The sequence below is a fragment of the Bos indicus genome, chromosome 23 (genome assembly GCF_029378745.1).
Source record: "Bos indicus isolate NIAB-ARS_2022 breed Sahiwal x Tharparkar chromosome 23, NIAB-ARS_B.indTharparkar_mat_pri_1.0, whole genome shotgun sequence".
Classification (NCBI taxonomy): domain Eukaryota; kingdom Metazoa; phylum Chordata; class Mammalia; order Artiodactyla; family Bovidae; genus Bos; species Bos indicus.
The window spans coordinates 10,000,001-10,133,566 of record NC_091782.1 but is presented as its reverse complement, the minus strand read 5'-3'; the positions used below and the strand labels follow the sequence as shown (position 1 = coordinate 10,133,566).

The 133,566-nt window shown below is 52.9% G+C and overlaps 3 protein-coding genes, 1 long non-coding RNA gene and 1 other non-coding gene across 9 annotated transcripts in view; 2 read left to right on the top strand and 3 right to left on the bottom strand.

The window, feature by feature from the left end:
• LOC139178941 (uncharacterized) overlaps positions 1-3,693 on the bottom strand; it is a 5,282-nt gene extending 1,589 nt beyond the window's left edge. Inside the window, exons 1-2 of the long non-coding RNA XR_011563361.1 lie at positions 3,634-3,693; positions 1-112 (exon numbers count right to left, since the gene is read on the bottom strand). The exon at positions 1-112 is cut by the window's left edge and continues 1,589 nt beyond it. This is a non-coding gene — a long non-coding RNA (uncharacterized lncRNA). The remainder of the gene's footprint in view (positions 113-3,633) is intronic.
• Positions 3,694-19,386: 15,693 nt separating this feature from the next.
• On the top strand, positions 19,387-36,758 carry SPDEF (SAM pointed domain containing ETS transcription factor). 3 transcript variants are annotated; one of them, XM_070777854.1, is made up of 7 exons: positions 19,388-19,819; positions 23,058-23,208; positions 29,351-29,809; positions 32,060-32,257; positions 33,922-33,969; positions 34,085-34,231; positions 36,088-36,758. In XM_070777854.1, the coding sequence occupies exons 2-7, from the start codon at positions 23,175-23,177 to the stop codon at positions 36,264-36,266; spliced, it is 1,065 nt and encodes a 354-aa protein (XP_070633955.1). In that variant the 5' UTR covers positions 19,388-19,819; positions 23,058-23,174; the 3' UTR covers positions 36,267-36,758. The 3 variants fall into 3 exon arrangements, with proteins under 3 accessions (XP_070633956.1, XP_070633955.1, XP_019841849.1); XM_070777855.1 differs by lacking the exon at positions 33,922-33,969 and having other exon boundaries at positions 19,387-19,819; XM_019986290.2 differs by lacking the exon at positions 23,058-23,208.
• Positions 36,759-39,652: 2,894 nt separating this feature from the next.
• Positions 39,653-104,714, bottom strand: PACSIN1 (protein kinase C and casein kinase substrate in neurons 1). 3 transcript variants are annotated; one of them, XM_070777852.1, is made up of 10 exons: positions 104,467-104,714; positions 48,134-48,257; positions 47,053-47,209; positions 45,683-45,918; positions 45,130-45,285; positions 44,859-45,034; positions 44,401-44,521; positions 44,170-44,297; positions 42,873-43,060; positions 39,653-42,358 (listed from the first exon to the last, which is right to left on the bottom strand). In XM_070777852.1, the coding sequence occupies exons 2-10, from the start codon at positions 48,239-48,241 to the stop codon at positions 42,249-42,251; spliced, it is 1,380 nt and encodes a 459-aa protein (XP_070633953.1). In that variant the 5' UTR covers positions 48,242-48,257; positions 104,467-104,714; the 3' UTR covers positions 39,653-42,248. The 3 variants fall into 3 exon arrangements, with proteins under 3 accessions (XP_070633953.1, XP_019841859.2, XP_019841860.2); XM_019986300.2 differs by lacking the exon at positions 104,467-104,714 and adding an exon at positions 69,162-69,251; XM_019986301.2 differs by lacking the exon at positions 104,467-104,714 and adding an exon at positions 68,870-69,103.
• Positions 104,715-120,883: 16,169 nt separating this feature from the next.
• On the bottom strand, positions 120,884-120,956 carry TRNAG-UCC (transfer RNA glycine (anticodon UCC)). Its single transcript has one exon. It is a non-coding gene; the product is annotated as a tRNA-Gly (tRNA).
• Positions 120,957-132,807: 11,851 nt separating this feature from the next.
• RPS10 (ribosomal protein S10) overlaps positions 132,808-133,566 on the top strand; it is a 7,080-nt gene continuing 6,321 nt past the window's right edge. The window contains exon 1 of the mRNA XM_019985502.2: positions 132,808-132,912. The gene's annotated coding sequence lies outside the window, so the exon portion shown is untranslated. The remainder of the gene's footprint in view (positions 132,913-133,566) is intronic.

Here is a 133,566-nt window from a genome sequence, read left to right as displayed (position 1 = left end):
TTCCAAAGGCTGTAGACCCTTGAGGGGCAGGGGATGAACACGGCTCCAGATGAAAAGCCCCAGGGCAGGTGTCAGGTGCTGGGACTCTCAGCCCAGGGGGCCTGGCCCAAGCCTGGAGATGAGACCAAGAAATCTCACAGGGGAGTGTGTGTGGAGGGGAGGTGTCCTGCGCAGTACCAGAGCTGTTTAGAAAAGCTAGTGGAGGGCTTCCCTGGTGCTCAGTGATTGAGATTCCTCCTGCCAGTGCAGGGGACGCAGGTTCCATCCCTGGTCTGGGAAGTTTCTGCATGCCTGGGAGCAGCTACTGAATGAAGCCCATGAGCTCTGAGCCTGTGCTCTGCAACAAGAGAGGCCGCCACGATGAGAAGCCCTCGTGCCACAACTAGAGAAAGCCCGTGCTCAGCAACGAAGACCCAGGGCAGCCCCAAAATTAAATAAGTAAAATTAAAAAAAAAAAAGAAACGCTGCTGGGTCCAGACACCTAGTGAATGTCGAAGGCCCAAGGCTGTGGACCCCGTGGGTTCCTCTGAGTGGCCCTCCCTAGCAGACCAGGTCTTAGATGTGTGGCTGAATGGACTCCAGGAGGCCCCAGACCCTCACATACCAGGCAGACCTCCTGGCAGCCCAGCGAGCTTGGATGGAGCCAGCCTACCCCCAAACCAGCCATGTAAGAGAAGTGGCTTTCAGCACTGCAGGCAGAGATGCTGGGCCCTGAGTGCTCTTGTCCCTAGAAAGAGCGACTTCAGGGTGCTGGGGGAGGAAAGAGACCCGGCTGGCTCCCCAAGTCCCTTTCTGAAAACCCTGCTGTCCCCGACCTTGTGTCTCACATTATATCTCTGAGGCCCTTCAGATCAGATCAGATCAGTTGCTCAGTCGTGTCCGACTCTTTGCGACCCCATGAACCGCAGCACGCCAGGCCTCCCTGTCCATCACCAACTCCCGGAGTTCACTCAAACTCATGTCCATCGAGTTAGTGATGCCATCCAACCATCTCATCTTCTGTCATCCCCTTCTCCTCCTGCCCTCAGTCTTTCCCAGCATCAGGGTCTTTTCCAGTGAGTCAGCTCTTCGCATCACTTGACCAGAGTATTGGAGTTTCAGCCTCAGCATCAGTCCTTCCAATGAACACCCACGACTGGTCTCCTTTAGGATGCACTGGTTGGATCTCCTTGCAGTCCAAGGGACTCTCAAGAGTCTTCTCCAACACCACAGTTCAAAAGCATCAGTTCTTTGGCACTCAGCTTTCTTTATAGTCCAACTCTCACATCCATACATGACCACTGGGAAAACCATAGCCTTGACTAGACAGACCTTTGTTGTCAAAGTAATGTCTCTGCTTTTTAATATGCTATCTAGGTTGGTCATAACTTCCCTTCCAAGGAGTAAGCATCTTTTCATTTCATGGCTGCAGTCACCATCTGCAGTGATTTTGGAGCCCCCAAAAATAAAGACACTATGTCTATAATGTCTTTTCTCCCACAGGGGCTCCTTGGAGCCTTCATGGACCCCCTACGAGAACGTTATCTACCCCCTCCAACTCCATCTGATGCAGGAGAAACACTGAGGCTCAGAGAGGAGATGGACTTACCCAGACTCCCCAGAGGGAAAGGGGCAAGGATGGAGGTGGAAAGGCCTGAGCTACATTCTGCTGTCAAGGGTCTTAGATGCCGAGGTAGGGCTTTACCCTGTGGGGTCAGCCACTGGAAACCCATGTTCATCCCGGGGACTGCTGTCCTCACGCACAAATACTGTCACCCGTTTCTCCCATCGATTGGCCCAGAAGGTGTATCGTATCTCCATTTGACGGTACAGGAAAGGGAACGCTGAGGAGGTGGAGATTCTGGCCCAAGGCTTCAGGGCATCTGGGCCACGTCCTCTGGTTCCAGGCCTGCCATTGGTGCCCAGCACTCCTGTGACGGTGCTGAGAGGCGGGTGGATGGGTGAGACGTGGGCTCCGCGTCACTTACACCCAGCCAGGTGTGATTTGGGGCAGTTCACTGATCCGCTGGGCCTCAGTGTCCCCCGCCCGTGAAATGCGGCTAGTTCCTGCTTCACAAGATCTTCTGCAGACAGTGCCCGGCTCATGCCACCTGAGGCCCCCACCCTCCTCGTGGGGCCAGGCAACAGCTGGGGGGCAGCTCCTCAGCGTGCCCTGGTGCCCCCTCCCCGCCCTGGCCCACGGCCAGCGAGGCCCGCCCGAGCCACATCGTCCAGATGGTACCATAAAGCCATCCCGAACCTGGGCTGCCCAGGAACAAACAGCCCTTCCCGGCCCCTCCCAAGAGGCCACACCCCACTGGAGCCTCACCAGGAAGACACCTCGTCCCTGCCTGGGGTGAGGGCAGCCACTCAGGGCCAGCTGCCCGCTGTTTTTTTTTTTTTTTTTTTTTTTTTCCGAGAAAGGGGAGGGAAAGCCAACCTGGAAGGCTGAGGCCAGGGCAGGGAAGTGTAAGGAGGAGGACCCCTGAGCCCGCCCCCTCCCCATCTCCTCCGCACCTTCCTTCCTCCTGTTCTCAGGTCCTTCTCCCCCTTCTCAAGAGAGACCCACTTCCCCTCTGCTGTGTGACCTCGGGCACCTCACTGACACTCTCTGAGCTCTAGTTCCTCCATTGGTGAAGTGGCCCCCTCCCTGGGCGGGTTCTGGAGGCTGAAGCATGCTTCAGGAGGTCTCTAGCGAAGGGCAGCCCTGGCCCCTCGTGTTGCCCATGGCGGTTTGGAGTGGGGGAAGGGTAAGCCTTCCCTGGATCGGCAGAGACTGGAAGCTTGGAGAGCTAAAGGTCCCAGGCCAGGCAAGGAGGGCCCATGTCCCCTCCATCTGGCCCCCCAGGAACTCTTCCCTTCAGCTTGATACCCCCAGAGGGTCCTGCTGGACAGAGCTCAGGCCTCAGTTTTCCCATCTGTGCAATGGGAGGGGCAAGGTTGGTGTGGGAGTAGGGAGGTGGGCTAGGGTGGGGCCCCCGGTGTCTCAAATGGATCAGGCACCTATATGGGAAGACCAGTGTCTCAACCCCGACCCGCCCTTCCCAACCCCTTGGTCCCCAGGACTCAGGCTTTCTTCTCTGAAACCTTGATCACCTCCGTGCTCAGCTTCCCTCGGGCACAGAGAGTTTGTCCTGTACAGTGAAATCCTCAATTACGGGCCGCCTGGCCGCTATTGTTTTCCTGTTTCCTGTGTGCTGGAGGGCTGGAGCACAGTGGCTCTCGGGCCAGGATGCCAGGGTGCAGCCCCCACTCCACACTTGCTGCTCTGTTACCAGGAGGTAGCGTGGCCTCCCCTCTCTCAGTTACCTTATCTGTAGAATGGGCTTGATGGTAGAAGGCCCATTTCATAGGGTCCACGTTCAGCTTGAACATTAAACACATAAACTGCTGGGAACCTACGGGGTCTTGCCTGGTCTCAGGAGTAATATTCCCCTCCACCTGGTTGCAGAGGGCTCACTCTGATGCCTGCCACCAGCCCCTACGTGTGGAAAGGCTGAGCCATGGGAAGTCGGCCCCAGGCGTGCATGGCCAGCATGCAGGTCAGTGAAGGCCTGGTGGTCAGAGGACAAGTCAGTGGTGGACTCTGCCGGGCCAGGTGGCCACCTACTCTGGGAGGCGTGGAGATCAGGGGCCCTCATTCAACCCACTTACCTCCCCTTGGTGGGGCCTTGGCTGCCCCCTTGCCTTCTCTGGGTCTCAGACTCCTCATCTGTAAACAGGAAATAAGAACTTCCTCTCGGGGCGGGGGGAGTGTGTGGAGATGAAACGAGAGGGTGTGCGTGAAGTGCCTGCCGGTCACCGTGAGTGTTGCTCAGGATGCTGACGGGGAGTAAACTCAGGGACGGGGCCCGGGGGTCCCCTCCCACAATACTGGGGGATTGCGGGCAGGTACAAGGAGGACCCCCAGGTGGCTCTGGTGGTAAAGAACCCATCTGCCAAGGCAGGAGATTGTTAGAGACTTGGGTTGGATCCCTGGGTTGGGATCCCCTGGAGGAGGGCATGGCTGCCCACTCCAATATTTTTACCTGGAGAATCCCCACGGACAGAGGAGCCTGGCGGGCTACGGTCCAAGGGGTGCCAAAGAGCCAGACACGACCGAAGCGACTTAGCACAGCACAGCGCTAAGGGCCCACAGGGACCTAGTCAGCTTTCAGAAGACCAGGCTGGGGCCCAGACAGGGAAAGGAACTTGTGGCGGTGGCACAGCAAGTCAGACAGAGGTGGGGCTACAGCCGGATCCCGAGCCCCTGCCCCAGGCCCTTGACCCGCCCACCCTGAGGAGGAGGAAGAGGGCGTCTCCAGCCTCTGCTCCCCTCGGACCCCCATGCTTCCCACCCACTCCTACCTCAAATGCTCTAAGACGCCTGGTTAGGTAAATCCTTGCTCTAAACAGCTCTGCTACTGCCCAGCTATGGGCAGGTCGTCTCTGTTTTTCTCTAAAATGGGGGTAAGACGACGACTGCGCGCAAGATAGTTGTGGGTGCCCATCAGGTGACCACCTACACACACACACACACACACACGCACGCACGCACACACACACACACCCTACACACACACACACGGTACACACACGGCACACACACACCCTACACACACACACGGCACACACGCACAGAGTACACGCGCACGTGCACACGCGTGCACAGTACACACATGGTACACGCACACGCACGCACGCGCGCGCACACACACACACACACACGGTACTCGCCACCCTCCATGCGCCAGCGAGGTGGGCAGACTCGCCGGAGATCACAACGCTCGTCTGCCCTCCCGGGCACTCACGCATCTGCTCATGCAGGAGAGCCGAGCTCAGGGGCCCCTGCGCATCTGCTCATGCAGGAGAGCCGAGCTCAGGGGCCCCTGGGAAAGTTCCGCACCTTCCCCCCTCTCCTCTCCAAGTTCTCGCCTGTCCCCGCGGCCTGAGTCCCAGCCCCGTCCTCCCACCCCGGAATCCTTCCTGTCTGCCCGTCATGGCGGCCAGCCTGGGTTCCCCAAGGCCACGGCGCTCAGCTGGGCACACAGTTAGGGCTGAGTAAGAAGCGGTGAGGGAGCATGGTGGGGGGGCCGGGGGTGCGGGGAGCAAGGGGGGAGCCTGGACTCAGGGTGAAGGTTCCTGTGTGACACCTGAGATGCTGGGCGAGTCCGCTTCCTGCAGCTGCTGCCAATTGCGTCCAAGGCTGGGTGCGGGGATCCTAGCTTCCCCGACGTGACGCAGAAGCAATGTCTGGTGGCCAGACGGGGCAAGGGTCACCGGTTGGGGGTAGGGCGGCTTCTAGGGGCCCCGAAGCTGCCAAGCCCAGCAAAGGCTGCACGTGGCAAGATGCCCACTAAGGTGGAGGGAGGGTCTGGACAGAACGCCCTCCTGGGAACTGACTGACTCTGGGACCCCTTGAATATCCCAGCCCATGTACCGGCCGGATTGGTTGGCTTTGCATGCTGGCTGTTTCTTACTAGATGCGTGTCCCTGAGTTAATTAACCTCTCTGCCTCGGCTTTCTCATCTTCAGATGGAGGTGTCATACCTACCCCATCGGGTGATGATGAAAATTACATGACACTATGCAGAAAGGGCATCGGTTCCCATCGCCTGCACCACCGAAAAGCTTCTGCAAGTGCAAAAAGTCACATTATTTGTTAGTCACAGGAACAGAGACTACAAGAGACTGAACTGAAGCCACACGGCAGGCAGAGCTGAGGAGGGACCAAGACTCCCGCTTGGTAACTTTAGCAAGAGGTGGCAAAGCGCAGGGCTGTGCGCGAGGCCCTGGAGTCAGGCTAATGGCCTGCCACTCACAAGCTCGGTGACCTGAGGCAGCTTCCTAAGCTTCTCTGTGCCTCCTGTTCTCCATCTGTAAAATGAAGATTATAATAGCACACCGGTCCCCGTAGGGTTGCTGGAAGCAGTTAATTTGTGTCAAGTGCTTGGAGGAGTGCCTTCGTGGAGTACCAAGAAAACAGTTCAGATAGTGCTGTGTGACCTTCAGCAAGTCCCTTCCCTCTCTGGGCCTCTGCTTCACCCCTGGAAAACGAATCGTTAGACTAGTTCAGCCAGAGGTTCCCTCCTTCTGGCTTTGACGTCTGTCATTCTGGGGAGTGGAGGCGCGATCCCCACTGTTTCGGTCCTCACACCCCTGAGGGCAGGGTCCCTCTTCAGCCCCTGTCTACCCTTCTCCTCTCCCCTGTTCCAGGAGAGACACAGGCACCAGAGGAGGGGGTGGTGCTGGCGGTGAAGGAGCAGGGAGGCAGCCCAGGCTGGGGCAGTGGGAGGGGATAGACGCCTCCGACCAGCTCTCTTTCCGGTTCCCACTGCTCTCTGTGCCCCGGGGGTGGGCAGGCCCCTGCTCCCCTCTGACCCGGGAGGGTGCCTACCAAGGCAGGGCTGGCTTGCCCCCTCCATCAGGACGGAGGAACCCCCAGGGAAGTCCCCTCCTTGGCTCGGCAGAGTCAGGCAGACTTTGCCCAAGAATGAAGACAGCAGAGACCAGGAACCGAGCCCTGACAGCTGGGGAGCCTCAGGCCGGGGGAACCCCCATTCTCTGAGCCTGTCTTGGGGTCAGCGCAGACTAGGCCATGTCTTGGGCCCTCCTGGACCTGGTGACACAGATGTCACAACCCAGGGAGGTAAGAGCTCAAAGTTCCCGACTGGAAACCCCGGACCAGGAAGCAAATGCTACTCTCCTTCAGCCCTCCCCTGACCCTCCCCGCACCTGCGGCCATTGTTTCCAAGGAAATCAGGCCTCAACCAGGAGGAGGGAGCCTCCCTTCCACCCTCCCCACACCCTCTGCCCTCCCCAGGGACGTTCCCAGGCCTCCCTCAGCCCCACCCCATTTCCTTCCCACTCCCTGGCTGGGGCCCCCAGCTGCCCATCAGTCCATCTTTCCATCCATCCATCCATCCCTTTACTCCACGCATAGCTTTTTGCTAGACACTGCACTCGAGGCCACGGATGCCTATAAAATCTGACAAAGCTTCTGTCTCTATGGACTCCCTGCTCAGGGCAGGAGACGGAGAAGCAGAAAGACTGTTTGATAAGGTGAGATCTGTGTCCAGATCCCAGGGCCCCCGACATTGGCAGGATCGGGGAAGGCTTCTCAGGGGAGCTGATGCCCATGCTGGACTCAGTGATTAAGTATGAGGGCACATGGAGAAGTCTGGAAGCGAGTCTGTCAGTGAGGGCCTGCTGCACTCACTGTTGGTCACCAGTGTCTGGAACAGCGTAACGTGCAACTGGTGCTCAGTGTGTGTGTGTGTGTGTGTGTGCGCGTGCGTGCGCACTTAGTCATGTCCGACTCTGTGCGACCCCATAGACCGCAGCCCACCAGGCCCCTCCGTCCATGGGATTCTCCAGGCAAGAACACTGGAGTGGGTTGCCATTTCCTTCTCCAAAAGGAATTACAGAAAGAAAGAAACTGATGTCACTCAGTCCTGTCCTACTCCTTGCGACCCCATGGACTGTAGCCCACCAGGCCCCTCTGTCCACGGGATTCTCCAGGCAAGAGCACTGGAGTGGGCTGCCACTTCCTGCTCTGGTGCTCAGCAGGTGTTGGAACAAGTCACAGTGTTTGGGGACAACGTCCCACAGCTCTTGGAGCTGAAGCGGCCGCTGTGCCTGTGAGCTGAAGCATCGTGGGTGCTAGTGGATAGGACCACGTGGCGCCTCTGGGGCCCCAGAGACCCCACACACTTGCTCTGAGGGCAGTAGGGGGCCACGGGGGCCATAAGCGGCCCAGGGACACCCGCCTCACCCTCCGTTCCCTTCCCCGATCTAATCTTCTGATCAGCCCTGTAGCAGCTGCCCTTTCTCTCAGCCAAGTCCATATCATCTGGTGGTTTGTGGAAATAAGCACATGTTAAGCACCTACTGCATGCCAGATGTTTTGTTGGGAGATGGAAATGAATTGAACAGTCCTGCCCACACATTACCCACAGTCCAGGACTGAGACTCATTATGAGTATAGTTGATGTACAAGGTTGTGTTCAGATCAGATCAGTCACTCAGTCGTGTCCGACTCTTTGCAACCCCATGAATCGCAGCACGCCGGGCCTCCCTGTCCATCACCAACTCCTGGAGTTCACTCAGACTCACGTCCATCGAGTTAGTGATGCCATCCAGCCATCTCATCCTCTGTCGTCCCCTTCTCCTCTTGCCCCCAATCCATCCCAGCATCAGAGTCTTTTCCAATGAGTCAACTCTTCGCATGAGGTGGCCAAAGTACTGGAGTTTCAGCTTTAGCATCATTCCTTCCAAAGAAATCCCAGGGCTGATCTCCTTCAGAATGGACTGGTGGGATCTCCTTGCAGTCCAAGGGACTCTCAAGAGTCTTCTCCAACACCACAGTTCCAAAGCGTCAATTCTTCGGTGCTCAGCCTTCTTCACAGTCCAACTCTCACATCCATACATGACCACTGGAAAAACCATCATAGCCTTGACTAGACGAACCTTTGTTGGCAAAGTAATGTCTCTGCTTTTGAATATGCTATCTAGGTTGGTCATAACTTTCCTTCCAAGGAGTAAGCATCTTTTAATTTCATGGCTGCAGTCACCATCTGTAGTGATTTTGGAGCCCAGAAAAATAAAGTCTGACACTGTTTCCACTGTTTCCCCATCTATTTCCCATGAAGTGATGGAACCGGATGCCATGATCTTCATTTTCTGAATGTTGAGCTTTAAGCCAACTTTTTCACTCTCCTCTTTCACGCTCATCAAGAGGCTTTTTAGTTCCTCTTCACTTTCTGCCATAAGGGTGGTGTCATCTGCATATCTGAGGTTATTGAGATTTCTCCCGGCAATCTTGATTCCAGCTTGTGCTTCTTCCAGCCCAGCGTTTCTCATGATGTACTCTGCATATAAGTTAAATAAACAGGGTGACAATATACAGCCTTGACGAACTCCTTTTCCTATTTGGAACCAGTCTGTTGTTCCATGTTCAGTTCTAACTGTTGCTTCCTGATCTGCATACAGATTTCTCAAGAGGCAGGTCAGGTGGTCTGGTATTCCCATCTCTTTCAGAATTTTCCACATTTGATTGTGATCCACACAGTCAAAGGCTTTGGCATAGTCAATAAAGCAGAAATAGATGCTTTTCTGGAAGTCTCTTGCTTTTTCCATGATCCAGCGGATGTTGGCAATTTGATCTCTGGTTCCTCTGCCTTTTCTAAAACCAGCTTGAACATCAGGAATTTCACGGTTCACATATTGCTGAAGCCTGGCTTGGAGAATTTTGAGCATGACTTTACTAGCGTGTGAGATGAGTGCCATTGTGCGGTAGTTTGAGCATTCTTTGGCATCGCCTTTCTTTGGGATTGGAATGAAAACTGACCTTTTCCAGTCCTGTGGCCACTGCTGAGTTTTCCAAATGTTGTGTTAGTTTCTGGTATATAGCAGAATGATTCAGTTTTACATATATATATATATATATGTTCTTTGCATATTCTTTTCCATTATGGCTTATTACAGGATCCTGGCTACAGTGCCCTGTGCTATGCCGTCGGGCCTTGCTGTGTGTCTGTTTTATATGTAGTAGTTTAGATCTTCTAATCCAAAACTCCTACTTTGTCCCTCCCATACCCCCTTTCCTCTTTGGTTACTGGAAATTACCATAGAACTCACAGTTCCATGTCTGTGAGGCTGCTTCTGTTCCATAAATAAGGTCATTTGTTACATATTTTAGATTCTACATACAAGTGATATTATATATTTGTCTTTCTCTTTCTGATTTACTTCACTCAGTATGATCATCTCTAGGCCCAGCCATGTTGCTGCAAATGGCATTATTTCATTCTTTCTATGGTGAGTAAATGGGAAAGAAAATGGCAACCCACTCCAGTATTCTTGCCTGGTGGATTCCACAGACAGAGGAGCCTGGCAGGCTCGATGGGTTGCAAAGAGTCAGCCATGACTGAGCTCATAGGACAGGACATGGTGAGTAATATTCCACTGTGTATACACATCTTCTTTATCCATTCATCTGTCAATGCATATTTGGGTTGCTTCCATGTCTTGGCTGCAGGTATCTTTTTGAATGAGAGTTTTCTTGGCATATATACCCAGGAGTGGGATTGTTGGGTCATATGGCAACTCTGTTCCTAGGAGGATGGGGCCTTTTAATCTGGGGTTCATGGAGGGGCTGCAGGGGGTCTGTGAGCCCCTGGAATTGTGTGTGTATTCTCAAATAGATTCTCAAGAGTGACCAGCTTCCCTCACAGGTCAAGACCCATGTGTGTATGGAAGAAGGTTGCTTCCTCAGCATTGCGTCTGGACTCGGCTGAGATAGGTCAGGCCTCAGGACCTTCCAATCGTAACCTGACTCTGACTCTGCCCAGGACCCTAGACCCTCCCAACCCTACGTCAAGGAGCTGGCCATTCCTGGCAGCAGGCAAGGGCTCCGAGCACTTCCTGCCTGGTGGTGCGGCTGCCCGGCAGGGGTGTGCCACCCACAGTCCTGGCCCCTAGAGCGGCTTCAGCTGTATCAGCTTAGGATGGTTCTGGGAACTCTGCAGCTGCCACTGTATCTGGGAAGTCACCATGGGGGAGGGGCAGGACTCAGGGTCAAGGCCTGGGCAGCAGGATCTGAGGATCAGATCCACACTTAGAGGCTCCCTGAGTGCAGCAGCTGGCAAAGGGGCATCTTTCAATGCCAAGTCCTGCCTCAGGCTCCTCCCACCCCTCCCCCTCAGCTCTTAGAAATGCTGTGTTTTTCTCTCCATATCCCTTTCCCCCTTTCAGCATCTTCATTCATTCATTCACTTGTTCATTTCCTTCATTTATTCTTGGGTGCCCAGAAGGAGGATCAGAGAATGCCTGGGGAGCACCAGGCTCTTGTGTCACCAAGCTGGGCTGGAGGGGACTCGTGGGGGGCGGGGGGCGGGGAGAGGAGGCCTGCAGAGAGCATGGGGCTCCCCCAGACGCCAGAGGTGGGGCCCTGCAGGGAGCCGGGGGCTGAGCCCATGGCTGTGACCCCCTGAGCTGAACTACAGAACGTGGCAGGGCCCCGAGCACATCTTGGGGTGTCATGTGGAGACTCCTCATCAGGGACTCTGGAGCCCAGAACAGGAAGTCAACTGGAAAAATGAATCTCTAGCATCAGTGGACAGGATGTACTGAATCTTCAGTTGTGCCTCAATTTCCTCAGCTGTAAAATGGGGACACGTTGGGGTCAAACATCTAGGAGAGGGGCTTCCCTGGTGGTCCAGAGGGTTAAGACCCACCTTCAATGCAGGGGACATGGATTCAGTCCCTGGTCTAGGAAGATCCCACATGACCTGGGGCAACTGAACTGGTGCAGCACAGCTATGGTGCCCACACTCCAGAGCCCACGAGCCACAGACACTGAAGCCCACGTGCCCCAGAGTCCACGCTCCACAAGAGAAGCCACCACAGTGAGAAGCCCGAGCGTCCCAACTGGACAATAGCCCCCGCTCACCACAGCTAGAGAAAGCCTTCACTGCGCAGCAGTGAAGACTCAGAGCAGCCAAAAATAAAATATAAAAATAAATACATAAAATTGAAAAAAAAATCAGTACAGGAGGATTAATGTGAGAAATACGTGAATAATTCAGTAGCATGGCTGGTAAAAACCTTGACCCTGGGTTAACAGTTGGGTCTGTGTGTTCACTACATGATTAATAACGGAGAGGGTCTCTGGTGAGCGTGGGTCATAAACTCAGGATTATGGTCAATCCAATTAACAAGGGTCCTAAAAACAGCCTCTGAAGTGCTTGACACCTACTCAATGCTCCCTAACCCTGGCCACCATCTAGGTGAGAGAGACCGAGGTCCCCACTGGGAGAACCACTGTCGACAGGTCCTGGCTGTGTGCCAGGCACTCGCATGTTCTCTCGCTCGCTCCTTACAACATCCTTTTGAAGAAGAAATTCTTGCTCCCCTTTCAGTAAGAAGAGAAAGCGAGGCTGGGCGGGGAAACTGACCTGCCCAAGGTCACACAGCCAGAAGCAGCAGAGCTGGGACTTAAACTTAGTCTCCAGGCTCTGCTCCTCCCAGATGCTTCTGCAGCTCCATAAAAACAGTGCCCGAGGGTCTCTGGATGCTTCCTCCACCACCCCAGGGCCCTGAGCCCCCTCAGCTCCGTTTTCTCATCTGTTTCCTTAGAGCCTGTCGGGCCTCAGCCAGGCCCCGGGGTCCGCCCCTCCTGGACTCCACAGCCACTGTGCGGGTGGTCTGCGTGCCGCCCCTTCTTCCCTCCAGGCCACTCACCCTTCACTGCAGGAGCGCGAGAGTGTGTCTGGAGGGAGTGCTGAGGCTAGAGGGGCTCCTCCTGGAAGGACTCACCCTCCAGGTTGGGCCATTGTGGACCTGGACATCCAGGGTCAGTGGACAGCAGGGCTGGCGAGGGAGCCAGAGGACCCGGGCACTGGGTCCCCACCACGACGGCATCCACATACACCAGCAATGGGCCGAGCCCTGACCCTCAGCCTCAGACTCCACCGGCGGGCCCCTGGTCTACAAAAGGCAGAGTCAGACGGCGTCGACACTGCACTTCCAGGCTCAGCCCCCCTGTCTGGCAGGGGCCTACTGTCCTGCCCAGGGCCCTGGCACGGCCCCAGGCCGGGGGCCACGGGAATGCGGAGAAAGGTGCTGGCTGGGCTCGAGCTCCGCCTGGCTCTGCTGCCATGGTGCTCTGTGACCTTCGGCATTTCATCGCCCTCTCTGAGCCTCAGTAAAAAGGGATCTCTGAGGACTGGCTGATCTTGCTCCTCCTGGCTCTGCCCTCCTGTGGGATTCTAACCCCAGGGAGAGAGTTGGAAGCCTTCTGGTCTTAACTCAAACATCACCTTCTCAGACTCTCCCCGACCTCTCACCCCCTTCACCACACACTTAAAATTGCCCAACACTCCCCATCCTACACCCTCGCTTCCTTTCTGCCCCACCGCAGGGGTCATCACCTGTGGACACACTCTCTTACCTACTTATTTGTGTTTATTTACTGTCTCCCCAGCTCCAGTGTCAGCTCCGTGGGGGAGAGAGGTTGGTGTGTTCCTTCCGCTAGCAGCAGGTGCTCAGCAAACAAACATTTGCCGAGGGTGTGATGGGGGTCGTCGTGTAACAGGCGCCCCCGGCTGGGGAGGGGGTGAGGGAGTGGGTGCTGCAGGCGTGGGGTGCGGGGTCAGGGCAGGACGGGAGGCGCCGGGGGTCTGAGTCCTTGGTGGGGGGCGGCCCTTCCCAGGGCGTGCCCCCATACCCTCCTCTGGGCAGAGCGAGCCGAGGAAGGAAGGCAGCCTCCCGGTTCCCCTCTCTGCCCCGCTCGGAAAGCGCGGCCCTGATAAGGTGGGTAAATTTCAAAGGGGCTGATAGCAGGCCCGGGGCGCTGCCAGGGCCTCCCCGACTTCCCACCCAGCCCCCAGGACGGCCTGCGAACAAAACAGGTTCGATTGTGCTCTTATCTGGGTTTGCGGTTTGGTCTGCCTGCGGCCCGCACTAATGGGGGAAAGGCAGCGGCTCGAGGGCAAGGGAGTGACGCGGGCCGCCGCCCTCAGCCCCTAAGACGGCGGGCCGGGCCGGGGCTGCCCCTGGCGCCCCCGCGGAGCGGGCCGGGAGGGGCGACCGATGCCCGGAGGTGGAGGCGGGGGTGGCCGCCGTCGCGGGGCCGGGCCTGGCTTGGGCTCCTGGCTCCCGGCCTCCGCGCCCTCCGCCTGCCTCAGTTTCCTCCCTGCGGTTTAACCTGGGCCGAGGAGGGAGACGTGATGCCTCCCAGGGCCGTGGGGACACTGCCGTGAGTTAAGCGCGCAGGGAGCCAGGGTAAGTGCTGGGCAGGAAAGCCTGGGAAGCGAGGAGCCGAGGCTCTCAGGCTGCCGCCTAGTCCCCCTGCGCCCCGGGCCTCATCCCCCTCCTGTCCCTGTCCTCTGCTCCAGCCTCACCAGCCTCCAGCTTTGCCTCCGCCTCGAATACCTCGGGGCTCAGGGCTCACATCTTCACCTCCTTCACGGTTTTGCTCAGATCTCACCTCTCCAAGGAGGCCTGCCCTGACCACCCTGTTTCACGTTGCCCCCTGCGTCCCACCCAGCACCCAGGAGAGCTGTTTTTCATGGCCCTCATCAGCCCCGAGCTGCTATGTAATTCACTCCTTTGTTACTTTTCCTGTTGACCGGCTATCTTTCTCCTCTAGAATGTAAACCAACCAAAGTTGGCTGCTGTATCCCGGGGAGCCCTGCCTGGCCCACAGTAGGCCTGCAGCCCACATGTGTGCAGTGACTAGTTTTGGATGGCCCGGGGCCAGGTTGTATCTTGGGTCGTCACCATGCTCTACCATCGCAGGGGCCTGGTAGGGGAGAAGCGGATATTTCACATGTATATGTGTGTCTGTGTATCCTCTCTGACCCCCAGGGAGGCCTGCAAGTTTCCCCAGGGTTGGAGCCCATCTTTGGCAGGAGCCCTGTGTGACTCGGTTCCCAGAGAAGCTCTTGAGAGCTATGCAGGGTCCTGGGGTGGAGTGAGGCTTCCTCAGCTGCGTCCCAGGTGTGAATCGGCGATGGTGTGGATGGATGAGGCTGTAGACAGGAGTGTGTCGGGGGGTGAGCACCAAAGACCTTAGACACAGGGAAGACTGGTCCATCTGCTCAGCCTCCGTTCGGTGGGGAATGTCTGGGGAGGAGGAGGGATGGCATTGGTGAGGAAAAGCCTTTGGCATCTCCTGTCGGTTTTTCCCAGAGTGGAGAGCGTCACGCATACCGTAGGTGTTCATGAAACCAGTGACCATAGATGGCTAGCCTTGGGAGAGACGCTGGAGGTCACCTGGGCCCTCGGAGGCCACCAGGCCTTGAACTCCTCCAGGACAGACTGTGCCCGGCCACCCTGCCCCTCGCGCACATACAGGGCCTGGCACAGAGTAGGTGCTCAGTGAATGCCTGCTGGCCTGCCCGGAGTACCATGTCACGGCCCGGGGGCCTTGCGTGCTCCAGGCGGTGGGAATCCTTGGATTCATGGGCCTGAGGACACGGCACCCCCGCAGCTGACCCCAGTCTGTCTCTAGTCCCCTGGCCCCCCATCCAGCTGCAGCACATGTCCTGGGAAGAGAATGCCGGCAGACGCGGCCCAAATTCTGCCTCTGCCACTTGCCAGCCTTGACTTTGGAGCTTGTGAGAAGGTCAGAGAAGCCCCCAGGTGCTTCTTGGTGAGATGAAATAGCGCATAAGCACGCTTGGGGTCTGGACTCAGATGCCGTGCTGGTATGTGTCCTTAAACCTGTTCCCTAGCCTCTCTGGTCTCGGGGGCTTCCTCTGGACAGCACAGGCTCCTGGTCTCTGGGTCCCACAAACCAGGCTTCCTGCCCTCACTGAGTGACCCCATCTGGGTGACCAACCCCAGACTCTTCAGCAAGCGAGCCCCTCCCCAAGCCATTTCCCTTCTCATAGCGGGAGCCTGGGTCAGGGCAGGGCCTGGTGTCAGCCAGGGGGGCAGGGCAAGGACCCACTGGCAACACTGTCTTTCTGTGGCTGACACGGGTCCCCGCTTTCTCCTCACTGTCACTCCCAGGCTACAGCTCCTAGGAGAGCGGGACCCAAGGACATGGGAGCAGCGGTCTATTGACCAACAGACCAACAGACAGAGACAGACCAACAGACCAACCGCCCTTTCCAAAGTACGTCCACTTCCTTTGTCAACTTTTCATCACTCGTCACAAGGCCCCGCCAGCAGGATCAGCAGGGCAGGTGTTGTTTCTATCTCACAGGGGAGGTGATGGAGGTCCAGAGGGGGCCAGGCGCTGGCAGCGCCAAGCCAAGCCCTGGCCCTGCCTCCCATCCACGCTTCTGACTCTCTGATGGGCTTGGATGCAGGCAGGAAAGCTCTGAAGCCAGCTGCTCCAGAAATCACGGTCTGTGTTGAGTCTGAGGCTGCTCGAGCTGAGCGAAGTCCCTGCCCTCAAGGAGTTAGAGTCCTGGGAAGGAAAGAAACACTGGAAAACGGAGCACAAAGAATTGGGACATGTGGGGGCTGGAGGGGACATGAGAAAACTCTCTGGAGTAGAGAGCGCTTGAGTTGGGGCTCAAAAGATGAGGGTTCTTTCAATTGAAGTAGAAGAAACTCAACTCCATTTGAACAACAGGAAAAGGACTTTTCCTGGTTCATCCGGGTGTTCAAGGGGTGATGGCTCCACCAGGCACCTTCTCTGGCTGTCAGAGCTCACAGCCCGAGGGGGTGACAGCTCCCAGTGTACACGCTGAAGCCTGAGAAACCCCAGTGGCTGCAGAGAATGTTATCTCAGTAGGTCAGAGAAAAGTTCCAGGATGGAGTGGGTGTGTGTGGACCCCAGGTCGGCAGTGGGTGGACGTGGGAAAGGCTTTGCCCGTAATGGATAAGGTGAGGGGAACAGGAGGGGGCAGATTTCACCCCCTGAGGGGCTTGCCTGAGGGGGACTGAAGGGGAGACCAGCCTTGGGGACCTGTGAGCAGGAGAAGGAAACTAGTAGACCCGGTGAGCTGTGCCAAGGACCTGGGACTTGACCCCAAGGGAATAAGGTGGCTAGTAAGAGGGACTATCAGGCATAAGGTGATCAAGGAAACTTCAGATATGAGCTTATATCTGATTCCCTTCTATGACCGTAGGCAAGGCATTTTAACATCTGGGCCTCAGTTTCTTCACCTGGAAAATGGGCACAGTAAGTTACCTGAAAGGGCTGCTATGGGGAATAAGATGACATGGCTTTATGTTGGCCATCAGCAAGGCCCTGGGACAGGGCGTTGAGGTTTGCAGAGCATTTTCACAACCTTATCTCACCCCTCACCAGAACTCTAGGCTTCCCTGTTGGCTCAGACAGTAAAGAAACCGCCTGCAGTGCAGAAGACCTCGGTTCGATTCCTGCGTTGGGAAGATTCCCTGGAGAAGGAAACTTTTAGCTTCCTTGTCCACTCTGGTTTTCTTGCCTGGAGAATTCCATGGACAAAGGAGCCTGGTGGGCTACAGTGCAAAGGGTTGCAAAGAGTTGGACACGACTGAGTGAGTAACACTAATACCACAGCTCTGAGAATTCCTCAGAGACGGGGAGGGGGAGTTCGGCAGGTTCCAGCCAAAGTTGCAAAGGTGGAAGGTGACAGAACGAGGGTGTGTATTTGGCTCAAACCCTGAGCTGGTGTCAGAACACCGTGCTGGATGGATCAAGGTGCTGGTGGGGTACGTGTTAGCCAGAGCCCCTTATTTGGCCCTCCCTCCCCCCGGAGCCCACAGGCAGGTTTGCCCCAGGTGAGCGCCAAACCTGCCTTGAACCCACCACTGACATCCCCCCAAGCAGCCTCTTAGTACTGCAGTCCATGTAAACCCCAGCTGATGGATGGAGGGCCCTCTCCTTGCTACCTCTTAGGTCTTTCCAGCCTCCAAAGGCAGCTTTGTTTCCTTATTCCAGGCCTGGGTGGGTATAATTTGTCCATTCTCAGCACAGCTTAACCTGGTCCATCCACTCAGGCCCACCATTCCTGGGAACACCTATGAAATGCTCCTTTGGGCCCAAGGCAAAGCTGTATCAGCATTCAAGGAGCAGCCTTCCCAAGGTCAAGGTTTTCTATGATATGACCAGTTCCCTTCTCAATGCCACCCAGCAGTGAAATGCCCTCTCTGGCTGCAAGAGTATTCTGTCTTCCTCTATCTACCCATCTTCTGTTCTGTCTCATATAGAATCAGGCTTGGCTTTGAGTAATAAAGATACCACTTAACAAAAACCAAAAGTCTGCTTCTCTTATAAAAGTCCTGAGGCATGCAATCCAAAGCTAGTATGAAGGTTTTATGCAGTCCTCAAAGACCTAAGCTCCTTCCAGCTCACTGCTCCACCATTTTGTTTTCATGGTCCAAAATGGCAGCCAAGATTCCAGCCATCACAGCTGCATCCCAGGCAGTAACACAGAGGAAGGATAAAGAAGAAGGAGGTAAATCATACATGTTAGTTTACTTTTTTTCTTGATCGTTTACTTTTAAGAAAGAGTCATAGCAGATGACACATGACACTGCTGCTTGGTCACACAGTCACATTTAGCTGCAAGGGAGCCTGAAGTAGTCTTAATTCCAGGTAGCCAAGTTCCCAGGTAAAGTAGGGGGTTGTTTATTGAGGAAAAGAGAATGGACATTGGGGGTAACTATCTATGACACCCCATCCATTCAATGAGCATTTATTGGATGCTCCCTGTACTTACCCATGTTACAGTACTTATAATGTGATCAATACCTTAGCGTCTTGCGAGCAATAAACTGTGCCTGGCACTTAGTAAGTGCTCGGTGGCCATTACTATTAGTGCTGATATAAGTACAAGCTTCTGGAAGAACGGAGAGAAGGTCCCGCCTGGGAATGTTGGAGGTCTTCCTTTTTTTCTTGGTTCTGGAAGGCTGGGATGGTTGACGGTAGTCATCTTAGGAACTCGTGTTACCTCCCCGATTTCCATTCCATCCTACCTGTACCTTCTCAGGGAAATGACTCTTATAATTCCTGCTTACCAAGGCACCTGTGATAGCTAACAGCCAAGCACAGGCTCTCCAGGGTGAAAAGTACAACCATATGGAAGAGAATTTTGGCAACAGTTATGGTGAGGGGGCTAGTTCTGAAGACCTTGGAATCTTCCTGAAGCCCTAGAAAAGTCATACTGTAGATTGTCACACAATTACCTCTGAAATGGGAAAATAACAATATGTACTCTCTAAAATGCCTCCATCTGACAGCATGGGGGTTGCAGATGCCAGGTGCCCTTCCAAGGTGATTCAGAACAAGAGTCCCTGGAGGGCAGGGCAGCCCTCAACCCACCTGGCAGGTTGAGGAAGAAGCTGAGAGCTCGGCTACGTGGCCTTGCTTGGTCTCTCAGAGGTGGAGGAGCCCGGGTGGGTGCTGGGGCTGGAGATTCTGTGCTTCTCCCGACGAGGACTGTGGAGAGCAAGCAGCTGCTGGCTGACCACCACTAAGGGCCTGGGAAAGCGAGCTACCGGTCCTTCCTGAGCACCAGGGTATGACAGGCCTGCGCCAGGCCCTGTGGGGCACACAGAACTTAGGGTGGGTGGGCCTATGAGCCTTGGGTCTCTTTCCCCAAAGCTGTCTCCATTCCTGACCTGGGGAGCCAGACAGCGAGCGCCTCCTCCAGGAAGTCCTTGCTGACTTCCTTTGCCAGATGCCCACCGTCACTGTTCTCCCACGTCCCTCCACTGGGCCTTTTCCAGTGCTGCCTGCTCATCTGTTCCCTGCCCTCAGCTGACCCCTGTACCTTGCACATAAGATGAACTAGGTAACGATATATCAACTATTGAATGAGTGAGTGAGTGAATGCATGAATGAGTGACTGAATGAGTTCCCAGGCTGCCAGGGGGTGGTTCCCCCAGCGAGGAGGGGGAGGCCTGCAAGGGTTAACCAGGAGTCCGTCTGTGGTCTGAGGTAAGCAGGGAGCGTATTTGTTCAGGTAAATACGGAAGGATTACTTATAATGGGAAATCAGGCCCCGGCCAACTCTTCATCTCATGCCGCCTAACTTCCTCCCAGCACATTCCTGCACTCCGCCCGCGTCCACACTGCCCCGCAGACCCGGTCCCCTGAGCCCACTGCAGCCTCTCTTGTAAGCCCCCCGGCTGGGTCTTGCCACAGTGCCAGCAAGTGGCCCTGAGCTGGGGGCAGGGGGGCTCCCTACGGGGTGCGCAGCCCTGAGACCTCAGAGAGCTGCCCGTCGAGGGTGGCCAGGCCCCCGGCGGCCCACCCGAGTGCCACCTTTGCCCTCAGTCCTGCCGGCCCCTGGTACCGCCGGCACCCCAGATGCCTGGCTGAGACCCAGCAGTGGTCCCAGCTGCCTGCGCCTCCCCCTGGCCCCCAAGGTTGGCGCCGCTGCGGACGACACCTTGGGCACCAGGCAGCTAACGGGTAAGTCTGGTGGGGGGCAGTGCCCGGCCATGGGGGCTTTCCCCTGCCAGCTCTGAGGAGGTGGGTGGTGGAGGGAACTTTCAACGCCGGGTTCCCAAGTGTTGATGACCCTGATCTGGGTCCTTTACCCTCAGAAGCCCCGATCCCTGTGCATGCTGCCTGCCTGGTCTGCCCCCAACCCCAGGCTGACCATAGAGCCCGGTTGAGCCCCCCGGCCTGGGGAGGGCGGCCTGTGATGCCCCACCTCTGTGATGACCCCGTCTGGGCTCCACACTGAGCCCACCCTGCGCAGCCTGAGGGGAGGCGGCTTTGCAGGTGCGGAGCCTCGGCCCCGAGACCAGGCTGGTTCTGCTTGGCTAGTGAAACACAAGCAGCCTTTCTGTGGCTGCCAGCACGGCCGCTGTGCCAGGGGCAGGGTCTCTCAGAGCCTGGTCACGAGTGGGCAGGGCCCTGCTGGAACCTGGAGGCTCTGGGTCAGGGCCAGGGTCTGGGGTTGGAGCAGGGGCTACGGTCCCAGAGCCCAGGGGCTTGGAGGGGTGGGGCGGGCGTGGTGAGCACGGGAACCAGGGGATCTGAGTGATCGCCTTGGGTCCCCGGGGAGGCACAGTGCCTCTGGGCACGTGGGGAGAACAGTGCGGGTGAGGGCAGGGGGACCTGGAGGTGCCCCTTTCTAGGACTTGCCAGGTGCCTCCTGTGGGGAGGGAAGGAACTGCGTGGTGGGGTTGACAATGTGGAGGGCTGAAGGGTCTCAGTGGCTGGAACCTCCCCTGGAGCTGGACAAGGTGTGTGTGCACGCGTGCATGCAGGGTGGGGGCAGTGACCTGAGCTAGCCCGGGGCCCCTCTCTTCTGCAGCTGGGCCCACCCAGCAGCCTGCAGCCAGGCCTCAAGCCGGCTATCCCCTGCCTGACAGCCATGGCCTTTCTGCTCCTCTTTAGCCAGGGCTGGGACTTGGCCTCACTTCCTGCCCCTACCTCCCTGATAAACAGCTTCACAGCCACCCCCCAGTAAAGCAACCATCTTCCCAGCTGCTCGGCTGAGTAACAGAGCAAACAGGCGCTGGGGCTGCCCCAGGCCCCAGGTGGCAGGCAGGAGATTACCCATCAGACGGGGTGCCCAGGCCAGGGCTCAGCTCAGCCAGCCAGTCCCTTCACCCCTGATCACTGGGGAGAGGGCCAGAGCCAGGGACTCCCCCCACCCAGCTGCTCAGAGCTCCCCCAAAATTCAGAATTCAGAGTTCCCGGGAGATTGGGGTGTGGAGGAGGTGGTCTCTCATGGGGTCAGGGACCACCTGCCCCTTTGAGAGCCTAATAGGCAGCATGAGGGGCCCAGAGCTGAAAACTCAGCCCCTGCCAGACTCGGTTATTGTGTTACTGATTATAAAACACTTTGGCAGGTGCTGTGTCACTTGGTTGCCATAAGCTTCTGGATTACACAAAACTTCTCTTGTCAACCGAGCCTGAGGAAATAGGGTAGAACTCCGTAGGTGCTCAATCAATGCTCAGAAAGTGTGACCCTGGCAGTGAGTGGAAGAACCAGGAGAGCCCACTTCCTGCTACGGAGGTGGTTGCAGCCATAAAGGGAATAACCCCGGAACAAACCAGAGCACAACTGTGTGCCGACCGACTTGGTGCAGCTTGAATGGAACTGGGCTCAAGGCCCTCTGGCGGAGGGCAAGAAGGGGCCGGTCAGAACCCGCAAGGTGTGACCTCAGGCAAGCCACTCTGACTCCCTGCGCTTGCAGCAGGTTAGATAAGGTGGCCTCCTCTGTGAAAGGAAGCTTCTTGGAAGGAGCAACCTGGAGAGGGGTTTTGAAGGCTGTGTAGGAGTTGGTGGAGGCAGGCTGGCTGGCGGGATTTGCTGCTTTGTGAAGCTTGTGTGCTTTCTCAGTCTGGTCTCCTAGGCTGAGGTCAGGGGAAGTGGGGGCCTCTGGCTTGGGCTCCTCCTAGAGGCCGTGGAGAAGTGAGTGAAGCCAGCAGCTGCCCTGGACCAGGCTAGAGAGCAGGCTGACCTTGGGGCAAGCTCCAGGCCTCTCCCATCACCATTTTCAACTCTCCCCCAGACTCCACCCTTCGGGCCTGCCCCTCCGTCCAGCATCACCACCTGCTTCTTCCTTGGTTCCCCTCACTCTTCACCCTGTTACCTTTCCCTCCCTCTCCTCCAGCCCCATCCCCTCACCTGCCACCTTCCTGAAAGCTCAGCCCATTGTAATTCGCCAGGAATTTCCATCCACCGTCCCCCTCAATCTCCACAACCCCTTTAAGACCTGCTATTAACAGCCCATTCAACAGACATTCAACTGAGTTTCTTGCCCAACTGCTGGAGCTAGGGTTAGGGCTCAAAATAGTGTGGGACCCTCCCCTGCCCCCACCCTGTTCCATGCCCCACCCTGCACCCCCAGCCAAGAGAGTGGCCTGTCAGGTGGAACAACTCTTCCCAAAGCAAACTTTGCACAAGCTGAGTTGCCCTGGGCCCTTCCTGACATTTAATGCCAGGCTCCTTCCCCTGCCTCGTTTGCATGTTCCCAGTACAGGAGATGCCCCCTGCCAGATTCTCCTCTCCCGCTTTTCAGGGCCTCCAGACTCCTCCAGGTCACTCCTCCTAGGCCAGGGCCCGGAGGGGGACTCTGAGGGAGTCACATGGGCCAGAGCCCTTCCTGGGCTGTAGGAAGGGCTGATGAGGTCCTTATGGTCCCGCCAGAATCCAAGGGGCCCTTCCTTTTCGCTCCAGCTCTGGGGTTGAGGAGAGGGTCTGGGGGTGACCGCCTGGGTTAGGGTCCCAGCACCTGGACCTGGTAACAGGGTGGGGCCCAGGTCTCTGCTCTTGCAGCAGCGAGTTGGCCTGAAGGCTGCTGGGACCAGTTCTTCCTGCCTCTGATGTCCAACCCAAGACAGCCTGGCGGGCACGATGGAGGTCATGGGGGTCACAGACTCCAATCAGTGTCTGGACCAGAAGAGCTCTGGGAGCTGACTTACCTCCTGGGAGAACAGAGGAGGAGACTGAGGCCACGGAGACCAGGGGCTGCCCAGGGCCTCAGATATGGTGGAAACAGAGCAGATTATGAATCCCCGTCTCCAGATGCTGGGGCCTCAAGTTCTTTCCAGGCCTCCCACCCCTTTGGAGCAAACTCGAATACAGGGCTGAGCTTGGGGCTGAGGGGGATCCCTGTACCTGCAGGCTTCAGGCATCCATGCCACCCAGACCCCCCCCAATGCAACTTTTGTGGGGCTTGCTCCGCAGGTAGCCTGGGCAAGGCAACAGGGGTGACCCTAGAAGTTGGAAGGTGCCAAGACTTCAGCAGGAAAGAGGGCGGAGCTCAGCCTTGACTCCCAGTCCCTGCCCGGTCACCATGGACACATGCCCCCAGGCACTCACCGCCCCTGCCTGTCAGGTGGGAACAATCCTGGCTGCCCCAGGAGACCGTGGGGGAGCCCAAGCAGTTTATTTATTTGGCCTTCACCTTGTCCCTGGAAGGGCTGGAAGTGGTGTCGGTGAGGCGGGATGGGGGAGGACAGGAAGTGGATGCCTGTGATCCCCCCATGCGGGAACGAATGGGAGGTAGTGCTGGTACATACTCCCGCCTCGGGCTCCTGGCTGCCCACGGGAACGGTGGGCAACACAGAAAGCAAAGTCGCTCTGTGCGACCCCATGGACTGCAACCCACCAGGCTCCTCTCTGTCCACGGGATTCTCCAGGCAAGAACACTGGAGTGGGTGGCCATCTCCTTCTCCAGGGGACCTTCCTGACCCGGGGATTGAACCCAGGTCTCCCTCATTGCAAGCAGACACTTTTACCCTCTGAGCTGACCACAGCTCCTTGATGTCCCTTGACTCTTTTTGTTCCCCGCCCCCATCCTCCTGCTGCTTGGCCCGACCCTGCTCCCAGGCCTCCCTAGGCCTGTGGGCTGGCTCCCCAAGTTAGATCTCCCCAGGTCGACCTTTTGCTCCTGCTGGTTGTTTCCGGCTCATTCCTCTCTTTTATGTTGGCTGCGCTGTGCGGTGTGCGGTATCTTAGTTCCCTGACCAGGGATTGAACCTGTGCCCTCAGCAGTGAAAGCCTGGAACCCTAGCCACTGGATCACCAGAGAAGTCCCTGGATCTAGCTAGTTTGAAGAGCAGTCTTGGAAGGCAGGGGAGCTGCCTTTTCCTGGAAGTGTAGCAGCTGTCCCAGGAGCAGTGAGGGGGGCTGGACGGGGGCAGTGGGCAGGGCGGGAAGGGCCTGTCTAGGGCAGCAGGAAGGCCGAGGCCAGAGGCAGGGAGGCTTCAGACTGCAGCAGGCGGGCCCTGGGCACTGGCCTGGGCAGGCCCGGCTTCTCTCCAAGGTGCTGACCGACTGCCTCGGGTTGAGGGGACAGGCCCACGTGGTCCCTGCCCACTCTGCAGGGCTCCCAGGAGGCGCACTCCTGAAGCCCCCTGATTCAGACCCATTTATGTGGACCCAGAGGCTGGGATGGAGGGAGGGAAGGGCCGATAGTGGGGAAACCAGAGGCGGTCTGCCCCCAGGTGCTGGAGCAAGGAGCCTCTGGGCGGAGTGGCAGGCCTGTCACACCTTGCCCCAGCCCCTCCCCTCTCCTCCCAGGGCCTGCAATCCTGGGCCCTGGGCAGACTAAGGTTGTGTCTCAGGATTGAGGTGAGGGCTCGAGGCATATTTCTGCCCTCCCCCGAACAAGCCCACTGGGTGTAAGATCTGAGCAGGATGAGAGACAGGCTCCACCCTCATGACCTCCCGGGCCTCAGTAAAGACCTCCTGGTGACTCCCCGGGGCTGTCTGAGCATCTTTCTAATGTCCAGGTGGTCCCGAGGGGCAGGAAACAGCTGCTGTAAATCTCTGACTTTGGGTCCCCCTGCCCCCTCTCCCTACTCTGTCTTCCTGGGGGACCACGAGGTGCGGAGAGAAGGGGCCAAGGTGGTAATCCCTCCGGCTGCAGCCACGTGAGTCTGCCCTGTCTCTGGGTCTTGGCCTCTACCAGCTGTTACCAAACTTCTTTGTCTGGAGTCAGAGCCAGTGCCTCTTGGGCAGGAGGGAACCAGGACATGCTGAGCCCTAATCCAGAAAAGATCAGCTCGAGGTTTTGGGAGCTGGAGGCATCGCTCAGGAGACGGGCAGCCCCTTGAGCCTGGGCTGTTGGGAGGGACCAGGACCTGACAGAGCCCGGATTTGTCGCAGGACCCTAGGGCACAGTGATCCAGGCTGTGCTGTGTGACTACAGATACCTCCCGGCCATTCTCCAAGCCTATTTTCCCAGTGTCCCCGTGTGGAGACCATCACCCACGAATGTACTCACGGCTGAACTGCACAGATGGGGAGAACTGAGAAGTCAGAGGAGGGAGTGGCTGGGGAGGACTTTGGGCTGAACTGTGATGAGAAGGAAGGGGCATTGTGGGCAGAGGACCAGCGAAAACAAGAGAAAATAGAGAAGAAAAGCCGAGTCAGGCCCACAGCTCAGGGTCCGAGGGAGAAACACAGTTCCCATCAGAGCCGGGATATGTGCTTTGCTCTGGACCCTGCCCCTAACCAGTGAATAAATCTGTTTCCCGCTCTGGGCTCTGAGCTCCAATGTTCAGAGGTGGGCACCAGCCCCTGGGATCAGGCAGGGCAGGCGGTGGGGAGCCATGGGAGGTTCTAGAGCCCAGGGCTGCCCAATGAAAGGATGTTGGAGGGAAGCAAGCTTGACTGTGCAGTGGAGTGAGCGGATAGGAGGTGCGAATGGACTTTGGAGGACCAAGCTGGCCAATCAGGAGGTGGGTAGGGCCCTGGGGAGATGGGACCAGCCAGAGCAGGAGACTCCGAGGGCACGTGGTACAAGAGCAGAGGCCACCCATGGCCAGCTGGGGCCCTCGGGCAAGCTGCATGGCCTCTCTGAGCTCTACTGTCCACATCCACAAAACAGGGCTCCTGAGTCCCTGTAGGTAGTAAAAGGGTAACATGTACACATGCCCTGGGCATAGGAGGTACTTGACATGCGTTCTCTGCCCTCCCGGGTTCAGCCCTAGAGCCTGGAGAAGATGCAAGAGTTGCAGGCTGGGCACACCAGCTCCCAGCTCGTTGACCAGAAAACCCAGGTCCCCTGGGCTGGGCTCAGCCTTCCATACTGCGTCCCACCTGCAGGCCATGGGCTCTTTCCTCCCGCCACACAGTTAATCATTAACTTCTTTTTCACCAGGGAGGTGTTGGAGCTGGGACCAAGCCTTGGCTGAGAGCAGGTTCCTTGGCATTTAGGGGCAAGGTGACGGGGGGCTGGAATGTGGGGTGTGGAGGAGAAGGCGGGAGGTCTCTGCTGGTGAAGGATCCTCTGGCCAGGAGCCAGAAGACCTGCCTCTGAGTGGTTCAGTTCCCCACCGCAGTGCAGGGATGAGTGCTCAGGCCCTCTCGGGAAGGGGGCGAAGGCGAGGACTTCCGAAGTTGCTTGACCAATGTGTCAGGGATGTGTCGTCATGTCCTCGCCTGGCCAATGCTGCCCCCTGCCCTAGCCATTCATCCTCACTGACCCCTCGCGCCACTGTGCCCCCGTCCTACCTGTGACCGAGGCCAAGCAAACAGGAGGGCCATGAGGGAGGCAATTTCTCCTGCCTGTTGGAAAAGATTCCGTCTCCCTGGCACACGGCCCAAGGTGTTGGCAGGGACTGTCCTAACGTGGCAGGTCAGGGAGTTCTGGGGACGTGGATGGGGCAGGAGGCAGGCAGGGGGGTGATGAGGGAAGGGTGGGGTTGAGGGGGCTCTCCAGGGGTGGGGCTCCCCGGGGGGTAGGGTGTGGGCACAGGCCGGGGTGGGGACTCAGGGCAGAGCGGGCTGTTGGCTCTGCCTGGGTAAATAATATGGGCCCACAGCACACATGTGTGTTTGCACAGAAGGACTTGAAATGATTCCAGGCCTGCCCTCTGTCCCCCGCAATCCTGGCCCCCCCAACCCTGCCCACCCCACCCCACCCCGACCTTTCCTTCCTTGTCACTTAAAGGAACTTGAAAGGGAGACTTGAAATGAAAGGGAACACCTTTCTTTCTTGCTGGCATTCTCTGTGCCACAGGAAGAGCAGAGCTGCCAAGTCAGGTTGGGCAGGTTGGGTACTGCACGAGGGTGAGGGACAAGGGGGAGCTGAGTTCCACTTGGGCTCCACTCGCCAAGCCACACTACCCAGAGAGGAAAGGGCATTATTTTCTGAGTTGCATGCAGAAGCTGCAGCCCTAGGTATAGCAGCCAGAACCTTCCAGACGGGCCTCTTTCTCTACCCCACCTGCACATTGCAGCTGAGCAGGTCTACAGAGCTTCTAGTGAAACCTCCCCTCATCCTGGCCAGGTGCCTTCAAAGCAGCGGTTCTCAAACTTGAACCCCCATCACAATCAAAGGGCCTGTTGAAACACATTGCTGGGAATTCCCTGGCAATCCAGTGATGAGGACTCTCAACTTCCACCGTAGGGAGTACAGGTTCAATCCCTGGTCAAGGAACTGAGTTTCCACAAGTGTAGAGTGTGTGAAAGCCGCTCAGTCGTGTCCGACTCTTTGCAACCCCATACACTATACAGTCCATGGAATTCTCCAGGCCAGAATATTGGGGTGGGTAGCCTTTCCCTTCTCCAGGGGATCTTCCCAACCCAGGGATTGAACCCAGGTCTCCCTCATTGCAGGAGGATTCTTTACCAGCTGAGCCACAAGGGAAGCCCAAGCTCACGCAAGCGTGAGATGTGGCCAGAAAAAAAAAAAAAGAAAAGAAATGCCTTGCTGGGCCTTCCTCCCTACCCCTGAGCTTCTGATTCAGTAGCTCTGCTGTGGGCCTGAAAATTCGAGTTCCTCATAAGCTCCTAGGTGCTGCTGCTGCTGCTGATCCAGGCACATTTTGAGAACACTGTTCAAAGTATAAATACCCCCAAGAAAGGACACATATGAACTTGCCCTTATCAGGTTTATCTGTGTTACGGGGAGCATGTATTTGTTGGTCATTTCCCACATCTGTCCTGATGTATTCTTGACTCTTAAGCCACGGAAGTATCCCAGGGACCCCCAGTTCTTTGATATACGTACACCTTGCAAGTCCCCTGCTTTACCCAAACCTCCAATATGGAGTCCCAGTGCTGTGCTCCAACGTGGGGCTAGAGAAAAGGGTCTGGGTGGAGGGCAGCAGAGCCTGGAGACCGATGGGAGGGAGGCCTCTAGTTCTTCGTGTGGAGGCCAAGCGGTGCCCCCTGGGTGGCCTTGTGGGGCCAGGGGGAGTGGGGGTGACTTGCCGAGGGCCTCGTTTGTCCCCTTGGGCCTCGGCCTTCTCTCCAGCCCCTGTAGCTGTGGGGAAAGTGGGCTGTTGTAAACTTACACGTGGGCACCTCCCAGCTGGGAGCTGCAAGTTCCTCCAAGGTGTGAGGGGAGAGGAGAGGTCCCCGGGGGCTGGGAGAGGCTGTGGCAGCACCCTTCAGGGCAGGACGAGGCGGGGCAGGTGCCGGGAGCCTGGCCCTGAGTGGGGGTGGCGCCGCGCACACACGTACCTGTGTTGCTGGGGGGCTCCCTCAGCAGCGTTGGGCTGGGAGTTTATCCATACTCCCCACGTGACCCTGTGGGGCTCCCCTGGTGGCCCAGTGGTAAAGAGTCCACCTGCAATGCAGGAGACCCGGGATCAATCTCTGGGTCAAGAATACTCCAGTATTCCTGCCTAGGGAATCCCATGGACAGAGGAGCCTGGCGGGATACAGTCCATGGGGTCACAAAGAGTCAGACACGACTGAGCAACAGAGCTCACAAAACCGGCCTGTGGGAGGGGCAGGGGGCCGCCTACCCGATCTGGGGGGGCTTCGCCCTGCCACGCCCTCACTTGCTCCTTGCTGTCTTCACCTGGCCCCCTGGGAGAGTATGGTGACCTTTTCCCTTCCCTACCCTCCTCAAGGGCAGAATAATCGGAAACAAGCTCTGCTCCAGCAGAAAAGATTAGGAATCTGCCTGCAGTGCAGGAGACCTAAGTTCTATCCCTGGGTCAGGAAGATCCCTGGAGAAGGAAATGGCAACCCACTCCAGTATTCTTGCCTGGAGAATCCCATGGACGGAGGAGCCTGGGGGGCTGTAGTCCATGGGGTCACAGGAGGCAGACACGACTTAGCAATCAAACCACCACCAGCACCACAGAAGGAGCTTCCTCGACCGGACAGCAGACTGGGATCTGGGTCGGGGGCCAGCCGCCTTGTCCAGGCCTCAGTTTGCTCATCTGCCAAATGGAACTAATTGTGCCTTCCTTTGTGAGGACCGAATGAGATCAAGCACCTCAGGAGATTGTTTTAAACAGGTTACTTGCGTAAAAATACACTGCTCCCAGCACCCCGGCTTCCCTGGGGAGTGAGGGAGCCGTCTGTTTGCAGCTCTGCACCTCCCCCCGTCTCAGCCACAAGGCCCGTCTGCCCAGCCCCGTCTCAGCTGCCCAGTGACCCGGAAGCCCCGGCTCTCTCCCAGGCCCGGCCGCTGCCCACTGGGCTCCTCATCTCCATAACCAGCTTAGCGGCCCCCACGGGGACAGGGAAGCAACCGGGGCCTGACTCTTTCTCCTCTTCTGTTTCTGTAGACACAGCCGCCAGCCCGAGCAGCATGGGCAGCGCCAGCCCGGGCCTGAGCCCCGGGCCACCCGGCCGCCTCCTACTGCCCCCGGACAGCGCGCTGCGGACAGGCCTGGAGAAGGCGGCTGCGGCGGGGACGGGGCCCGAGCGGCGGGACTGGAGCCCCAGCCCGCCTGCCACCCCTGAGCAGGGCCTGCCCACCTTCTACCTCTCCTACTTTGACATGCTGTATCCCGAGGACAGCAGCTGGGTGGCCAAGGGCCCCGGGGCCAGCACGCGGGTGGAGCCGCCTGACGAGCCCGAGCAGTGCCCGGTCATCGACAGCCAAGCCCCAGGGGGCAGCCTGGACCTGGCCCCGGGCGGGCTGACCCTGGAGGAGCACTCACTGGAGCAGGTGCAGTCCATGGTGGTGGGCGAGGTGCTCAAGGACATCGAGACGGCCTGCAAGCTGCTCAACATCACGGCAGGTGAGCCCCTCTGCCAGCGGAGGCCACTGGGAGGGGCAAGGGTGCCGCCTGGCGCACCATGGTCACCCCCAGAGATGCTGGTGCTTCTCCACGTGCAGCCAGCCCCTAACACAGCAGCGGCAAGCCTGGGAGCCCAGGTTCTCAGCCTCTCTGCGCCCCGGCCACGCCAGCCTGGTGTCCCCACGTGGCAGGCACCTGGTGAATTAATATGAGCTCTGCACCATCTGGCCTACCTCCTCTCACACATCAGTCCACAGTCCCCCGGCCTGTTCTACTTCAGACTCTCCTGCCTCTTTGCCATCCCCACAACGCTCATGCCTCAGGACCTTTGTACTCGCTAGTTCCTCAACCCAGAGTGCTCTTCCCTCAAATATCTACTTGGCTCACCCCTCACCTCCTTCAGGCCTTGATTCAAATGGCATCATCTCGATGAGGCCTTTCCTGACCCTTCTACTGAAACTGCTGCCCAGACCCCCACCTCTCAGTCCTCCAACCTGCTCTATTTCTCTCGAGGTTCCTACCGTCTGATTTGCAGCATGTTTATCTTGTTCCCCGCCTGTCTCCCTCAATGGAATGTACATGCCCCGAGGACAGGGATTTTCACTAACTCCTGCCTCCCCTGTGGCTCAGCTAAAGAATCTGCCTACCAATTCAGGAGATGCCAGTTCAATCCCTGGGTCGGGAAGATCCCCCAGAGGGCAAGGCAACCCACTCCAGTATGCTTGCTTGGAGAATCCCATCAGAGGAGCCTGGGAAGTTACAGTCCATGGGGTTACAAAGAATTGGACACGAGTGAAGCAACTGAGCACGCACACACACCCCCGGTTCCTGGGATGGTACCTTGGACTTGATAGATGCTCAACACACAATCACTTAATATGCCCTTATCCCTTATATGGGGGATTCAGCGTGGACACAGCAGAAAGGCTCCTCTGTTCATGAAGCTGACGTTACAATGACGAAACAGATCATAGATAAATGGATCAATGTGTCTCTGGTCCAGTGGGGGTGCAGGCTTGAGGAGGTGAGGCGTGTGTGTGTGTGTGTGTGTGTGTGTGTGTGTGTGTGTGTGCAGGGTCTGGGAGGGTATGGTTGCAGAGCTGATGCTGCCGGTTGAGGGGCTGCTGGGGCCCCGTCCCGACCCGCTTTGCCTCTCCAGCTTTGGGTGTGTCTGAAGTATCTCCTTGGCCTTCGCGCCCTGGCGTCTGAGCCTCCCACACAGGAAAGGTCCTCAGGCCCGACTCCTCCTCCCCAAAGTCATCTGGGCCCAGCCCCTACCCCACAATAGTCTCAGCAGGGGCCCCCCTTGAGGCAGCCCGTGCTCAGGGCCCCCGCCCCCAGTGGCCCAACGCCGCAGCCAGCCCCCACCTCGGAGGTTTTCCCACGGTGCCTCCACTCCCGCCCAGGGCTGGGGAGGGCCCTGCCCTGTGAACAATAGGGACAGAAACAAATGGCTTTGACCCTGGGGAGGAAAATGGGTTTATTAGGTGGGGGCAGGTCGGTCTGCAGGTCACCCGCTTAGAGCGTGGCGTTCACTTGGAGGCCCTATTGTGTCTGAGCCGCAGCTGGGTCCCCGCCCGAGCGCCCTGCTGGGTTCACCCCAGGGCGGCTCCCCAGGGAGACGACTGGAGCTCAGCCAGGGACGCCCCTCTAGGCCTCGGTCCCACGAGCACCCTGCGTCCTGCCCTTCGCCCACTCGGTGCACGTGGGCTGAGCAGCGCCCTGACAGCCAGCCCTTTGTTAGGTGCTGGACGAGGGGAGGGAGCCCCTCAGTGTCTTGGCTTCCTCCTCGTTGGAACACGGTGTGAGGCGGCGGTGGGGCCCATCCCTGGGTGGGTTTTTCTCTGGTCCTTTGAGGGTTTCGGGAGGGCAAGAGGAATCTGGGAAAGAAGCTGGGGTGTCTCTGGTATAGTGTCACTGTCCCCTCCAGGGCTGGGGCTCCCCAAAGGGCCCTTTGGAGGGACTGGGGGGGTCTGGAAGGAGCTGAGGTCCAGGTGAGATGGAGGTGCAGAAGCTCCAGCCCCCCCCCCTTGCCCTGAGCCATGTTTGCTTTTGGGGCCCTGGATCCTTCCCCTTATCCCCTCTCTTCTTGGGTACCCCCCTCCACAGAACCCCTCAAGCCTCTGTCTGGCCTGGAGGCCATTCCAGGAGAGCATAGGTTCCCACGGGGGGCTCCATCAGGGCAGAGGGGGCCCCCGGGGGCAGAGCCTTCAAGCAGACTCCGGGGCTGAAAGAGTGTCTCTTGCTCAGACCCTGTGGACTGGAGCCCTGGCAACGTGCAGAAGTGGCTGCTGTGGACGGAGCACCAGTACCGGCTGCCCCCCGTGGGCAAGGCCTTCCAAGAGCTGGGGGGCAAGGAGCTGTGTGCCATGTCCGAGGAGCAGTTCCGCCAGCGCTCGCCCCTGGGCGGGGACGTGCTGCACGCCCATCTGGACATCTGGAAATCAGGTGGGTGGACCACCCCCCACCCCACCCCCAGGCTCCAAGCCGGGGACATCAGGGGAGAAGTTAGGCCAGGATGCCTGCCTGTGGGTTACGGGGGAAGCAGCCCCTTGTGCCAACCTGGGTTCCGTTCTGAATCCTGGCCCCAGTGACCGCTGCCTCCCTGGACCCTGGGTGAGCCCTCCAACCCCAACCCTCTGCCTACCCTGATCAAGGCCACAGAACCCAGGACAGAACACGCAGCAAGTTAAAAGTATAACTTAGACCGTGAGGACGCAGGACATTGGATACTCCGAAGTCCTCCTTCCCTGTCCTTGTAAAAATGTCGTGTTTGTGTTGTAGTTCATTAAAGCAGAAATAAGGCAATAAATGTACAGAATTTTTTTAAAAACAGACTGTTGTGAACCACAGTATACCTTGGGGGTACCCCTCGCTCGTCCCTCCCCTGGCCCCCCCAGTCCCCCTCACTGTGGCCCGTTTCTCGGATGCCTTGCTAAGGGAAGTCTATGCGTATACAAGCAAGAGTAAGCGTGACTTCCACCCTTTCCTAACACAAATAGTGTGAGTATCACGCTGCTCTGTACTGGACAGTGTATCTTGGACCTTGTTCCCCTTCATTGTTTGTACAGCAGACCTATTTTTAATTTGTGTGTGTGTGTGTGTGTGTGTGTGTGACTACATGGCTTTTGGGATCTCAGTTCCCCAACCAGGGATTGAACCCAGGCCCTTGGCAGCAAAAGCACAGAGCTCTAACCGCTGGACTGCCAGAGAATTCCCTTTTTTTTTGATTTATTTGTTTTTATTAATTGTTGTTGTTGTTGCCCTGGGTTGTCATTGCTGCCAGTGGGCTTTCTCTAGTCGTGGCGAGTGGGGCTACTCTTCGTTGCAGGGCACGGACTTCTCACTGCTGCAGCTTTTCTTGTTGCAGAGCACGAGCTCGAAGGCACACAGGCTTAGCAGCTGTGATACATGAGCTTAGTTGCCCTGTGGCAAGTGGGAGCTTCCCAAACCAGGGATTAAACCTGTGTCCCCTGCTCCCTGAGTCACGGCCCTGCCCCTTGGGGCCCAGGATGAATGAAGGGACAGGTCCCACTCTCATGGCCCGATCAGAGACCAGTGTCCAGCCCCCAGCCCAGGCCACCTGCCAGGGGCTGGCAAGAACAGTGTGCAGTGCCAGGCTGAGAGCCAGGTGGTAGTGTGGGCAGAAGGCGGCTGCCTCCGCCTCCCACTGCCTTTTCTAGGGAGGGAGGCAGGTAGGAAGCCGGAGAGGTGGAAGGGTACAGGGAGCTGGCAGCTGGAGGGCAGGGAGTATTTTTGTTATGCTGGGTTCTGAGTGGGACACCGTGCAGACCTCATCACCACGCATCCGTGCAAGACCTGTGAGGGGGTGTCCCAGGCCCGTTTCACAGTTGACCAGCAGGGCTCAACATGCGCTCTCCTCTCTGAACCAGGGGCCGCACGCAGAAGGCCCCTCTCAGCTGCCAAATCCTAAACTTTCTTCCAGGAAGCAGCTCTGTAAGCAGCTTGTCTCTCAGATTGGCAGGAGGGAGAGAGCCACCGGGCGGGGGTGGGGTGGGGCTTCTATAACCCCACAGTTCCACCCAAACGCCCTCCTCCTCCCTTGGGGGGGCGTCTCTCTGGGGTCCCAACTTCCCCTCCTTGCCCCGCAGCTGCCTGGATGAAAGAGAGGACGTCCCCGGGGGCAATTCACTTCTGCGGTGAGTTGGGCAGGGCAAGGAGGCAGGAGGCCAGAGCTCCGGGTCTGGGGGGCGACGGGGTGGCGGCCACTGAGGACTGGGGCTCCCCTCTCACCACCACCCCCTGACCGCCCAGCCTCGACCAGCGAGGAGAGCTGGACGGACAGCGAGGTGGACTCGTCCTGCTCCGGGCAGCCCATCCACCTCTGGCAGTTTCTCAAGGAGCTGCTGCTGAAGCCGCACAGCTACGGCCGCTTCATCCGGTGGCTCAACAAGGAGAAGGGTGAGTGGTGTTGGGGGCAGGACAGGGAGGCTGTGAGATTGCGGGGAGCTGTGGTCCTGCCAGGCGCTGGGCAGGGGGCTGCAGCCGCCCCCACCTTTGCCTTGAATATCACACACGCACTCTCACTGGACCCTGAACCAGCCCAGGGTCTGTGCAATCTGTGTCCACACCTGTCCCCTGCCAGGCTCTGCCTGCTGAGGGTCCCCAGCGGCCGCATGCCCAGGACACAGCAGGGCCGTACAACTCTGCTGAGCATGGGACACAGTCTCCACCCTCAAAACCTCAGAGCTGCACTGAGGAAGCTGGTGGTGTCCCGTGAGAAATACAGAGCAAACCATACAGGCAGTGTTAGATTTTCAAGTAGCCACAGTTTAAAATGCTTAAAAACAGGTACAGTTAATTTTAATAATACGTCTATCTAATCCAATATTATACATTCTTCTAATCTCAACATATAGTTGCTATAAAATTATTAATGAGATGTTTTATTAAGTCTTTCAAATCTGGTGTGTATTTCATGCTTACACTGCATCTCAATTCAGACTGGCTACTTTTCAAGGACTCACAGCCACATGTGGCTAGTGGTGACTGCTCTGGACAGCACAGGGCTGGATGGTGTGCGGGTGTGTGTTTTGGAAAAGGCCCAGAGCCGAGAAACCTGGGTTCTAGTTCCCATTCTGCCGTTAGTAGCTATGAGTACCCGGACTCCAATCTTCGTATTTGTGAAACAGATTAGATTCAGTCATCCAACAAGCCTTCATTGAGCACTTCCTCCGGTTCCACACTTGCTCAGCCAACATTTATGGAGGATTATAGGGTCCTGGAGCTGTGGGGAGGATTCAGTGACACCCCATCCTCTAGGGACCTACAGTCTTATAGGAAAACCAGCAGTGAAATGAGCTGGTGTGCAGAACGCATCTGGCTGTGATGGGACCAGCTGTACCTGGGTTGAGGAGGACCTCAGAGAGGAGCGACCCTGGGACTGAGTGCAGAGCTCGGGAAGGGAAAGGGCTTAGGAGGGCTGGGGAAGTTCCTACACGAGGTGTGGTGATCCCGTGTGTGTATTTGAGACAGAGTGAGCCGGTCCCCCAGGGAGACCATCCCACGATAGAAGACAGGGAGATCAGGGAACGGAGGGGTGATCTGGGAAGCCTGCCTGGAGAGGGTGTGCTTACCTGGGTTTTGCCAGGTGCTTTAGATGGAGAACTGGGGATATTAGTAATAGCCCCTTCCTCCTGGCTCTGCTCCAAGGACTTTCTATAACCACTCACCAAGACGGTGGTCACCACAAACCCCTCTAACTGACTGGAAAAAGGGGGTCTCAGCTTCTAAAGCTGGAAAACGGCTGAGCCAGGATTCCAACCCAGGTGGTCTTGGTTCCCAATCCACTCTTTCAACCGTCTCTTACCAATTCATCCTGCCAGAAACAGCTGTGTGGGCCGAAGCGGCTGAGAATCCCACAGAGGTCTTGCAGGCTGGGAAACTGCACAGGTGACCTTGTGAAATGAGCCGTGTCCACAGCCTGGAGCCCCACAGGGCTTCAGTGTTGGGTGTTTAGGAGCCGGCGCTGGCAAGGGCCAGGCCTTCAAGGCCCTGAGTCACCCACTGCAGGCTCACCCTGAACCCAGGAGGTCTGTGAGTCCACAGTAGGATCCCCCACTTCCAGGGCCCTGTGCTACACCTCCCCACACGTTGATTTAACCCTCAGCACACCCAGGGGAGACAGTCTGTGGCCCCACAGCCTGGCCCGGCCCCGGGGCGACCCCGGCTTCCCTGACTCTGCGAGGCTGATCTGCTGGTCTTGGTCTCTCTCCCTCCTGCTCTGCTGGCTCTCCCTGGGCCCCCCGCTACCCCAGGCATCTTCAAAATCGAGGACTCCGCGCAGGTGGCCCGGCTGTGGGGCATCCGGAAGAACCGCCCCGCCATGAACTACGACAAGCTGAGCCGCTCCATCCGCCAGTATTACAAGAAGGGCATCATCCGCAAGCCCGACATCTCCCAGCGCCTGGTCTACCAGTTCGTGCACCCCATCTGAGTGCCGGGTCCCAGGCCTGAAACATGCCCTTGCCAGACCTCCCTCCTGCCTGCCCTGCTTCGGCCAGACCCAGAGCTGGGAAAGAGGGCAGTCTGTGGCATCCAGAGTTCAAGGTCAGGGAGGGGATGCCCCACTGCTCCCAGAGATGTCAGTGAGCTCTCTGGGAAGACAGCCCCAGGGTCGGAGGGTGCTTCCCCCTTGGGCCTGACTGCTCCACGGCCAGTCCACTGGAGGATGGAGGGAGGTAGGGCTGTCCTCGGTGTTCATGGCTCCCCAGGGAAGGGCCCCACACTCCGTTGCAGCCTCTGACCCCAGATGTTCCGGAGCAGAGCCGACAGAATGGCAGTGACTTGGCCAAGGCCACTTGCCCTCCAGTGCCCTCTGTTGCCCGTCCGGCACTGCGCCTGGCATGGTGCCAGGAGACATCTGGACCCCCGAGTTGGGAAGCCAGGGGTGCCCTGGGGACGGATAATAAAGAACCTAGGGAACTGATGTGGTCCCAGTGTCTGCAGTGAGTGTGAAGCACAGCCCGGAGGCCATCCATACTCAAGTTGTTGTGGTCACAGGGACCTGGGGTGGTCAAGGGAGGCTTCCTGGAGGAGACGGCATTGAGCTGAGCCTAACAGGAAAGGGACAGCTGATGGGTAGAAGCAGTGGGAGAAAGGCAGTGAGTCCTCAAGGCCCACGAGGGGCTGGAGGGGCCCTCGTCTCCCCTGGCCTGGTGTGGGCTGGAAGGGGGTGCTGGAAAGGGGAGCTGGAAGCGGGGTGGGCTGGAGCTGAGGAGGGTCTCCCACAGGACTGGAGAGGTGGTGGCATCCTTCTGTCCTCATGCTCTGTCGGGAGTCAGGACTTCCCCCCGGAGGGGCTGAGGGCTGCCCTTCCTGCGAGGGGACCCACAGCCTGGCCGCTGCTGGGCCAACCCGGGGGCTCTGGGATGGGCAGCCGTGCTGTGGGAGAGCGGGGCCTTCAGCCCTCCTCTTGGGACGCCGGCCCTGCAGTGAACAGGGGAAGAGAGACTGGCTTGTGGGCAGTTCCTCTCTCGAGGCCTCAGTGGTACTGAAGCTGTGAGCCCTGTGAGTGGGGTGTCAGAGGCCAGAGCCCATGATGGGAGGGGGCGGGTCTGAGTGTTTGTGAGCTGGGGGGGAGATGGGACCCTTTCTCCTGGGCAAAGGCACTCAGCTTCCTCACACCCCGCCTCACGTTTATTCATCCAGCTCAGGTGTCCTGAGGGCTGACCAGGTGCTTCGACGGCTTTTTTGCCATTTGTTGTCGTTCAGCCGCTCAGTTGTGTCTGACTCTTTGCCACCCCATGGAATGCAGCACGCCAGGCTTCTCTCACCTCCACCATCTCCCAGAATTGGTTCAAACTCATGTCCATTGAGTTGGTGATGCCATCCAGCCATCTCATCCTCTGTCATCCCCTTCTCCTCCTGCCTTCAATCTTTCCCAGCATCAGGGTCTTTTCCAATGAGTCAGCTTTTCACATCAAGTGGCCAAAGTACTGGAGCTTCGACTTCAGCATCAGTCCTTTCAGTGAATGTTCAGGGCTGATTTCCTTTAGGATGGACTGGTTGGATCTCCTTGCAATCCAAGGGACGCTCAACAGAAACTGTGAGGTTACCCCCACCCGCAACTTTGCAGCTGAGGAACTGAGGCTCAGAGCAGTTAAGCGCTCGCTCCCAGTCACACGGCTGATCAGCGGCAGAACCCGGACCGAGCCCACAAGGACAGGGCTCTCTCCACCCCTCCTTGCCTCCCGCTCCTGCCCTCGCCTCTGTAAGGCTCAGCTTCCCGGGAGTTGGGATGGGGAGCCAGCCAGCGGCGCCTCGACCACTGAGGGTTAAACACTGCCTGTGCTGCACCTTGTGCCCTCAGCAATTTTATTGTCTCCAGAAGAACGTTTACTCCTGGCAGTGAGCAAACAGCACCTTGGCATGTCAGCTGGGACTGCACCTGAGGAGGCGGGGGTGGGGGGCCTGCCCCAGGCCGGTGCCTCGCTGGGCCCCTGCTGTCTGCCCACCCCTGGGGAGGGGGCGGGCTGGGACCCCAGCCAGAACCCAGCTCAGCTTTGCTAAACTGGTTTTGTCTCCAGCCTTCCCCCGCCCCCCACCCCCACCGGAGTCCCTCGAGCCACCTGCTCTCAGGTCCCTAGCAGGCACTGGAGCGCCTCCGATCGCAGGCTGGGGCTGGAGGGAAGGGGGGAAGGGGATCAGGGTGAGGAGTGGGGAGCTGGAGCTGCATCAGAATGGCACCCGCGCCGCGGGGGGGCAGGGGGCCACTCCCTGCTGGGTGGATCTGCCACGAGGCACAGAGGCACACAGGTCCCTGGCGGGCACACACCCATCCGGTGACACCCCGTGTGCTGGCAGCAAACTCCAGAAGCCTCTTCCTCCTGCACGCACACTGCCCGTCAGAGCCCCATCTAGCCTAGGACCTCCTCCCTGACCTTCTTCAGGGCAGCCCGCCTCCAGGGCTCTGCACGGAACAGCCTGTCCAAATACTTCGAGGTCAACTCGTGCCTTTATCTGAAGAGTTCTCTGTTCGACTCAGACCAGGGGCGTGTCCCTGGAGGTGGATCTGGGGATGAAGAATATGGGAGAGAAGCAGACAGTGTCCCCAGGTCAAATGAGCATGCCCTGAGGCTGGGGCAAAGCAGTGAGGGTGGGGGGTGACGGGACTCTAGTGTATTTGCCTTGAACGATGGTTTTGTGTTGGGACCCTGCCAGGCTGTCGGGGCCAGAAGGGCCTCAGAGAGACATCTAACCAACGGGGGTAAGGCCCAGGCTGGTGACTGGGACACCGTGAACCGACGGCCGGACTGGGACTAGACCTGGGACTCCTGCCTGCCCCGGAGGGGGTCTGGCTGGAGTGGGGGAGGCTGGAGCAGGAACCGGGCCTGGAGCTGAGGCTGGGATGGAGCCAGGGGCTCAGAGCCCCAGTCTGGCCCCCGGAGGGGTCCCACACAGAAACGCAGTCCGAGGTCAGGCAAAAGTGCAGCGTGACTGATATCACAGCACAGGGAGCCTGGGACTGTGGACAGCCACGAGCCACAGACCTCCGTAGTCACTTTTAGAATTTCGCTTCAAAAATTGAACCTACTTGGGAGTCAAATTCACCCTTGAACCATAAGTTTGGGACCCCAGATGCCCCAGCTCTCCTGGCCAGTGCTCATCACCAGGTGCCCAGGACCCTAAAGGCCACAGTCTTGGCGCCTCAGAGAGCATCTAGGGTGAGCTTCCCTGCATAGACAGGCCCCGGGGCCCCCCACCCTTGGTGCTCCCCCAGGATAGCACCCTGGGGCACCACCTCCCCAACGGACTCCAGCTGTAGAGAACTCACAAGAGCCTGAGACACGCAAGACTCAAAAGGACACATGTCCAGCCAGGTTGACACAGTTCTGGACTTTATCCACAGTTGTACAATCACAACTTATATATATATATATCTGTATTTATACACCTTTAAATTACACAATTGTGTACAAAACAGGTGCGTTGCTGAGACCACAGCACTTCTCGGAGTTTCACAAGTGTTGGACTAACGGAGTCAGGAAGCCTGGGGTGGCGGGCGGCGGGGCAGCCCTGGCTCCTTGCAGAGCCGGACCACAGAAATGGGGCTTCACTGGGGACAGAACACAGTACTCGCCGCTGAGCCCCGAGCCCCGCGGGGCGGTCCACGCAGCATCAAGGGGGTTGGTGGGGGGGGGGGGGGCTACAAGAGGCGGTGGGTGTGGGCGCCCACGCTCGGTGTTGAGTGCCCGATGCCAGCACTGACAGGTGGGGCTCAGGGGGATTTCGGGTGGGAGACCCTCCTTCCCTGGGGTCCTGAGGAGCCTGGGGATGAGAGAAAGGGGTCCCCAGTGGGCCCGTGGAGGTGGTTGCTCAGAAGGAAAGGGGTTTCGAGTCCCCGCCCTGGAGCCGGCAGCTGGAGTGTGGAGGGGGATGGGCCTGGGGTCCAGCCAGGGCCACAGCCCCACCTGGGTGCCCGGAGGCCGCGGGCCAGGATAGGGGAGCCCAGGCCCCAGGGTGCAAACGGGCGGGCCTCCTGCTTTGCGAGGACAGAGGCCCCCTACCCCAATTCCTGCCTGGGGGAGAAGCTGAAGAGGCTTCAACTGGGGAGTTTGGAGGCCTGAGGGCTTCTGAAATCTTGCTTCAGGCTCTCAGGGGCCTGGGTCACAGCTCAGGCTGCAGCAGAGGCGCAGAGAGCAGACAGGGACAAGAACAGGGGTGCTGAAGTGGGGGGGTCCTCACAGCCCCAAAGTCCCCTGGCCCCGAGGGAGGCCTGCCCCAGCGCCTCTGCCAGGGTCCTCTGGGCCCACAGGACTAGGCACAGGGCCTGGAGGCTGGGGTCTGGGACCTCCTGAGTGGGCTCTGGGCAAACGCAGCAGGGAGCAAAAGAAGACCGAGGGTGGCAGAGGGGCCGGGGGTCGTGCTGTCGTTACCTGGAGACCAAGCGCCACCAGGGCAGAGTGCGTGGGGTGTCCGCAGCCCCAAGGCTCGGCGCCCTGAGCAGCGGCCTCCCCTGCTGCTGCAGGAAGTCCCAGGGCCTCAGAGATGCCGCTTCCCGTCCTTCCCCGGCCTGGGGGTCCTGGTCTGCCCGGGCGGCTCCCCACTCTATGGGCCAGGCTGGCTGCGCCCTGGTGCGAACACCTGCTAGGCCGGCACGGCCTCCGTCCACCTGCCTCAGCAGACACTGCTGCTCTCGGGAGGCCCTTGGCCCCCTCCCGCCCACGGGAGTCCTTTCCCTGAGACCCAGGCGTGCAGAGATGGGGGCCACCAGCGGGAGGGGCTGCGAGGGGCCAGGGCTGGAGTTGGCGGGGGTGGGGGACAAGAAGAAAGACCCGGTGACGGTGCTGCTCCGGAGGCCAGGGCACCTGCAGACCCAGGCCCTCCCTGCCGGCCGCAGGCGTTCCCCTGCCTGATCCTCTGCGGAGCCTCCTTGGGCAGACCAGAGCAGGGGCGTGGAGGAGGGAGGAGGGAGGCGAGGCCGGTTTAGCCTGGTGGATCTACAGTTTTCGGTGGACTTGGAGAGATGGGAGAGAGAGAGAGAGGGAGGGAGGGCGGGCAAGATGCCCTCCTCCCCAGGAAACGGGAGGAGGCTGCTACTGTTGCTGGCTTTGCCCTGGGCTTTGGGGCCCCCTCCCTGCTGCCTGAGAGCGGGATGGGGCCTCTGCTAGTGACTGGGAGGCGGTGTCTGGCTCTGGGGAAGAGACTGGGCCCAACCTGCCGACAGCTGGAAAAAAGAGCCCCAGTGGGGTCTTATCCCCTCCCCGACCCCATCCCTGTTCACCCCTCCTCCTACACCAGTGGCACTGTCCGCAACTCCAGCTAACGCCTCTGCTTGTCTTGAGGAGTCTAGGGACCCCAGAAACCTCTGTCGGAGAAGAGGGGGGTGACCGTCCCTCCTCCAGCCCCACCAGTCCTCAGGGACGAGGCTAGGAGAAGGGCACTCCCCCAGGCAGAGTGGAAGACTAAAGGGGTGGCCCCCTTCTCGGGGGTCTTCAGAGGAGGCCTCTAAGAGTAGGTGGTGGGAGGGGAGCAGGGTGGGGCATGAGGCAGAGGGCAAGAAAACCAGGCCTGGAGACTAGGGGCAGGCGCTGGCAGCCGGGGGTGGGGATGAGCGTGGCGGGGAGGAAAGGCTGGGGGCACCGAGGATGGAAGGGTCCAGGAGACACCCCTTCGGGTGCAGGAGACTCTTTGGTGGGATCTGAAGAGCAGATGTGATGATGTCGCTGTCGGGCTAAGTTCTAAACCCTCACCTGCCCTGGGGCCATCACCCCAAGTCCCACCACCCTGGCCTCCAGGCAGCCCTGCAAATGCTCCGTCTCTTTATATTTTTTGTTTTGTTCTGTTTTGACTTTTAAAAAAATAAAAGCTTGATCGGAAAATATGTCTGGAACTCTATGGCAGGGGGTGGGGGGGCGGGAGGCGGCAGGGAGGGGGGCGGCGGGTGAGGAGCTTGGGCTGGGGGGGGGCGGGGCCGCTAGACGACCTCCACGTAGTTGGCGGGGTAGAGTCCCAGCTGCCCGCTGTCCAGCCGCCCGCGGCACCAACCCTGCTCATCCTCCTCGCCCAGCTTGGTGAGCTCGTCTCCTAGGGAGGGAGAGGACACGGAGGAGCTGACTGACCTGAGCCTGAGTGGGACCTCCACCCCAACCTTCCCCGGAAGCCCTCTGATTAGGCTGGGCCCACCCCAACACCCTCCTCCCCGCATTAGTGCCCGCCCCGGGGACCAGCTCCACCCACACCTCGCGACATGCAGGTGCGGCCCAGCCACCAGCTAATCTGGGTCTCAGCTCCACCTGGGAGGCCCAGGCCACACCTCCAGCTTCATTTCCCCGCTCCGATCCCTCCCCCGGCCCCCCTTGCCTTCAGGCTCCCCCACAGTCGGCCTTCCGGCCCTCCCTCACCCTATTCTCAGGTCCAGATCCCACCCCTGGCACCCCGCTGCCATCCTTAGAGTCCGCCCCGGCTCTCCAGCCCAGGTCTTGCCCCTGGGGCACGGGTCACCCCAGGTCTTGCCCTCAGGGCACGGGTCACCCCCAGATCTTGCCCCCCGGGGCACGGGTCACATCCCTGGTCTCGCCCACCGGGCCCGCCCCCTCACCGGCCTTGAAGCTGAGCTCGTCCTGCTCTTGGCCGTCGTAGTCGTAGAGCGCCCGCACGCGCACTCCCTTGGCGTCCTCGTCAAAGGGGTTGGAGCCTCCGTTGGCCTCACTGCCCCCAAACGGGTTCCCGCTCTCATCGTCCGACCACTCGGTGGCGTAAGTCTGGCCCCTGTCGTAGCTGCTAACACTGAGGCGCAGGGACAGGACCTGGCCTGAGCGGCCCCTCACCTGGTCCCTAGGGCTGCCCCCTCCCAACCAGGGTGCTGACCCCAAATCCCACAGAAGCCGGAGCAGGCCTTGTAAGAGGGAGCCCTCACTGACGGCTCTTTAAACACACGGGAAGCAGGACTATTAGCATCACTCAGCCCTGGAGTGAGTGGGTGCTGAAGGAGACCCCAGAGAACATCTGACCCCCCATCTGAGAGGGGCAGTACAACCCAGTGACTAAGAGTGAGCATTCCAGTAGGAGGAGCATCATGTTAATTAATGTGCAACACGATAAATCAACACTGCTGCGTGTTATCTATGAACGTTAAGACAGTAAATCCTGAGCTCTCACCGCCAGGAAAACAACTCTTTCCTAATTCCTTAATAACCTTGAATTTATAGGAGATGATGGATGTTTTACTCAATTTATGGTGATAATCATTCCTGTCTATAAGTCATGATGTCTGTAAGTCACATCATTATTTTGTACACCTTAAACTTAGTGCTGTATGTCAATCATATCGCATTAAAACTGGAAGAAAAAAAAAGAGATGAGCCAAGCTCATTTTTAGTCACTAAGTCATGCCCAGCTCTTTTGTGACACCATGTACTATAGCCCGTCAGCTTCCTCTGTCCAGGGGATTTCCCAGGCAAGAATACTGGACTGGGATCTTCCCAACCCAGAGATTGAACCTGAGGCTCCTGCACTGGCAGGTGGACTCCTCACCATTGAGCCACCAGGGAAGCTATATATATAAGTGAGTGAGGATTCTGGGGCCAGACCTCTTGGACAACATATCTTGGCTCTGAGGCTTACGAAACGAGCTGTGTGACCTTGGGCAAGTCACTTACCCTCTCTGGGTATCGGTTTCTCTATCTGTAAAATGGGAATATTCAACGAGATAATTTACGGAAAACAGCACAGTGCCTCACATCTTGTAGGAGCTCTCACAGACTGGCTACCTCTGTCTCTGAGAGGAGCACAAGGTTGTCCTGATTTAAACCATTTCTTATCTTCTAAGGTAAAACTCAGTGGCCCCAGTGTGGGGGCTCCCCAGGCCCCCAGGAGGCTCCAGAGGAGGCACTTACCTGCCACGGTCCCCAGCCTGAGACGTGGACTCCACCACGCCAGCAGCATTGGTCAGCGCTGCCCCCTCTGCCTTCTTGGGCTGTTTCTCCTTCTTGGCAGCGGTGTGAGGGAGGTCTGGGTTCCACTCCTGGAGGGTACCAGGGGAGGGGAGCAGTCAGGCTGGGGGGCTGCCCCCAGAGGCTCCTTCCAGCAGTTTGGGATCCCTCTACCCCATCCCCACACATCCTCACCTCAAACTGGGGCCAGTTCATGGGCATGCCAGGGCCACTGGTGCTGCGGAACCATCTGAGGTCGTCCTGGGCATCGGCCCCCCGGATGGCCTGCTCCAGCTCCCGGTACACTTGAACGTAGCTGTGCGTGGAGGGGACGGGCGGTTCAGGGCAAGATGCACCCAAGCTTCAGTGAGGGCCCGTCCAGAGGAGCAGGGTGCCGGAAGCCAGGAATCAGGTGGCTTTCTAAGTGCAATCTCTGAGTGGGCAGCTCCAGGCATGTCCTTCTCCATCCCCATTTTAGCCGCTTGCCCATCCATCCAAGCACCTTTCCTGAGGGCCTGGCTTGCCTCAGCGCTCACCCAGGCAACCACCGGCCCCTGCAGCCCTGCCCTCCCTTCCTGCTACTGGAATGAGGGCCCAGGAAACCCTGCTGCCCACCTCCCCCACCCCGCCCCTGCGCCGCCATCCCCAGCTACCTGCTGCTCTCAGCCAGGTTGAGATGACGTTTGATGTCCAGCAGCACCTCCTTGAGGAAGACCAGCCGCTTTTCCTCAAACTGCTGGCACTGCTCAAACACCTGCTCCATGCCCTCCATGTACTGGGGCGTGGTCTTGCCCACGTCGTCCAGCACCTTCTCATACTTCTCCTGCGTCTATGGGCACCAGGGCAAAGGGGAGTAAGACCCAGGCCTGCAGCTCCCAGCTGCCACCCACTCCAAGGGGCCCCAGACCCCAGCCCAGCCGGAACCTTCTGCACGTCCTGCTTGCACTTGTCCACTTTGTCCTGCAGCTTCTTCTGCTGCTCGGGTGTGACCGACTGCTCCGTCTTGCTGTTCATCTCCCGGGTCACGGCCAGCTTCTCCTCTTTGCAAGCCAGATGGTAGGCCTTCTTGGCTGCCTCTAGCTGTGGGGAGGGAGGCGAGGGGGCAGGGCGCCTACTCGTATGTAGGAGCCGAGATCACTGTCCACCCGTCCCTCCTGTCCGTTCCGCTGGGAGCTGCAAGCATACATTCTCAAAAGGAAGAAGCGGTGCAGGCCCCGGCTCCAGACATTCGGGGGCAGTGCCCACCCACCTGAGTACTGCCGGCCCCCACAGACACCCTCCTGTTAGGCCCTGCAGGGCCGGCCCTATCTGCGGATGCTTCCTCCTGGCAGGCAGTGCTGCTCCCTGTGGGCACAATCCCAGGGGGCAGCGCACTGCCTACAGCGTCTGTAGACGCCTTTTCTTGGCTCAGTCTGCCCCCCTGAGCCCTGCCGCCTGGCCTCGCCCCTTCCGTGGCAGCCGCCCGCCCACCAGGCACCTCCTTCATCTTCTTGGCCCAGGGCTTCTGGGCCTTGCGGAAGCCGTCCTCAGCCTCCTTGGTCTCCTTGAAGCCGCCCATGATCTGCTTGTGGTAGGCGTCCTTCTGCCAGTTCTTGACCTTCTCCAGGTCCTCGTTCAGCAGGCTGTTCTTCATCTCCTGGTGCAGCTCGCTCACCTTGTCGGCCTCCGTCATTATGGCGCCCCAGGCCCGCTCCAAGCTGCCATACTGTGGGCCTGAGGAAAAGGCCGGGGGGTCACCAGGTCCTTGTCACCCCCTGCCCAGAGGCCTCCTTCACGCCTCCTTTCTCTGAGGCTTTCCCCATACTTCCCATGGCAGCAGAAACGCCCTCCTCTGCTCTCCCTATAGCTTTATCCATCCTCCAGAACAGCCCAAGAATAGCCACCGCCTCCAGGAAGCCTTCTCTGAACACTCTATCCTCACAGAGCTCTGCCAGCAGCCCTCATAATTCTTCTTATATGTAGCATCTGCCTCTGGGCCTGCTCCCTGTCGCCTCCATTAGCTTGTGAGCCCCATGGGGGACAGCCTGGACCCCATGAGTTCTCACAGGCCAGCTCCTGGTGCTCCAGGAATGTTGATGTAAATGTAAAAGTGAAGAACCAACTGGTGACGTAACAGGAAGCCACTGGAACCAGACAACCCTCAGGATCTGCACCAGGGCAAACAATAGCTTCATAAAATTTGCATATGGGTCACATTAAACGCCCTGAATTTGATAGCTGAACTATGATTACATAAACAAATGTCCTTCTTCTTCAGCGATTACATAAACAAATGTTCTTATTCTTCAGCAATAAGGTGAAGGATTTAGGGTGAAGGGGTGTGTCTCCAACTTAAATGGCTCAGAAAAGACATGCCTATAAATAGAGAGGGCGTGAGAAAACAAACCCGATAAAATATGAGCTGGTGAGTCTGGGTGAAAGGTAGGTAATTCTCTGTACTATTCTAGAAATTTTTCTCTAAGCTTAAATTATTTCAAAATAAAAGGTTTTATAAGTTCCCTGGTGACCTCGTGGTTAGGATTCCAGGCTTTCACTGCCCCCTGGACCTGGGGTTCAATCCCTGATCAAGGAACTGAGATCCTGCAAGCCCCATGGCACAACCAAAAAAAGTCTTTTTTCCCCTCTAAATTCAATCCAAAATTGCAGAAAGCGGAGTTGATCAGCGACAGGGAGGCCTGGGTAGTTTGCGAGGCGAAGAGTGCGTGTGAGGGGCGGGCGCTGGCAAAGGCCCAGTGATGAGAGGTTGCAGGAGCATCCAGGGACGGGGTGCTCCCGGGACTGGGCAGTGGAGGGCCGGTTAGCGCCTGGGTGTGCGCCCGGGCCGGGCACGGAGGGGAGAGGCGGCACCTTTCTCGAGGAGCTGGCGCCAGCGCTTGGCCCAGTCGGTGAGCTGCTGCGCGTAGGCCTTCTCGATCTTGGCGCGCTCCTGCACGCAGCTCATCAGGTCGTTGCACAGCCGGTGCCCGTCATCAATGCGCTTCACCGTCCGCTTGTAGTTCCCCACCTGGTGGCGGAGTAGCGAGCACGACTCCCGCGGGGCCCCCAGCGCCCCCGGCCCGGCCGCCAACCGTGGCGCCGCGTCCTGCGCAGGGGTAGGTGGGGGGCGCCCGCCAGGCCTCCCGGGCCGCCCTGCTCTAACGCCCTGGGGTCCGAGCCCTCACTCCCCACCGTCTGGACTCTCTCCTTCGTCCCGCTTTAAATAGAATTTCCTCGCTGTCACCAAGTGCGGAAGAATATTTATAATTTGGACTTGGACTCAGATGAATTATTCATTCTGTTCTTGCCACGCAAAATCTATTATATTTATATAGAGTCATATAAGCGTTGAGTTGAGCTGCAGCTTCTTGACATAATATTATGTTTTGTAGACATCTCATTAAACACTTATTAATTTAGGTTTGGCAGTTTGTGGCGCTTTGGTTTTGGCAGTTTGTGACGCTTTGGGTTTTGGAAGCCAATGGAAAATGTCTTTCTGGGTCTCAAATACTTTGGGAGGCTCCAGTAATGCTGGCTCGTCTCCCCTCTTGGCTGTGGGGTCCCCAGAGCTCACAACATGTTGGCAGCAGTGCCCTGCCCCCTGCCCACGGCACAGGGGGTGTGCGGGTGGGGGCGGGGGTGCAGCTGTGAAACCCCAGGAAGCTGTAAAGCGCTCAGTTGTCCTTGTGAACTACTAGGAGTCTGATCCAGGGCCCCCAGGGCAGGGTCAGGAGGGCCCTGCTCCACACTGAATTCTACAGGGTCTCTGCAGGGGCAGCGGTGGTCTGTAGGGACCACTTCATGGCAACCACTGTCTGCTGAACATGGAGGGCTCCCGAGGGGCCCCAAGGGCTTGAGGGTCAAGGGCTGAGGTTGTGGGTGGCTGGAAGCCTGGGTCTCCACGCAGCTAGGCTGTCGGGTACCCGGGACCCATGGAGCACCTAAGACTCACCTCCCAGAAGCTGTCGGTGGTCTCCTCCGGAGCTAGCGAGGCCTCGTCGTAAGAGCCAGACATAGTGCGGGGTGGTGCGGTGGACAGGTGGGTGGTGGCGTTCAGCATGCGGGCTGCTCACGCGCTAGGAGGGCAGGAGAGAGTCCCCTGGAGACAAGGGAAGCATCCCAGGTGCCCCACACCGGGCCCAGGGCCCCAGCGGGCTACGGGGACTCCACAGGCATGAACCTTGAGTTGGCTGGGAGCTTCCTGTCTACAGACTGGCTCCTCGTCCCTACGGTAACCCCAATATCCACCAGGTGGCACCCCTCATTCCCACCTCCCAGCTGGTCCCCCACGAGCCCCTCGTGCCATATCCTTCTCCTTCTCCCCTTCCCCCAAGTCCGTCCTCCAGCTCCAGTGTGGGCACCTCCTCTCAGAAGACCACCTCCTCACCAGAACCATGCTGTCCCCAAGGGTTTTGTGCTCCTGGACTCTTACAGATAAAACCTCGGGCCACATAATTGCATATTTGCTTGACATAAATCTGCGGTTTGCTTCATAGACACACACAGCCCCTCAAAGCCAGAAACCACATCTATTTTTGTGCACGTCCTGCACCCCCTCCCCAGGACTGGACACCCTGTTAGGGCCCCCTGGGGCTCAAATGAACCCCAGAAGGCTTCTCAGTCTGTCCCCTTGGCATTGCCCACCTGGCACAGCTGAATCCTTGCACTGGGCTCAACAGACCCACCTCAGCTCCCCCTCCCCGCCCTGCCTCGCCATCCCCAATCAATGCAGAACCCCTGGTCTCAGCTCCTAGAATCTCTCTGAACCCCTACCCAGCACTTGGACCCAAGCCCATCACGAAGCCTGGTAGCAGGCCACCTCCCTCCTTGGGCCCAAGCTCAGCACCTCCTCAGTTCTCTGAGCTGCGGGGCTCTTGGAAATGCCCTTCTGGCTGCCCTGGTGCCCAGTCTCAAAGCCTCCATTAGCCACTTACATGTCTCCTAAGAGTCCTAGACATGTGGCTTTGGGCCCACAGGTCAGGCCACTGCAATCTGTGCAAACACTGGGGTGGCTCTGTGTGCCCTGGATCTGTCGGCAGGCATCACGGCTCTCCAATCTAGGCCGTGTATTGCCCCCGGGCCGGGCCAGGCGCTGCCCTACTCCCACCCCTACCCAGTCCATACTGCTACCTCTAACAAGCATGGCTCAGTAGTCAGGAGACAGGACACAGAGAGCCAGGGGCCTGGTCTTCAAAGGGGCAGTGAGTCCAGGATGGGCCTGACCCTGAAATGGAGCAGGACCCTCTGATCCTTGACCCCCATGTCCCCAGCCTGCCTTCTGTCTATGGAAAAACTTCAGTCAACAAATCAGTTTAATCAGAGAAACGAGAAAATGCAGAAACAAAACTAAAAGTCTACAAGACTAAACAAGTCCAACAAGACTAACTAATAATCATTTAGTCTTTAAGCAAAGTCAAAGTCATATAGCTCCTCCTCAAGGGCTATATATAACACTCTGAGCCATATCCTGTGAGCTGTCTTACAGACACTTACTGTAGCCATGACCTGCTGCTGCTGCTAAGTCGCTTCAATCGTGTCCAACTCTGTATGACTCCATAGACGGCAGCCCACCAAGCTCTTCTGTCCCTGGGATTCTCCAGGCAAGAATACTGGAGTGGGTTGCAATTTCTTTCTCCAATGCATGCATGCATGCTAAATTGCTTCAGTTGCGTCCGACTCTGTGTGACCCTATGGACGGCAGCCCACCAGGCTCCTCTGTCCACGGGATTCTCTAGTCAAGAATACTGGAGTGGGTCGCCATTTCCTTCTCTAAGCCACGACCTAAGCTGCGCAATTCCAAGAGTTGGACTCAAAGAAAAGGGAATAACCTGACCCTGGAACTGAAGATTACTGCTGCTGCTGCTAAGTCGCTTCAGTCGTATCCGACTCTGTGCGACCCCATAGATGGCAGCCCACCAGGGAACTGAAAATTAGCTGTACTTAAAACAATCAAGATGACACTGATCAGACCACCACATGACCAACTTCAAGATGACTGTCAGAGCTGACTGTGTTCTTTCTGCAAGTAGCCCCCTCCTTGCACCTATAAAAGCTCTTCCCCACTGATTGTCGGGGGTGAGGAGTCAGCCTTTGGATAGAAGTCTGCCCTCCCTGCCAGTTTGCCGGCTCAGAAATACAGAAAACTTTCCTTTCCACCAGCCTTGCCTCTTTACTGTCTTTAGAGCAGCAAGCAGCCAGACCCCTACATTTGATAACAGTTTTTGGCCCCCAACGTAGGGCCGCTGCACTCTCACAGTATCTAGCTCCCTGGGGTTCTCCCATGACCACACACTGGGGTGGCTGTGAGGAACCCGCTGCTTGTGGCCAGCTGGCCCCAGAAGGTGCGTCTGGAGGGACATTCCTAGCAGCTGCCGAAACCATGTGTTTCAGGGATCTGCCCTATTTCTCCCCTGCTCAGCGCTGGCTGCCAGTGTATGTTTCTCCTGGGTGGAACGGGCATCTAGACCCACTGACGGGCTCCAAGACTGAGAAGTCCACCAGTGTGCACCCAGGCAAACTTCTCTTTTCAGCTCCAACTGCTATTTGGACATTTTGCCAATTGGTTCTGACATGTGTCTGAGGCTGAGGACAATTTGTGCTGGCAAAGTATTTATTTGGGACTCCATGTCATCCTCTTGGAAGATTTGTGACAGTTCTGTCTTCTGGTGTGTGAGTGCATATTCCATGTGTGTGAACAGAAAAGTTTTAGCAATGAGGTTACTAAAAGAAAAATATAAAGTTTTTTTGTTCATTTTAATTTGTATTTTTAGGAAAAAGATAAATTTTTTGGCCACACCATGGCATATAGGATCCCAGTTCCCCAATGAGGAATCAAACCTGTGCCCCCTGGAGTGGAAGCACCGAGTCTCAACCACTGGACCACCAGTAAAGTCTCAGAATTGTTCAAGAAACAGGAATACCAGACCACCTTACCTGCCTCCTAGGAAACCTGTATGCAGGTCAAGAAGCAATAGTTAGAACCGGACATGGAACAACAGACTGGTTCCGATTTGGAAAAGGAGTATGTCAAGGCTATATATTGTCGCCCTGTTTATTTAATTTATATGCGGAGTACATCATGAGAAGTGCCAGGCTGCATGAAGCACAAGCTGGAATCAAGATTGCCGGGAGAAATATTAATAACCTCAGACACACAGATGACATCACCCTTATGGCAGAAAGTGAAGAACTAAAGAGCCTCTTGATGAAAGTGAAAGAGAATGAAAAAGTTGGCTTAAAACTCAACATTCAGAAAATTTTATGAAGATCATGGCATCTGGTCCCATCACTTCATGGCAAATAGATGGGGAAACAATGGAAACAGTGGCAGACTTTATTTTCTTGGGCTCCAAAATCACTGCAGATGGTGACTGCAGCCATGAAATTAAAAGATGCTTACTCCTTGGAAGGAAAGTTATGACCAACCTAGATAGCATATTGAAAAGCAGAGATATTACCTTGCCAACAAAGGTCCGTCTAGTCAAGGCTATGGTTTTTCCAGTGGTCATGTATGGATGTGAGAGTTGGACTATGAAGAAAGCTGAGTGCCGAAGAATTGATACTTTTGAACTGTGGTGTTGGAGAAGACTCTTGAGAGTCCCTTGGACTGCTACGAGATCAAACCCATCATCCTAAAGGAAATCAGTCCTGAATATTCATTGGAAGGACTGACACTGAAGCTGAAACTCCAATACTTTGGCCACCTGATGCGAAGAACTGACTCCTTGGAAAAGACCCTGATACTGGGAAAGACTGAAGGCTGGAGGAGAAGGGGACGACAGAGGATGAGATGGTTGGATGGCATCATCCACTCAATGGACATGAGTTTGAGCAAACTCTGGGAGTTGGTGATGGACAGGAAAGCCTGGAGTGCTGCAGTCCATGGGGTCGCAAAGAGTGAGACTGAGAGTCAGACAGAGAGACTGAACTGAACTGAGAGTCTCAAAGATAATTTTTTTAAACAACATACGACAATAGTATTCTTTAGCCTCTGGAGAAAATTGGTTGAGATGAAACTCTTTTGAAATTCCAAAAGAATTTTGAAATTATTCTTGTTCTTTTTGCATATGTAGAGTAAGCTAGCTTGATAAAATACTGTTTTCAGAATTCTGACAAAATTCTGAGAGAACAAAAATACTTCTGGGAGAAAACTTGAAGTTAACTCTCATCATGTCCTTGAAATACAAACAAAGCCCACTTTGCCTGAGACTTCAGCCTTGGGTTAATTAGCAGAACTTCAAAAGATGTTGGGTTTATTAAACATGCATCTTGTACCATATTAAAGAGAAATTAGGTTATGAGAAAAATGTAAGTTGTTAGAGGTTATGGAAAATGTTCTTAAGTTTGCCAATCAGTAAATGCTGGTGTAACAGTTCAATTACTTGTTTCTTGGCTTTGTTAAGGTTTTTATAGGTTAAAAACTGAAATATGTAATGAAAGCTACTAAAAATGAAGCATTTCAGTTTGTAAAGCAAGTAGGGTATCTGTTGTCAATGAGAAAAAGCATAAAGAATGCAGATATTTTTGTTAAAGAAAAAATTATAATAGCTTTGTCCTAGAGCTAGTTGTTTCCAGATGGAGGAAAAATAAGGGATGAATCATGGAAACAAAAAGTGATGAAAGATTTGCAGAAAAAAGTGGAGGGGGTACTTGGAGAAAAGACTTTTGTATGCTGTCAGGAGTGATTTAAGATTAGATTGGATTTAAATGAATCTTTGTTATTAATAGTAAGCTACTATAAGACTAGAATTTGGTTTTTGTTCTCCCCAAAATTTTCCTAGAATATCGAGTTCCTTTGAATAACAGACTTCAAGCTTCTTTCTCTAGCTAACTTTGAGTATTCTAAAAGTCTCCTAGACACTCAGAAGAAATAGTGAAGTAACTAGGATTTGTCATGCTTAGTTGCTCAGTCATGTTCAATTCTTTGCAACCCCATAGACTGTAGCCCACTAGGCTCCTCTGTCCATTGGATTTTTCAGACAAGAACCCAAGAATGTCCATGGGTCGCCATTTCCTCTTCCAGGGGATCTTCCTGACCCAGGGATAGAATCCACATCTCCTGCGTCTTTTGCACTGCATGAATATTCTTTACCCGCTGAGCTGTCAGGGAAGCTCTAACTAGGATTATTTGGTTAAGTTAAATAATATGGACAACATTTAATAACTTTCAGATCATATTGCTGAACTAGGTAAGAAATTTAAAGAATTCTAATGGAAAGCTGGGATTCCCGGATGGGTCAGTGGTAAAGAATCTGCCTGCCAGTGCAGGAGACACAGGTTCAATCCCTGGGTCGGGGAGATTCCCTGGAGTAGGAAATGGCAGATCACCCCAGTATTCTTGCTGGTACAGAGACAGAGGAGCCTGGCAGGCTACAGTCTGTGGGGTTGCAGAGAGTCGGACGCTACTGAGCACGCACAATGGAAAGTTACTGTTTTGTTTCAAACCATATTTTTGACCCCAATGTTCAGGATGGAAAAAATTGTCTACTGGAGTTATCATAGAGTACAATTATTTATGATGTGTATCACTGCTGGCTTTAAGTTCAAACTACCACACAATTGCACACATTTCACATGCTAGCAAAGTAATGCTCAAAATCTTTCAAGCTGGACTTCAACAGTATGTGAACCAAGAACTTCCATATGTTCAAGCTAGATTTAGAAAAGGCAGAAGAACCAGAAATCAAATTGCCAACATCCACTGTATAATAGGAAAAGCTAGAGAATTCCATAAAAACATCTACTTCTACTTCACTGACTATGCTAAAGCCTTTGACGGTGTAGAATCGCAACAAACTGTGGAAAATTCTTAGAGATGGGAATACCAGACCACCTTACCTGCTTCCTGTGAAACCTGTATGCAGGTCAAGAAGCAACAGTTAGAAATAGACATGGAACAATGGACTGGTTCAAAATTGGGAAAGGAGTACATCAGAGCTATATATCGTCACCCTGCTTATTTAACTTATATGCAGAGTACATGATGAGAAATGCCAGATTGGATGAAGCACAAGCTGGAATCAAGATTGCTGGGAGAAATATCAATAACCTCAGATATGTGGTTATCTGACATTACCCTTTATGGCAGAAAGTGAAGGAGAACTAAAGAGCCTCTTGACGAAAGTGAAAGAGGAGAGTGAAAAAGTTGACTTAAAATTCAACATTCAAAAAACGAAGATCATGGCTTTTGATCCCATCACTTCATGGCAAACAGATGGGGAAACAATGGAAACAGTGACAGTCTTTATTTTTGGGGGTTTTAAAATCACTGCAGATGGTGACTGCAGCCGTTAAATTAAAAGACACTTGTCCCTTGGAAGAAAAGCCATCACAAACCTAGACAGTGTATTAAAAAGCAGAGATATCACTTTGCCTACGAAGGTCCATCTAATCAAAGCTATGATTTCTTCCAGTAGTCATGTACAGATGTGAGAGTTGGACAATAAAAAAGACTGAGTGCCAAAGAATTGATGCCTTCAAACAGTGGTGCAGAAGACTCTTGAGAGTCCCTTGGACAGCAAGGAGATCAAACCAGTCAATCCTAAAAGATATCAATCCTGAATATCTACTGGAAGGGCTGATATTGAAGCTGAAGCTTTAGTACTTTGGCCACCTGATGTGAAGAGCCGACTCATTGGAAAAGACCCTGATGCTAGGAAAGATTGAAGGCAGGAGAAGGAGATGACAGAGGATGAGATGGTTGGGTGGCATTACCGACTCAATGGACATGAGTTTGAGCAAACTCCAGGAGATGGTGACTGACGGAGGCCTGGCATGTTGCAGTTCATGGGGTTGCAAAGAGTCAGAGATGACTGAGTGACTGAACAACAACAACAAAAAGCCTATGTTCAATGCTTGTGTTACAACTGAGTGTCAGTGCTAAAATGTATAGCCTATCAAATGTTTCCCCGTCAGCATGCCTCTGTTCTTGTTTGGTGGATCTGATTAGTTTTCCCCCATCATGGATAACTAGGCCAACATATAAACAAAAAGTAGGCCTAGCCCCGAGGGACCTGGAAGGACCCAGGGCAGGCAACTGAGCCACGTCTGGCAATGCTGGAAAAATGTATTGATTATCAATGCTTTCTATGGAAAGATTTGTAATTAAAGGGGGAAACATTCACTGTATATCTTGTAAACAAACACTGTATATATGTTTGATATACAAACAAACATTGTATATCTGCTTTAACCATTAAGGGGAGAACAACACATTCAGAGAATAATACAAAGATGCATTTTGATTATCATCCTCATTGTAATACGTCTACTGATTTTCAAACGTTTGTCCAGGTATTATGACAAAATAATCAAAGAGAGAGGTAATGTTTTCACAATACAAACTGTGGATGCTAAGTCTGGAAGTTGAGATTATTTTCAACTTTGTGTCCATTCCCAAAATTATGGAGGATGATGCCCCATTTTGGGCTTCCCTGGTGGCTCAGATGGTAAAGAATCTGCCTGCAATGCAGGAGACCCTGGGTCAAAAGATCGTCTGGAGAAGGAAATGGCTACCCACTCCAGTATTCTTGCCTGGAGAATCCCACAGACGGAGGAGCCTGGTGGCTACAGCCCATGGGATCGCAGAGCCGGACATGATGCAGCGACTAATACTTTCACTTTCACACCCGCCCCACTTCAGTAGAAAGTCTCCATAGCAGTTGTCAGCCCATTCCCTCAAAGCTCTGGGGAAACTGCAACAGAAATGGAGCTAAAACAGACTTCCTCTGCCAGAGCTGTGATTAACCTCTTTGTCCAAAAATTTATTCTCTTCCTTTTTCCGTACCTGTCCCTCCTCAAGACTGAGGAGTATCAAGGAGAAGGGGGTGCTTAAATGGAGCAGAACCCTATGGTCTTTGTCCCCCATGTCCTCAGCCTGCTTTTTGTCTTCGGAAAAACTTTAACCAATGAGTAAATTTAATCAGAGAAATGAGAAAATGCAGAAACAAAGGAAAACAGTCAACAAGTTCAATAAGACTAAATAATAATGGTCAAGTCATTAAACATAGTCAAGGACCATTAGTTCCTCCTCAAGGACTATAGATAATATTCTGAGCCATATCCTGTGAGCTGTCTTATAGACACTTAAAGATAAAGCCCCCACCAGGTGGAAGAAGTTAACTACATGATGACCGACTGTAGCCATGTTATAAGCTGCCAGTTTCAAGAGCTGGCCTCAACGAGAGGGGAGCAAACTGACCCTGAAGCTAAAGATGAACTGTACTTAAAACAATCAAGATGCTCTATGTCAAAAAACAAACAACCCAATTAAAATATGGGCAGAAGATTAAAACAGATATTTCTCCAAAGAAGACATACAGATGGCCAAAAAGAACACAAAAAGATGCTCTACATCACTAATTATCAGAAAAGCAAACCAAAACCACAATAAGGTATCATCTCACACTGGTCAGAATGGACATCATTAAAAAGTACAAACAATAAATGCTGGAGAGGGTGTGGATGGAGACAAGGGAACCCTCCTACACTGCTGGTGGGAATTGGTATAACCACTCTAGAGTATAGTATGGAGGGTCCTTAAAAAAGCTAAAAACAGAACTACCATATGGCCCAGCAATCCCACTCCTGGGCATATATCCAAAGAAGACCGTACTTCAAACACACCATGCACCCCAATGTTCATTGCAGCACTACCCACAATAGTCAGGACATGTGAGCAAACTAAAATGTCCATCAACAGGTGAGCAGATAAAGAAGGTGTGGTATACATATACAACGGAATACTACCCAGCCGTAAAAAGAACGAAATAATGCCATTTGCAGCCACATGGATGGACCCAGAGATTGTCTCGCTCTGTAAGTCAGAGAAAGAAAAATACGTAACTCATATGTGGGACCTAATTTTTAAAAAAATTACACAAATGAACTTATTTATAAAACAAAAGCATACTCACAGAGTTCTAAAATGAACTGAAGGTTACCGAAGGGGAAACATGAGAGGGAAGGATAAATTGGGAGCTTGCGGTTACCATACACACGCTACTATATATAAAATAGATAACCAGGTTCTGGCAGTCCAGTGCTTAAGAGCCCACTTGCCAATGCAGGGGACACGGACTGGAACCCTGGTCCGGGAAGACTCCACACGCCGTGTAGCAACTAAGTCTGTGCGCCATGGCTGTGGAGCCCGTGTGCCCTAGAGCCTGAACGCCGCCGGCAGAACAGTGCCCGCTTGCCACGGCTAGAGAAAAGCCTGCCTGCAGCAATGAAGACCCCGCACAGCCAACAAGTAAAACAGAATCAAATTTTAAAAAATAAAATAAAAATACATAGTTTGTTTTTAAAAAATAACAAGGACCTACCATAGAGCATAGGAAACTATACTCAATATTGTGTAATATGAGTGAAGAATCTGAAAAAGAATAAATATATGTACAACTGGATCACTGTGTTGCACACCTAAAACGCACAGCACAACAGTAAATCAATTGCACTCCAACAGAATATAAAAAAACAAGATGACGCTGATTAGACCACCAGTTTCAGGATGACTGTGAGAGCTGACCCCACTGCTTCTGCATGTAGTCCCTCCCTCCGTCTATAAAAGCTCTTGCCCCCTGATTGTCAGTGGCGGGGAGTTGGCCTATGGACAAGCGTCTGCCCTCCTACCGAGGTTGCCAGCCTCCAAAATAAAGCCAACTTTCCGCCAACCTTGCCTCTTTAGTGGCTTTAGAGTGGCAAGCAGCCGGACCCCCACTTTCAGTAACAACCCTATTAGCAGCTGTGAACCTCGAGCAGGGCACACCTCGGACACTCTGAGCCTTGGCCAGTGAGGACTGCGGGGGCAGGCTAGTCTCTACAGGCTTCAGCGCAGGGTGGCCCTCCCCTTCCGGGGCCTCAGCCTCCCCATATGTCCAGAGCCTGGTGCTCTTTTCCCAGTAACCACCCAGTATTGCCTCCCTACTCTTCACAGGCACTAAATATATCTTGTTCCTTTCACCTTGGCAAAGCCTCAGACACACTTTCCCACACTCATGCACAGCAGCGGTGGGTGGGCGGGAAGGCAGCTGAATTCATCAAGGGACAAAGAAATGAGTCTGAATTTTTTTCTTCTTAATTTGGCACTTTTCACTTAGAAAGCAGTACTCGCTTCATAAAGAACATTTTGAATTTAGGTTTGGAGCAGTAAAGGGCAGGCATGTTTAATGAAAGACCCTCAACCGGGGCAGGTAAATAAGTATCCTGAGGTCAGAGCCCACCTAGAACCCTTGGAGTCACTGAGCTCTGCTCTTTGGGATCCCAGCGCGTACAGCTGTCAGCAGCTGGAGGTGGGGGCAGGGACGGGGTCGGGGGTAGGGACATCCGTCCTAGGAGCGGTTGGACCCACCCCTGGTGGTGGGGAAGGGACTCAATACAACCTTGTTGGAGAGAAATGCACCCTAGGCATCTACTTTCCAGCTAGCTAGGTGAACTGAAGCCGCCCAATTTGTTTACTGCAGCGCTGCTTATAAGAACCGAAGGCTGGAAACAACCCAAATGCCTGGCCACAGGGGACCGGTTAAGTAAATTACAATGCAGGCCTGCGACGGAATGCTCTGGTCTTGAATGGAAAGAACCCTCCAAGCCATGTCACTAAAGCAAAACGAGCCAGGTTTGGCACTGTGTGCCTGGATGCTTCCATTTTTATGGGGGGAAATATAGGAGCAGAGCGTATTTTTGGAAAGCTGAGTAATGGTGGTTGCCTTCGGGGAACTGGGTGGCTGGGGGATGGGAGCAGGCATTTTCACCATGGGTCTTCTTGTGCCTTTTAGGTTTTGCCTTGCATAAACTGCATATTCTTTTTAAAAAGCCTCCAGCCTTGCAAGGGAGGTGCAGACATGGAGAAGAGACTTGTGGACACCGGAGGGGAAGGAGAAGGTAGCATGGAAACATATACACTACAAATGTGAAACAGATAGCCAGTGGGAATGTGCTGTATGACTCAGGGAGCTCTGTGACAACCTAGAGGGGCGGGATGGGGTGGGAGGGAGGTTCAGGAGGAAGGGGACATATATATACACCTATGACTAATTCATGTTGATGTATGGCAGAAACCAACACAATATTGTAAAGCAATTATCCTACAATTAAAAAAAAAAAAGCCTCCAGGATCCAGGTGTTAGAGGAGAGCTGAGTAAGCTGGGAGCCAGGACGATGGTGTCCTTGAAGCGTGGAGGGAGGGGACAGCAGTCAAGACTTGGCAAGTCAGGCTAGGAGGGAACGCATGAGAGCAGAGGCCACTCTCCCCCTGTCCAATCCAGGGCGGGTGGAGCTGGCTGTGGTCCCACCCTGGGTACAGGCAGGGTCTCCTGGCTCCTGGCTGATGTAGAATGTGCAGTGGAAATAGTTCTAGCCTTGGGGTCCCTGCTCTGCCACCAAGTTGCTGTGTGATGCCAGGCAATTCACATGGCCTTGCTGGGCCTTGCTGGCAAATGGGAACGATGCAACCAGACTCAAGGATTAGATGAGACAGAGGAGAGGGTCCAGCCCAGTCTAACCCCGGGGCGGACCCGCAGAGGCGGCCCAGGAGGCCAGGCAGGCAGCATCAGGACAGGGAAGTGGGAGGAGGCGTGGGAGCCCCCAGCACCGCGTGGCCAGACACACCACCCCAACTCACCCCTGCTTCCTCCAAATCGGCCTCACACCCTCACCCAGGGTGCAGGCGGGCGGCCTCACTCTGGCAAACGCCGGGGCCTCCCTGAACGGTGGTCAGGGGCTGCCGCCATGGAGCGCGGCATCTCTCAGGTCAAGAAGCCCTTGTGGCCAGAATCCGCTGCTCCCGGTGGGTGAGCCCCATCCGCGCTCAGGGCTCCTCAGCCCATCATACGGGCACAGCGCCCATCTGACCTTTCTCACTGTGGCTGTAAAGCTGTGAGGCCCAGAAAGCCCTTTATCCCTAATGACAACAGTTGGCATTTGTGGAGCAGACTTGGGGCCAAGGCCTGTTTGCACGTCTGGACGGCTCTAACCCCCACCGCAGTCCTGGAAGGCGGGGGTTGTCGTCACCCCCATGGTGCAGACGAGCGCCCAGGGGCTGAGATCTGACTCCAGGAGCCTGCCAGCTCTCACTACTGACTTGTCACCTCTGTTGCTAGAATGGGAGTGGGGGTCCCTTTTCAGGGTGGGCCCTCTCTGTCTGCAATGCAGGAGACCCAGGTTTGATCCCTGGGTCGAGAAGATCCCCTGGAGAAGGGAATGACAAACCACTCCAGGATTCTTGCCTGGAGAATCCCACGGACAGAGGAACCTGGCAGGCCGTGATCCATGGGGTCACAAAGAGTCGGACGCGACTGAGCGGCGTGTCTAACACCAACACTAACCTCTCTGTGGAGCCAGGGAAGGTGCCAGGCCTTTTCCGCCCACAAGGACGGTGCGGCCCTTGGCACAGGTGCGGCATCAGGCTGAGGGGCTCTGGCCCCAGCTTGACTGCTGACCAGTGAGGTCTCAGCCAGGTTGCGCCACGGGGATCCCAGTTTTCGAACTCATATGATGAGAAAACAATACTTGAGCCTTCAAAGATCAAATGATAAAAGGGCAGTAAGCTTTTTGAAAACCACAGACCCCTGTGAAAATCTGAACTTTCAATGCTGCCCTTGACCTCACCTTTAGAGAGAAAGGAGCCCCAGGGCAAAAGGTGTCCCCCCTCAGGCCCCAAGCCCACCGCTAGCTGCCTTTAAAAGACCTTGAGGGCAGAGGCTGTGGTCATGTTCCCTGAACCCCTGACTTGGAGAAGGGATAGAAGAGTTAGACATGAGCCTCGGGGGTGGAGTGGGGAGGGCAGGCCTGGTGTGGACGGCTCGGTGTGGACTTGAACGGGTTTAGCCACTAATAACCACAGCCCTCGGAGTCATCCAGCTCCGCTTTCTCCTCCCACCCTCTACCCGGCCCAGCAGCAGGTCCTGAGCTTTACTCTCAATCACCCTGGTCCCAGCGCGTCCACCTGCCTACAGTAGCCTCTTCACTGGTCCTCCTGCCTCTGACCCTGCTTGTCTCTCCCCAACCCTGGTCTGTTCCCCAGGCATCAGACAGAAGGAAACTGGTAAAAGCTAAATCTGATTCTTCCAGTGCACTACTCATGTTCCTCCCAGGGCTCCCCATTTCCGCTGAGGAGTCTAGTTCCTTGCCAGGAGGCCCTGCGTGACCTGCTGGCCCTCCCCTCGCCCCTCTGGCCTCACCTCCTACCATTCTTTATCTCCTCCAGCTCTACTGACTTCCTTGCTGTTCTAACCCCAGGGCCTTTGCACCTGCTAGGAACGGTTCCCCACCCCCACCCCCAGATTTCCAGTTCTGCTCGAATGTCCTGACCTCCCCCCATTTCAACTCTAAACTCTTTTTCCACCCCAGCTCTCCTCTTTGTTCCCTTTCCTCCTCACTTTTGCAGTCTGCATAACACTTGTTACCATGCGACAGCCTCTCATCACAGTAGTCATCGTGCTTACTGTCTTCCTCTCCCACTTAGAACATTAACTCTGTAAGCCTAGCGATTTTGTCTGACTCTCTGCTATATTTTATCAACATCCAGGGCAGTGCCTGGCACACAGTAAGTGCACAATACTTATTTACTGAATGAATGAAAAAAATGTCACCCTTTTGCAACATTTGTTCAGTAAATAGCAGAAACACTGAATTCTGTACTCAAGCATCAAACAGTCACCTGCACACAGCCGATGTCCAATAAATGATGAAGACGCAACCAGGAGCCGGCATCCTCCCACAAGAGCGGAGGTCCCAGATCCCTCCCGTCCTCTGTCTCTGGCCCCCTTCCTCTCCTTCTGGTCAACCCTCCGGGTCCAGTTCCACGGTCTCTCCCTCCTTGATTCCCCGTGATGATTCTTCCCTTTGGGTGGTGCCCTCCCTCCTTAGGGGTCCGAAGTACAGTCAGAATAGGTGTCAATATTCTCAGCCGGTCACCCCCCGCTTCACTCTTCCTTCATATCAACCACAACCATTTTTGAGTGCCTACTGTGTGCCAATCTCTTCATACACTCTATTTCTAATCCTCGTAACAACCCATTAAATATATAAATGAATCATAACAACCCCAAAATGTATACAATAGAATATTACTCAGCTATAGAAAAGGATGCATTTGAGTCAGTTCTAATGAGGCAGACGAAACTGGAGCCTATTATACAAAGTGAAGTTAAGTCAGAAAGAGAAACACCAATACAGTATATTAACACACATATATGGAATTTAGAAAGATGGTAACGACGACCCCATATGCAAGACAGCAAGAGAGACACCGTTTTAAAGAACAGACTTTTAGAGGATGTGGGAGAAGGCAAAGGTGGGACGATATGAGAGAACAGCACCGAAACATGTCTATTACCATATGTAAAGCAGATGATCAGTGCAAGTTCCATGCACGAAGCAGGGCACTCAAAGCTGGTGCTCTGGGACAACCCAGAGGGATGGGGTGGAGAGGGAGGCGGGAGGGGGTTCAGGATGGGGAACACCTGTACACCTGTGGCTGATTCATGTCGATGGATGGCAAAACCACCTCAATACTGTAAAGTAATTAGCCTCCAATTAAAATAAATAAATTTTCTTAATTAAAAAAACACATTGAAATAGGTGGTGACTTCTCTGCCTTCTCTGAGACATGGGTAATAATTTTAATACGGGAGTGGGTAGCCTTTCCCTTCTCCAGGGGATCTTCGCCACCCAGGGACAAAACCCAAGTCTCCCACATCGCAGGCGGATTCTTTACCCTCTGAGCCACAGGGAAGCATCTCCCCGGATGCCTTCTCCTCTCCGTCTCACCTCTATGGACTAATAATAATCCACACATGTCCAAGGTCACACAGCAGGGAGAAGGCAGGGTCAGACGCAGGCCCAGGGGTGAGTCCCTCCCCTGCCCCTCCCTGCCCCGGTGCCCGGTCCAGAGTCATTCCACGGGTGTCACCCCAGCACTCCTGGCCTAAGGGACCAGCTCAGCTCAAACCTGAGCGGGGCCCCGCGAAGCCAGAGCTACATGCCCTCACCCAGGGTGGGCCTCAGCTTCCACAAACGTTCCCACAGTTCCCCAACCCTCAGCTCACCCAGACATGGACGAGTTCACTGTGCCTGGCCTGGAGCCACACAAGGACCCTCACCAGGCCCTGCTGGGGCTTCCGAGGCAGCAGGAAGGGTCCAGGTCAGCTGGAACATGCTCCCCTTCCGGCCCTCCCTGTGACACCACCCCCAAGCTGACTCCGGGTTCTGTTCGCACCTTCCCTGCTGCCTGGGGTGCACGCCGTCCTCCTTCCCACAATCGTCTCTCCCCAAAACTGTCCGGCTTGCCTTGAGGCCCACCTCATCCCACACCCTGGTGCGGCTCCTCGGCAATGCCAGCCATCAACCATGCCTCGCTGTCTCAGGAGGCAGCTTGCTCTCCCCCAGGTCAGCACCAAGAGCAGGTTGGTTACAGGCCCTGCCTCGGGGCCGGACAGGGCGAGCGGGTTCAAATCCCAGCTTTGCCACTTTACGGATGGTGTGACTTTGGCAAACGGCTTAAACGCTTTGTGCCTCAGTTTCCTCATCTGCAAAATGGAGGTGATGCTACCCCCAACCCCATGGAGTTGGTGTGAGCTCAGCGTTATTATTACTCTGGGTATTATTACCCATACTTCCCAGAGCGTCAGAGCTTTTAAAACAGGAGGCCGTCTGGGTAATCTCCCTGGTGTTAGTCCCTCAGTCGTGTCTGAGTCTTTGCGACCCCATGGACTGTAGCCTGCCAGGCTCCTCTGTCCGTGGGGATTTTCCAGGCCAGAATACAGGAGTGGGTAGCCTTTCCCTTCTCCAGGGGATCTTCGCCACCCAGGGACAAAACCCAAGTCTCCCACATCGCAGGCGGATTCTTTACCCTCTGAGCCACAGGGAAGCATCTCCCCGGATGCCTTCTCCTCTCCGTCTCACCTCTATGGACTAACATCCCCGTAGACTTCTGCTAGGGACTGAACTGTGTCCGCCTCAAAATTTATACGGTGATGCTCTGTCCCCACGAAGTGACTGCATCTGGAGACAGGCTTTCAGGAGGTGATTCAAGTTAAATGAGTTCACGGGGGTGAGGTCCTAATCCAACAGGATCGGAGTCCAAGCTAAGAGGAGGAAGGGAGGGCCGCGCCCTCTCCCCGGGCTCCAGCAGAGCACGGGGCTGGGTGAGGACACAGCGGGAAGGCCACCATCGACAAGCCTGGAAGACAGGTCTCACCAGGGCCCCGACATCGATATCGGCCTTCCAGCCTCCAGACTGTGAGAAATCGGGGTCTGCTGTTTAAATCACCCAGTCTGTGGTGGTCTGTTACAGCAGCCCAGCTAAGATTGCTTTCCAGGAGACGACTGGGCTTCATCTAGAACCCCAGGTCTCCAGGTGGGGAAGAGAAGGTCCCAGACCTGGCTTTGTCTGGCCTTCTTTTCTTTGGATCTAAAATCCAGACTACCCAACCTCCATCTCCTATGAGGTGGGTGCCCCAGACAGTCCCCAGAGGGCCTGCCTACAGAAACTATAAACCCCAAGGTGGGGAGGCAGGAAAGGGGTGGAAGCAAATGGGGAGACTGAGGAAGGCAGACCCCCGAGAGACATGGAGCTGAAGGAAATGGGTGGGCTCACCCCAGGGGAAGGGTGGAAGGGACCCACCCCAGCTGCCCGTGCCTGGCCTCCCCTCCCTGCCGCTCCTCAGACCCCAGACTTCAGCACCTCACCCTCCCCAGCCTTTCCCCTCTTCCTCCAGCCCCACCAGGCCCCAGGCCCTCCCTTCTGCTCCGAGTGCCCAGCTCCCAGGCCAAGCGGGTGGGGCGACATCTCATTAGGCCTGCCCATCTCTAGGGAGCCTGGAAGCCCATTGTGGGTGCTGCAGGCTCGGCAGGGAAGGAGACCAGGCTTCCCACACAGGGCCTACACTGCAGCGCAGGCAGGAGACCAAGCAGTGGATAAATATCGCTCATCAGATGATTAAGGATAACAACAGTTAAAGAAAAGCAAGTAGGAAAGAGGGAAGTTGGGGCAGCCTCAGGTAACGACCAGCTGACCTGGTAGACACACACCCCGGCTCCCTGCCTTCCTGGGGGCTCGTCTGGGGCGCGTCCTACACTGCTTCTCTGAGGGGCCCGCTGGATGGAGCTGCCGCTGCCCACAGTGGGAACCTGCTTAATCAAGAACGATTCCTGCCTCACCTCCACACACTCAGTGTTTCCAGGGACCACCTCCCAGTGACCCACTATAATCACAGCCCTGACTCAGGTTCCACAGACGAGGTGGGAGCTGGTGGGAAGACAGGGCCCCATCCTCTCTGCTGTGGGTGCCTCTCCTTGACACCACTTTTCCCACGGGCAGACGCTCTGTCCTGACAAGGTGTGTCCTGTCCCAAGCCCTCCGCATCTCCAGCCTGGAGGGGCAGGAACCAGGTCTGCCCCCTCTGGGAGTGATACTCCTGGGGCATGCACCGCAGGTTTTCCCGAAGGCACGGAACTCTGACCAGGAAGGAGGGGCCCTCCACCCTGAGCAGCACCAGGGGTGGAGGGCACACAGCTCGCTCTCTGCCCCTTCCTGGCTGAGGAGAGCTCTCCCGGCCACGGCTGGGCCAGAGAAAGGTAAGAAGCACACTCAGTCCTTGAAGGACATCTTGTCCCACTCGATGCCCTGGGGCAACTGCCCAGTCCCCGGGGGGCGGGGTGGGCAGTGGGCATTGCATCCCTTCCCTTGTGAGGCTGAAACCCACCTCCTCGTTACCCTGCAGAGGCAAGGGGGCCAGCCACTGAACCAAAGACTCATGGCTTTAATTGCAGCCCTGATCCTTTCTGTGCAGCTCTGGTGGCTCAGATGGCAAAGCGTCTGCCTACAATGCGGGAAACCTGGGTTCGAAACCTGGGTCGGGAAGGTTCCCCTGGAGAAGGAAATGGCAACCCACTTCAGTACTATTGCCTGGAAAATCCCATGGACAGAGGAGCCTGGTAGGCTATAGTCCATGGGGTCGCAAAGAATCGGACACGACTGAGCAACTTCACTTACTCACTTCCGTGCTACAGTGTGAGCAAGCTGGAAACCCCTGTGCCTCAAAGAGCTGACACTCTAAAGGGCTGGCAAGACCAGAAACTGGACGAAAAAGTAAATGATCAAGTGTGTTAGAAGGTGACCAAAGCTCTGGGGAAGAACAGGGGACAGGGAGGGATGGTGGGGGCTAAGGAGTGGTTCTGTTTTACACAGGCTGGTCAGAGAAGGCCGTTCTTAGAAGGCGGCATTTGAGCAGAGTCCTGAAGGAGGTAATGGAGGGCGCCACGCAGATATCTGGAGGAAGAGTGTTCAGGCCACGGGAACAGCCGGTGCAAAGGCCCTGGGGCGAAGCACAGCTGCCAGGGTTGAGGAACAAGGGGGCCACGTGGCTGGAGCAGAGCGAGTGAGGGGGAAGGCTGAAGTCAGGGAGGCTGACTGGGAGGTGATGCAGACACGTGGCAGCTTGTAGGTCAGAGGGGGGCCTGTGACTTCCCCCCATCGAGTGAGACAGGAACCACTGCAGGGTGTGAGAAGAGGTGAGGTGTGACCTGACTTGGGTTTCAAAAGATCCCTGGCTGCTGGGGGAGGCGAGGGGGAGCGTGTACTACAGGGGGCACCTGCTGGCAGGCAGCTGCAGCCCCCCACCACCCCAGTGATGGAAGATAGGGACTCAGAGCAAGGCAGTAATGTCGGAAGCTGTCGAGAAGTCCTTGGAATTGGGAGATACTGACTTTGGGGCCAAGAGGATTTGCTGATGGTTTGGATGTGAAAGTGAGGGGTCAAGGTGGTGCTGGGGTTTGGGCCTGAGCGCCTGGCGGGGGCAGGGCGTGCTGCTTCTTGAGATGGGGAGCACAGCGGGAGGACCAATTTAAAGAAGCCTGGAGCTCAGCTTTGGAGCCCTGAGAGCCAAGTGGAGATTCGGCTTCCTCTCCCCAGACCTCCTACACCGGGGGCACGAGGGGAGGGCCAGCCCGGGCCAAACTGTTCCAGTCCCGGGGCCTCTGATGCTCCTGCAGCCACGCTTCAGCTGCTTCCGCTGCAGGGAAGGCTGCAGGGGGGTGGGGCCCGGGGGCCCTGGGCTGTGAGCCCACTAGGTGTGATGGGATGGGGCTTCCATTCCTGTGCGATGACTGCCCCAGAGTCTGGGGGCAACAGTGTAGGAGAGACAGAGCGAGCAAACACAGAGCCCAGGACGCGTGGGACAGAGAAAATGGTGAAGGGGATTGTGGCCTAGAGAAGGCCAAACAGGAGTGGGAGTTCGGGGGAAGGGTCGGCTCTTTCCAACTTCTGCCAAAAGAGTCTGCCCACCAGGCCTCACTGGCTCCTGTCCTGATGGGGATGGGATGGAGGCTGGTCGGAAGGAGAGTGCCAGGGCTCGGAGACAAGGGGGTGCACACGAGTTACTGGGTTGCTGGCTTCTGAGCAAATCTGCACCTCCCCACCCAGTTCCTGCCACCCCCAGGCCCACCCTCTCACCTGGGCCTTTAACTCCAAAGTAGGAGACCTCTGTACCTATATTCAGCAAGTGCAACTGTGGTTTGCAGAAATGAATGAATGGAGCTTCTCAGCACGCTTCCCCTGACCCCATCACCTAGGCCCTGTCCCAGGTCCTCTCACCCCCGAGTGCCCATGGAAGGGGGAGCTCCAGTGCGGTGCCGAGACCCAGCCAAGGAGCCAGCCCAGCTCTCAGGGGCTGCTGGGGACGGAGGGCAGGCGGGAGAACAGGGCAGACCCTTCAGGTCCTAAGCCCCAGGGCAGGCTGGAGGTTGACACGCCACCCCCTGCCCACCTTGGGCTGGGATCTCCCCCCATGCTGGTCGAGGCCCTTCAGCTGTGGCCCAGGGCTCCCCCCCCCCACCCCAAGGCCGGTGCTCTGCGCCCACTGCTCTGCCGCAGGCCCTCCTGCCTGCTCTGTGCCCACAGCCCGGCAGTGCCACCCAGCTCCTCCCCAGGCCCAGCCCCACCCCCTCCCAGGCAGCAGCAGAGGCTCCTCTGCAGTGCCCCAGCTCCCCCAGCAGCGTCTGAGTCCATCCCGGGAGCCACGCTGCAGAGGGACAGAGAGGGGAAGGGAGGGCCTTGGGCACCCCACCCCATCGAGGCCGGCCCCTACCCAGCATGGAGACCCTGGGCCTGCTAATGGGGCAGGTGGGACAGGGCCCTTGGGGAGATCTGGGGGAACTGGGTCTACAGGGAGAGAAAGGAGGGGAAGGGCCTGAGCCTGGGGGAAAAGACAGGTCTCCTCCCTGACCCGGGGTCTAACCCAGGCCCCACGGGGCCAGCAGGGAGGCTGCTGGTGTGGGGGTAGGAGGTGGGCCTGCTGGTTCCCTATGGCCAGGGCCTAGGACTGCCCTGAGCTGGGGTGGGGGACATCCACACCCACACCCCCACCCCGACCTCCAAGCCTCAGCCTGGGAAGCAGCAGCACCACGGGCTCCTGGAAGCTCTGGCGCCCTGGGCCCACTCTGCGAGGGAAGGGGCACTTCTCTGGTAAGGACCTGTGGCAGGACAGAAGCGCAGAGTGGGCAGTAACAGGGACAGTCCTCCTGATGGGGAGGACCCAGCTTCTGCAAAGGGCCTCTGGGGACGCGGGCTGCGCCCCTCCAGGTCCACTGGCCCCAGGGCTTGCCGCCCGGTCCTGCCGGTGGGAAGGCAGGAGCGGACGCCGGCCCCAGTCTCCGGACAGCCTCTTCCGGCTGTCCCCACCGAGATGCCTACCTGGGCCCGTCTGGGCACCAAGCCCGGAGCACGGAGGCGCGCGCGGCCCCCGCTGGGCCAGGCCGGGGCCGGAGGGGCCGGCTGCCCTCCTCCTGCTCCGTGGCGGCGGGCGGGGAGAGGGCCTGACGCCTGGGCCGGGGGCTCTGTCCTCCTGGGTTCCCTCCACCACTCGCTCGCGAACGCGGCGGCTCCAGGGCTGCAGACACCGGCTCCCCGCCACCCGCCGCCTGCCGCCCGCCGCCGCCTCCTCCCCGTCCCTCCTCCCGACCCGCCTCCTTCTCCTGCCGCCCACCTCCGTCTGCTCGTTTCCATGGCAACTGGGCAATGCCGGCTCAGACAGCCTCCCTCCCGCGGACACCAGGGGACGCCCGCCTCCTGCGCTGCGCCCGCACCCCAGGGCGGGCACGCGCATGCTTCATCTTCCCGGGCTCCGGCAGCCACGCCCCGCGCCGGGGCAGGGCGAGGGGACGGGGTCCCCAAGACCCTGCCTCCCAACTTCAAGACTCTGGAAGTTGCGTCCTTTCCACATGCTCCCCTCAGGTCCTGAAAATGCTACCACGTGTCGCTCTGCAGAACATTTCTATTTGCTTAATCATTTATTCTCATTCAATCACTTCTCAATTTCAAACTTTTGAGATTTTTCTGGGTCAGGCCAAGTGTTCTTACATTCCAAGAGATTCCATGCCCATTTTACAGATTGGAAACTGAGGCCCATAGTAGTAAAACCACCCGTCTGGGCATCCAAGGCTCCCAGGCTCCTTACTGGCAGCCAGGCCTTGTGATTCTAATTCTGGCGCTGCTCCCACAGGCCAGCACTGTCCCACATGCCCCACAGCAAACATGTACTGCACATGTATGACCCATCCACACCAATACTTGTCCATGCACATGTGCATGCCAATGACACACTTACATATACAAACACTCATTATGTGTATTTGCACATGTGCATTTCCACACGTCTGTGTACTTACCTATACGTGTACAGATAACACACACACACATATACTGTAACACTACTATCAGTGTACACATATCTTTGACATGTGTACACACATCTACATGAATCCAGAACATACAATGCATAAACTCTTCCCCTACAAAATTGCAGCTGTACACACAAGCCCCCAACGCTGGCCTCATGGGAGGGGATTGGTGACACAAGTGAGTGTCCCAGCCAGGGGACTGAACAACGAGCCCCTTTCTAGGAGAGGATCTGTCTGCTCCTCTGGACACTAATCTGCCTTCGGTCTCTCGGTCTGCTGTGGGGGGCCTGGAGGGGACTGTGGGAGGGTGGGGAGACGGGTCCACCTCCCCAACTCCCTCTCTCTCATTCTGAAAAGTCCTCTGCCTGGTCCAGACTAGATCCCACCTACAGCCCCTCAGCCTAGACAGCTCACAGATTTCCCTCCATCCCCCTAGTTGTTGTCCAGTCCTGGTACCTGGAATCAAGACAGGATTGAACAAAATAGACCCCCTTCCCCCAAAAGAATTCCAGACTTCAAAGAGTCCTGCCACCGACCAGGAGGGATAGGTAACATCCAGTGGGGGCCAGGGGAGGGGGTTTTTAGGTCAAGAAGGGAAAGGGGCCCAGGACACACAGTGTTCCCCATAGGAGCGCTACCCTCAGCCCAGGACAGCCTCAGAAAGACCTCAGGCAGGGTCACTGCAGGCCCCGTGCCCCAGGGCAATACCCAGGGATCCCGCACAGCCCAGAGAGGGCACACACAATCAGAAAGTGTGTGGACCCACCAAAAATTAAGCCAAAAAGTGCCTGTTAATACAGTGACAGCTGCTTCCACAGTTCATCCCATCTAAAACCCTCTCGGTCATAAGTCTGCTGCCAATTAAACCAAGACATGCTATTAATACAGATTGTATGAAGCACCCTAATATCAGTGGTGTCAAAATTGAGGGGGAAATCATCTTGGAACAGATGAAATGGGGCACTTCATTCATTCACCGGATATTGACTAGGCACCCACTATGTGCCTGGGGTTCTACATGCTGGGATGCAGGCCACCAGCAAAACAAAGTCTCTGCCCTCAGGGGTGACGGGCTAGTGGATGTTCTGGACCCTTCTTCTCTTGCAGCATCTCTGTGAGGCTCCAGGACTGAGGAGGAAAGAGGCTCTGAGTGGTTGAGCAATTTGCCCAAGAGGACAAAGGCAGAAAATGCCTGGGCTGGGATTTGAACTCCCTGCCTGCCAGGCGTATCCCTTGGGTTCCATTAGGAAAGCTCTGACTGCGAAACATGGTGACAGCCACCCATTTTCTAAGAGGATGCTTCTCATCCTTAGATCAAGGCAAGACAGGGTCATATGTACTAGAATATGTCAGAGTGGACATGGGTGAGGATCCCCCCAAACAACCTCAGAGGTGACTTCCAGCCTGGCCTCCTTGGGCCAAAAGCCTGATGCTGGGTGTCCCCAGACCTGGAGGTCCTCAATAGTCACTGAGGTCCACATCCAGGCCAAGAGTGTGGGGATGCCTGGTGCCTGAGAGGAGAGGTTCCCAGGAGAGCTAGCGGGCAGGGAGGGATTGAGTTCCCAGGCCCTGTAAGCAGAACCCCCGGCCCGCCTGCCAGCCCCCAGCCTCGGATCATCTTTCTCCTAAACAGCCAGCTTCAACCAGGGATATCAAAGACAGCTGCCCCCCGCCCACCTCCATCAGCCTGATCCAGCCCCATCTGCTGTTGGGAGGGTCCCCAAGAGAGGTTCATGAGGGAAGAAGACAACAAGATTGGACAGACTTAATTTTTGTCAAAGTTGACATTGATAAGAGACCCCCTAAAGCAGCAAATGGAGAAGGTGATGGCACCCCATTCCAGTACTCTTGCCTGGAAAACCCCATGGATGGAGGAGCCTGGTAGGCTGCAGTCCATGCGGTTGCGAAGAATCGGACACGACTGAGCAACTTCACTTTCACTTTTCACTTTCATGCATTGGAGAAGGAAATGGCAACCCACTCCGGTGTTCTCGCCTGGAGAATCCCAGGGGCGGGGGAGCCTGGTGGGCTGCCATCTTTGGGGTCGCACAGAGTCGGACACGACTGAAGCGATTTAGCAGGAGCAGCAGCAGCAAAGCAGCAAAAATACCGGTAACAGGTTACACCTGTCAGCCTGTGCCCTTTGAAACTGCCCCATCTTTATCTCCTACCTTCCTTGTCTCCTTCTTCCCACATGGACCCCCATTCAGGGGAAAATTGTCCTCTGCCAATTTTTTTTGTCTTTTGGTGTTTTTTTGGGGGGGAACCTTAGTTCCCCAACCAGGGTTCGAACCTGAACTCCCTACAGTAGAAGAACGGAGTCTTAACCACTGGACTGCTGGGGAAGTCTCTGTCGGTTCTGTGACAACTTTCCTCGGCATGTTACTTGAGCTAGAAAAACATCAAGGAGTTGTCATCTGCAGCCTCCACTACTGTACTTGTAGGCCCCAGACAGGCCCAGGGACACTCCCTAATCCACACACACACACACCCGTGTACACACACACACACAGACATACACCCTGTGCCAGACCTCCTGGACCTTAATCGTGTTCCAGTCCCACAGGTTGGATCAGTCTACAAATACGGAGAGGGCCTTGCCCAGGCCACAGGGCAGCTGCTCTCGTGGCCCCCAGAGAAGCCAATCCCTTTTGTCACCGTCTCCTTCTCCAACCCGAAAGAGCATCGTGGTCCCCACCCCCCCCAACCCCCATTCCCCGCCCCAGCCCAGCAGTAATCCTCCCTGTTCCCCAGTGCTGCGCAAACACAATCAGGGCTCATTAACTGCTGCTTTGCATCTCATTTGCATAATGCCCTCATGACTGTCAAAGTATCAGAATCCTCCCCTAGCCTCTGCCCCTGACAGGTGGGGCTGGCCAGCAACGGAGAAATAACCTGGACAAGGCTCTGCTGAGGGTTAGTGGAGGGGACCAAACAAGGTGGGGTGGGGATGACCAGAGGCAGAAAATCAACAGGCGCTTCAAGTTTCAGACCCTGAAAGCCCCCAGAGGAGGGGCAGTTGAAACTTACTGAGAGTGTGCTAAGGCCAGGCACCATGCACCGTGCTTTCCACACATCACCACTTGCTTTCCACAATGAACAGATGTGAAAACCAGTTCAGCGCAGTAACGGCCTCACTATTCAAAGCCTGGGTCTCAGACCCCACAGCCTGGGCATCCCCTGGGAGCTGGGAGGACCGCCAGCCTCTCAGGTCCCACCCCAGACCTCCAGATCAGAGTCTACATTGTCACAAGGTCCCAGGAGATTAGAGTCTTGGGGACTTGGCCTGTGAAACAGCCTGAAGATGATGCTGGTGTCAGAACAGAGGCATGTGCCCAAATCCCATGTCAGTGTCTTTAATACGTTTAACAGATGTTTCCTGAGCACCACAGCTCTAGGCAGTGGGACACAGAACCATGAGATGACCCCATGGATGTTTCACGCCAAAGCGGGAGACACACAATAAATACAGTAAAAGTTCAAGTGGCTCTGGGTACCATCAAGAAAAATAATGTGGGTAAAGGAATAGAGGATGAGTGGGGGCCATTTTAGAATCCTTTTTTTTTTTTTAATGCTTGACTTTTAACTTAGTTTTTTAATTTTTTATTTTTTGGCCATGCCATATGGCATATTGGATCTTCGTTCCCTGACCAGGGCTCAAACCCATGCCCCCTGCAGAGGAAGAGTGGCGTCTTAACCACTGGACCACCAGGGAAGTCCCTTGAATCCCTCTTTGAAGAGGTAACATCTGAACAAAGACCTGTATAAAAGGGAAAGGGAGGTATGTGATGATTGGGGGCAGAATGTTTCTGGCAGAGGGAACAGCTCGGGCACATCGCCCTGAAGTGGGAGCGAGCTAGGCACACTGAAGGCACCCAAAACTGAATGGATGGGGACAGGTGGGTGGGTAGGGGTAGGAACAGAGAACAGGCCGGGGCTAGGTCCTGTAGGGCCTTGTGGACCACGGTGAGGACCTGGATTTCATTCTAAGCAAGAAAGGAAGCCACTGGTATTTTTGAGCAAGGGTGGGGAAGAGATCCAGTTAATGTTTTCAGAAGGTCACTGCGGCTTTGACGTGGAAAACCGGCTAGAAGGAGGCAACAGCTGAAATGAAGAGACCAGTTGAGAGGCTTTTGCAATATTTACTCCCAACAGGAATGAGTGTGTGTGGCCACTGAAACCTATGACCAAGAGCACTTGTAGCAGCTTTGCTCATAATAGCTACAAACTGGAAGCAACCCAAATGCATATCCACAGAGGGACTGATCAATAAATCATGGGGTTATTGCATGCAGTTGCGATCACTTGCTTTTTCACTGCTGTCTAGGACTCCGCAGTGCAAATTCTACTGTGTGGTTTGTTTGCACAGCTGAATACTATATAGCAGTGAAAACACCCAGCTACACACAAGTACATGGAAAACATCTCAAGACATCATGGTGAGCAAGAGAAGCCAGACTTAACAGAGCACACTAAACGGACTCTATTTATATGAAGTTCAAGAACAGGCAAATCATAGATTTCTGGTTCCTGGGCAAGATGGAGTAAATGTACTTGTCCCTCCTCCTTCTGCAAAGTCCAGCTAAAAGTCCTGGACATAAACAAATATAAGACTCTAAAAGGGGAGAAAAGAAGACAGGCCGACTAGAGACCTTGGAACCCAAAGAATGACAGGACAGTGAGTTCTCTGGGTTTTCTTTTCAGCCGATATATCACAGGTGTGCGGCTGGAGAAGCCAGCAACCCAGGAAGACCAATGAGTATGGACAATAACAGCCCTAAAAAAAGCCTCCTCTCTTCAGCCAAAGAATTAGGAGAGGTGCAGTTTAGCAAGATAAAAATCTTTAAAACAAGAAATGCTCAACTGTAGCCAAACACCATGGGAGAAAACTGCACCCCAGCCCTACCCACTCCCATGAGCAGGGGTCGAGTGGGGAGCCCTGCCTGGCAGTAACCAGCACCCCAGCCCCTGAGACAGGCTGGGACCCGGGACCCTCTGCTGCAGCGCTGCAATGCTTGCACCTGGACACACCGCTCCTTGAGCGACAAAATACAATGAAACTGTATGGGACTTGGGGCAAATTCTGGACCAAAAGATACAGAGACCAAAAAACCCACCTGTGACTTTTGAAGAGCCTGAAGCAAAAACAGGGCCTTGGGAGCAAAAGCAGTTACTATGCATGCTCCCTGCACACACCACCACCTAAGGGTGGGCAAAACACCTAAGTGACCCCTCTGGCCAGACCCCTGGACACACCCCCACCCTCACCCCATATAAGGGACAAGCTCACCGCCCTCAGGGAGCAAACAAGCAAGGGAATCTGTTGTTTTGTTCTTGCTGCCCCTCTCTGCTGCAGCAGAGGTCCCCATTAAAGCCTGTCTGAATTTCTTGTCTGGCGCTAGTCGATTTCTATTGATTGGGGAAGATCAAGAACCCTGGTCACTAACACCCCACCACGAGGGTGTGAGTTGCCTGGGTTCCACTCGGTGGTTCATTTCCATGTGCCTCAGCTGGGGCTGGAATGTCCAAAGCAGCTTCTTCATTCACAGGACTGAGATGCCCGGGTGGCCGGCAGCTGGCTGAGTACCTGTCTCTGCCCCTCGCCCCCTCCCCTCCCTGCCCTTATCCCCACGTGGTCTCTCCCGCCAAGTACCTGGCCCTACTTATATGGTAGCTCAGGGTTTCAAGAGCATATAGTCCAAACGGACAAGTTCCAACGTGTGCATGTGTCGTGCTCAACTCTTTGTGACCCCGTGGACTGTAGCCCGCCAGGCTCCCCCGTCCATGGAACTTTCCAGGCAAGAATACTGGAGTGAGTTGCTGTTTCCTACTCCAGGGAATATTCCCGACCCAGGGATCGAACCCGAGTCTCTTGTATCTCCTGCACTGGCAGGCAGATTCTTTACCACTGAGCCATCTGGGAAGTCCTCCAAGGTGTGAGCGTTTAGCTCTCAAGCCTCTGCTTCCATCATGCTGGCCAACATCTCACTGGCCAAAGCAAGCCAATGGCCAAGCCCAGAGTCCGTGCAGGGAGGTTGGCGAGGGTTACACCAGGGTGTGAGTAACAAGAGCTGGGGTTTCCATATGGGGGTGGGGAGCTCCAGGGTACCAGGATAGGTCTATGATGGGACCCAAGACTTTGCATTTTTTTTTATAACCTTCTTTCCAGGTAGCTCCCCACTATGATAGACAGCCCAGGGAGCACACCTGGAGCACTGCTCCTAGCCTGTAATGCCTGTTCCATGACACTGTGATCAAAGAGGCTTTTACATCTCCCTAATGTTTGAGCAGCGATCAAAGGGAATGCCAGTCACAGTCGCTGTTCTAGGGGGCGGACAGCCCAGGGCAGACACACACACACAGGAAGGCTGTTCAGGCACTGGCCTCTCCCATCAATCTGAAGCTCCGGCTTTTGGTCCTATCTTGGCCCCATTCCAGCCCAGAGACCTGACCTGGGTCTCCCCTCTCTCCTTCAAAGTGAGAGGGTTGGACTATTCAACCTCTGCACCACTCAGGGACCTTTTACATATTTTTTGACCAAGGAAACCCCCATTTTGAAAGATTTTAATCTATCAAACAGATTGCACATGTTTTTCAATTGGAAAACAAATTTACTTTTTACTCAATTATCAGGTCGAGCTTCTGACCGGCATGGTATAATCAACATTTCCACGCTGAACTGAGAAAATTCTCACCAAAAGCAAAGAGCTCTGAAGTACTGGATGGGCTGGGTTGCCTCAACTGGGAAATGCTCAACAAGGCGACAGGTTTTTGCAACATTCAAAACAACCGAGCCTCAGGAATTCCCTGACAGTTTAGTGGTTAGGACTCCGTGCTTTCACTGGCAAGGGCCCAGGTTCGATCCCAGGTTGAGGGAACTAAGATCCCATAAAACTCACAGCAAGGCCAAAAAACCCCCCAAAATAACCAAGCCTCAGGACTTCCCTTGTGGTCCAGCGGTTAAGTATCTGCCTTCTAATGAAGGGGACGTGGATTCCATCCCTGGTCAGGAAAGTAGGTCCCACGTGCCGCGGGCTAACTAGGCCCACACGTGGCGACTAGAGAAAGCTTGCACGCCACCAAGAAGACCCAGCACAGCCAAGATAATAATAATTTTTTAAAAAAGAAATATGTTTTTAAAAAATAACCAAGCCTCTCTCTGGAACCTGGGGCTGGGGGGCGGAGTGCCAGCTGAGATCGGCTGGACGGGGAGCCCTCTAAGTAAGAACCCATCCAACTCCAAGCAAGCTATGTGGTCAGTACCTCTCGGAGCTGCCACGAGGCAGCACACTGCTGAGCACCATGGGGACAGCTCAGGGCATCTAAGGTAACACAGCGCATGACAGTGGCCACTGGTGCCATTTGACTATTCAAATTTAAGTTAAATAGAATCAAATACATTTGAAAATACTATTCCTAAAACAACAACAACAAAATAATTCCTCCGCTGTACTAGCCACATCTCGTGTGTTCAACAGCTGCATGTGGCTAACAGCTACCGCCTTAGTGTCGAAACTGCTCACTTGCACCACTGCAGAAAATTCAGACAGAGCTAGGAGGTCTGCTTCATGCAAAATGGGGTGTGCCTGGCATCACACACTTGACTGGGGCCCCCCAAAACGAGTTCTCTACACATTACAGTCTAGTTGCTCCCCTGCTCCTATGACACAACGGGGCTGCATTTCTCCAACAGAAAAAAAAAAAAAAAACTGGCTCCAAAGTACTGCAAAAATCACTCAGGGATGCAGCCAACCTTTAAAATCATGTGCTACGTTTAGAGAGAGATGATTAATCTCCTGACAAAACTACATTACTAAGAATATCTGGAGTAAACCACCAAGTATGATCCCTGTCAACATCCCTCCGCCAGGATCCCCCACCTCCCCCCCAAAAAAGGAAGGGAAGGAGGGGCTGGGTGTTTGCTCACCCTGACATATGGAAACCTTTTTGACCCTGCCAGCCCCATACTTGGCATTCTGTAGTGTCTCTCTATTTCTGAAGAACAGGCTTCTCCACCAGGGGGTAGGGTGGGAAAGATGGAGGGGATGTCTGATTCACTGTGAAAGTAATTTCCAGGAGCAGACACTGTTGGTTGTCTAACCAACAGCCATTCCTCTTTGGCTCATGCTGACCAGAATCCTGATTACATAGCAAGTGACTCAGAAGAAATGATGGTCGGCCCAAGCTTGCACACCACCAAGAAGATGAGGGCCCAAGGCGGGGGCCCTCAACCTCGACACTACTGACGTTTGGGGCCATATCGTTCTTTGTTGGGGGGCTGTCCTATACACTGCAGATGCTGGGTAACATCCCTGGCTCTACCCACTAGATATCAGTAGCGTCTACACTCCCCCACCCTCCCCACTCCCCCCACCCTACCCCCAGCCATTATAACAACCAAAAACCTCTGCAGACATTGCTGAATGCCCTGTGGGAAGCAAAATCAACCCAGACTGAGAACCACTGGTCCACGATATACACTCTAAGCCAGTGGTTCTCAGATTGAACATTCATCAGAATCACCTGGAAGACTTGTTAAAACCACATTGCTGGGCCTCACCCCGAAGTTTCTTTCTGATTCAATATGTCCATAGAGGGGCTCAAGAATGTGCCTTTCTATTGAGTGCTCAGGTGAGGCGGATGCTCCTGGTCTAGGGACCCCACTTGAAAAACCACTGGTCTGGGACCTCCCTGGTGGTCCAGTAGTCAAGACTTCGCTTTCTAATGCTGGCAGTGTGGGTTTGATCCCTGGTCAGGGAGCTAAAATCCCACCTGCCTCGTGGCCGAAAAACCAAAACATAAGACAGAAGTAATACTGTAACAGATTGCATAAAGACTTTAAAAATGGTCCACACCAAAAAAAAAAAATCTTTAAAGGAAAAATGACTCCCCACTCCCCGCCTTCCCTCCAGCCCCTGGCAACCACCATTCTACCTTCTATGCTTGTCGGTTTGCCTAGTCTGGGCACCTCATATTAAGTGGAATCTCCAACACTCGTCCGTTCGTGCCTAGTTTCTTTCACTCAGCATGATTTCAGTGTTCGTCCGTGATGCAGCACGTACGAGAATTTCATTCCTTTTGTTTGTCTGTTTGGCTGTGCTGGGTCTTTGTTGAAAGCTCAGACTTCTGTAGTTGCGGAGAGCGGGCACTATCTTCGCAGCAGTGCACGGGCCTCTCCTTGAGGTGGCTCCTCGTTTCGGAGCACAGGCTCGAGGCGCGTGGGCTTCAGTATTTGCAGCACGTGGGCTCAGTAGTTGAGGCACATGGGCTTAGTTGCCCCCCGGCATGTGGAATCTTCCCCGATCAGGGATCAAACGCACGTCCCCTTGCATTGGCAGGCAGATTCTCATCCACTGTACCGCCAAGAAAGCCCTTCACTCCTTTTTAAGGCTGAACACTTTTTTGTCACGTGGATTTACCACACTTTGTCCATTCATCCACCAATGGACACTTGGGTTGTTTTCACCTTTTGGCTATGGTTAATAATGCTGCTATGAACACTGGCATTTCAGTATCTGTTTCAGTCCCTGCTTTCAATTCTTTTGAGTAGAGACCTAGAAGTGGGAATTTTTTTTTTATCATATTCTGTGTTTAATTTTTGATGAACCATCAAATTGTTTTCCACAGCAGCTGTACCATTTTACATTCCCATCAACAATGCAGAAGGGTTCCAATTTCTCCACATCCTCACCAACACTTGTTATTTTCTGCTTTTTTTGATAATGGCCATCCTAATGGGTATGAAGTGGTATCTCATTGTAGTTTTGATTTGCATTTCCCTAATGATTAATTGGGGAATTATTGAACATCTTTTCATGTGCTTATTAGCCATCTGTATATCTCCTTTAGAGAAATGTCTATTCAAGCCCTTTGCTTATTTTTTAAATTGGTTGTTTGGTTCTTTGTTGTTGAGTTGTAGGAGTTCTTCATACGTTCTGAACATTACTCCCTGGTCAGATACATCATTTGCAAATATTTTCTCTCATGCTGTAGACTGTCTTTTCACTCTCTTGATAGAGTTTTAAATTTTGATAAAGTCCAATTTATATATTACCGCCCTGGTAGCTTAGCTGGTAAAGAATCTGCCTGCAACGCAGGAGACCCAGCTTTGATCCCTGGATTGGAAAGAGCCTCTGGAGAAGGAAATGGGAGCCCACTCCAGTATTCTTGCCTGGAGAATCCCATGGACAGTCCATGGGGTTGCAAAGAGTTGGACTGAGCGACTAACACGTTCACTTTTTGTATTTATTTTTTCTTTGGTTGCCTGTGCTTTTGGCATCATATCCAAGCAACCACTGCCAAATCTCATGTCATGAAGACTTCCGCCTACATTTTCTTTGAAGACTTTTATCACTTTAGTTCTTACATTTATGCCTTTGATCCATTTTTGTACATGGTGTAAGGTAAGGGTCCAACTTTATTCTTTTGCACGTGGATGTCCAATTTTCTTACCTAGGACACTTTTAAAACTCAAGTCCAGCCTCACCCTAGACTCTGTGTGGTGGGGCCCAGGCACCAGCAATCCCAAGGTCCTCAGGTGGTGCCCAAGGGCATCCCAGGCTGAGAGCCACTGCCCTGCTGCACTTCTTAGTCCTTCTTAGTCCCGGGTCATCTCGTGTTGGTCTGTCTCCCCACTTTCTAGTACAAGGCTGGGCCTGGTGTGGGAGATCATAGCCTTGGAACTTCTCAGACATATGGGTTCCATGCCCAGGGCTGTGACAGGTACATCTGAGGAGATGAAGCAGAATCAGCCGCAGGCTCAGCCCCAGGAAGCGTGGGTGGCCTCGGGAGAGATTACAGAGTCTGATGGTAACCGCCTGCTGGAGGGTGCGGGACAGGCTGTCCGTGCTACGAAATCAGAGAAGTCTGGCTGCTGCGGGGAGGGCTCCTGGGGATACAGCTGGGTGGGCCAAGGAGGAAAGGGTGTTCGGGGGAGGAAAAGCTTGAGCAGAGGTGCAGAGGTGAGGGCATACGGAGCAGATGGGGGAGCCTCACTGGAGAAGCCTCCCAAGGAGCATAGAAGGAGCAAACTTAGGGGAATTCCCTGGTGGTCCAGTGGTTAGGACTCCACACTTTCATTGCCAAGAGCACAGGTTCAGTCCCTGGTCGGGGAACTAAGAGTCTGCAAGCTACGTGGTGTGGCCCCCAAAATTACAAAAATAACAAAGAAAAATTTAAAAAGGAGTAAGCTTAGCAGCTGGGAAAGATTGAAGGCAGAAGGAGAAGGGGACGACAGAGGATGAGATAGTTTGATGGCATCACCAACTCAATGGACATGAGTTTGAGCAAGCTCCAGGAGTTGGTGATGGCTGGGGAGGCCTAGCGTGCTGCAGTCCATGGGGTCCCTAAGAATTGGACACGCCTGAACTACTGAACAACAACAAATAAAAAAGCTTAGCAGAAGCCAATGGCTATTAAAAACACGTCTGCTTTTCCATTACTTTACTCATCTTATACTGGGTATAAGGGCAGCACCGACCTCACAGGGCAGCTGGGGGGGAAGAAAGGCCCCTGGAACCATACCTGACACAGAAGAAGCACTCAGTTATGTCAGAATCCATTGCCACAACTGTCTTTAATCTCAAAAATAACACTAAGAGACATCTACCATTATCTCCATTTTTTAAAAAAGAGGAAAACTGGGGTCAGAGAGGTGAAGTGAGCAGCCCAATGTCACACAGCAGGAATGAGCCACGATTCAAACTCTATTCTGACTCTAATGCCCATGCACAAATCTTCCATAAACCTGGGGGGCCAAAGGCTAGATTCCTGGGATCCAGATCTAAGAGGGCCTCCCAAGGCCACTGTGCCTGGCCCAACTCCTTTGTTCTGCAGAGAAAGACACCCAGAGAAGCAGGGCTGAGAGCACAAAGCCCCACAGCATGTCAGGGCAGAGGGATCTGGCTGAAGCTTCTAGATAAACCAATGGGCAGAACAGGTCGCTGAGGCCACCAGCAGTCACTGCTCAGCAGGTCAGCGAGTACCGCATGCCCTGTTCCCAGCCAGCTCAGCAGGAGAGCGCTGGGGAGCTGGAGCACCACCCGGGGTGGGGGAGGCTGCCACCTCCTGCCTCTCCCCTTGAGCTGGCAGAGATCACCCGGAGTGGCTCTCAGCCCCCATCCCTCTCAGTGAGGGCCCAGAGCCCAGAAACCCCCTGACAGGCCCCCACTGCAGCCTCGTACCCACCACAGGGAGGAAATGGGGCAATTATAGATGACCTTTGCAGGGAGCAGAGTGTAAACTGGAATCCATTTGCCTGAGCAGTCTTCATCATTACCGCAGCAATTATTCACAACAAGCCATTGTGGCCAAGGCTTCAGTGCAGGTGCTCTGGCCCCTGTCATCCCCCTCCCAGGCTGTCCTTTGCCCCATGGCATAATCTCCTGCATTTGCACAACCTGCTGCCTCTCCACTCGCCAGTTACAACTACAGAGTGGGCGAGCAGTCCATCATCAACCCAGGTTTGGGAAATGTTAGGGGGTACAGTAAAGAATTCCTGAATATTTCCTGTTCATTCCCTCATTGCCAACTTTTCCAATAACTCACAGCTCCTTCCCCACACCCTCCCCCCCCACATCTAAATAACCTCTGGAAGAGTTAAGGGATGAGATGTGAGTCATTCACACTTTAGTATAAATAAGTTTACTCAACCAGCTTTCTGCCTGATGCCTAGCTGAGATCCTGCCCATTTTGGGGTTGGGTGGGAATTAGGAGTGTTGATAGAAGAGGAAAGAGAAGACAGCAGGAAGAGGGAGGGCGAAGAGGTGCTCCTGAGAGAGGTATTAAGAGTAAGGGACTTTGAACTAGCCAATGGCTTGAATGGTATATCTCATAATAAGAACTGGAGAGAGACTTGAACTTGTAGTAACTAACACTCATGCCAGAATCCCGACAGTAATGAACCAATGTTTGCCTGAGCTCCATGGGACACATCAAGTACAGCAGAGAGACCCGCCTATACAGTGCTCAGCTGGATATCGGTCCGAATCCTCACTACTCAAAGCGTGGTCCATGGGCCAGCAGCACTGGCATTAACTGGGAGTTGATGAGAAATGCAGATTTGGGCCCATAAGGCCTCCTAACTCAGAATCTTCAAGCAAGGTCTCCAGAAGACTGCTGAGCCCATCAAGGTTGGAACAGTTAGGCCCAGAGAGTCCCTGGAATACCTGCTTCTAAGAGTACTTTGATGGGCAACAGGCTGGGGGCCGGGGTGCTGAGGTGCTGGTCCTGAGTTGCTTTCTAAAGGAAGGGAGGAGCTACAGGCCAGGGAAACTGAGCAGTAAACTGGGGGCCCTGGACTTGGAATCCACCACTGGACTCATGGTCACTTTGCACTAACTTGCTGCATGACTTTGAACAAGTGACTGGCCTTGATTTCCCCTTCTGTCCTAGGGAGCTGACACGACGTTCTCTTGCTGTCTTTGGGGGCAGCATTGAAACCCAAAGGAGTTTAGATGAGAAGCATTTTGGAAACCGTGAAACACTAGAGAGGGTGCCTCCCTGCAGCTGCTGCCAGCTATCCTCGTGAGATTCATAGAAGGTGGCCTCGTGGACAGCAAAATGAACCCGTTTCCTTCCACAGCCCTTTGGAGCTGGTCTCTCAGGCTGAAAGGAAATGGCTAAATCAAGTCACACGAGGATGTTACTATCTGATGACCTTTTAATGTATCCACCAGGATTTGGTTTTGCCAAAGACCCTTGGAAATGGATATCAGGTACAGTCAAGCAGGGGTGGTCCCAGGGCTCCCCAAATCTCACACCCACCCACATACCATGGAGCAGCAGTTTCCCACCCTGACTGCACAAAAGAATCACTGATGTTTCTGGTAAAGGTATGAATTTATATTACCATAAAATACTTCCATAAAAACAACAGTATGTTCATTTAAAAAAATAAAACAACAACAAAATACTATATACCCAGGCAAGGAACGAGATTTTAAAAATAAAAGTCTGAGAAAGGAAAGAAAAAAAAAAAGAATCACTGATGCCTGGACCACCAGAATGGCTAAAATAAAATGACAGACAATATCAAGTGTTGATGAGGCTGCAGAGCAACCAGAACTCTGGCACACTGCTGGTGGGGCTATAAAACAGTGCAGCCACTTTGGACAACTATTTGGCAATACCTACTAAAGTTCACCAACCCTGCCACTCTCGAGTGGCCACCCGACAGCAAGGAGTGCTCACGGCCACCAAATGGCATGTACGTAAGGGACTTCCCTGGAGGTCCAGTGAGTAAGACTCAGTACTTCCACTGCAAGAGAGGGAGTGCCGGTTCATTAGATCCAAAAAAAATAAAAGGCAGGAGGCATGCACATGAATGCACAAGGCGGTGGGGTTCACACCGGCCCCCACACAACCCAAATGTCCCCCAGCACCTGAGAAGCTAAATAAAGTGTGTGCTGGGCTGTGCGCTACCCGCCCCAGAAGCCCTGCCTCAGGACAAGGTGTGCCCGAGGAATATTTACTGCTGACAAGTCTGAGTCCTTCCCCAAGGACTGTCCTCCACCTCACAGCCCCCTCGCAGGGGAAGCTCACATCCAATCACTGGTTCTTACAGGCCTGGATCCCTGGATTTTTAATGCAGGACAACCCTGACGTGCCATCTCAGCCTTAGCACTCCTCAGGGGATCAAGCGAAGCCAGTGTTAAAAGTGCACTGTCAGGGACTCCCCTGGTGGTCCAGTGGTTAAGATTCCACACTTTCAATGCAGGAGGCACGGGTTCAAACCCTGGTTGGGGGAACTAAGACCCCAAGTGGTGAGACCAAAAAATAAATAAAGGAAAAACCTAGGAGCACTTAAAAAAGAAAAAGTGCACCGTCGATTCAACCCCTCCTTCTCCCTGCCCTGTTCTGCTTCCCTCACCTCATACAAGGAGAACAAGACCCTTAGACCTTCCTGAACAAAAATCACTTCAGAGCCTGTCTCCCCAGGAACCCATCCTGAATCAGCATCAGGAACAGCTCTCAGAAGCAGCCCCTGAACCCGCAGATGGAGCTGGGTTACCCACTGTGGGCCGACAGTGAGGACCACAGCTGGAGCAGCACTGGCCACGGGCTAGCACAGCAGTGAAGCTGCAAACCCTTTTCCATGTTGGACGGGAGGGGAGCACACTGCGGGGTCGGGCAGTCTCTCCAGAGTTTGAGACCGGGGCGGGTGGCTGGTGATTAATGATAAAGCCCATGGAATGGGCTGGCTGTTGCTGGGGCTCTCGTGCACTGGTGAAAGACAATTCTAAAAGGCTGAGAGTGATTAATCACTAATTTAAGGCCAAGTGTGGAAGCCAAGGGCCTCCTTAGCTGCATATAAATCCTCCTCTCCTGCAGCTGGAGGGGAGGGGAAAGCTAAGGAGCAGGCGCGGAGCTTAATTATAAGCAGAGCAGAATGTCAGGGAAGGCGGAAGTCTCAGCCCAGGATGAGTCTTCAGCACCAAGGTCAGGTCCTGCTCTTTCCTGTGTCCAAGGAAGTGTCCCCCTTGGAGTCCAGAATGCGCCCTGCTGGAAGATGACGCAGGGATCCTGCCTTAGAACTAGCTCGTTCCTCGCCTGACCACCAGAGCAATAGCTAAGGTAAGTCACACCTCAGCTGGCTGCCTGAGGGAGCCCAGTGCTGGCAGAACCAGAACACGGTAGATGCCATGGGGGACGAGCGGGGTGGGGGTGGGGGGGGGGGAGGAGGGCCCAGGGGGCGGGGGGTGGGGCTGGGTCAAGGGGGCAGGGCATAGAGTCCGATAAAGGAGAGTTAATTCCACACACACACTGACAAGGACCCCGAAAGATGGTACGAGCATGGTGCTTGGAGAAAGTGGTCACAGGGGACTCCCTGGTGGTCCAGTGGTTAGTGAACCACCACTAAGGACTCGGTGCTTGCACTGCCAAGGGCCCCAGGTTCAATCTCTGGTCAGGGAACTAAGATTCCAGAAGCCCAGAAGCCGCATGGCTCAGCCAAAACAAAGTGGTATCCTGGCACAAGAGGTAGAAATGCCCGGGCTGCAGACAGTGGAAGAGAAGGCAAAAGGCTCAGAGAGGTGAGCACGTCGGGTGAATACGGCGCGTCAGGCTGGAGAACCCACCAGGCGTCCGTCTTCCGCAGGACAGCCTCATGGAATCGTTATCTGCCAAAGCCGTAGGAAAGTGTTGGCCACAAGTTGGCGGGCCGCAGCAGCCTGACAAGCTCAGGGCTGTGTCCTCTGAGGACCTGAGACCAGGAGCCACTGGGACAGAACTGGGCATCCTGACGCAATGATGGTGAGAGTGTCCCCAAGTAAGAGGCCAGGTGACAGCACTGACTGGTCAGAACAAGGTGGGCGGTGTTATCACAGCTCTTGAGCAGGTCAGAGGGCAGCTGGGAGGGCCTGACCCGCAGAGCTTTGCATATGGGAGATGGCTACCAAAACCAGGCATGTCAAGGGGCAGCCAGGACCCGGCCCACTCTCTGTAACCAAAACAAACCAAGGCCTGATGACCCCTGGGCTGCACCCCAATAAAACGTTATGATTTCTTGCCCAGTTTCCAGACTTGAGCAAGGTTTCAGGTCCAGCTGATGGAAGGAGAGGCCAGGTGCCTGGGAGCAAGTGTCCTGCGGCCCAGAACAAGTATATACGGTAATGCTCCCACCAGACCCTCCCCAGAGGGGCTGACACAGCCATTCATCAGGGAAAGGGAACTGGGCAAAGAGAAATCCACAAATACCCAGGCATCTCAAGGACTATGAGACACAGGGGCCCTAACAGTCATCACAGCCCCATTAGAATAGGACCATATGGGAACCACGAGATAAATGGATTCCTGGCCCAGGTCTGGCTCCCAGGGTGTCCCGTGGGTCCACCCCAGGTCCCTCTGTATGACGTGGGGGCAGTCACCGCCCTGTCTGGCTGGTGTGTGCCCTGCAGGTGAAAGGCTGCCCTAGGCAGGGAGGTCAGGGGAGCGGAACGTAGACACATACTGAGATCCAGGCCCTGTGAACACCCAGAGTGTCCTCGGAATCTACCAGACTCCTCTCAAAATCCCAGTCCACCAGGCCCCACCCCCGCCTGCTCCCCATCCCCAGGCTCTGCCTCCCTCCCGCCGGCACCAGCTCCCCAACTGCATCACCCCAACAAACAGTTCTCTCCCTCTCCCACGTGACCCAGTTTTCCCTCCGTATGGGACCTTTCCTATATGGAGAAAGGGCAGTGTTTCTGTCACTAAAAAAAAAGTCCCATGCTGCATGCATGCTGCCCTCAGCTCCTGCCTGCTTGGCTTGCTCCTTGGCTTGTAGAGGACACCCACTCCCTCCTAAAGCCCTCCAATCCGGCTCTGGCCTCTCCTAGTCCCCGCCCTCCTCCTCCCTGTGCTCAGTCGCCACCCCATCGTCAGCCCTGACACACGTGGACCCCCGCTTCTCTAACACTGCACACACACCCCCCCCCCCCACTGCAGTCACTCCTTGGTCTCTCCAACCTCTGTGCCTGCACCCTCAGCCCGGCCTGGGGTCCCTCCTCTTCCCCACCTACGCCCACTCTCGAGGGGTGTTCATCCGGCCTGTGGCTTTAACACCTCACTCCAGTTTCCAGCCCCAGCCCTGCCACTGAATTCCAGCCTGTAAACCCAACCACCTCCTCAATGGCTCCCCCGTTCAGATGTTAAACAGGTAGGCAGACACGTTCCAGCAGAACTCTTGATTGCTCAGCTCTCTTCTCCACCTCAGAAAAGGACACCTCTATTCACCCACATGCTCCAACCAAAGTCCTACTTTCCTCTCCTTCCCTCACCCCCACATCCCACGATTCTCCCCTCACCAGACCCAGAATCCAGCCCCCCTGCCCCCCCTCTGGGGGCAGTGGGTCCACACCACAATCTCTTTCACCTGGAAGATGTGTCGTTTCCTAAAAGGTCTCCCTGCTTCCATCCTTGCCCCTTCAGTTCGTTTGCCTGACAGTCATCGTAAAATATAATTTTGATGTGTCCTCCCCTGCTGAAACCCCCTAGTGACTCACGTTTCACTGAGAACAAGCTGCCCGGGACCTCCAGGCCTACAGCCAACATGGCGGGTCCCACCCTGTCTGTCTTTACCTCCAGCCTCTTCACCCGCCCCTCGCTCCCCTCCTGCCAGTTCGTCCTTGCTGCGACCCTGACACAAATCAGGCCCTTGGCTGCCTCAGGGCCTTTGCATCTGCTGCTGGACAGCTCTTCCCGTGATGTCCACGGGCTTGCTTCCTGCCTTGTTTAGGTCTCAGATCAATGTCCCTGACCCCCGCCTCATCTAAAACAGCCATCACCCCCTGGTCCCTACCCCTGTTCCATTTTTCCATTGTAACACTTATCACTCCCTGATGTTACTTTTTTAAATTAATAGACTATTTTTCGGAGCAGTTTCAGGTTCAGGAAGAACTGAGCAGAAAATAGAATTCCCACACAGCAACCTTCCCCTCTGACACACACACACATATACTCCCCTACCCTCAACATCCCTCATCAGCGTGGTTCCTTTGGTGCAATCAATGAATCAACACTGACACATTATCATCAACCAAAATCCATCATTTACACTAGGGTTCACTCTTGTTGTACAGTCTATGGATTTGGGCAAATGTATAATGGCATGTAACTACCACTTTAATCTCACACAGAAGAGTTTCATTGCCCTAAAAATCCCTGTGCTCTATTTATTCATCCTTCTCTCTCTCCAAACCCCTGGCAACCATGACCTTTTTATTGTCTCTGTAGTTTTGCCTTCTCCAGAATGTCATATAGTTGCAATCACATAAGTAGCCTGTTCAGATTAGCTTCTTTCATTTAGTAATATGTCTTTTAAGGTTCCTCCATGTCTTTCATGGTTTGACAGCTCATTTCTTTTCATCATGGAATAACATTCCATTGTCTGGGTATACCCAGTTGTTTATTCATTCACCTGTTGCAGGTCATCCTGGTTGCTTCTGGGTTTTGGCAATTAAATTCCTTAATGTTCATAATACACAGTAGCAAGCTAAAGGCACGGACGAGTCCCGCAATAAAGAAAACTCTTTCCCTTGGTTGAATTTGCTTTTTTCCAAATTGAGGCTTTCAAACTGTGGTGTTGGAGAAGACTCTTGAGAATCCCTTGGATAGCAAGGAGATCAAACCAGTCAATCCTAAAGGAAATCAATCCTCAATATGCATTGGGAGGACTGATGCTGAAGCTGAAGCTCCAATACTTTGGGCACCTGATGCGAAAAGCTGACTCATTAGAAAAGACCCTGAAGCTGGGAAAGAATGAAGGCAGGAGGAGAAGGAGATGACAGAGGACAAGATGGTTGGATGGCATTATCAACTCAATGGACATGAGTTTGAGCAAACTCCAAGAGATACAGTGTGAAGGACAGAGAAGCCTGGCGTGCTGTCCACGGGGTCCAAAGAGTTGGACACGACTGAGCGACTGAACAACAACAATCATGTGTCCAAGTGCAGCTTCCTGCCTCCTGGAGCTCACCCCAGGAGGACCCCTCTGGGCTAGGGCAGCCAGGAAGGGTTTTCCTTGAAGGAGAGGAACTGAGAGCAACAAAACAGCGGGAGGTACCCAGGTAAAGCGAACAGTGGAGTTTGGGGGCTTGGAGGATGTGGACTGGGCTGGAATGAAGACCCCAAGAGAAGCTGTGGGAACTAAACCGGGGCCCTGACTCTGGTGCTGCACAGCCGCACAGCAGCTGGTGCCCCCTGGCAGGCCGCCTCCCTCCTCTGTGTCTCAGCACCACTGTGAGACGAGGCCCTACTCCCTAGAGCTGCTGAGGCTCTAAGTGGGTCCTTAGGTTGGTTTCTAGAACTCAAACAGCCTAATGCTTCCAACACCCAGACTGAGTCTCTAAAGACCTTTCCCCAGGAAATGGGTCCACAGGGAAAAGCCAACCCCTAGAAATGGGGAAAAAACATTTGCAAATCATCTATATGATGAGGGCCCAGTATCTGAACACATAAAGAACTCTAAAAACTCAACAATAAAAAGACAATTTACCCAATTTTAAAATGGGCAAGGGTATGAAAAGACATTGCTCCAAAGAAGATACAAAAGTCCAATAAGCACAGGAAAAGATGCTCAGTATTATCAGTCATTAGAGAATGTAAATCAGGCCCACACTAAGGTGTTACTTCCCATGCACTAGGGTGGCTATGATTGGAAAAAAAAAAAAAAAAGGACAATAACAAGTGTGGTGAAAATGAAGAGTAACTGACACTTTCATATGTTGCAAGGAGGGAATGTATATGTCTAGAAACAGTCTGGCAATTCCCCAAAAAGTTAAATAGAGAGTTACCATATGATACAACAATTCCATTATAATTATATATCCAAGAAAAATGAAAACATCTCTACATAAACGCTTGTACATAAATGCTCATAGAAGCATTATTCATAATAACCAAACACTGAAAACAACTTAAACATCCATCAATGACTGAATGTATAAACAAAATATGTAATCCACACAATGGAATATTATGCAGTCACAAAAAGGAATAGAGTACTGTTCAGTTCAGTTCAGTCGCTCAGTCGTGTCCAACTCTTTGCAACCCCATGGACTGCAGCACACCAGGCCTCCCTGTCCATCACCAACTCCCGGAGTTTACTCAAACCCATGTCTGTTGAGTTGGTGATGCCATCCAACCATCTCATCCTCTGTCATCCCCTTCTCCCGCCTTCAATCTTTCCCAGCATCAGCATCTTTTCAAATGAGTCAGTTCTTCATATCAGGTGGCCAAATTATTGGAGTTTCAGCTTCAGCATCAGTCCTTCCAATGAATATTCAGAACTGATTTCCTTTAGGATGGACTGCTTGGATCTCCTTGCAGTCCAAGGGACTCTCAAGAGTCTTCTCCAACACCACAGTTCAAAAGCATCAATTCTTCGGCGCTCAGCTTTCTTTATAGTCCAACTCTCACATCCATACATGACTACATATACTGTTACACGCTACATGGAACATGGACGAACCTTATAAACAGTGTGTTAAGTTAAAGGAGCCAGACACAAAAGGTAAAATTCACTTACATGAAATATCCAAAATAGGCAGATTGATAGACACAGAGAACAGATGGGTGGCTGCCAGTAGCTTGAGGAAGCAGGAATTGAGCAGTGACTGCTAATGGGTTTCTTTTCGGAGAGATGAAGATGTTCTGGAGTTAGATGGTGGTGGTGATTGTGATAGTAGTGATTAGAAGCAGCGATTCACAACTTTGTGAATGTGCTAAAACCTGCTGAATTATACATTTTAAGAAGGTGAAAATTATGGTGTATGAATTATATCTCAAATTTGTAAATGTATATGTGTGTATTGGGTTGGCCAAAAAGTTTGTTCAGATTCTTCTGTAAGATGTTATGGAAAAACTTGAATGAGCTTTTTGGCCAACCCAATATAATTGTATGTATATCTCCATGTATAATGTGTTTTCCGGGCCCTCAGAAATGCCATCAGTCACTTCTCCAGATCTCTGAGCCTCTCCCATGCCTCCTTGGACCCCCTGCCTGCCCCACCCACAGGCTGGATTGCTCAGCTGAGCTGGGCAGTGACAGCTGGAGTGCTGTGGTCCACAGGGAGGCCTGTGTGCCCAGCAGCGGCCGGGAGGCAGGAGAGCCCTGAGAGCCGAGGCCATCCCACCTCTGCTGCAAGTTAACGTCAGCTTTCCATCACATTTTTCTCCCCCACCAGATGGTGAGTTTTCTAATTTGATCATTTTGTTTGCCAGACTTCTATAAAGAAATTTTCCTCTTCATCTATTTTGTTATTCTGAAATCTGGCATATGTAGTAGGATAAAGGCTTGATTCCTTCTCTTGATCATTTCTCTAGAGAAATGAGTTGGTGCTGTAGCAACCTCTAAAGGTGACCAATGAGTACTTTTTCTAGTTTTAAAATATTTAAGTATATAAAATAGGTTATACATTTTAACAAGTTAATATAAAACCAACAGTTCAGTTCAGTTGCTCAGTCGTGTCTGACTCTTTGCAACCCCATGGACTGCAGCACGCCAGGCCTCCCTGTCCATGGCTAATCCCCAGAGTTTACTCAAACTCATGTCCATTGAGTCGGTGATGCCATTCAACCATATCATCCTCTGTCGTCCCTTTCTCCTCCTGCCTTCAATCTTTCCCAGCATCAGGGTCTTTTCAAATGAGTCAGTTCTTTGCATCAGGTGGCCAAAGTATTAGAGTTTCAGCTTCAGCGTCAGTCCTTCCAATGAATATTCAGGACCAATTTCCTTTAGGATGGACTGGTTAGATCTCTTGCTGTCCAAGAGTCTTCTCCAACACCACAGTACAAAAGCATCAAATTCTTTGGTGCTCAGCTTTCTTTATGGTCCAACTCTCACATACATACATGACCACTGGAAAAATCATAGCTTTGACTAGACAAGCCTTTGTTAGCAAAGTAATGTCTCTCCTTTTTAATATTCTGTCTACGTTGGTCATAACTGTATAGAAGAAAAGTTATAAAGCCAACAGCCACCATTAATATAAAATCACCACCATCTAGGTCAAAAATAGAGAACTGCCAGGGCTCCAAAAGACCCCCATGGACACTTCCCCACCACAAGCCCTTCTTGTGGGTTTGTGGGAGAGCCTGGAGGGACCAACCATTCTAAATAGCTGGGGTTATTAGCTGCTTTGTTTTGGGTTTGACCACAAAGTATGCATCCAAAACCAAATAGTTCTGTCTCTTCTTGAATTTTAATTAATGGAATGATGTATTATTTTATGCCTGTCTTTTTTGTTTTCAAAATCAACATTTTCTTTTTATCATGCAACTAGATTCTTCTTTGCAGGAGTAGTCCCTTAGTTTTTATCTTTGCACAGTGTTCTGATATGTGAATGTATCGTGATTTACTTATCCAGTTTACTGTTTGCAGACATCAATGTTGTTTTCTTGTGAAAAATGATGCTTGGAACATTCTCATCCATGTCTTTGGATAAATATATGCGTGCGTCCTGCAGGGTGTATCCCCCGGAGCGGAACTGCTGCATTGCCGGGAATGTTCACTAGCATTACTAGATAATTCAGCTCACAAGCAGTGTGTGTAGGAGCCCAGGCTCCCTGTTTTTGCAGACAGTTGGTTATTAGCAGGCTTTTCTGTCGTTCGGAGTTTGTATTTTTTTTTTTAACGTTTTGATCATCATCATGGATTTTTATAAATTTGATGAGTCCCAGTCCTTCAGTCATTCTCAGCGATGCTCAGATTGTCCTCTCTTTGGTCAGTGGGAACCTCCTGAAGTTGACTCTGGCACCATTCATACGGTTTTGGAAGTGTCCTTGCTTCCTGGAATGAAGTTTTACGGCTCCTCAGAGCTGCAATCAGTCATTTCTCCAAAGAGCTAGAGAAGCAGGGGGCAGGCAACTCCGATCTCTGGAGCTGATGCAGGCTGCGGTGCTCACCCCCAGTCTAGAGGGGTCCCTTCCCACTCTTACCCTCCTCGGGTGGAAATGTTATAACTTGAATTCTCCCTGCTAGGCTTATCTTGGCCCTGTGTGGGGAAACGTGAGCGGGGAAGGAAGCCCGCTCTGAGCTGACCCCCACCCCTCACTCTGTCCAGGGGCACCTGAGCCAGCTTTGCAGCTTACTAGGGACAGCTGGTGTGAGGGCAGAGGGGCCCCCAATGCCCAGGCCCAGCTGGGGCTGCCAGAAGGTCCCACCCAGCCAGCTGGGGCCGGTGACAAAAGTGGTGAGAAGGGGTGCGGAGGCAGGGATCCTGGCCCCCGGAGGGTGGGGAGGCCTCCCATCAGAAGCGCCCCACCTGGGGCAGGGCCAAGTGGGGCAGGCGAGACAGCAGCCGGTCACCCAACACCCGGTGAGCAGGCGGCGGCGGCAGCCTGGCGTCCGATGGAGCTGCTGATAGAGGTGACACCAGATATCCTGCTGCGGGCGTGGGGGGAGCAGGGCAGGGGAGGCAGGAGCGGAAAGAGCCATGCTCAGGGGGCGGTTTGCATCCCAGCTCCTGGAAGGACCTGGGCTTGGAGCCTTAGGGCCCTCTGCAGCCTCAGCTTGCCCATCCAAAAATGGGGCACTGGGAAGGTGAAGCGAGTTCATCAACACAACGAGCCTGGCACGGTGCCAGCACATAGTAAGTGCTCAACAAACATCACGTGCTCTCATTACTGAAGTCGGGGCTGCTGAGGGCTCAGCAGGGGTCAGCAGGGTGGGGGATCAGCTAAATGCAGGAGGAGGCACAGAATGAAAACTCCAGGGGCCAAGGACAGGGTGGTTTCATTCACCACTGAATGGTCGGTGCCCTGTTCAATCTGGGCACACAGCGCTCAATATATATTTGTTGAATGAATACGTGAGAGTAAAACAGGGGCCCAGTAGCCACTAAGACACTTTATCAACTAATGAGGGCATCCCAGCAAGAATCCGAAATCGAATCCCAGGTCTACTCCGCTGGCTGTGCAACCCCAGGCAAGTCATCCCCATCCCAACCTCAGCTTCCTTACTTATCAAAACAGCAGTAACGGTAACTAATAAATGCCTTCCTCATCAGCTTATGGCAGGGCTCAAAGCAGAAACTGGATGTGAGGTGAAGGTGGTGCTGTCAGAGCCCTTCATCGACGGGGCACCCACCCCTGAGCCACTGCAGGTGGCTCACAGATGCCCCCTTCTCCAGAGCGTTGTTATTTTTTATTGTAGTTGATTTACAATATTAGTTTCAGGTGTACAGCATAGGGTTTCAGTATTTACACAATTTACACTTCATTAAAAGATACATCCAGATAATGGCTGTAATTCTCTGTGCTGTATAGTATATCCCCGTTGCTTATCTATTTTACACATAGCAATCTTTGTCTCTTAACCCCGTGCCCCTCTCTTGCCCTTCCCCGTCCCACACAAACTCACACACACACATACATTCACACTAGTCTGGTAACCACTAGTTTGTCCTCTACATCTGTGAGTCTGTTTCTCTTTTCCGTACACATTGGTCTGTTCTCCACATATAAGTGATTTTATGCAGTATTTGTCTTTCTGACTTCATTTCACAAACCATAATGTTCTCTAGGTTCATCCATGTGGCTGCCAATGGCAGAATTTCATTCTCTTCTGTGGCTGAGTAATACTCCAGTGTGTCTCTGTGTGTGTGTGTGTTGACACACCACATCTTCCTTAGCCATCTGCTGATGGGCATCTGGGTGGCTTCCATATTTTGGCTATGGTAAGTAATGCTGCTACGAAAACTGGGGTGCATGTGGCTTTTTGAATTGGTGTTTGGACCGCAGCTTTAGGTGGGCAGCCTCAGCTAGGGGTGTCTTGGAGGCCACGCTCTAGTGACCTAGTCCTGAGAAGAGGCTCCAAAGGCCTGGCCCCTTGCCTCAAAGGAAGACAACCCTGCACTTACTGCTCCCACTCCAGGGCTCCCTACGGGACCGGAGCTGGACTCAGCTGAAAGCACCTTTCCCGGCTCCTTCCCGACCCCATCAGACGTCCTGCTCTCTCCCTTCTGTGTGCATGCCTGCAGGAAACCACGGTCCAGGAATCTCCTTCTTGGGTACAGCTTCTGGGGACTCTGACCTAAGACAGGAAGTATTTTATAAAATCTGAAGTGCCCCACACAAGTCCAGGGTTGTTTTGCTTTCCAGAAAATGCTGGAAGGAAATGAGCTGACAGGCAGGGAATCTAAGTGGCAAAGGAAGTCTGCTCCTTGGGCAGAGTCGTGCTGCCCTGCTCTCAGGGAACTCACAGGCAGATAGGGGAGACAGCCCAGAAACAACGAGACTCATACGAGGGATGCCTGAGTGCGATGAAGGAGAACAGAGCAAGGTCGGCGGTGGAGAAGGACAGGGGCTGTCTTAGGTGCTCTGGGAAGGCCTCTCTGAGGAGGTGACATGGGCAGAGATGTGGACCTCTGCAGCCAGGCATAGGGAAGAGCAGAGCAAAGGCCCTGAGGCAGGAGGATATCTGATATGCCCGGGAAATGGCCAGGAGCCCAGCGAAGAGGGGAAGGCATGAGATGAGGCCAGCAGGACCTGACAGCCAAATCACACAGGGCCTTGTAGGCCACTAGAGGACTTTTTACAGGACTTGAGATTTTATTCCAAGTAAGAGGGAGCCATTAAAGTTTTGAGCAGAGGAGGAAGATGATCTCATTTAGGTTTTAAAAGGATCTCTTTGGCTGCTGGGGCAAGGGGGGCACAGGGGGACCAGGGAGAGGCTGCTGCAGTAATCTGGGAGAGCGAGAGCAGCGGTGTAAGTGGTGAGAAGCTGTGGGACTCTGGGGATCTTGACGACAGAGCCTGGTGACTGCACGAGGAGGGCTCAGAAGATGAACTCAACTACCAAGTTACAGAGGGGACTGAGGAAGATGCTAAGCTACACCACAAGGATGCAATCCACAAAACCCACACTGCGGGAAATCCTACAAGACAAACAACCCGGCTTCTCCAACAATCAATTGCCAAGGACAAAGGAAAAGATGGAGGGGGGAAGTATGGATTAAAAGAGACTAAGACTTATCAACCAATCACAATGTGTGTGGACCTTATTTAGATCTTGAGTCAAACTAGATGTGAAAAAAGAAAAAAAAAAAAAAAAAGACATCTGACAACCAGGAATGTGAATGCTGAGTGGACATTTGACGATATAAAGAAAATGATTTCTTCTTAAGTGTGATGATGGTATTATGATTATGTTAGGAGAAATCCTTATCTTTTAGAGACACATCTTGATATATTTGTGATGAAATCATGCCTGGGATTTGCTTTGAATTATTATGGAAGGGAGGGGTACAGAACTGAAACACGAGTTTGGCCGTGAGTTGACAGCATTTGAAGCTGAATGTTAGGGACAATGATGGTTCATTATACTATTCTACTTTTGGAAATGCTTATACTTTTCCATGATAAAAAGTTTAAAAAGAAAAGGAAGGAAAATCAAGTCCAAGGGGAGGCGCTGAACAGCATAAGGCCCGTCCATACGTGTCAGGCCTGAACCTCAGCAGGGGCATCCCAAAGCCCAGCCTTTGCCCCTGCCCCACTTCGGCTGCCTTTCTGCTCTGGAGGTCAGTCAAGGCTGGACCCAGGCAGGTGAGGGATAGAATGTGTGGCCCAGAGAAAGCCCAGGTGGGACAGAGTGGGGCTGGGCCGGCTGGGCCTCTGCCAGACCCTGCAAGGAGCAGGGAGAGCCCTGGGCCACCTGTCCCAGCCAGTCCCGTGAGGCCGATCATCTAACGATCCGGCTCCTGGATCTCCTACCAGCCTCATCTCCTGCTTCTTCCTCTGGGTTCCTGAACTGATTTCCCCTCCTGCCCCTGTGCCCAGCTCTCTGAATCTACCATCCTTCCCTTCCAGGTCTGCTTCTACAGAAGACCATCCACAATCAATCACCCCCAGCCTTTGGGAGCACAACTTCAAAGGACTCTCTTCACTGGGAGGAGGGGTCATCTCCTCTGCATCCAGACTGCATAGGTCTGAATCCTGCCTCTGCCACTCACCTGCGAGTGTGACCTCAGGCAAGTCACTTGACCTCAGTTTCCACATCTGTAAAATGGGATGACCTCATAAGGTTACTGAGAAGACTAAATGAGTTAATAAATGTGGACAAACAGAACAGCGCCTGGTCTATGTCAGAGGCCCTCAGACGCCCTCAGGACCCCTGGCACTGCTCTGCAGGGCCTGCCTCACTTCTCCATGCCCTCCTGACACCACAGTTACTTCCTCTCCCATCCCAGCGTGTTTCTTTTTTAAAAATTTCCGTTTTTTATTTATTTCTGTCACACTGCATAGCATACCAGATCTTAGCTCCCTAACCAGGGATCAAACCTGTGCCCCTGCAATGAGTAGAAGCACATATTCTCAACCACTGGACAACCGGTGAGGTGCCCAGCAGGTTTTGTCCACCCCAGGATTGGGAGGAGGAAGGAGAGGAGAACACAAGCCCATGAGGAGACCGGTTAGAAACCAGTCACACATGAAAGCAACCTAGGTGTCCATTGACAGATGAGCAGGTAAAGAAGTTGTGACACATACATACCATGGAATATTACTCAGCTATAAAAGGAATGCATTTGAGTCAATTCTAATGAGGTGGATGAACCTAGAGCCTATTGCACAGTAAGTCAGAAAGAGAAGAACAAACGTCGTATATTAACACATATAGATGGAATCTAGAAAGATGACACTGAAGAACCTATTTGCAGGGCAGCAAGGGAGGCACAGACAGAGAGAGCAGGCTTGTGAACACAGTGGGGGAGGAGGGGTGGGACGAATGGAGAGAGAAGCGTGGAAACAGGCACATTACCACACGGAAAACAGAGAGCCGCTGAGAATATGCGGCATGACTCAGGGAACCCAAACGGTGCTCTACAACCTAGAGGGGTGGGAAGAGGTGGGCAGTGGAAGGGAGGTTCCAGAGGGAGATGACGTATGTATACCTGTGGCTGACTCGTGTTGATGTATGGCAGAGGCTAACACAATGTTTTAAAGCAATTATCTTTCCATTAAAAATAAATAAATAAAAAGGCAAAACCAGTTACAAATAAAAACTCTTCAAACCCAAAGTAAGCAGCATCTGACTCCAATGGCATCAAGTTCGCATTGGAGGGGAGTGTAATTTAAATGCTCAATTTTTTGAGACTTCTAAGAAAAATCCCAGGTATTATGAAGTGGAGTTTATGTTTTGTAAATTATGTTTTGTAGGAGTAATGACAATTGTGATGTAAACGCAGAGCACAGGGCGCTAAAAAGCAAACATTGCCCTTCCTGCCTGGTACTTGACCTCCCAGTACTCGCCCAAGAGATAAACCATCAGACATGCAGCTCTGGGGACATCGTTATGCAAATAGGCACATAAGATACATATGTATATTTTATTTTGGGCCGAGTTGCATGGCTTTTGGGATCATCTAAAGGAAATGGCAACCCACTCCAGTATTCTTGCCTGGAGAATCCCATGGACAGAGGAAGCTTGCGGGCTGCAGTCCATGGGGTCGCAAGAGTCGGACACGACTGAGTGACTTCGACTTTGCCTTGACTAAAGGTGCCCCCCAGCAGTGGAAGCGCTGAGTCCTAACCACTGGACCATCAGCAAAGTCCCCATACGCATTTTTTGAATGGATCATACTACACATGTTGTTCTACAAAGTCATATGCTTTGACTTGCCAATATACCCTGCCATCTTTCCACCCTACTATTAAGCTCTGCCCACTTCTCTGGTCTTCAGCACCTAAAACAGCGCCTGGCACACAGAAGACATTCAGTCCACATTCACTGACCAAACAACAGAACTAACAGCTACCTAAAATCACAGCCTCTCATCAGGTCCTAATTATGTCACCAGCCCTCCTGATGGACATTTAGCTTTGCCACATGGACCATTCCACCCAGCTCTGCATGCCAAGAGGGCGCCTATAGGAGAAGCCCTGGGGCGTGGAACTGCCCCATTAAAACCTCACCCGTGTATTCTACTGTACAAACAGTTTATTGAATCACAGTATATTTCAACAACAGTTTCTAAAACATAGCAAGCTCTCAGCAAGTACTTGCTATTATTATTTATAAACATACAAATATTTCCGTATTTCCTAGTTTATACCTTCTCTTTCCTATAACTATTTATTTGCATTTCTCTTCTTAATTTTTTTTTAAATTTGCTGCAGTGGGCCTTGGTCATGTCACATGAGATCTCTCATTGTGATGCTCGGACTCTCTCGTGGAACATGGGCTCAGCAGTCACGGCATGCATGCTTAGATGCCCTGCTGCATGTAGGGTCTTAGTTCCCTGACCAGGGACAGAACGCAAGTTCCCTGCACTGCAAGATGGATTCCTCACCACTGGGCCAACAGGAAAGTCTCTCTCTTCTTATTTTAATGTAAAAAATTCTAGAACTATGTGTATTTGAAGGAATAAACGCTGGCTTTCAAAAAAAACTTGCAGCTATTGCCAAAAGAGGTCGAGCCAACCTCAGCTGATGGGAGAGTTCCAGTTTCCCACACCCTCTGCCACCTAAGAGCTTTCTTTTGATGAAGACTTTTATTTCTCAAATGGATTACTCTTCTTTAGTGACTCCACCTTTGATCATCAAACCTCCTGAATAAATAATAGGATGGATCATTTTATTTCTAACAGCACTAGGGAACCAAAATTCATAAATGGACAATTACTTTCTAGACAGCGAACAGAAACACATGCAAAAATTTTTTCAATGGACATCTTAATTTTTTCAAACTGTCAACTTCAAACAAGTGTCCCTCAATACAAAACAAGAGAAAACTAGGAGCGCTAAGCCCCCTCCCCGCCTCTCTCCCCTTCTCTCCCCGACACCTCAGCCCAGTCTAGGGGACCCAGATTTAACAAATGAAAATACAGGACACTAAGTTAAATCTGATGTTCAGATAAACAACATACAAAATTTTTAGTACCAATATGTCCCATGCAATATCTGGGACATACATATACCAAAAAACAAACAAACCAAAGCCTACCAAATGTGTTGTTTCATCTGAAAGTCAGATTTAATTGGGCATCCTAGAGTTTATCTGGCAAGCAGACCACAGCCCCCACCCAGTGTCTAAAGATCAAGTGATTTTTAAATAGGAGCCAAGACCCTCTTTGCCCTCCCAGTCTTTAGTCAACCTACTACCCCAAGCTCGAGGTCTGCACAGGCATCCAGCCCACCCTCACAGAAATGCTCCCCACCCAGAGACGCCCCACCAGCTTCCCTGGGATTAGAGTCTCTGTGCCGCCAGAGCCATCTGGGGCCAGGTTCCTGCTGCTCTTCTCCCTTCAGCCTGTCTCACACCTTCCCATCCATCCTTTCTGTTGGGGGTGCTGGCAGTCCCTTCGGGATGGTGGCTGCTTTGGAGCCACCTGTCCAAGGGCACGTCCTGAGCCATACCCAGCGTCAGAGGGATGCAGAGGTCCTCAGGCCCAGCTACTCCACAGCAACTCTGAAGGGCCCCTCCAGCTCCAGAGCGCCCAAGCTGTGGGGGGCTCTCTGCTGGGCCTGCATCAGAGCTCCACTTTTAAGTCTATTTTTTATTCATTCATTGTGGCTGTGCCACACAGCATGCAGGATCCACCCTAGTTTCTGGACCAGGGATCGAACCTGTGCCCACTTCAGTGGAAGCGGGGAGACCCAACCACTGGACCACCGGAGAGTTCCCAGAGTTCCGCTTCTCTCTCCACTCACTCTCCTTCCTTGCCCTGCAGTCCACAGGCCAGGGATCGTTCCCCTGCCTGCCCCACCAGACCTGTCCCCACCTCCCCTCCCCGGTCCACAGGCCCCTGACCGGAAACCGGCCACTAAGTGTCCACAGTGGGTCGGTCTGCGGCTGGTTAATATTTTTTTTTTATTTGGGCTTTCCAGTACATTCTAGATTTTTCCACACAGGTACATATTACTTAAGTAATACAATAATAAAAATAATATTAAAAGCTTTTTTTTTCTTTAATAAAAATGTAAAACCAACCCAGCAGCCCTCCTCCTCTCTGACCTCCCACCTGCTTTCCCAGGGAGGTCTCCCGCCAAATCAGCGAACTCCCACCCCAAATGCCTCCCCAGTCCTGCCAGACCCACAGGTGGTTTCACTTCTCCACCGAAGGCTTTCTGCCACCAGCTGGTCCTTGCTGGGGGGCTATATGCAAATTCTGGAGGGGTTCTTAGTACTGGTTTGGAGCAGGAGGCTAAGTCCTGAGATTGGAGAGTAAGTGTAAGAGGGGAACCACCATTTGCTAACTCCGTGGGGTCCTCTGCACCAGGCTCTGGGGGCCATGGGAGCAGGACGCAGACGCTGCCTCCGAGGGCTCCACAGCTGGTGGGGCGGGGGCAATGGAAAGCCAGAGAGGATACTGTGTGAGGTGAAGTGGGCCAGGTGTGGGGAGGAGGAATTTGTGGAAGCTTCTGGAAGAAGGAAAAGTCTCAGCAGATCCCTGAGGGTGAGAAGGACTGGGTAGGGAGGCGGGAGGGGGCCCGGTCAGGGGATCAGTCTGTGCACAGGCCTGTAGGTGAGAGGAGGGTGGTTTATTTGAGGAATCGAAAGCAGTTCAGAGCAGCTGGAGGGCAGAGGAGGGAGAGGAAGCCCAGGCCCGGGGAGGGCAGCGGGGCCAAGGGAGGGAGACTGCGCTCTGTCCTCACCTCAAAGAAACAGGGAGGGGAGCCGAGCCGCCGAGGAACGCAGAGCAGGGGAGGGACAGACTCAGGTGAGGGTCCCATAAACGTCTCCGCCTGCCACACAGCAGGAGCTCAAAGAGTTCTCACCCTGAGCCTCTGAAACCATCATAGTCCCACCAGTCAAGCACACACTATCTGCCACGTGGAGTACCTAAAACCTGTGTCTCCATGGAAACGAGTCCCCAGCCCCGAGGTCCACAGCCCTCCTGCTCTTGCGTTAGGGAATACATTAGGGAATAACGGACTCTGGAGTCTCGGTTCAAATCCAAGCTCCTCCGGTTTCAAACCGTGTAACCTTGGACAGATGACCTCTCGGTGCCTCAGTCTCCTCATGTGTAAAATGGGGATAATAATAGTATCCAATTGGGCTGAAGTGAAGATTGAGTGACTCAATATAGAAAAAGTGGCTGCCTCCTGGCTCCTGGCAGATGCTGTGCACTGTTGGTTTCTACTGTTTTTTCTGCATCCCTCCCCTGGGCCAACCACTTGCAGGCACTAACCAAACCATCCTCCATATCCTCTCCCAGCCCTGAAGCATCGCACCCTTCCTTTCTCCATCACTGGGGGTGGGACAGAGCCAGACGGGATTGAGGACAACCCACTGACCTGGGCCTGGGGCCTTGCCCCCGCTCCCTCAAGTGCAGTGGACATAACACTGGACTTGGAGCCAGGAACTGTGCCCCGGGCTGGGCTCTGCTGCTGACCCTCAGACTCCCCCTCTGTGACATGAGGACAAGGACATCTTGCTGCTGTCTTATCAGCATGGCTGTCAAAGGAGCAATAAGGGCTGCAGATGCCCTGAGTATGTCCATGTCACAGGCACGGCCTTGTGGCTGGGCCAGGACTCTTGCTGGCAGCCTCCTCTTCTGGCCTACACTGGCTCCTCCACACAATCATAAGATCTGTTCAGAGCTCGCTGTGAGGACCCCAGAACCTGAGCATGGCCTGCCTCAGGCCTTCCCAGATGCCCTGATGCTGACCGGGACCCTCCTAAGGGCTGGGATAGAGACAGAGAGTCTGGTGTGGGCTCAGCACCCTGGGAGGCAAGTGCCAACCCAGAGGCTTGAGGCAAGTCAGACCTTCACCAGGGCCTTCCAGCAAGCCTGGACCAGCCAGGGACTCAAGCCTGGGGCCCCAAAAGACCCTCTAGAGCCATTCGGACCCCAGTATCTATCTCTAAATGCCATAGCTGCTCATCACCTCTAGGCCAAGGAAGGGCCTGAATGGGAGAATCTGTTTTCAGTAGCTCTTTGGTCCTGGGGGACGGGATGAGAGCCCAAGATGGGGCTCACCCGCCTCCTTCAGGGTGCCAGCTATTTCTCAGAGTTCAAGTAGATTCATTCACTCATTCCACAAACATGTACTTGGTGCCAGACCCAGGTCAGGTACTGGGCGATGACAGATGAATCACACAAACTCCTGTCTTAAAGCACTTCCAGTCTCTGGGTGACGGGAGAGGCATAAATAACCAAGGCACAAGGCAAGCTAGGCTGGAGAATGCAGGGCAGGCAGCACGGATCTCACCTGGGGTAGCAGGAAGCTACCTGGAGGAGGGCTTGTGAGTGGCTTATGGACCTGTGATGGGAAGGCCGGGTGGGTGAGGGATGAAACCTCCAAGACCATTGACAGACAGTTCCGTTTGCACCCCCCGCCAGGCCAGAGCCAGGACAACGTGAGTTATTTATGGTTGTGCCCAGAGAAAAGCGGCCACATGTGTCACTGCACGTGGGGTGCAGAGCTGGGCGGTAGAGAGTGGGGGGCGGCTGGGGCTTGAAGCTGGGTCGCGGCCAAGCTCTGTGGTTTGCTACTGTGTCCCTCACACCCTGATGACCTTTTAAGCTTTTCAAGGCCTCCCATAGGCAAAACTAAGGAGGAGAGAGAATTCCAACGGGCAGAAAGTGGCCTGGGGGCTGGGGAAGGGAGAAGGGCCAGACAGACCCTGGCCTCTGCAGTCTGTGCGGGCCATTTATCCTCACCTTCTCCTTCTCTTCCCCCTCCCATCTCAGCAGTGGGGAAAGGGGGCAGACAAGACAGAAAAAAATATCTTTCACTGTAAACCAGACAGGACCGAGGGCGGGCATCAGCTGCTGTATTTCTCCCCAGCCAACTCTGGTCCATAAACAGCCTACGCACCAAGCTGGCATCAGCCTACCCACCCTGTTGGGACCGGAACAAGCCAGGCCAGAGCCTTGGATGGGACCTGGGGCCTGGGTCCCACCTTCCCAAGGCACCTACTTCCTGCGTTTTTCCCCCACCCCCCGCCCCTCGGGTGAAGGCCTCCGCCAGGTCCGTCTCCCAGGGGGCCCAGCTCAGTGACATCCTGACACTGCTCCGGGTGATGCTCAACAACCCCGGCGCTTGCAAAGCACCCGCGGTCGCGCGCTCACCTCTCTGCAGGTAGCTGTCCGATCCTCCCCCCTGTCCGCCTCTGCGCCCGCCGCCAGCACGCACCCCTAGACTGGAGCGCTCCCTCCCTACCCCGTATCCAAGGGCCAGACCCCTTACCTGGGGGCAGGGGCGCCCGGCACCATCGGCGGCGCCGCGGGGCCAAGCGGGGCGTCTGGGGGCCCGGCCTCAAGCCCGATCGACTTCCCGGGGGGCAAGAGAGGCTGCGCCGCCGCGTCCCTCCGGACCTCGCCCGGGGCTGCGGGAAGGAGGAAGGTCAGAGCCGCGGAGGAGGGGAGGCGGCGGGCGGAGGCGCGCAGATGGGCGCAGATTAGCGAGGCATTTTTAGCGAGCCAATGGCGGCGCGGCGCCGGGCGGAGCGGTGGCTGCGCAGGTGGAGACGCCGCGCTGCTGAGGCGGCAGCTGCCGGCTTAGGAGGTGCGGGGGGGCGGGCAGCACCCCCAGCGCCCTGGCTGGCGCCCTGCTCCTCCTCCCAGGGGGTGCTCCGTGGCGCCCGGCCGAGGGGCTCTGTCTGCGGTGGGCGGCGCCGAGAGGGTCTCCCTTGGGCCCTAGTCCTCGGCCCCCCTGCGGGAGCCCCGTGGACCCCGGGGAGTGCTCCCCTTCCCCTCTCCGCCCTTTTCTCACTTTTTTAGGACGTTCCTCCCGCCGCGTTTGTTTCTGGCCTCGCGGAATCCTGCGTCCCCTGGGACATGCGGGGGCGTGTGCGGTGGGTAGGTCTGGAGTGGGTGTGTGTGGGTGTGGGTGTGTGTGTGGGACATGCGGGGGCGTGTGCGGTGGGTAGGTCTGGAGTGTGTGTGTGTGTGTGTGTGTGTGCGCGCGCTCTGGAGTGAGAACCCCTCCTTCCCCAGCACCGCTCCCATAACCCCCGCACCCCTCACCAGCTTCTCCCAGAAATGCCCAAACTGGCCCCACGGGGAAGTCACCCAGGCCACCTCCTGGGGGCTCTCTGAGCGACTCGTTGGGACCTCCGAAGCACTCTTCCTGACTTAAACCCTGCACGCTTCCGGAAACCTAGGCACTAAGAAGGGCGCCGGGCAGCTCTCTTCACTTCAGGCTTGTAAGCAGCTGTCTTGGATTTATAAGGAGGGTTTATTCAACACCTATCTACTGAGAACCTGCTTCATGCAGGGCACTGATGAGCGGCTGGACTGCAGCAGAGTACGAAACAGAGCAAATTGGGGTCAGGGGGATAAATTGGGAGACTCGGATGGACATATATGCACACTGCTGCTGCTGCTAAGTCGCTTCAGTCGTGTCCGACTCTGTGCGACCCCATAGACGGCAGCCCACCAGGCTCCCCCGTCCCTGGGATTCTCCAGGCAAGATCACTGGAGTGGGTTGCCATTTCCTTCTCCAATCCATGAAAGTGAAAAAATAAAGTGAAGTCGCTCAGTCGTGTCCGACTCCTAGCGACCCCATGGACTGCAGCCTACCAGGCTCCTCCATCCATGGGATTTTCCAGGCAAGAGTACTGGAGTGGGGTGCCATTGCCTTCTCCGATATGCACACTGCTGTATATAAAATAGAGAGCTAATAAACATCCAGTGTATAGCACAGGACTGGGATGGACATATCACACCACTGTATATAAAATAGAGCCCTAATGAACATCCACTGTATAGCACAGGGAAGTCTACTCAATACTCTCTAATGCCCTGTATGGGAATAGAATACGTATGTATATGTAATGGGAATATGTATTTGTATGGTTGATTCACTTTGCTGTACAGCAGAAACTAACACACCATTGTAAATCAACTATACTCCAATAAAAGTTAATTTAAAATAATTTATTGCTAAAAAAAATGCTAACCATTAAAAAAAAACAACACACAAATAGACAAAATCTCTGCCCCCAGGTACTCATGTTGTGAGGGACAACAGATGTTAAACATAATAAATAGTACATAGAGTATGCTTTAGGGACTTCCTTGGTCATCCAGTGGTTTAAGAATCTGACTTCCCAAGCAGGGGATGGGGGTTCAGTCCCTGGTTGAGGAACTAAGATCCACTTGCCACAGGGCAACTCAGTCTGCATGCCGCAGCTAGAGAAGCTGGTGCCACAACTAAGACTCAATGCAGCCAAATAAATAAATATTTAAGATAAAATGAAATAAAGTCCTTTAAAAATAAAGTGATATGCACAAAGTAGAAAAATAAAGCTGGAGAAAGGGAAAGAAAGTGAGGAGGGTCAGGGCGAGAATAGGTCCCAGCCATTTGTGGGGAGTGGGCGTGACTGAATCTGATGGTAAGCCCCTCAGGTAAGCATGCAGACTCTAGTTTGCTGCAGACCTCACCACTCCCTAATGTCGGCACCTGAACGCGTCACACATTTGTATTTCCTGCCCTCCCTCACCTTCCCCCCTCACCAGAGGCACTGAAATCCATGACCCCAGTGACCCAGGGGAATGCCCAAGTGCAGTGCTGATTCCTTCAAAAAGAATTCTCTGACCACTTATCACACATAAGGTGTTAGAACCTAAAGGAACTCAACACCTGGTTGGAAGTCCAGTTGACAGTACTTACCCCAAGGATGAACAGGACCGCCAGGTGAGGGAACAATGTTCCGGATAAGGTCAGATGGCTCTGGGTTAAAGGAATCCAGGAAGCTTCCTGGAGGAGGCAGCATTCCAAGGAGGTGCTGAACGATGGCTGAAATTCTGAACAACAGCTGGAACCATCAGATGGGGCAGGAGCCAAGGAAGGATTACTAGTAGAGGCTCACAAAACCAGAGGACTTTTGGCAGGTGCCTGGAGCTGGGGTCCTGAAATATTCCTGGACACCCTCCATGCCAAAGATATGCTGATGTCTGGAGCTGACAGAGTACCACTCCCGTCTCCACCCTAGCAGTTCCTGGTCCCCAGCTGCCCTCACCTCAACCTAGACTTTTTTCTTGCTCCAGGAGGAGGCATGATGAGCATGTGGGGAAAAACATATACTTTCCTCAGTCGCTTGTTTGCTGGGTGAAGATGGGTATGTCACTTAACTTGTGTTTCAGCCTCCTCATCTTAATAGCTGTGTGACAGGTTACTTAACTGCTCTATGGCTTGTTTCCTCATTTGGAAAATGCAACAATGACAGCTCCTACGTCAAGGGTTGTGTATTACACAAGACAATCCAGGTAAACTGCTTAGCATGTAAGTACTTAGTTAATTTTATTTTCTTTATTATAATTACACTTGTCTCACTGGTCGAATTGGAATTCAATATTGGAATTGGATATTCAATATCCAGTTGGAATTGGAATTGGATAAAAATGTGAAGCACCTCGCATAAGCGCCTAGAACCAAACAGTTGTGTCATAATTGGTGACTATTATATTGTCTCTAACTGCACGCACCCTCAAATCTCTCCCTTTTGGTCTCCTCCAGTGCTATGAAATTCCTGTTAGACAGAACTTTCATAATATGAGAGGCTAATTCCCCAAGAGGCTCTTAAAGTACAACCAGGATGGAAAGACTAGAACATCTGCCCCCTCCCCTACTGTACCTGTGTCATTAGGGGATCTGGTGTAGATGGAGCCCAGAAAGGGGAAGTTTTGAAAAGGCAGCGAAGTCCAGAGCATGGAACATTCAGTGTCCCTTGGCAGCTGGGCATTTGGTGAAGGATGGCAAGAGTGGGAGGGGCACTGGCATTCAGGAGAGGTGTGCTCAGAGAGACTGGACGGTCACAGAAGCTGAACCAGCTTGGAGCAGTCATGGGAAGGGTCATGGAGGGGGAGACCTGATCAGGCAGATTATGGGGTGTGGGGAGCTATTGGGGAGAGGGGATGACAGAGCGGATGAGCTGGACTTACTCCATTTGAAGTTAAACTATGCATTAAATGAAGACCGTAGCAGCCCCAAGCCCTGAAAAAAATGAGTGGAAGATACACACACACACGCACGAACACACACACACTGCATCTCTCGCTCATGTGTAATCCAAAATAAAATGTTATTTTGGAAACTGACACAGAACTTCCATGCTTCCTAAAATTAAACTAGCTTCCTTCTAGATTTTCTGATCACAAAACTTAGATTCATCAAAGTTAAACTAACCCCCTCCCCATCTTCCGCTTTTACTGTTTTGTGCCCCATCCAGAGACTAAGACTTTCTCCCATTTTCATAGTTCTTTTCAGTTTTCTTTTTCTGTTTTGTTTTGGTCCTGCGGTAAGGCTTGCAGGATCTTAGTTTCCTGACAAGCGTCCTCAGCAATGAGAGCCCAGGGTCATAACCACTGGACCAGCAGGGAATTCCCTCTTTTTCACTTTTCAAAGTGCTTTTTCCGAAGTGCTTTTCTCTGATCTTCCCCAAAACTTGCTATTTTCAGTCTCATTAAGTTCTGATCCATCTGGGATTCCATGGGACTCTCATTTCCCACCCAGAGCCCCAAACCATCCCTCAGAGGCTTCCTCTGCTAGACTCTTCATGTGGAGCAAGGAGGCAGGCATAGTCTACTGCAGAGGTGTTTTGCAAGCAAAACAGAAAGGATATGTAGACAGAAAGGCTGACCAGCACTGAACATGAACGTGGAAATCAATGAATGAGCAAACTGGTGGTTAATAACACGTTTAGCCTGAAAGAGATGGAGGCAAGTGGGGAGGATTTGAATTCCCTTTTGTTCTGTCCGTTATGGAAGGCTTCCAGGAGGAGGTGATGTTTTGAAGAGTTCCTCTCGTCTCACCACATCTCTGGTTAGAAAGGAAGGGCAGAAAGTGTGTCCCAATTCTGGCAGAGCAGGACTCTGAAGCCCAGAGAGGAAACATGACTTATTCAAGGTCACACGGCACATCAGTGACATAGCTGGGCTAAAAACAGATCTGGCTTCTGGTCAGGTGCTGTGGTCACCAGATTCCTCTACCTTCCCCACAGATCTGCATGGAGGTGGGGCCCCATGGATCGGGAAAAGTGATTGGCCCAGTAGCCCCAGGGTGTTTTATTTTCTGAGCTGCCTCCCAACAATAGACAGAGGTGAGCAGGACACCCCCAAGGGACAAAAATCCTCCCCTCCTTATCTTCCCACCAACTGGCTTCACACTTGCAAACTGATTTCCATCACCTGCCTGGTGAACAGAGGCTGTTGTCAGCTGTGTCTCAAATCCAGAGACCAGGGTGTCAGGAGTCTTGGAATTGTGGCTTTCTCTGCCCATGACTCATGCTAGGAGAGTTAAAAATGCCCCAAAGACATATGATCTTGACAAGGAGGTGCCTAGTGTTAGACTATGCTTGAGAGAGGGTGAACCCTCTCTCAAGGGTGAGTATGTGTCTCACCCTTAGTATGTGTCTATGTTCATATACATAGACAATGGCAAACTCAGAGCACATTTCCTGGACCAGGCACTTCTAAGCACCTTACACACACGACATATCAACTACCAAAGTGAAAGTGAAGTCCCTCAGTCATGTACAACTCAGGCTCCTCCGTCCATGGGATTTTCCAGGCAAGAATACTGGAGTGGGTTGCCATTTCCTTCTCCAGGAGATCTTCCTGGCCCAGGGATTGAACCCGGGTCTCCCACATTGTAGGCAGACGCTTTACCATCTGAGCCACCAGAGAAGTCCTATAAACTACCAAGGATAGGTACAATTACTAACCCCATTTACCAACAAGGAAACTAAAGCCCAGAGAGGCTAGATAATTTGCCCAAGGTCACACAGGTGGTAAGTAGTGGAGCTGAGATTCAAACCCAGGCAAAGTGGTTTCAAAAGGCAGGCTCATAATCACTCAGCTAGGAAAGAAGCAAACTGTAACTGAGTATCTTACTATGCACATGAGTATTTTACATGATCTTAGTACTATTATCTCATTATACCAATGAGGAAACTGATGCTCTGTGGGTCCTTTGGTGAGGCTGCTGCTGCTGCTGTTGCTATGTCGTTTCAGTCGTGTCCGACTCTATGCAACCCCATAGACGGAAGCCCACCAGGCTCCCCCATCCCTGGGATTCTCCAGGCAAGAACACTGGAGTGGGTTGCCATTTCCTTCTCCAACGCATGAAAGTGAAGTCGCTCAGTCGTGTCCAACTCTTAGCGACCCAATGGACTGCAGCCCACCAGGCTCCTCCATCCATGGGATTTTCCAGGCAAGAGTACTGGAGCGGGGTGCCACTGCCTTCTCTTGGTGAGGCAGCTTTAAGTATAAAAAGGACGTTTGAGATGATCCTTAAGGAATCTGCTCTGGAAGGGACCTCAGGATCTGATACCATTGCCACCTAGTGGCATTATACCTTAAATGCAGGCAGAATACCTAAGCAAGTGCTGGGTGCCAAGTTCAACATCATTGAGAAAATATTTTCTGGAGTAAATGGTATTAAGACAAGATCATCTCTCGAGCAATTTTCTATAGCATGTGGTAAAAAAAATTTCCTAGTCTCTTCTTTTGTCCTGATGGCCTGGTGGCATCATCAGCACCATTTCTGGTCATGCTGACCACATGCCCTCTGCCCCTAAGCTGCTGTTCTTCAGTCGCTCTGTTGTGTCCAGCTCTTTGCAACCCCATGGACTGCAGCGTGTCAGGCTCCCCTGTCCTTCACCATCTCCCCAAGTGTGCTCAGACTCATGTCCATTGAGTTGGCGATGTCATCCAACCATCTCATCCTCTGTCAGCCCCATCTCCTGTGTTACAGGTGTGCAATATAGTGATTCATAATTTTTAAGTTATAGCCCATTTATAGCTATTATAAAATATTGGTCCTGTTGTACAATATATCCTTGTAGCTTATTTTATACCTAATAGTTTGCACATCATAATCCCTTCCCCTATATTGCCTCTCCCTTCTGTACTCTCTTGATAGTGTCATTTGGTACACAAAAGTTTTTAATTTTTATTCATTTATTTGGCTGTACTGCACAGTTTGTGGGATCTCAGTTCCCCAAACAGGAACTGAACCATGGCAGTGAAAACGCAGTCCTAACACTGGACAGCCAGGGAATTCCCCAAAGTTGTTAATTTTGATGAAGGCCAATGTACCTTTTTTTTCTCTCCTGTTGCCTGTGTTTTTGATGTGATAGCCAAGAAATGACTGCCAAATAATCCAATGTCATGAAGATTTTCCCCTGTGTTTTCTTCTAAGAGTTTTCTAGTTTTAGCTCCTACGTTTAGGTCTTTGATTCATTTTGAGTTAACTTTTGTACATGGTGTTAGGTAGAGGTCTGGCTTCATTCTTTGGTGTGTGGATATCCAGTTTTCCCACCCGATTTGTTGAGGAGACTGTCCTTTCTCCACTGTGCAGTCTTGGTACCCTTGTCAGAAGTCATTTGATCGTGTCCACAAGTGTTCGTTTCTGGGCTCTCTACTCCGTTCCACTTGGCTCTGTCTCTTTATGCCAGTGAGCTTCTAAGGTGGTGCCAGTGGTAAAGAACCTGCCTCCCTATGCAGGAGACCTAAAGAGATGCGGATTTGATCACTGGGTCAGGAAGATCACCTGGAGGAGGGCATGGCAACCCACTCCAGTATTCTTGCCTTGGACGGAGGAACCCCGCGGGCTATAGCCTGTAGGGTTGCAAAGAGAAGGACGTGACTGAAGCGACTGAGCACACACGCACTTTGTGCTGGTTACTGTGCCATCTTGATTACTGTTACTTCATAGTATGTTTTGAAATCACGAAGTGTGGGATCTCCAACTTCGTTCTCCTTTTTCAAGATTTCTTTGTCTGTTTGTGATCACTTGAGATTTCATAAGAATTTTATGATGAGTTTTTCTGTTTCTGTAAAAACACAGTCAGGCCCTTCATAGGGATTGCACTGGATCTGTTTATCATGAAGTGCCTTTTCTTACCTCTTTGAGGCTCGCCCTCCAGGATAATAAGCCTGCACATCTTTGGGCCCAGGCAGTTCTGAGCCCTCACCCCAATTCTGCCATGGGTTGACTGCGTGAGAGGGAGCCTGGGCCCCAGCGGACTCCCCCCAGGCTCAGCCTTCCCATCTGAAAAATGGGCCAAATGGGGTCACTTTGTTGTGTTGTCAGAAGGATGAGCAATACTAGGAGGACAGAGTCGGGGCTACACAAACAGTGGGTGGAGGCGCCTCCACCTCCTGAAGGGAAGGACTTTTCTCCTGGAAACTTGGGGTCTGGTCTGGGAAGGAGAGTGTGGCACTTCCTTCTCTCCGCTCTGTCTCTGGGGTCCTATTCCCCGATGGCCAAAGCTGCAGCGGCCCTGCAACTGGGCAGGACACAGTGGCGGAGCCTCATCTGTCTCCTTCACCCCACTTTGTCCCCTGCGCCCCACATGCAACGGAGCAAGTCAAGGAAGGAGCTGAGAACTCCCGACCCTGGGCCTGGCCCCCAGGGACCGAGGCCCCCGTGACTGTGGCCTGGGAGGCGGCTCCTCCTGACGCTGGCGCTGCACAGAGGAGAGAGCTTAGACCGGGCACCTCCCTGGCCTCAGTTCCATTCAGGCAAAAGGGGGCACTTGATTTGGATAACCATGATATACACGTGGATCAAAAGCTTTGTGATTATTAACTAATTGAATCCTCACAACACTCCCGTGAATCCCATTAGGCAGGTGAGAAAACCAAGGCGCAGAGAAAGCAAGGTGTTTTTCCAGGGTTGCTTTGGTGGTCTGACAGTTTGAGTTCAAGCCTGTTTTCTTTTGTTTAAATATAAACTTATTTTTATTTATTTGGCTGCGCCAGGTCTTAGGTTGTGGGACCTTTAGTTGCAGCTGCAGGATCTAGTTTCCTCACCAGGAATCAAACCCTGACCCCTCGCACCAGGGGTATGGAGGCTTAGCCACTGGGCCACAAGGGAAGCTCCCTTCAGAGCCAGTTTTCTTAAGCATGACCTCTAAGACAAGAAATATTACTGGGCTTAAGAATTACTTGAGGATTTGTTTAAAAGGCAGCTTCTTGAGGGTCTTCTGTAGGGATTATGACTCTGAAGATCTGGCAAAGCCCAGGAATCTGCCCCTCCCCCCGCTTTTTTTTTAATGTTTGTATTTCCAAATGGAAATTAGCTCCCTTTAAAGAAGAGAGAGAGAGAGAGAAAAAAAAAAAAACGTTGTGGTAAAAACACACACACAACATTAACTTTACCATCTTCATTAAGTGTTAAGTTCAGTAGTGTTAAGTATGTTTACATTGTTGTGCAATAAATCTCGAGAACTCTTCCATCTTGCAAAACTGAAACTCTGTACCTGTGCGTGTGAGCTCAGTCGTGTCTAACTCTTTGTGACCCCATGGGCTGTAGCCTGCCAGGCTCCTCTGTCCATGGGATTCTGCAGGCAAGAATACTGGAGTGGGTTAGGTTGCCATTTCCTTCTCCAGGGGATATTCCCAACCCAGGGATTGAACCCAAGTCTCCTGCATTGGCAGGTGGGTTCTTCACCAACTGCGCCACCTGGGAAGCCCTTGGCAACCACCATTCTATTTTCTGTTTCTATGATTTTGACTACTCCAGGTACTTCCTATGAGAGGAATCATACAGTATTTGTCCTTTTGTGACTGGCCTAATGTCCTTGAGGTTCATCTGTGCTGTGGCACATGACAGAATTTCCTTCTTTTTAAAGCTGCATGATATCCCATCACATACATACTTACCACTTCTTCTTTAGCCATTCATCCACTGATGACCATACGGGCTGCTTCCACTTCTTGGCTATTGTGAATAATACTGGAATGAACATGGGTGTACAAATGTCTCTTTGAGAGCCTGCTTTCAATTCTTTTGGGTATATGCCCAAGAATAGGATTGCTAAATCATAGGGTAATCCTATTTTTAATATTTCAAGAAACCTCCATACTGTATTTCCATAGGGGCTGCCCCATTTTACATCATCACCAACAATGCACCCGGGTTCCCATTACTCCACACACACTGTTGTTATTTTTCTTAAAATAGTAACCATCCTAATGGGTGTCAGGTGTTATCTCATGGTGAAATCGCATACCTCACATAGGGACTTGAACCCATGTGCCAGGACTCGAACCCAGCCAAAACTCGGACTGGGTCTTGAATTCATGATCTTTTCATTAGAATCACTCACCTGATGTCTGGACTGACTGAGGCTCAGGTTCTTTGTGTCTCAGTGCAGAAGGAACTCAGCAAGAGGCAAAGTGACAGGCAAAAAGTAGATTTATTAGTATAAGACTCTCACAAGAGATGCAAGCAGGCAGGCAAGGGAGCTGTGCTCCGAGGATTATGTGGGCTGCAATTTTACAGTAAAAGGAATGTGTGGGAGGGGGAAAGACTACCTCTGTGAGTAGACGTCAGGCCTACATAGGGCTTGCGAGGTGGCCCTAATGGTAAAGAACCTGCCTACCGATGCAACAGACATAAGAGATGTGGGTTTGACCCCTGGGTCTAGAAGATCCCCTGGAGGAGGGTATGGCAACCCACTCCAGTATTTTTGCCTGGAGAATCTCAGGACAAAGGCACATGGCAGGCTACATAGGGTTGCAAAATATCGTGCGTGACTGAAGCAACTTAACACCCATCCATGCAGGCTTATATCACTATCTCCTCCATTGTGCTGGGCAGGAGGGTGTCTGACCTTAGGTCAATTATTCAAATCATTAGAAAGGTGGTGACATTTTTCTTTCATCTAATGGGACTTACCTAGTGGCTTAGTGGTAAAAAATCTGGTTGCAAATACAGGAGACGCCAATTTGATCCCTGGGTTGGGAAGATCCCCTGGAGAAGGGAATGGCAACCCACTCCAGTATGCTTGCCTGGTGAATCCCAGAGACAGAGGAGCCTGACAGGCCCCAGTCCACGGGGTCACAAAAGAACTGGAAACACCTTTGAGATGAAAGAACAAAAAATACGTGCTCAGTCGCTCACAGTCGCTCAGTTGTGTCAGACTCTGCAACTACAGACCATCAGACTCCACTGTCCATGGGATTCTCCAGGCAAGAATACTGGAGTGGGTTGCCATTTCCTCCTCCAAGGGATCTTCCCAACCTAGGGATTGAAGCTGCGTCTCCTGTGTGTCCTGCACTGGTAGGCAGGTTCTTTACCACTGAGCCACCTGTGCTATGCTTAGTTACTCAGTCGTGTCCAACTCTTTGTGATCTCATGGACTGTAGCCCTCCAGGCTCCTCTGTCCATAGGGATTCTCCAGGCAAGAATACTGGAGTGGGTTGCCAAGCCCTCCTCCAGGGGATCCTCCCAACCCAAGGGTCGAACCCAGGTCTATCACACTGCAGGCAGATTCTTCACTGTCTGAGCCACCAGGGAAGTCACCTGGGAAGCCCCAAACAACAAATGGCCTGGGGCATATCTCGTGCTTTTATTTATGGCTTTATATTATAGTTAAGCAAGCCTGCTTCACTCCACAACATTCCTATACCTTTCTTTAAGGGACCATTAACTCACAGCGGTCTCCCAAAGTTCCCTAGGTTTCCCTCTTAGTCCCCTACTGGGACTTCTACAGCTACCTGTATTCTATCCCTTTCATTGGTGGTTTTGATTTGGAAACTGACATTTTGTAAAGCTCCCCATGTGATTCCCTGGTGGCACCTGGGTTACACTGTGAGAATCAAAGCTGTAAGATGTTTCCCTGCTCAAAACAACTCAATGACACCTGGTACGGGGGAGGGGCAGGGAACAAGCCCCACGAGATGACACACACAGGGAGCATGGAGGTGCCACAGTTCATGGGACTCATCCATGCTCATCTTTGCACCCTCAGATCCTCCTGACATCAGCAAAGCTATCTGGGGAGTTCTGGCAGGCGGAACTCCCCATTTCTGCTTCTTAAGGATGAGAAACAGAGCCTGTGGAATTTGCCTGGAGGCAGAAAGTCAAATCTTCACCTTGAAGGCAAGGAAGACAGCTGGAACAGCTCTCCGATTTGCTGACATCCACTTCTATCGCTGAGGCCGTGGAACTGCCACGTGGCATCAGGCTGGCGGGCACTTCCAGCCAGCCACAGAAAAAACGCTGAGGCATCAGAGGGGAAAATGCCCTGCCTTCTGTCCATCACAATGTCAGAGCTCCAGGCTGACTTGTTTCCACACTCAGCCAGGAGGCTCAGCCCCACGCGGGGAGAGGAGCAAGGTGGGAACAGACTCGTGACTGTTGGAGAGGCCCTTACAGGTCTCTGAATCATCCGCCTTCCCCTTCAGCTGTCTCGGCCCTGCAGACCGCAAGAGGCTATTCTGCCAGGTGGCCTGGGCAAGGGAGGGGGCCCAGCGTGGATGCTCCAAGGCCAGGGGAATGGGCCCGCAGAGCTGCAATGCCACCCGGGAGCCGTCGCCGCAGGGTTGATCTGTGTCTTCTTCCTGCTCCATCTGGCCCTCCCTGGCAGGACTCCCGGCTCAATTTACCACTGGCAGGGCCATATGTCCTGCCAGCCCTCCAGGGCCTGCAAGTGACAGGGGCAGGGCGGAAAGATGAAAAAGCTAATCCCTTTTCTTTCCACAGCTCCAACCCTGAGGGCGAAGGAGGGCACCACCCATCCCCCTGTGCCCTGCAGCTCCAGGTGGAAACTCTAAATACTGGGTGGAGTTCCGCAGAGTCAAACACTGGAATTCCTTCCCGAGACTGGAGGCCACTCACCCGTCCCCGCTGCCCCACTCCACCGCTCAGCGGCTGGTGCAGACTTTAGTTGGTCCCAGTCTCCTAAGGCATCAGCTTGGGCTCCAGTTCAGACCAGCCTGACTCGGAATCTCCAAAGATGGCCCCACCCATTCCTCCCTACAGGCACCTCCCATCGGGGGTGGGGCCTGTCTCCCTCCCCAGAAATCTGGGCGGGTCTTGTGACTTGCTTTGATCCAGCCATTGGGATGGGAGTGGCTTTTAGGAGACCTAGCAGCTTCTGCTTCTGTTCTCTCTGGGAAGCCACCATGATGCTTTGCTGCTGCTGCTGCTGCTGCTGCTAAGTAGCTTCAGTCGTGTCCGACTCTGTGCGACCCCATAGATGGCAGCCCACCAGGCTCCCCTGTCTCTGGGATTCTCCAGGCAAGAACACTGGAGTGGGTTTAAAGAAGCTTAAGTGACTGAATGTGAGCCACCACGTGGGGAAAGAGAGGCCACGTGGGGGAAATGCCGAGGGGGGTCCTCTGGACCTTCCAGGCTAGCCCAGCCACCAGCTGAGCGAATGACCTGTGGCCCAAAACCAGAGGCAAGGTTAACAACACATTGGGTGATAAGCTGTCTCCATGAAGCTTAAAATACAAGGGTGGAGACAACGCAGGGAGAGCTGCAAGACTTGCATCTGCGAGGGCAGAAGCAGAACAAGATCAAGGCGGGCAGGGGCGGGGGGCTGCATCTGGTGACCTGAGAACAGGAACACCCCAAAATAAGCAACAGATATTTCTGGTAAAGCATGGTGGCCAGTTTGGGAAGAGCAGGTGACACTGGGGTGTGTCTCAGAGCAAGGGGCTTGGAGGGGCTGAGCCATCCAGCTGCTATAAACTCCTGAAAGAGCCCCTCCAAGGCTCCCTGTCCCAGGGAGAAACTGCTGACTGTGAATGAAATGGAGCTGCAGAAATGAAGCAAAGGGAAGGGCCAGAAAACCTTAGTTGTGCCAGTGATGAATTGATTGCCTCTCAGGTCCCGCATGCCAGCTTTCTTTGCTCATACCAGAGGAGCTCACAAGGGATTCTATACATTTGCTAGTTCTGGCCGCCAGAAAGCAAGACACAATGATCAACTCTACAGCAATGAGCACCCCAGAACCCAAACTGTGGTTTTGAAATAACATTTCCTATGAAAAGAAGTCGGGAAATTTTATTTAAAAAAAAAGAAAGAGGAAAAGGGGAATTCCTTATTGGCCCAGTAGTTAAGACTTCTTGCAGCGCAGGGGATGTGGGTTTGATCCCTGGTTGAGCAGCTAAGCCCACATGGGCTGGAGCCCAGCACTGCCAGCAGAGTACTCATCCACCATGACCAAAGACCCTGCCTGACATGAGGAAAATCCCAAGTGCCGCAACTAAGACCCAACACAGCCAAAGAAATAAATATTTTTTAAAAAGAAAGAAGAAACTTTTTTAAAGTCAGGGCTTCTTGGAAAAATGCCTGGTTTCAAGTCTAGAGCAGGAAGGTTTAAAGGACAAAAGAAGACTGGACTACCTTGATGCAGCAGCTAGCAGGAAGTGCTTGAAGACTAGCAGGATGTCAAAAAGAAACCAGTTTGAAGCGACTCCCACTGGCCCATGTGAGCTTTAATTATGATAACAATGGCAAGGGATTCAAATCAATCAAATATGTTTTAATCTATAGGTTCTTGCTGGCGGTGCTCTAGTCGCCAAGTTGTGGCTGTTTGTGAGCCCGTGGACTGTAGCCCGCCAGGCTCCTCCATCTATGGGAGAATACTGACGTGGGTTTGCCACTACCTTCTCCAGGGGATCTTCACAACCGAGGGATCAAATCGGCATCTCCTGCATTGCAACAGATTCTTTACAGACTGAGCCACCAGGGAAGCCCATAAGTTCATAATGCTATTAAAAATTAATTTGGTCCTCTTGATAGGAAAGCTATTTATTATCTTAGAAACTGGTAAATAAAAGAAATGAATCAAGCATTTATTCTGTCTTCCTTATATGACCTATGCCACCGGGTAACCAAATAAAGATGACAGGAAGCATTGCTTTAAAAATGATTTCCACCAATAAATGAAATAATAGAATCACCATTTTGCTACCCTCTGTGAATTAACTGGTACAAGCACTGAGCAGCCACGACTGCTAACATCACCAAAAGAGAGGCAGCCAGACATGGTGTGCCTGCTGAGGGAAGCCCGCACCGCCGCCTGGAATGTGGCCTGAGGGATCCAACCAGAGCCCGGTCAGCACTCTGGGCCCAGCTGCCAGTTTGCCAGAAATGCAGGCGACGAAGGAGCAGGTTGAACTGCACTGTGTGTGCAGTCAGCAAAATCTAGACCGAGGAGACTCCACCGGTCAAACAGCCCAGATAGTCCAACAAATTAACTGTAAACAGGGAGACATGGGGAGAATGGTCAACATACCCTAACTGACCCCCCAGTGAGTTGTGCCCTTATATAATCCCTTCCCCCGAGGGTGGGTATAACCTGCAACTTGCAGGTCATAGAATATGGCCAAGGTGATGGGATGGCAGCCCCATAACCATCTTTTGTTATCTAAAACTCCATCTTAGCAGATGCAAGGGGAGACTCCTCTATTGGTCGTCTTACAAAATATTTGTTTATTTATTTTAAAGATATTTATTTACTTGACTCTGCTGGTGGGTCTTGGTTGCAGCTTGTGGGCTCTTAGTTGTGGCATGCAGGATCTAGTTCCCTGACCTGGGATCGAACCTGGGCCCCCTGCATTGGGAGCATGGAGTCTTAATTGCTGGACCACCAGGGAAAGTCCTTCCCCTATTAGCCTTAAATAAGAAAACAGCCAGGCTGTGAACAACCTATGGAGAGCGCCACATGACAAGAAACTTGGGGTAGCTTCTAGAATTTAAAGCAATGGCCAGGAAATACTGGGGCCCACAGTTTTGCAGCTGCGAGGAAATGAATCAACAGCCAGAATGAACTTAGAAGTAGATTCTTCCCCAGTCGAGCCTGCAGACAAAAATGCAGCCTGACAACATGTTAATTGCAGCTGTGAGTGAGGCTCTGCGTGGAGGATCAGCTCAGGGGTGCCCAGGCCTCTGACCTATGGAAGCTCAGAGATAATGCACATGTGTTTTCGCCCACCACATTTGTGATAACACGTTACACAGCACAGAAAAACTAGACACTTGCCTGGTGGTCCAGTGGCTAGGACTCTGTGCTCCCAACACAGGGGGCGCAGGTCTGATTCCTGGTCAGGGAACTAGGTCCCACATGCCACAGCTGTGAGTTCGAGTGCTGCAGTTAAAGATGCCATGTACCTCAACGAAGACATGGCACAGCCAAATAAATCATTAATAAAAAAATAAATATCTTTTAAAATGTATTTTTTAAAAAGATGGTAAATTGTATGGTGTATATATTTAACACAACTTAAAATTTAAATAGGCAAAAGATTTGTAAAGACCTTTCAGAAAAGATACCACACGATCAGGCCACAAACCTTAAATATATACAATGTTTGTTTGTCAATCATACCTCATTAAAGGAAAGGGGAAAGTTTATTTAAAACAATACTTGTTGATGTTTGGCAGAAACCAACACAACACTGTAAACCAAATAGTCTTCAGTTAAGTTTTTTTAAAAAAAGCTAAAAAAAAAATAAAGTAATACTGATAAGTAACTTCTCTTGAGCATCTGCCATGTGCAAAAGGCACAGCTCCAAATGCATCATTTATACAAACTCTTTTAGTCTTCCCCACAACTCCACCATGTTAGTACCATTGTTATTTCCAGCAAAGAGAGGGTGAAACCAAGGCATGGAGAGGCTAAGAGATTTGCCCAAGGCCCCACCGATACAAAGTGGCAGAGGCCGCACCAGGCGGTGTAGCTCTGGAGTCTGTGCTCTCAGTTGCAGAGGTAAAGAGGCTCTGATGGGCCATGGGGAGGAAAGTGTGCCTGCCCTGCTGGTCCTGATGGACTGTGCTGAGGAAGCAGGTCCAGCAGGAAGAGGATATTGATTTTACTTTTGGGGTTTTTTTGGCTGTATGGCACAGCATGCAGAACTTCCCCGACCAGGGATTGAACCTGTGCCCCCTGCATTGGAAGTGTAGAGTCTTAACCGCTGGACCACCAGGGAAGCCCAGGAAGAGGATACTGAGACAGGCATTTCCAAAGCAAAATGTATCACAAGCTTCATTCGTTCCCTTCAGAAATCTTTACCAAGCCTCTCCTGCGTGCCACGCACTGTCCCAGGCTGCTGGGGCTCTAGCCGCGAGCACCTCAGGCGGAAATCCCTGCCCTTGTGGAGCTGAGATTCCAAACCTTCCCATGCTTCTGCTTTTCCAGCTGTAAAAGGGATACTCAAAGACTGTGAAAAAGAAAACAAGGGAGCAGAAGAAATGCTTAGAGGTTTACAGGTGACAATGGATAAACCAGACCTTCACAGCAGCATGGATCACCTCCGCAGGCCACAGATCCAGCAGGCTGTCAACAGGTGGCATTCCCTGAACCCTGTGTGCTGTTTTTACCTCCACATTGGTCATTATAAGATAATGCAGGAAATATAATCATGGCAGCTTTGGGCAAGTGAGGTCAGAGGAGCTGCCCCAACAATGACAGGCAAAGAGGTGGCAGGCACTGTGGGAGAGGTTTGCCCAGGTGGAGGGGATGGTTGGGCTCCACTTAGAGGAGAAATCACACCCTCAGCCTCATGACAACAGATGTGGGTGACGTGTGTGTGTGTGTCCAGAAATGTGTCAGCAGCCATCTAGTCACAGATCACAAATTCACACATGCTGTGGGAGCTATAAATGAAAACTCGCAGCACAGATGGCTCTTTTGAGGAGGTTTCTGCTGGAGTGGGAGGTGCCATGTACAGGATTAGGGAGCTATTCTAGACAGTGTCTGCTGAGGACCGTCCTGGTGCCTGGGCCCTGAGAGGGTGCCCTCTACCCAGTTTCCAGAGCCACAGAAATAGAGGCCACCACGCTTCCCTGGTGGTTCAGATGGTAAAGAATCTTCCTGCAATGCAGGAGACCCGGGTTCGACCCCTGGGTCGGGAAGATGTCCTGGAGAAGGGAATGGCAACCCACTCCAAAATTCTTGCCTGGGAAATCCCATGGACAGAGGAGCCTGGTGGGCTACAGTCCATGGGGTCACAAGAGTTGGACGCTACTGAAGCGATTTAGTATACTAACCACAGAGGGCACTGATCCCCAGGACCCCCTCTCTCCCCTCTAACCCAGGAGATTTTATTCAAGGCTCTGGAATCTCAAAAGGAAAAGAACAGCAACTAGAAAATCTCTACAAGCCATGGTTTATTATTGTCCAGTCTGGGGGAACTCCAGGGGCCCCCGGGGATCTAGACCCTGACTTCCATCTCTTGCAGCAGCCCTCAGGATTTTATGGCTTCCTCAGAGTCGGTGGATCCCAACATTGGTGGCTTTAAAACTGCTGCTGCCCAGGGACCAGGAAACATGTCTAAGAATATTATTCTTAGCAGCTTTATTTATAAACACTGGAAACCACTTTGATGTCCGTCAACTGGTAAATGGATGAACAAGTCGTGTTCAGATGACTGCGATGGGGATTCTCATAGACCTGACGACGGAGGGGGCAAGGAGCCAGACACAAATCAAAACGTCGTGTGGTGTCGTCAGTCAGAACCGCCTGCACCTGGGAGTGGGCGTGGGGCGTGGACCCGAAAAGGAGACTTCTGGGGCAGTGGGCGTATTCTCTCTACTAATCTGGATGGCAGTTAACATGGGTTTACACGCACATGTAAAAATACATGGAGTTGTAACCTAAGATATGTACCCTGCACTGTTAAGTATGTGCTGTGTATATCCTTAGTCGCTCAAGTCGTGTCCTACTCTTTGCAACCCCATGGACTGTAGCCCGCCAGGCACCTCTGTCTATGGGGCTTCTCCAGGCAAGAATACTGGAGTGAGCTGCCATGCCCTCCTCCAGAGGATCTTCCCAACCCAGGGATCAAACCCAGGTCTGCTCATTGCAGGTGGATTCTTTCACCATCTGAGCCATGAGGGAAACCCATTGTGAAATATACCACACACATCAAGAAAAATTAAGAAGCAGAAGACTAATGCCTTCCCCCTCACCCCTCGACTGAGTGTCTGACTTAACAGATCCGGGGTGTGGCCTGGGTAAATAGATTTTTGAAAGCCTCTCAAAGCATTCTAACAGGCTGCAGTGTGTGCTAAGTCGCTTCAGTTGTGTCTGACCTCACGGCCTGTAGCCCACCGGGCTCCTCTGTTCGTGAGATTCTCCGGGTAAGAATACAGGGGTGGGGTGGGGAGCCAGAGCCCCGCCTCTCACTGCTCTGAATCCAGGGCTCTGGCTTCCTCCCCCCAACCTCGGCCCCAGTGGCAAGACCCCAATGCAGAGGGCAGCCTGGGATGGCAGGAAGGCTTTAGGCTCTGCAGAGTCCAGTCCCACTGAAATGGAGCAAGACCCTATGGTCCTTGTCCTCCCAGGTCTTCTGCTTGCCTTGTCTGTGGAAAAACTTTAACCAAAGAACAAGTTTAATCCGAGAAGTGAGCAAATGCAGGAACAAAGAAAAATAATCAAAGGAGACCAAATAATAATAGTTTAGTCATTAAGCATAGTCAAGAACCTTTAATTCCTTTTCCAGGGCTATAGACAATATTCTGAGCCATATCCTGTGAGCTGTCTTATAGATGCTGAAGCCCCCCCCAGGTGGAAAAGTCAGCTACATGATGACCAGACTCTAGCCATGACATAAGCTGCCACAGTTCTGAGAACTGGCCTCAAAGAAATGGAAACAAACCAACCCTGGAACTGCAGATTAACTACTTAAAACAATCAAGATGGCCAATTTTAAGATGATGGTCAGAGCTGACTGTTTCTGCAAGCCACTCAGCCTATAAAAGCTATTGCCCACTGATTTCCGGGGGCAGGGGGATGGGGTGGCTAGAGTTGGCCTTTGGACAGGTGCACAATTACCCATCGAAAATAAAGCAAACTTTCCTTTCCACCAACCTGGCCTCTTTAATGGCTTTTAAGTGGCCTTGAGCGGTGAGCAAGCAGGACCCACTTTTGGTTACACCATTACTTCCTACCTCTGTGTCCTGTGACCTTGAACAAAAAACATCTATTTCTCTAAGCCTGTTATTGGGGGTTTTGTGTGTGTGTGTCTTTAACATGAGGCCAGTGATAGGTCTATATCTCATACTCAATACAGCATGCAGCTGCTGCTAAGTCGCTTCAGTCGTGTCCGACTCTGTGCGACCCCATAGACGGCAGCCCACTAGGCTCCTCTGTCCCTGGAATTCTCCAGGCAAGAACACTGGAGTGGGTTGCCATTTCCTTCTCCAATGCATGAAAGTGAAAAGTGAAAGTGAAATCTCTCAGTTGTGCCCGACTCTTACTGACCACATGGACTGCAGCCCACCAGGCTCCTCCATCCACGGGATTTTCCAGGCAAGGGCACTGGAGTGGGTTGCCCCTGCCTTCTCCGCAATACAGCATACTACTACTACTACTAAGTTGCTTCAGTCGTGTCCGACTCAATACAGCATAGGAGGGATAAAAATGGTATTTGTGTTGATAAAGGTAATCTCGGCCTTTCCTGATAGCTCAGCTGGTAAAGAATTTGCCTGCAATGCAGGAGATCTGGTTCAATCTCCGGGTTGAGAAGATACCCTGGAGGAGGGCATGGCAACCCACTCTAGTATTGTTGCCTAGAGAATCCCCATGGACAGAGGAGCCTGGTGGGCTCAGTCCATGGGATCGCAAGGAGTCGGACATGACTGAGTGACTAAGCACGCACGCACAAAGGTGATCTCTTTAAAATATCCATCTGATCCTGTCCTGACTGCCTGAAACCTTTCTCCAGCTCTTCAATGCACTTGGAAGAAAGTCCTACCTCCTTCCTGAGGCCACTGTGGCTGTCCGGGTTCACCGTGCTCACCGTGTGGCCATACTGGCTGCCTTGCAGTTCAAGCCCTCCTCTGAAGCAGGGCTTTTCACTGAGTGTTCCTCCAGGCTTTTCTCAACCCAAGATCTGGGTCACCATGCCCTGATTCTCTCTTCATAGCACCCAGCACATGACAGAGGTATTTGTTGCCTGGTGGATGGGAGTATGTCTTGCCCCCATTCTTGCCCCACCACCTGCCCCAGCTGCTCAGTGCCTTGCTGCTGAATGAAACTCAGTGAACTCAAGGATCCGCTGTCATCTGAGAAATCTTCTCTAAGTGCCAGAGGGTATTGTTATTCGTCCTCCTTCCTGATTCACTAAACTCTCATCTCCTCTGCTTACCATGAGGTTGCTGTTTATTCCTGAAACGCTATTAAGTACCCCAGTCACATGAGAGACACTGTGCTAACTGCTAGAGAGGATGCAGAGAGGAGCAGGGCATGGCCCCTGCCCTCGAGAAGGCTGCATCCAGGGATGGATGAGCGGGGAACAAGGGCGAGTGGGGGTGCTTTGGGGTCCCTCCACATCCTCTCCTCACTCCACATCCTCTCTAGGTGATCTCAGAACCTCACAGGGTCTTAGATGGTTCCCTGACCTAATCTAACCCAGCTCTCTCTCACAGGACAAATTCTGAGCTCTTTATCTAAAATAATCCTGGATTTTTTTCATCAATGTGTCTCACAGGCACAAATGCAACAAAATCTAAAACTGAATCCATCTCTCATAAACAACTCAGTGAGATTCCAGAGAAAAAGAAGCATAGCTTATTGAGGAAATGATGCTGAGAGACCAGCTAACACTTTGGAGGGAGAATTTTTATATCAGAAGACATGCCAAGAAGATAAAAGATATGGATGGTGGTGCTCAGTCGGGTCTGATTCTGTGACCCCATGGACTGTAGCCCACTGCTCCTCTGTCCATGGGATTTCCCAGGCAAGAATACTGAAGTGGGTTGCTATTTCCTTCTCCAGGGGATCTTCCTGACCCAGGGATCGAACCCAAGTCTCCTACATTGGCAAACCGTTCACCTCAGACTGACACTTGAACCCAGACAAAACCCACAATCTTCCAACAGAGATCACAACACCTGGTTTTAGGACCTAAAAGAATTCAGTGAGAGACAAAGTGACAGGTAAGAAGTGGATGTATTCAGAGAGAAACACACTCCACAGAGTGTGGGCCATCTCAGAGAGTGAGTGTGGCCTCAAAATGTGATGTGGCTAGCTTTTATGGGTTGGGTAATTTCATAGGCTAATGAGTAGGAAGTTTATTCCAACTATTTTGGGGAAGAGGCAGAGATTTCCAGGAAGTGGGTCACTGCCCACCTTTTGATCTTTGATGATTGGCCTTGGACAGAAGAGCTGGGTGGGTTACAGTCCAAGAGCTGGACACAACTTAGCGACTAAACCACAACCTTAGAACTGTAATGGAGCCTCTGGGTGTCATTTAGCTCGCTGATATGTTACAATATGTGCCTTGGTAGTTCAGAGAGTAAAGAATCTGCCTGCAATGCTGGAGACCTGGGTTCAATCCCTGAGTCAGGAAGATCTCCTGGAGAAGGAAATGGCAACCCACTTCAGTGTTCTTGCCTAGAGAATTCCATGGACAGAGGAGCCTGGTGGGCTGCAGTCCATGGGATCATTAAGAGTCAGACACAACTGAGGGATAACACTTTAACTATGTTACAATGAGCATATACTGAGTGCCAGGGTCCAGCCCCGGCTGATCCAGGGTATTCGAAGCGGGGACGGCGTCAGCGAGGATCAGGATACAATAGCTTCAATTAGATATTAATTAAAGATGTAAAGAGTAATAGCATGAGGATAGCTCAGTAGGAAAATTCAGTGGAGAAAAGAGGCTGAGTAGCTTGGTTTACGCGGGAGACCAATAAAACTTCAAGACAAGAAGTTTGCACCACTTACGTAGGCCGCAGGTGTCCTTCCGTTCTCCCGAAGGAGAGGAGACACTGAGGCCTCCCCGGTCGGATCTTAGAAGCCCAGGCATAATTAGTAAGCATAGCGGGTTCCGCGCTCCAGATGGAGACTCAGCCAGAGTGAGAGAGAGAGCGATATGGGGAGACCAGTATTTCGAGAAACTGATCCCAATTCTTTATTTTCCATGGTCTACTTTTATACACTGAGATGTTATGCAAAAGTCACGCGGGGTCAGCAGTCCTGACTTTTATCAAAGTCAGGTGCTTCATACAAATGTATACAGAGGTCTTAGGGGTGTTACATCATCTTCTGGCCAGGGGGCCTGCTGACAATTTATGACCCTCTCCTTGTGACAGCGGTCAGTCAACCAGGACACTTATGTCTCCAGGGGTGATTATTCTTAAAACAGATGCCACCCAAATAAAGTTACATTCCTATAGGGTGAGGGTATAGTGGGTTTTAGTTAAGGAAAGAATTTACTTAGCCTAAGGTCTAACGTGATTTATATCAAAGGTTAATACTTATTTCTTCTATATATTCATTAATGTGTGTAAGGGCAGGGGATGTGGAGACTTAGCAACAAACATTGGCTCAACAAATGAAAAACCCTTCACCAATACAATTTCTAATCAGTCCATTATACTTATACTAATGGTTTTCTAACTTTTCTAAGGAACCTGTTTTTAGAAGGTTTAAAGCATCTCGTGCCTCTCACGGTTGGGAGGCTGTGAGCAATCACATGTGGCCAGACAAGCCTGTCAGGCAGGCTAGAGAACCTTCAGAGGAGTTTGTAGGTTAAAACACTCTTGTCATGCCCAGGAGTTTTTATTAACTGGAGCTCTAAGTTAACTCCTTCTCCGAAAGAGGTGGTAGGGGACAGCCCCCCATAAAGTCAGAGGTGTAGGTGAGAGCACAAAGTAGTAAAGTAGGCAGGCTCTGGTTATGGGGGTAGATGCTCGAGGATTTCCAGGGGGACTCCTGAGGCTCGATCCCGCCTTTGCGTATGTCGAGCCTCCTTCCTCATGACCTTTGCCACGGGCGGAGTGCCTCACTCTGGCCCCCAACATCTCCCCCTTTTTTATTTCTTAAAACAGCCAGATGCAGCTCAGTCGCGAGCTTCCAAATACTCTGCCGAAGAATCCTGACAAACAAGGAAGTTTTCCCAAAACTCGAGTCTATGACTCGGGAGTCAGCATTTGTCCCAAGATATACATCACATCCTTCCAAGTGAGGTCATAAAGCATAGTAACACCCTTAAAAGCTCTAATATATTTTTCTGGGTCCTCTAAATAGTCTCCCAGATCCTCCTTGATTCTTTGTATTTCTTGATAAGAGAAAGGCTTATTAACTCTCACAGACTGATTATTTCTCCTGGTGGGTGTTTCAACTAAAGGGAGAGAAAGGGAGGGCTCCATATTCATGAAAACAGAGGCATGGACCTTGCTCAGTATATCCCTTCCCAAAAGGGGTGAGGGAGATTCTGGCACAATCAGAAACTCGTGTGAAAACAGCACAGAATCTCAGTTGCAAGATAAAGAATAACTGAAATAATACCTTCTGGTTCATCCAGACAGTCCCATTATGGAAGCGGATGGGGAAGAAAGTGATCCAGGGGCTTCAGTAAGCACAGAAAAAGTTGCCCCAGTATCTAAAAGGAAATCAACGGATTGGCCCCCCACAACTATTAATACCCAGGGTTCCTCAGGTGTAATTAGGACTGGAGCTTGTGTGGGAACCCCCGGGCACCTTCAGTCCTGATTGTCTTGAGAGTCCGACCCCGGAGACCTACGCCTCTGGGGGCAGTATCTCTTCCAGTGTGGTCCTTTGCAGACCGTACGTGGAGCCGGGGGTGGCTTAGATGCCTGAGGGCAATCCCGCTTGAGGTGCCCCTCCTTTCCACAGTAATAGCAAGCCCATCCCTTTTCACCTGGGCCACTCTGGGCATTTTTCTCAGGCTGTTTAAGAACATTTTTCATAGCCTTGGCAGATCAAGGTTTAGTTGAAGTTGACTTGTCTGCCATCTTGGAAAGGGCAATGCCAAAAATTGTTCAAACTACCATACAACTGTGCTCATTTCACCTACTAGCAAGGTAATGCTCAAAATTCTTCAAGCTAGCCATCAACAATATGTGAACTTCTAGATGTAACGAGAACTTCTAGATGTAAAAGCTGGATTTAGAAAAGGCTGAGGAATCGAAGTTGAACTTGCCAACATCCATTGGATTATAGAAAAAGCAAGAGAATTCCAGAAAAAATCTACTTCTGCTTCATTGACTATGCTAAAGCTTTTGATTGTGTTGGTCACAACAAACTTTGGAAAATTCTTCAATAGATGGAAATACCAGACCACCTTACCTGTCTCCTGAGAAATCTCTATGAAGGTCAAGAAGCAACAGTTACAACCAGACTTGGAATAACAGACTGGTTCAAAATTGGGAAAAGAGTACATCAAGGCTGTATATTGTCACCCTGCTTATTTAACTTATATACAGAGTACATCATAGGAAATGCCAGGCTGGAGGACTCACAAGCTGGAATCAAGATTGCCAGGAGAAATATCAATTACCTCAGATATGCAGATGTCACCACCCTAATAGCAGAAAGTGAAGAGGAACTAAAGAGCCTCTTGATGAAGGTGAAAGAGGAAAGTGAAAAAGTTGGCTTAAAACTCAACATTCAAAAAATGAAGACCATGGCATCCAGTCCCTTCACTTCATGACAAATAGATGGGGGAAAATGGAAACAATGCCAGACTTTATTTTCCTGGGCTCCAAAATCACTGCAGATATTGACTGCAGCCATGAAATTAAAAGACACTCACTCCTTGGAAAAAAAGCAATCACCAACCTAGACAGTGTATTAAAAAGCAAAGACATCACTTTGCTGACAAAGGTCCATCTAGTCAAAGCTATGGTTTTTCCAGTAGTCGTGTATGGATGTGAGAGCTGGATCATAAAGAAGGCTGAGAGTGGAAGAATTGATGCTTTCTAACTGTGGTGATGGAGAAGACTCTAGAGAATCCCTTGGACAGCAAGGAGATCAAACCAGTCAATCCTAAATGAAATCAGTCCTGAATATTCACTGGAAGGACTGATGCTGAAGCTGAAGCTCCAATACTTTGGCCACCTGATGTGAAGTGCTGACTCGTTGGAAAAGACTGATTCTGAGAAGGATTGAGGACAGGAGGAGAAGGGGTGACCGAGGGTGGATGGCATCACTGACTCAATAGACATGAGTTTGAGCAAACTCTGGGAGATAGTGAAGGACAGGGAAGCCTGGCATGCTGCAGTCCATGAGGTCACAAAGAGCTGGACATGACTTGGACTTCCCTGGTGCCTCAGATGGTAAAGCGGCTGCCTACAATGCAGGAGACCCAGGTTTGATTCCTGGGTCGGGAAGATCCCCTGGAGAAGGAAATGGCACTCCACTCCAGTATTCTTGCCTGGAAAATCCCATGGACAGAGGATCCTGTTAAGCTACAGTCCATGGGATTGCAAAGACTAGGACACAACTGAGTGACTTCACTTCTTCTTCACTCACTTCACTTAGCAACTGAACAAAAGCAAAGACTTTTAAATGAACTGCGAGTCATTGGAGGATTTTAAGCCGAGGAGTGACCTGGTCTGATATAGTAGCAGGATCACTCTAGCTCTGGTAAGGGAAGAGACCTGTGAGGCTGTATTTCAGTAAAATACATTAATTCCAGTGCTGCTGCTGGGAAGTGAGCCATCACCCCTGTCTCTTCCTGCTGGCTAGTTACAAGATCTTCTCCTTATCTCTGACGTTCTGCATCTTCATTATGACATGTTTAGGCATGGATCTGTTTTTACTTATCCAAGTTGGAATTTAAAGAGAGCAGTACATCTGAAGTGTGCTGTCTTCCAAGAATTCTGGAGGATTAAGATAGGGTCTCTTTCCCATGTTTTCTGTCATTTCCTTATGTGATTTCACATAGACATATATTAGACTTTCCCTCTTGATCCTTCCCACCTCAAATCCTTTATTCCAGCTATTCCATCACCTTTATTTTTTACCACATTTTTTATTAAAAAAATTGTATTGGGAATTCCTTGGTGGTTCAGGTGGTCAAGATTCTACTGCAGGGGACACTGGTTTGATCCCTGGTCAAGGAACTAAGAGTCCTCATGCCCTGCTCCATGACTCCCCAAATTTTATTGAAATATAGTTGATTTACAATATCGTGTCAGTTTCAAGGGCACAGGAGTGATTCAGTTATATATTCTTTTTCAGATTCTTTTCCTTTATAGGTTATTACATAATACCGAGTAGAGTCTCCTGTGCCATATCCAGTAGGTCCTTGCTGTTTACCTGTTTTATATATAGTAGTGTGTATATGTTAACTCCAGCCTCCTAATTTATCCCTGCCTGCCTTCACTCGTCCTGTCTCTTTTAATCTCTGGACTACATGGTGAATGCTTTTTGTTTTTGTTCTTGTTTTACTTCTGTCTTCTATTTCATGATTTTTCTATTCAAGTGTATCAAATCTGTTGTTTATTTTTTAAAATTAACTTTCAAATCTCAATCATTTTAGTTTTTATTGCTAGGAATTCTATGGTATTCTTTTCCAAATCTGCTTGACCAGTCCTTAGATTATGTTGTTCTTTGTCCAAATGTTCAAGATATTAAAAAAGAAATCTGTATACATGTTTGAATCTTATTTTTTTTAAATTGTGATAAAACATACATAACATTGGAAAAAGAAATGACAACCCACTCCAGTATTCTTGCCTGGGAAATCCCATGGGCAGAGGAGCCTGGTGGGCTACATACAGTCCATGGGGTTGAAAGCATTGGACACAACTTAGCAACTAAACCAACACCACCAAGATACATAATATAAAATTTACCATGTTAACCATTTTAAGTATACAATTCAGTAGTGTTAAATAATTCACATTGTTGTTCAATCGATCTCCAGAATTCTTTTCATCTTGCAAATTTATTTTTAAACTGTGAAAGGACAGAAACACTTGAAGAAACTATAGGTGAATATTTATATGATGTTGAAATATGGAGTGACTTTTTAGGCATTGCACCAGAGCCTGAAACCGTAACAATTTGAATAGAAAAGTGTGAAACTTCTTTAAAATACCATGAAAACTGAGACAAACTAAAAAAACTGGGAGAAATTCTTGAAAAATACGTGAGAAAGGGTTAATTGCTTTAATACACAGAGAATAATGTCAAGTCAGTAAGAAAATGTTAATAACTGCTGACCAGAATGTAACTGATAATGCCTTCCAGAAGTCAATGTGGCATGTGTCAAAAACCTAAAAATGTGAGCTAACACTGTAACTCAACAATTACACTGCCAAGGCTTTGTCCTAAAGAGACTGACAAGTGTGTAGATAAGTGTGTGGCATCATTAGTTATAACATTAAAGGATTAATATATATATATATATATATATATATATATCCAATCACAGAGTGTTGATTAAATCATCCATCACATAGTCATTAAAATTGTAGGTATTAATTACCTTGAAGAGAGATTCATGATATAGCTGTAAAAGAAAAAAAAAACAAAACAGGTTTCCAAATACGTACAACATACGTATCACAACATACGTACAAATCATCCCAGTTTTGTCAAAAAATACATTTCCTATGACCCACGTTTGATCCCTGGGTCCGGAAAATGCCCTGGAGAAGGGAATGACGACCCGCTCCAGTGTTCTTGCCTGGAGAATCCCATGGACAGAGAGAGGAGCCTGGCAGGCTACAGTCCACGGGGTCGCAAATAGCCGGACTCGACTGAGCTGGGCAACTAACACTTTTCTTTCACTTCATACCAAAACGTTAATAGCGACTCACTGGTTGATGGAATTTTATTCTTTCATTATTGGTATTGCCGTCACTGTTATTTTGTAGGCAGGGTATTTCCTTTTCCCTGCTCAAAGAACATATATTCCTTACATAATAATAAGTTAAATTAACCGGTGGGAAACGGAGAAAATAAAGACGTAGCGTGTTTCTAAAGGACCCGACCAGGCAAGAAAGTGATCATTTCTTGATGAGGCACGCCGGCTCCCGGGCCGCCAGTCTCTCAGGCACCGCCGAGGCCGCCCCAGGCAGCTCGCGGGTCCTGACAAGGGGCGGGGCCCGGCAGCCCGGAAGAGGCCTCGCTCCGCGCATGCCCCTTCCTTTCCAGCGCCGGCCCCGGACACAGCAACCGTCGCGGTGAGTCTCTCCGGCGTCGCGGTGCCATCGGCCCCCATCCTGGCTCTGTCTCCGCCGCCGCCGTCGTGCCTCGCCGGGTTAAGGGTGGCGGGGGCCCTCTCCCGCTCCCCGCACGTCCATTTCCGAGCAGGCAGGGCCCAGAAGCGCATTTCTTGGGGGGCAGTAGTGGGGCCCTGGCAGGCGAAGATTGGTGTCCGGATGGAGGAGGGGAAGATGAAACCCTAGAGTGGCGGGGACCGTCCGGGCGAGACTGGGGAGACTGTGTCCCTTCCTCACGCTTTTTTCTTTTTTTCGGGGTAGAACCCTCCGAACTGCCTCCCTGCTCGGCCATGGAGCTCTGGTTTAGGAGTAGAGGGGTGGGCTGTGAGGGCCTCAGCCTTTTGCTTTGGGGTCAGAGACCCGTCACAGATCGACAGGCTTCTGGCCCCTTCTCGCTCGCCAGAAGGCACCGCCGCGCGCGTTCAGCATTAGGTATAGTTGCTGATGCGCCCCAAACACTCCGAGGGTGTAGGGTCTGAGGGGCTTCCCTGACAGCCCAGTTGGTAAAGAATCCGCCTGCAATGCAGGAGACCCCAGTTCGATTCCTGGGTCGGGAAGATCCGCTGGAGAAGGGATAGGTTACCCATTCCAGTATTTTTGGGCTTCCCTGGTGGC

Bases quoted from the DNA above. Each gene is read 5' to 3' on its own strand.
- SPDEF (XM_070777854.1), top strand. From the start codon at position 23,175: ATGCCCCCAGGCACTCACCGCCCCTGCCTGTCAG. The intron at 32,258-33,921 runs GTGGGTGGACCA...CTTGCCCCGCAG, and splicing joins TCTGGACATCTGGAAATCAG to CTGCCTGGATGAAAGAGAGG. The intron at 33,970-34,084 runs GTGAGTTGGGCA...CTGACCGCCCAG, and splicing joins GGGGGCAATTCACTTCTGCG to CCTCGACCAGCGAGGAGAGC.
- PACSIN1 (XM_070777852.1), bottom strand. From the start codon at position 48,241: ATGCTGAACGCCACCACCCACCTGTCCACCGCACCACCCCGCACTATG. The intron at 45,035-45,129 runs GTTCCGGCTGGG...TGGTGCCCATAG, and splicing joins GCAAGCAGGACGTGCAGAAG to ACGCAGGAGAAGTATGAGAA. The intron at 44,298-44,400 runs GTGAGGATGTGT...GGTACCCTCCAG, and splicing joins TGAACTGGCCCCAGTTTGAG to GAGTGGAACCCAGACCTCCC.